Source organism: Pezoporus flaviventris, unplaced genomic scaffold (genome assembly GCF_033815535.1).
Source record: "Pezoporus flaviventris isolate CSIRO_AGI_PZ_B2104156 unplaced genomic scaffold, CSIRO_AGI_Pfla_v1 ptg000045l, whole genome shotgun sequence".
In the NCBI taxonomy this organism is placed as follows: Eukaryota; Metazoa; Chordata; class Aves; order Psittaciformes; family Psittacidae; genus Pezoporus; species Pezoporus flaviventris.
This window is the reverse complement of record NW_026892593.1, coordinates 17,267,772-17,388,749: the sequence shown is the minus strand read 5'-3', so window position 1 is coordinate 17,388,749 and position 120,978 is coordinate 17,267,772. Positions and strand designations below refer to the sequence as shown.

At 40.7% G+C, this 120,978-nt stretch overlaps 1 long non-coding RNA gene across 1 annotated transcript; it reads left to right on the top strand.

The window, feature by feature from the left end:
* The first annotated feature begins 46,996 nt into the window (after positions 1-46,996).
* Positions 46,997-87,317, top strand: LOC133276369 (uncharacterized). Its single transcript, XR_009745850.1, has 3 exons — positions 46,997-47,372; positions 53,970-54,121; positions 86,731-87,317. It is a non-coding gene; the product is annotated as an uncharacterized LOC133276369 (long non-coding RNA).
* The last annotated feature ends 33,661 nt before the right edge of the window (positions 87,318-120,978 follow it).

Genomic DNA, 120,978 nt, shown 5'->3' with positions numbered 1-120,978 from the left:
TGAATTCAAAGAGTAGTCTACAAAAAGAAGACATATTTCAAGTTTGGAAATGAGAAACTCTGATCTAAGGTAAGAACAGACACTGTGTGGGTGGCACACAGGCATTATTAATTTAAAAAATCATAAAGGGGAACAAGGTAAAGATTCTACCAGTGTGTGTGTGTGAATCTCCGTGGATTATATTCCTACATAGAAGTATAATATTAGAGCTACAGTTTATCAGATTGCCAGAATGGTGACAGTTATCACGAACTGCTGAAGAAGTTAGCGAGGTAGAAAATTATAATAATGAGAGTCTTCAATTATTTGCTGTCATGCAATTAAGAACCCCAGTATTCAGGAAGCAGGTGTGCACAGCCCATCTCCAGATGGTAAAGGTTATAGACAAAATGAGGTGAGACTTCGTCAACAGTAACATTCGAATTTTGAGAATAAAAGGAAAATTTGAATGAAGCAGATTGGATTGGAGATTTCATAGCAACATCATGTTACAGGTCAAGAGTCAAAGAATACTCTCAATTAAGAAGATAGCAAAAGCTTTTCAAACAAAACCGGCACTAGTATGGTCAAGCCACAAAGGAAGATATTGAAATACAGAAATAACTTCCAAAAATATGTAATAGTGTGCAAAAGAAGAAAAAAAAAAAAACGCACCCAAAAACCAAAACAAGCCCAAAACAGAAGGAGAAGGTCTATGAAGTCAAATGGGAAATCACAAACAAAACACTGTTTTGAAGAAGCTAGCTAGTTCAACAGCATCTTAAACACACTGAAAAGAAGCAGCTCACCAGACCATCAGTGGAACTGATCAGTGATCACAAGTGGCACTCAACAAAGATAAACTGTATTAGAAAAAGCTAAATTAATTCTTTACATCAGTTTTCACTAAAGAGAAGGTCAGGGCAGTTCTTAACGCCATTCTTGATGAGTGATGAGTCTGAGGAACTCTGAATTCACACTATTAATAACAGACGTTTCAGAACAAGCTAATAAAATTTTCCAAACTAAATCACACAGACAAGATGGGAATCATCCCAGAGCTGTAAAGAAATCCAAACATGAATTGCTAAGTAGTAGTTCTGCCGTACATAACCTGTGGTTTAAATCAGCCTCTTAGGGCCAGAGATCTGGATACTGACAGTTGTGACACCAAGCTTAAAACAAGCTCCAGGAGAAATTCTGGGTACTACTGGCCCATAAATCTGATCTGTATTTTCAATCAGTTTCCTTTCTACATAATGAAGTACTATCCTAGTAGATGATACATGGATAAATATAACATACCGACATGGAGACAGCAGAACTTCTATTGGGATGTCATTCTTTACCAATCTATTAGAGATCTGTGAAGGAAATAACAAATGTCATCTGATTGATATGTTTTTCATGCTATTATCAAAGGCTTTTAAATAAGTTACTCTGAAAAGAATATATAAAAACAAGGTTAAAAAAAAAAGGTACATTTTGCAATGAGAAGAAACTACCAGTGGATACCCGCTAGGAATACCAAGTAGAATCTCTGGTGTGTAAAGCAGACATAACCATATAGAAAAGGAGTGAATTGTGAAAGAACAGAATTTTCAGGTGATGGACTATTATGCATGCTAGACAAACATAAAACTGCCTAAAAAGGAATCCAGAGGGATTTCAAGATACTGAAGGACTTTTCAGTAAAACCAACCAAAATTAAGTCATGACAAGTATAATACCAATATGTGAGGTAAAAATACCCTAATTATAAATACATAACGGCTGTCTGAAACTGTGATATCTATTATCTTTCAGGAAGATGTCTGTAACCACCGGAGGTGGGAAAAAAAACAACAAACAACTAATTAAAAGCATGTTAAAAATTCCTAGGAATGAGAAGTATGAAACAGAAAATCCCATTATGTCACTATGTCAACTCATCTCGATCCGCCTTTTGAACACTTGATACATTCTGATTGTATGTTTTCAAAAAAGGTGTTATAGAATTTAAAAAATCCTGCAAAAAAGAGTAAGTCACTGAGATGAACAGGAGGAGAAAAAGCACCGAGACTTTCCATGCTTGGAGAAGAGATGATAGAGAGGGATGTGTTACAGGTCTATAAAATTGTAAATGTTTTGAATAAGTGCCTATTAATTATTTCTAACCTCACCAAAACTATCAGAACCTCCATGAAATTATTAGGCAACATGTTAAAAAATGATAAATCTGAATATAAGACATCACTAAATTGTTGCCTTCATTGCCACAGGATAGTTTGGAAACTGAAAGTACAATTTCCCAAAGTGATGAATAAATTGATGCAGAAGAAGTCTATTTGTAGCTGTAAAACATGATGGCCTTCAGTCCAGGCAGCTCTTAGGCTGAAATGATGAAGCAGAAGTAGGATCACTGTTAGGCTTTTTTGGGATTTTTTGAGTACTGGCTTCGGTTGTGAACATGATTCTGGGTTGCGCTGCCTTACAGTCAAGCATGGAGGCCACAGGTTCTTATGAAGTGCTTATGATTTTATAGACAGAAGTTCCACAGAAAAAATTCTTGGGGGTATAGCGTATGACAAGCAGATCAAGAGTCAGAAATGTCATACTTTTACAGAAAATTAAAGGCATCAAGTGGTGAAGTATAATCATGTATGTGAAGGAATATTTTTAGCATTTCATTTCAAGAGACATGGTCCAGAAGAAACCTGTGAGTGTGAAAAATGCCCGAAGACCTGTAAGAAACATAAAAGCATTACAGATCTTTTAGACTGAAAACTTCCAATACGTAAAAGGTAGCATCAAAGAAGGAAGAAAAATTGTTCACTACGTCATAAGAATAAATAATAAAACGTAGAAAGCTCAAACTGTTGCAGAGATTTAGGCTAGTCGTCCAGGAGGATTTTTAAACAGCAAGATCCCAAGCACTGGTGTAGATTGCCTAGGGAAGTGTAGGATTTTCATCATCCTAGGGCTGTAAGAAAGACATCTGCTAGACCTATACAGTTTAAGTCAGATCATTCAGACTTATGGGGGTTAGTGGGCTACATATATGTTCAACATCCATTAGAGCCCTACTTTTTTCTCACATTTAGGAACGTCTTATCTGAAATATGTGTGATAAATTCACACTATTTTGACTGCATGCTGGCATGCAGCTATTCATGCTGTCTTTGTGTATATTTATTTTCTTTCTCACTCTATCTCTAATCATCTTTAATTTTATTTACATGCTCAACAACTCTTCCTCCCAGTCAAATTTCTCTCCATTAACTTGCCACTCACTGCTTAGTGTTATTCCCTGTATTTGTCACATTGCCCTAGCTCATTTTTCAAACAGCCAGTAGTGATTTGTTCTTATTTGTATAAGGACAAGTTTAAATTTCTTTTTACTTACTTATTTTTAAAAGCACAATATATGACAATTGAGCATGTTATACTAAGATCAATACCATCCCCTTATTCAGTATTTCTCTCAGGAAATATTCCCTTGGTAAAACACTCAGGTCAAGTGACCCAAATATTTTGCTTAATCATGCTTGGTGGAGAAGTACTTCTTGCTTTAAATCTAGTGCAAGCTGATGGCAGCATTTAGACACTAAGCTTAGGCTTGCAGGATGGGCAAAAAAACTCTGACGCCTGGGCTGTGTCCACACTTTATTAAATGCTTACTTACAAACAAAATACCAAATGAGTATTGACAGATCACTGCAGGACAGTGTTTGTGTTGTTCTGTGTGCCCACATCCATTGAACAGGTAGGACTTTTTGTAGATCCTGGGTCACTAGAGCAGAGCACACGCATCAGTATGCTCCAGGCAAGTGTACTTCCTATTACTCATACTCACAGAAGTAATAGTAGAGAAGTCCATTAGTAGAAGCAAGATACATAATGCATCAGAGGAGGAAATGGACCTCCTGCCTTCCTTCACAACAAAAAACCCGAGATAACTTTTTCAGAGTCTTCACCATCAGGTACTAACTCTGTGTGCAAGACCCTTAAAGGTGATCAGTTTTTCAAAGGTATTTATCCCTGCTTTCTGAAAATCTAGCCCTAAGAGACCAAACAAAACAAAGGAGAAGGCGTACAAAATCCATATCTATGACAATTTTGATTATTCAAAGGAATAAGTATTCATTCAGTCAGAGCTATCTGCAGAATTAAGATCTGAGTGGGCAATGTCATTTTTACAAACCATCATTTAAACCAGCAAGGCTGTGGTTTTGTGCAGAACTACTCGGTGGGTAGCAGTTCTGTACCTGTTATATTCCAAAGTGATTGTTTCTAAAACCAAAAATATTTTTCTTTCATAACTAGACAAAAGCCTTCAAATGGCTTGGGATAAACTCATTTTCTAGACGCAGAGGCAAGGAGTCACATAATCTTCAAGCACTTTGAATTAAAATAGGATTGGGCAGAGAAATGTGATGCTTCATACTTCCCATTAGAGTAAGACAAGATGTAGCAATTAACGGCAGAATAACTGTGAGGGAGTTTACTCATGCCTGATAGAGCAGATCAGGAGAAACCAGGCTAACTGCATCAGTATCATAAATGAGCCATCAAAGTTTGAAACTTTTTATCATTCCACCTAGAAATCTACTAGAGAATCAGAAGGACTTCTTTTATAGTCATCCCTCTCAATGAACATAATCCTTTGACATGCTTAATGCTCCTTGATTACGTGTTCTGTTTCTCCCTTTTGTTGATTGGCAGTGATATTGTTGTGCCAGAAGAGGTTTAGAGTTTTCGTAATTCACTCCGTTGTTGCAGCCAACTAAGACCAAGGTCTTTGACTGTCTTCTCTTTGATTCTCGGAAGTTGGGTTTATTTAACCTCATTGTTTTCGCCCCTTTAAAAAAAAAAATGCTTTTCACTTAGATTTCCTGTAGATGTTTATGGCACCCCTTGCTGTCTGGCTGCACTAGCCAACCCTGTGATCAGTGAAATACAGTATTATTAAAGAGCTGCCCCAAACAACTGTCTCATTCCTTTCATATGTGCCCAGGAAAATCATAAGTGTATAATCTACCCTAAACCAGTGTTCATGTTAACTCTAAAAGGTGATAAATATTTTAGTTATGTTTTTTTTCCTGCTAGTCCTGACAGGTTTTTAACTTCATTTGCTGTTGTTTAATTTTACATGATTTTAACAGACTAATAGTATGTCAGTCCTGGTGTTGCCTGATTCTGCAGAAGAATACTTACAAAGGATGTAAAAAGGTACCAAATCTTTCTCTGAAATGTCTGTTCATTGTTGGAGCTATGTAAATAGGCATTAATAAATAACAAGACTAAAAAAAATGAGAAACAAAGGAAAATAAAATTGCTGCTTTGCTCTGTGGCTGCTTAACTTTTCCTCACTTATCATAATTCCATGTACTCGCTGCTCTGTGTAGTTAAAACTAAGAAAATTGTCAGAATTTTTTTTTTTAAGAGAAAAAGATACCTTTGGGTTTATAAGGTAAATTATAAAGTATGTATAGAGATAAGACAAATTTCAGAAACTGATTTTACAGTATAAAACAGCATTGCCTACACAGTAAAACATGTTATGAAGTTATTTCCCATAACTTCTATAACCTAAAATTATTCTACAGTTTAAAAATTAGGTTCTAAATATCATTTTCTGAAGTCGTGGGCTTAATTCTGCTAGAAGTACTACAGACAACTGCTGAAGATATAAACATAAAAACCACATTAAAAGAAGACTGGTCTTACAAAGCTTGTATTCACCCAGTGCCCATAATGCACTGAGCTCCTTTAATGACCAATTCTTCAATAAACTTTTTTCTCCTCATTGTACAGTGTAGCCTATGCCCTATATATTGTACACAGTTCAATTCCTGCCTATGGTGATTCCACAGGATTTCACCTACCTTACTTAGGTAAGCCAAGGCTACTCATCTGAATTCAGAGTCAGCGTAAAAGATCCAAAATTGTAATACAAACCCTCAGATTTCTTTAACTGCTTAAGATTATGTTACTTTTAACTGCTTAAAATCATGTTACTTATTCTCTCATCTTTCTTTGCATTTGTCTGTGCTCACTCACAATGCCAAGGACCTGTCATCACTTTTTATTCTGTGTTAACAAATTTCTGGAGGAAAGAGACAGAGCTGACTTTAGGTCCCCATGTTCTTGGCAGAAATGCTGAACATTATGGTAGTAAATGCTGTAAAAACAACACAAGCATAGTATCTTTTACCTTTCCTTAAAGATATAAAAAAAATAAACCAAGACTCCGGACTTCTTTTTTTTTTTTCAGTGGCTGTCTTAGGTACCACACTCCAGAAATGTCCAGGCAATGCTTTCCTGCGCCCCTGACTTAGATGCACACTTCCTGGCAAAGCAAGGGTCTCAGGAACCTTCAGTTTAACTCTTTCATTCAGCAATCCAGTGCAGTGTGGTAACTGCTGTGCAGTCCAGTCTGTGGTGCTCAGGCTCTTTTGCACTGTTAAGCACACAGGGTATAAATTTTGGAGGAAAGGAAGGCATGTAAAAGTTAGCCATAGCTGGTTGTAAACAAGATTCACAAAACTACACAGGAGCAAAAATTGCTTACAATTTAATCTAAATGTGTCTGCCATATAAGTACTCTTTTCAAAATTGCCTAAGTCCCAGACAATGTAATAGATATAGTTTTGTTGCAACACTTGAAAATTAAGATGTTGTGTACCATAAATTAAGATTATAGTGTTTCTTAAGGCCTTATTCCAATCATCATTGTGATTTCTGTAAATTCATAGAAATCTGGGGGACTTAATACCTTAACTTGTGTACCTAATCAACTGAGTTCAAGAACTTCCCTTTTTAAAAAACCCTTGCACACACATTGCATCAGAAACAGGGTGTTCTTTCTTTTCTTCCTCTGCTCTTCCTAGTTTGTTTGGGGGGTGGGGGGATTAATTCCTTTAGAAAGAAATTTTCCTCCTCAAGAGCACTTCGTCTTCTGGACCCGAGTTCTAGTTTTAGCTCTGATTAAGTCTTCTCTGCTATCCTGCAGCAAATCTGCCACTCAGCCTTCATTCTTCAGGAAGCTGTAGACTATAATATACACACAAAGACCTTCTCTCTCTCCATCTCATACAAAAAAAAAATGGGCTTTTTCCTTCTAGCAGTAGAAGGTGACTGAATGCAACCTCCACTGGTTTCACAGACTGAATGCTACTGTGGGGTGGGGAGAAGGGCGCCAGAACGGTTGGTGCTGTTACCAAGGTAAGGGGAAAAGGGGCACAGCAGCAGAATCTGGGTCTGCTTTAGGCTACAAAAGCAGGAAAGTATATTCAAATGTTTGGAAAGTGTTAGCTATACAGACAGCCTTTCCCATCCCCTCTGGGAAAGAAGAGCAGACATATGGAAATGTACTGCGTGGTAAATTCAGTTTGTGGGCAGTCTGTTGGATTACATTGATCGGGGACAATAAAACAGTTGCATATGTTTGATTTGCTACTTCTTGTAAAATACGTCAAAATGCTGACACACAAGTTGTCCTTGTCAATATCCACTAGATAACAGTAAGAAATGAATGGATATGAATAGGAGGGTTCTACTGCAACAGAAACAATAGTAGAAGCAAGAGCTGGTATCTCCATTGTCGTGTCACAGTTGTCATATCAGGAGGTAAAGTTTGTATGCACTATAATACCTCATTTTAACAGTGTACTCATAAATCACAATTTTCCATTTAAAGGAATTTGCATTACATTTTCAAGTGAATCGATAAGCAATCACTACTTACTGGATTTACTCTTTTATTTTTTTTAATGACACTGTTAAAGTTCTTGGAAGTGTTTCAAATGACAGATGGTGAATGTTTTTCAGTTCTTTGTTGCGCTCTTCACAGTCTAGCTCTTTGGCCTTCATTGTAGAATCAGAACAACTACTATGTGAGCACGAAAATGGCAGCAGAAGTTTTAGCTGCATAATTCAAAGAGAAGCAGAACTGTTCAAATATTTGATATAATTAGGCACTATTATTATTTATTCATTCAGATTTTAGTAGCAGGAAACTTTGGCTTGTACCAACCTAACAAAAATCAATTCCTTCCCAAAAAGAGATGAAAGGTAGTAGAACCACAAAAGAGGGGCTGCTGACAGAGACAGGACCAGGAAAGAATGAGCAGTGGTCCCAGCACACTAACCTGACTGTCCTGCCTGAGGAAGCTGTGAGTGCTTCATCCCTGGAACTGTTCAAGGCCATGTTGGATGGGACTTTTAGGAACTTGGTCTAGTGTGAGGTGTCCCTGCCACTGGAACTAGATGATCTTAAGGTCCCTTCCAACCCTAACTAGTCTATGATTCTATGATCCTATGATTCTATGATTATTCAAAATAAGAACTTTGAGAAGGGACTTGTAGCTGTCAGAGGGGTTCCAGATAGGCACAAAGATTTCCCCAAAAGCATGCAAGACAGCTGGATCATAACAAGTAAGGTGCTTCTCTGAAACCTCAATAAGCAAGTGCTGTAGCCTGCAGATGTAGATATCTCTATTTTGATAGGGAATATGAGAAAGCTGGCTGGAGAATAGTGCTAGCAGCAATAAGCAGCTTCTGAAGTAGGAGAAATGTGGAAAATAGTCACATAGCCAATGTCACAAAAATGTTCTTGTGAAAGAATGCGATCAAGAAAAGTCAGGATCAAGATTAGGAAAATAAAACAGTATCAGAGGGAAATCTGTGATGTTATCTTACAGTACAGTTTTAGCTGTGATGCTCACTGGTAGAGGATACACAGCAGATAGAGGTTTAAAGAAATAATATTGCAACTCATATATATAACAGTTGCATATGGAGTCAAAAAATGAGGTTGTATGCTGTGAGATAAGATGGTGTTGATTACAGGGGTACAAACTGTAGAAGAGAAAAAGTTTGGGGGAAAGACTAAAAATCTTGTTCAGCTTGAACTATCAGTCCAGTAAATACTGCAGACATATCCGCTATGCCTTAAACTGTAGAACATTGATATAATGATGAATGAGCTCCATATTGAAGCTTCCTGTGCTGAAAATAATTATTTAAATCCAGTTAAAGAGAGGCATTACCAAAACACCTAAGAGATTAAGGAGAAATATTACTGTCAGACTGTCATCTTCTAAGAGCTCTGGAATATCTCCTCTAAGTATTAAAAATAATTTCTAGTCATGAAACAAATGCTGAAGGCCTAATTTTGCATGCCTCTTTCAAGCCAAGCTCATAGACATCAGGAAGATTAAGTCAGTGGAAAAGTGCCCAGTAACATTTTAGTATAATAACTCTTGTTATAAAGAGCCAAAATGTGTATTTTTAATCGCCTGTTTTAATAATCTTTTAATAAGATGTTTTACTTGAAATAAATGTGATACATAATGTTATATGAAGCTGAATTAACCAGCATCTTTTAGTTACAGTTGTGCTGGAAGAGGAGTTCTGAGTACATGTTTGGTATCAGAGCTGTAATTCTGACCAGTTCCAAAATATAACTGGAATGAATGACTTGGAATGAGCCCATTGCTGAATATGCCCTGCATAGGCCTGGGAGTATGCACAGGTAAACTATCTGCAGAGTCAAGACATAACAACTGTCACATCGTAGTGGCCACCTTTGCTGAAGACTGAATAACACCACCTCCTGAATATGCTGCTTTTGTGATTTTAACTGTCCACAGTAGAGTGCATTGCTGCTCACAGGAATGCTTAGTAATTCCTGATAGTTGGAAATGTTTTTAGAATTAGACAGTAACAGCTTGCCAGATAATTAGTGAATGTCAGGTTCACAATTAATATATTGTATTTTTAGAACATCTGAAATCTAATGTTTGTCACTTACGTCTGCTCCAAAGGGAAAGGTAATTTATGTTAACAAAAGAAAAAAGTAGGAAAAAAAAAGAAAAACATACACAGGAAGGAAACAGAAGATAATCTACAAGTAACTGTGTTTTCTTGTACATCACTGTGTACTGGGATATTGTAGTTTACCAGCTACTGAGGCAAACAGAAGCACTCCAGAAGTTTGTTGCTTCCAGGCCTAAATAAACATAGTATCTCTCGAAAAAATGAAAGCAAATCATCCAAGAGGCACCTCTTATTCATGGCATTGCTGAAACACTCTGGAGAGATTCAACATGAACATTACAGAGCAAGGACAAATAGCCACCCAATTCCAAACCATTTTAAATATAACTGTACACTATAAAATGGCCTATCTATGTTGTCTGGCTTTCATTTAAGGTCACTGTCAGATAGCTTTTTACCACTCTGTATTTGCATGCAGAGACTGGACACAACTGCAGGCCTTATGCTTCGCTGATCCACTGAACATACAATACCAAGCTGAGTGGAGCAGCTGAGGAGCAGGATGTCATTCAGAGGGACTTGGACAGACTGAAGAGGTGGGCCCATGCGAACCTCATGAGGTTTAACATCAAGTGCAAGGTCCTGCATCTGGGTTGGGGCAGCTCTCGGCATCAATACAGACTGGGAGATGGAGGGATTGAGAGCAGTCCTGTGGAGAACTTGGGGATGCTGGCCAAGGAGAAGCTCAACATGACCTAGCAGTGTGCGCTCGCAGCCCAGAAAGCAGACCATGTGCTTAGCTGCATCAACAGGAGCGTGACCAGCAGGTTGAGGGAGGTGAACCTGCCCCTCTACTCTGCTCTCATGAGACCTCACCTGTAGTACTGCATTCAGCAATGGAGTCCTAAGTGCAGGAAAGACATGGACCTGTTGGAGTGAGTCCAGAGGAAGATGATCAGGGGGCTGGAGCACCTCTCCTGTCAAGACAGGCTGAGAGAGTCGGGCTTGTACAGCCTGGAGCAGAGAAGGCTCTGGGGAGACCTTTTTGCATCCTTTTAATATATAAAGGGGGCCTACAAGAAAGATCAGGACAAATGTTTTAGCAGGGCCCGTAGTGATAGGACAAGGGGTAATGGTTTTAAACTAAAAAAGAATAAATCCAGACATGTCCTAAATATAAAGAAGAGATTTCTTGCAAAGAGTGTGGTGAAACACTGAAACAGGTTGCCCAGAGAGGCCCCATCCCTCGAAACAGTCAAGGTCAGGTTGGATGAGACTTTGAGCAACCTAATCTGGTTGAACTTGTCCCTGCTCATTAGAGGGGAGTTAGACCAGATGACCTTTAATGGTCCTTTCCAACCCAAACCAGTCTATGATTCTATGACTCCATGATCCTGTGAACAGAATACTTGTTGGAGGTCAGTAGTGGTGATGCTCAGAGCTCGAAAAGGATTGAGAAGCAGGAAGACAGAAATCCTACCTCCTATCCACACCAGAGAGTATAACCAGCTGGCATAAAGTATGGTATAGTAATATACACTGGAAATGGTAGAAGTAGTATAATGCACACGTATTTGAGCTAGGCTTAGCCCCTGTACCAGGGGTGGATTTCAGAAGGCGGTTTTTGAAGGGGAAAATCTTTCATTACCTCCACCCTCAGTTATGTGGCGCAGAAGAGGCTATGTAGCCCCTGCCTGTACCGCATCGTCCTCTGTGCTGTGCTAATAGTCACATAAGAGGAACAGCAAAAACCTTAAGGATCCCTGGGAGTCATTGTAACAGGGTAAATATGGTGGTGAAGATCCGCACAGTTCACATTGCAGGTCAACGTGTGTGTGCTGTAGCACATAATGTCTTCACAGATAAAAGACAGCTGATCGTGTATTTGCAAACTACAGATTTTTTATGCATAAATACATTAACTGACATTTATGCCAAATATATTACATACTCATGTCAAGAGAATAGAGCCCATCTGTACTGCAGAGATGTAATTAGCATTAATTAATATGTTCACATTGTCTGGTGTTAATATATTTTGCCCTGAAGTCATAAATATGGCATGGCATTTAGTAAGGCAGTATTCATGAGCCTTCATCTGAATTCCAAACATTTGGATTTTGTGATACTTTTAGTGCCCCTGTTATTAACTGTTTCTTGGCATTTGTGGAAAGGGAGTTTTGTTAGTTGCCATGTTTGAAAAACTGCTGTTCTTCATAAGATATTGTTTACTCAGCAATTTACACTAGCATAAAAGTAGACAGTTACAATTATCTTGTGGTACAGACACAGTAATGGAGAAACTTGTATTTTACAATCATGGAGCAATTAACAGCAAATGTTTGAGGAGGTTATTAACAAGCTAGAATAAAACCTGCTCATCCGAGCCATTTGCTAAACAACAGCTATGTATTAATTGAAAGGATGTTGCGAGTGATTTGGGAACGAATGTACATCATCTACAATAGCACAGGTTTTACCACCTGCAGAGATCCTCAAACCAGTGAACCCACTTGCATGCCCTGTTCATGACCAACATGCATGTGTGTACAAGGTGCTCCTGTTCTCAACAAAAACCTTCATAGGCACATGAGACTCTCTGTTACAACTTCTCTTTCTGTCCCTGCAAACCTCACTTCTGGTTTTAGTCATTCTGACTATTAGTTCATGAAAGACATCCAGAGTACTTAGGACTGAATTTCTTTGGTGGATATCCTTCAAGTGAGTATTAATGCCCTTCAACAAGTCGTATTGTGTGGAGCCACATGTACTTTTGCATAATGTTCTATAACATTTCCTCCCATGCCTCCATTTCTCGAGTCCTCTTGTCACTTGTTTACTTTTAGCTGTAATCATTTTTTCCCTTTGATGCTGCTGCAAATATTGACAGTAGTTGAAACTGCAGGATAGGCATTGAAGTGGATAGCTTGCACAGAATCACTGGCTGATTGCCCAGGTAACTGGAAGTACCTGGTTCAGGTACCTCAACGGTAGCAGCGTCCATAGATCCAGCAGAAGCCATGGATATATGAATGGGTTAACTAGTATTTTAAGCTGTCCAAGTGTTTAAGAGCCACAAACACGATTCAGCCTCTAGAAACAATATGGCCATGCTCTAGCAGTGACAAATTTACCCTTGGATGAATCAAAGGTAATTTTGTCACATTTTAATTGCATGCCTTTCAATATACAGCCTGTTTATTTCTCATGCTTTCAGATGCAGTTTACTTTATGGTAAGCAGCTGTCACAAATGTGATTTGATCCAGTTTTATACATCAAGCCATTGTTCATGTGTCCATTAGTGCCATAACCTTGATGGGATTTGGCTGAAGCTTTTGAATGGTTATTTAGGGTGTGACCCCCATGCAACTTTTTCTTGGCAGTAATGAGGCCTTCACCAGCATTACACATTTATTTACTTCAGTCTTAGTTGCACTGACCCAGTGATTTGTAAGGCTGCTTGGAAAACTGGACCAGCTCACTGACAGAAATGAATTTGGCAAGAAGAACTGGTCTGGTTTACCACAAGAATGCAAAGAAATTATCAGAGCATGAGTGAAGAACCAACAGAGTATGGGAAATCATTATATGGATACACTGTAAAGGATTAGGTGCCCTAGTAAATCCATGCAGATATACATACTGAGGTGGTACCAGCAGGGACTAGTTTAATCCAACCACTAAGATTTTGGCCTTGCTAATCAAACCACCCCTTGGAAGTGTATCATCAGAAAGTGTGGTCACTCTTACTTTAGCAAGACTGGTGTAGGTCACTAATCTCTAGGCAGAGTACATAAGCTGCCTGGAAAAATGTTAGCTCAAATTTATCTGAACTGGCTCTTTAAGAAAAGGTAAACATTAAAACAAAGCTTCTGAAGCAGGTCATAGGAAATGCAAGACTTGATTTTTCACCTCTTTTTTCATTTGTGACACAATATCACATTTAGAAAGTATAACAATTTTTTTTTGCAAATCATAAAAAGTAGATGGGAAAGACAGAGACAGGTTGTACCTTCAGTGCAGCCAACAATTTTTTTATATTGGAAAAGGAATCTTTGCTTCCTCTTAGCAGAATCTTCACCATCATCATCATCATCATGATCTTTATCAACATCTTCACATCATCCTCAGGGTTTAAATAGGGAGAAAGTCCTTAAAAACAACACTATTTTCCTTCTGTCTTGAACAGAGTCCACATGGGTAGCACTTGAACTTAGTGACAGTTCAAGCCGTTGGACTGGGAAACACCTGTGGTGTAATTTTATTGTTGTAACATAGCTAAGATACCTCCCGCATGAGCTATGTTAGCTTAGCTGCTCAGTATTATTATTGGCCTCTCTGTGCACAGTTATGATTCTGTCTTGCATCAATATGTGGGTATCAGTGTCTGCGAAATCAAGATTTGAAGATATTACCAGGAAACCACATACTGAGTATGTAGAGTGTGTCACATGCAGAGCTTGTATATGCAGAGCTTGAGGATTTTTGCCATTTGAATTTAATTTTAGTAAACCCCATATTTCAACTTAGTAATTTTGTTTTTGCCAAGTTTGAAGTATCGTGTTAAACGGATTTCTGAGTTACCCGAGAAGAAATAACAAGTGAGCAATTTTCTGAAAGGATAAAACCCACAGGGTTCACACAGGATTCAGATCATTAAAAATTAACTGGGTGGATTTCCTTTCAGCTTTGGAGAAATGTTCACATCTGAGTGAGCAAAAAAGAATTTTCAGCTTATATAGTCACATTCTGGAAAAATTAAATCACTGAAAAAGAAAGAGTAAAAATCCAGGACACCTTTATTTAAAGGTCGGTAAGTGCAACACAAACATTGCAATAAATCACATGCAGAAAATGAAATGCTGCGTATCAGCTATTGTGAGTAGTCCTTTTTCAGAAAAAGATACATAAGCTTGTGCATTATTTGAAGCTTATGGTAAGAAGCTACTGATACTTACATATGCAAGTGTATGTGAACTGCTGCTTTTACAAGGAGTCACAACTATCTGGAATTTTATTCAAATGATCACCTTTTAGTTGCGTGTCCACTATTGCAAACAGTGATTTCTACAGTAGAACATCAAAATCACCAATGTAATTGTAAATGTAAATGATAGAAAACACAATAAAAATAAATTTTAAGTACATCCATGTGCAAGATGTTTACCAAAATATCTTCAAGTTTCTGTCCTGAAAACCAACAAATAGGCAAAGATGTTCACAAATGTGATTTTGTTTGTCTTACACTGCAGAAGGCTTATACTGGAAGTAACATTCAATCTTTACTACTTGAGTAGTAAAAACTATCTGCTATACAGGAAATCATTTGTTTAAAGAGTTTTCAGGGCTTTTGTTTGATGCTTTCAGTGTAGAAACAGCAAAAGCCAGAAGTTTCTTTGCCAGAGAAGATGAGTAATTTTGTGTGTGTTCTTTTAACATCGTCTCCTAAAAATCAAAAGCTATATGGGTAATAACAGGCCTAGACTTCAGTGTTAGGCACCAGGCCTCCTTGAAAAAGATGGTTGAAAAAGGTACATGTTAAAAGAAAGAAGGTAAAGGGCTTTTGGGTTTTGCCAGTTAAGAATGCATTTTTTCCCTACATTTTAAATGACATTTTCAGAAAGGAAGCAGAGAGTGTGCTTCCCAAAGGAAAAGCCTTGCTTGACAATTTTCCAGGGCAGTTGGGGTCTTTTTATTAAACAGAAAACAGAACTGGTGAGGAAAGCGCACAAGCATTGTGTCATTTGAGAGTGAACGTCTGCTGCCCCTCTGTGGCTGTTAAGGGTCTCTTGGGGTTTTCAAACAAATGTGGTTAATATCTAACTAAATTTGCCTGATATAAAGAATTAGCACAACACACAACATATACGTGTCATGTAAATCCTATCTAATTTCCCAAAGTTGAGTCTAGATCATAAATAGGTCATGTTAGGACTATTTCAAACGTAATACATATCATAGCAGTAAGCGGAGCAGCAAGAAGCAGAAGCTGTAGTTGTGACATCCTAAAGTTAGTGAGTCTCTAAAGCACAGGGTGAAGTAATATCATTCTTTGGTTTTGAAAAATGCCTGCACATTTCCAGCTAGTTTGTATTTCACATCTAAAGGGGAATTTGAACACCCTAAAGCTCATTTGCTTTTTCAGCTTTATGCACTAATCTAATAAAAGTTATCTTTTCCTATAACCTCGTCCATTAATACATAGACACAGTTTGCGAGATTTATTTAGTCCCTGGCATTTCCTGTGTTGGAGTAGGGATATTACCACTATATATATATTGATAGATAGATATATATAGTATAGATATCCCCCTATGTATCCAAAGAACAGATATACACCTCTTTGCTAGCCTAATTTGCACAAGAACAGTGGAGGAACCAAACTGTCAGCAAGGTGTGCAAGGGCCTAGGTGGCTCCTGCAAATCGCTGCGATTGAGAGAAGAACCTGGAATCCAGACAACCCTTGAGACAAGCAGAGTCCTGGGACATACCCAAGAAGTACTCTGCGTGGTCACTTGCAATATGCTTGAATGATTACCTCTGGTTTATAACTCGTCTGTGAAAAAGTCTCTCACAATTACTCATAGTTCACCTTAATGAGATTAATTCCTTCACTGCTTTCTGAATGTAATGAGAATCAAAAATGTTTTTCATTCTGCAAGAAAGGGCTTGGAGGCTGAGACAATCCACTGATTGTTTCTGCCGACAAGCAGCCTCTTTTCCCCTACTACAACGTGCAATGTGCAAGGCTCAGACAATACCAGACACAACATGACTCCAGGCCAGCTGGCCACATTTTTGTGCATATCCACCACAGGAGTCAAACTCATTCTGTGGTGGGAGCCAAAAGGACATTTCCCATTACAGTCCATAAATCAGGACTGCAAAGTTAAACATAATTTGAAGTTTATGGGGCATAAACTCTTACACTTGGCTTTGCCTGGAAGCAGGTCTTGATGTATTCCATGGTGTTGTGGTTTAAGCCCAGCCAGCAACTCAGCCTCACACAGCCACTCACTCACTTGTACCCCAGTGGGGTGGGGAAGAGAACTGAAGGAGTAAAAGTGAGGAAACTCATGTGTTGAGGTAAAGACAGTTCAACAGGTAAAGCAAAAGCCATGTGCACACAACCAAATCAAAACAAGGAATTAATTCACCACTTCCCATGAGGAAGCAGGTATTCAGCCATCACCAGGACATCAGGGGTCTACCACATGTAATGGTTACTTGGGAAGACAAATGCCATCACTTCCAATGTCCCCCCTTTCTCCTTCTTCCCCCAGGTTTATGCTGAGCATGACACCATATGATGTGGGATATCCCTTGGGTCAGTTGGGGTCAGCTGTCCTGGTTGTGTCCTCTCCCAGCACCTTGTGCACCCCCAGCCTGCTCGCTGGTGGGGTTGTGTGAGGAGCAGGAAAGGTCTTGGCTCTGTGTAAGCACTGCTTGGCAGCAATGGAAACATCCCTGTGATATCAGCACTGTTTCCAGCACAAATCTAAAACACAACCCATAGTGGCTATTATGAAGAAAATTAACTCTACCCCAGCTACGCATAGCTGCTGCTATCATCCAGGAAAAAAATCTTCCAAATTTTATTCTTTCAAGGCTTTTCTTAGTACTATTTTACCGAAAAGCTGGCTTACTTTGCTGATTTTACCTGTGAAAAATCTAGAAGGTCTATCCTCAGCAGTATAGGCTTGGAGTTACTAGCACCTCACATCTCAGGACTATCTGTAGATATTCCTGTCTAATTTTTAAGATAATTATAATATAGAAATACTATTCTCAAAAACCTGTGTGTGAAAAAAGAACCATACAGAAATACTAGAATGCTCTGTCCTCCTGTGCAAATGCAACAGTAATATTTTGAATGATGGGTGATATTATAGCTCTCTTCAGGTTCTTTAAAATCATACAATGTGTTCTTATGCTGAATGCTGGCATAGTTTATGCTTATTTCTCATATTTAGCTGCCCAGCTGAATTTGAGCCATATAAAATCACCATGTGCTTTTATGAGAGCGTCGTGGTTGAAGCCCAGCCGGTAACTCAGAACCACACAGCTGCTCGCTCATTCCTCCCCTTCTTCCACCCTCCTTCAAGCAGGATGGGGAAGAGAATCAAAAGAATGTAACACCCATGAGTTAAGAACAGTCCAGTAACTAAGGTAGAGCACAAACCACTACTGCTGCCACCAATAATAATAATGATGGGAAATAACAAGGGAAGAGAATATGAAACTAAGAAGGGAAAAAAAAAAACCAAACAATAAACACAAGTGATGCACAATGCAATTGCTCACCACCTGTCCACCAGCTCAAACCTGCAATCTGGGCCCTCCGGGTAACTGCCCCCAGTTTATATACTGGGCATGACATGCTCTGGTATGGAATACCTCTGTGGCTAGTTTGGGCCAGGTGTCCTGTCTCTGCTTCCTCCTGGCTTTGCTTGCCCCTCCTTTCTGGCAGAACATGAGAGACTGAAAAGTCCTTGTTTGGGGTAAACATACTGAGCCATAACTAAAGCACTGATGTGTTGTCAGCATTGTTCTCAGACTAAAGCCAAAACACAGCACTGCACCAGCCACTAGGAAGGAGAAAAATGACTGTTAGTTACATCTGAACCCAGGACAGAGTCACACACAGTTCTTGTAAGACCATTTTCTGATTTGCTACTGTATTTCTTTAAAACATGCAGCTCCTAAAGGTGTTTATTGCAGACAACATAGATTTCACAGTCAGGTTCCAGTCTAGGACAGCTCCTGATCAATATCCAGTTAAGAAAGGTTTCACAGAGCCTTAGGTCTCCCTGTCTCAGATTGTATTGTCTAGTTTCTGAAAAACGTCAGCATCCTTTTAAAAGCCAGTACTGCAATAGATTTACAGAAAAGAACCTGCACAGTATTCAAATTGCTATCCCATACCATGAGCATGAAGATAAATTCCTTTAATCTGTCTAAAGCATGTGAGACATTCCCATCATAAAATTCCATTTGCTCTTTCTTTATGGAACATCTTTTTAAAAGAAAAACAGGAGGAGATGATAGCTTTAGAGAGCACATCTGTTGCTGAAGTCACCATAGCAAAGATACTCTGCATCCTCTGTGCTTTAGCAGCATAGGGCTGTGTGACACATTCCTGAGTTAACACAGAATAAGGGGCCCATAGAGAAACAGCAGGGACTATTAAATGCCAATGAACATCTGCAGTCATTATGTTTACTTTTCAAACACGTGCACAGAGAACATCTGTAGTGTATATAGAGAAGTGAGAACATATCATGTCATCCTGGTTATTTATCTAACACCACAAAAGGTATAGCTACAACATTACTTGGGTGTTTTGACACAAGCCGTCACTCTTTTACCTCACTGCTGTTGATGATAAGCATTACAAATCCAGGGAGTGCGATGCTTCCTAAAAGACCAACCTGTTTCCCAAACCTGAGTGACCAAAGAGATTCTGTCCCAGAAAGGTGGGTAGGCTGTTCCTTGATGATTCTCCAAATTCTTATTCAAGAACAGTATTCTTGTGGTGTGCAATAAAAGCTGTGCAATTTTTAGAATATGCTCTCTTCCAAAAGGATAAGCAATTTTTAATTTTATTGCGTTTTAGTAATATTCCACTTAACTGTATATGAAGTTTTATAATCACTTAGATTAAATCCCAAAATAAATGTTTTGGCTTGGAAAGTTATAGCCTAAGGGATAGATACACCATGTGTGCAACTCAGGCCATTTTCATTAGCTGCAACAGGCTGAAGTGCTTACAGCAATTCGCCAGATGTAAGAAGCAGTTCACCTTCCTTAAGGTATAAGTGGATTCAGTTTCGCGTGAACACAGCCAATACCAGTGATGCACTAAAGAGCTGTCAGGCTGAGTGAAAAAGCAGAATACATGATTTGTAGGTTCTTAATTACCACCCTGTATCCCGCCTTCTCAACTGGTGAGCTTTTTGTCAAAACTTTGCATTTTTCAGAATCCAGAGGGAAAGAAAGATTCAGTAACGCTCTGAGTTTCAGGCAGTAAACTTTGCCTCATCATACTATTAGACAATACAATCTATAGTAGAGCTTATACTTCGGGATACAAACAGTTTTTTTATTAAGCAAGTCTTTTGGCAAATACCCTCCAGCCCTTTAATTAATAAACCATGCTGAGAATCAAGCATCATGTTCAATTCTATCAGCATAAAATGGCCTTGGCACAAAAGCAAAGAAATTAGACGGGTAGGATTTTTTTTTTTTAATTAATGAACTATTCCATAGCCAAAAGGACAATAAGGCTTTGAAATAAAAAAATTCAATACTTGCATTATTTATAAATGCAATTATACCAATGGAATAACAGGCTGTAAAGCTCCTGTAAAAAACAGTCTTTCAGAAGAGTGTATGGAGTTACAGATTTCTAACTATGGTACCCCTATAGCACAATCTTTCTTTTAAAAGTCTGTGATGTTTCAGAGCAGTGGGCTTGGCCAGTTCATCAAGCTTTTCACTGTATAAGGAGAATATCCCATTAGTTGCTACTTAGATGACATATTTCATATAAGTTTGCTGTGTGTATTTATGTCTCCAGAAGGCTCCAAACTTCTCTTCCCAAATGTGTCCTTCACAGGGCAATCCTGCATCTCCTTGCATTCCCCTTCCTTCTTTATTATAAAAGGTGTCTAAAAAGACAAACAGAAATAGAAATCAAGAATTACAGACATTAAAAAAGAAAACCCCATACAAATTCAAAAACGGATCACCTACCTCAGGAATCAGCCCTGCAGCAGCTGTTTTTAAAATAGCCTATACTCAGTATTCAGGGTTAAAGGACCTGGTCTCTTGTTCCTGCTTTCTTCTGTGCACCAGAAAAGCAGTTCTTCACAGTTCTTACTTTTGTTGACATCATATGGGTTTTTTCAGCATGGAAATTTAACCATAACAAGTGCAAAGTCCTACGCCTGGGTTGGAGTGATCCCAGGCACAGCTACAGGTTGGACAGAGAAGAGATTCAGAGCAGCCCTGAGGAGAAAGACTCGGAGGTGTTGGTTGATGAGAAAATGAACATGAGCCAGCTTCAGTGTGCGCTTGCAGCCCAGAAAGCCAACTGTATCCTGGGCTGCATCAAGAGGATCATGACCAGCAGGTCGAAGGAGGTGATCCTGCCCCTCTACTCTGCTCTGATGAGACCTCACCTGGAGTATTGTGTGCAGTTCTGGTGTCCTCAACATAAAAACGGCATGGAACTGTTGGAACAAGTCCACAGAAGGGCCATGAGGATGATCAGGGGACTGGAGCACCTCCTGTATGAAGACAGGCTGAGGAAGTTGGGGCTGTTCAGCCTGGAGAAGAGAAGGCTGCGTGGAGACCTCATAGCAGCCTTCCAGTATCTGAAGGGGGCCTATAAGGATGCTGGGGAGGGACTCTTCATTAGGGCCTGTAGTGACAGGACAAGGGGTAACGGGTTAAAACTTAAACAGGGGAAGTTTAGATTGGATATAAGGAGGAAATTCTTTCCTGTTAAGGTGGTGAGGCACTGGAATGGGTTGCCCAGGGAGGTTGTGAATGCTCCATCCCTGGTGGTGTTCAAGGCCAGGTTGGATGAGGCCTTGGGTGGTATGGTTTAGTGTGAGGTGTCCCTGCCCATGGCAGGGGGGTTGGAACTGGATGATCTTAAGGTCCTTTCCATCCCTAACTATTCTATGATTCTATGAAATTTTCTTGTCAGTAGAATACACCAAACCCCACATCGTAACATCCCGTGGTGAAAAGTCATAGAGGTTTTATAGCAGAAAGGCATTTCCTTGTTTGCCTTTATTTTTGTCTTTGAAGGCAGGTCTTCAAGTAGTCACTTGACAGGACCAAGTGAGGAAGGATTCACACAGCAATTGTGTTTCTGGTCACTTGCAATTCTTGCATAAGTACCATTATAAACTTGAAGAAGTCTGATGACCCAAAAGCAAAAATATGGTGGAAAGTATCCACCTGCTGGGAAACATGGGAGATCCACCCAAGCCATACGAGATCATAGAATCATAGAATGGTCAGGGCTGGAAGGGACCTTAAAGATCTTAGGTGTATGTAGATGTTTTATATTTCAAACACAGCAGTCATAAATTTACTTTCAGTGTTACTTAAAGGAAGATGCTTGTTAACTGAAAGTACTTGTGTCTTCATGAGGTTACATGTGTGTTGGTTTGACTTAGGCTGTCCGCCAGGCACCCACCCAGGTGCTCTCACACTCCACCTCCTCAGCAGCACAAAAGGGTGGAAAATAAATGGAAACAATAAGGTGGAAAAAACAATAAGGTGGAAAAAAAAATGCTGTTGAGTCAAGATAAGGACAGGGAGGTCACTTACCAACCACCACCACAGCACACTCCACTTACGGGAAATTAGTTTAGTTGATTGCCAGTTCAAACAGATTTGAGTAGTGAGAAACAAAGACAAATTAAAATGACACCTTCCCCCCCACCACACCTTCTTCCCAGGCCCAACTTCACTCTTTCATTCCCAACTCTCCCATCCCCCCCAACCTTCAAATAGCGCAGGGGGGTGGGGAGTGGGGTCTGTGGTCAATCCAGAACAGCTCCTCTCTGCTGCTCCTTCCTCTTCATACTTTTCTCCTGCTCCAGCCTGGGTCCTTCCCAGGGCTCCAGTCCTTCCAGAAATATCCACCTGCTCCAGCATGGTCCTCCATGGAATGCAGAGGAGTCCCTCTGCTCGTTCACTGCAGCACATCCTCCCTTCCTCCTTCTCTCACCTTGGTGTCTCAGGGCTGTTCCTCTCACATTTCCCCTCACTCCTCACTGCCATGCAGTGCTTTGCCATTTCTCAAATACCCTTTCCCAGAGGCCACCACCTTGTCCCAGGGTCTAATCTGTGTCCTGCAGTGGGTCAGTTGGAGCCAGCTGGAACTGCCTGTGTCCTGCATGGGGCAGCCCTGGCTGCTCTCACAGAGGCCCCTGCAGCCCCGTGGGTACAGACACTCAATGCGTTACATTGAAAACTTATAGTTTTGAGAATTAGTAATCTCTTCTGCTGCCAACAGGAGTAGCTTCCTTGTTTTCTCACAGGAATACAACTTTAATTCAGATGGTGGCACAATGAAAACAGCTAGAGAATTAAAGGGCACAAATAATGAAAGATGGAAATACCAGGCTTCACATCATGTTGCCTGACAAGATTAACAAAGGAAAGTAATGAGGAAACAAGTTGATGTATGTTGTTTTGAAATCATAAGAAAATTATATGGTTACATGATCTAGACATTTATCAACCAGAATCAACACTGCTAGAGTGAAATATGAAAGCATGAAGCACAGTTCTGGTGTGGTGGAAACCAGCAGAGAATTTACAGGGCCTATACCAAACTGTAGTCTGGAGCTTGAGCAGATTTGCTCCTGCCAGCAGACCTAGAACAGGAAAGAGCCATGGATGAAACATCCTACAAGTGGGTCCATAAGAGTGCAAGTACACTGTGTGTGACAGCTGGTCCTGAGAGTCCTAGAGACTGGACTTATCTCTCATACATCACCTGGGAAAAGCGCAGGAAATTCCAAGATGTCTGTGCTAAATATATGACTTTTTATTTTAATTTCTATCTAAAAGAAGAACCTTTGCAGTCTTTGTAACAGCGAGGCACAAGCTGTAGAAAGGCTTGATAGAGAACTGCTCACCGAACACAGAACTGTGTTTCTGTTCATGGACACAAAAAGCTGTGCAGCACTGGGCATTTCAAGTCTGACTGCAGCTCTCCATCACAGTCATGACACTCTAATTCCCAGCCTTTGCTTCAACATTCTGCAGGTATTAGGAGACATTCATAGGAGTTTTATATGAATAAACACAGCAGGCATGGGGCCATCATATTAGTAGTGATATAATTTCCCAGAGGGAACCTCTGCAGATATCACTGCTATTACAGGTGAACAAATACATAGTGAATAAACGGACAAGCATCTTTCTGTTCAGGGGTTGTTGAAAAGTAGCTTACAGTTTGCTCAATTATATTTGTTATTTAGAGTCACCCAGTCACTCGTTCATAATTAGATGAATGAGTTTTGCTGTGAAGGTTGTTCGCAAGCAAGCAGTTCATACCACCATCTGCAGTTTGAAAAGTTTCCATTAGTTTTCACTGCTCATGTGGGTTGCATACTAATGGATGTGACTCCTGCCAGTGTATCACTCTTAGAATCCAAAATACGACATGAAGATTTTCTTACCAATTCAAAACATAGATAGATCAAATATTCTCCAGTATTTTGCACTTCAAAATTAACATTTTTGTGAACATTCCTGTGTTCACAAAATACTGCAGAGAATGATTCCAAAGCACCAGCCACACAAATTTCTCTTAGTTTTTTTTGCTTTTTAGTGTCAATATATATTTAAGGATTGAATGTGAGGTGCTTTTTGAAACCAAATGCTAAATTTTAAGTAAAACATGGCATAAAAATAATTTAAAAATATCTGAGCAGTGGTGTATTTTCACTGCACTCATTATCTGCATGCTGTAGACACAGTTAAACCCTGATGCACTCAAATACAGTGCTTTGACAATTAAAATGATCTATTTTTTCCCTCCCACACAGTTTTTTTGAAGCTGTCAGATGCCTTTTTCTTCAAGACTACGTGATGTCCTATGTTTAGGAATGAACAATTTGAAAAATTTCTGAAAGCAGGGAAATGTGTAGTTTTTAAGGTCACATTATTTTCGAAGCTTAATATTTGAAGTTAAAATCCGGAGACCCTTCCTCCTTGATGTGAGTCATCAAAGCAAATCAGAAATGTAGATGAGGCCCTAACCAGACCTAATGTTGTTATTACAATATGATGGGAGAAAATCCCTAATCTATGAAGTAATGTAAAGTACAGGTGCTTTTCATTTTCACATTTGTCCTTTTCCATGATACAGAATAATCCATCTGTGGTAAGAGCAGAGGTGATATCTAGGAGAACACCATTAAGAAAGAAAAATAAGAAATTCAGCACCCAGTTACCGAGGAATGAATGGTCAGCCTCTCCAAGAAGACCGAGGATTAAAATACATCAAAAGTATATTCCATGTCACTGCTCTACTATTCTCCAGAAAAGCTCTGGAAACATGTTTTCATGACATCAAACAACATTGGCAAGAACCTTACTAAAATGAAACAACTGGCAACCTCAAAGCAAAGATGAAAATGGTGTTAGCACAAGTGTGGTGTAAGTTCTGCTGCTCCGTACACTCACACCATCTGTCCAGGAAAAGTAAACACATAAACAGCAAACCTAAGCCTGAAGAGGAAGTCACAAAAGTCAATGAATGTTCAAACTGCTGTAACTTGTGTCTTCTCTTATTCAAAAAGTACCCTCAGAGGGACAAGAGGTTTATCTCACAGAACTTTCTGTCCCTCACCTTCAGTATGGAAAAACATGGGGGGAAAAAGCAGATATTCAGCACTTGAACTAACAAGCCCCAAGATCTGAAATTAACTTCTTTAAAAACAATAGCAACAGAAAAGTGAAACAAAAATATGGTGCTAAAAAGTTCTACACTATGGTTGAATATATTTCTCAATAAAACAAACTTGTGCATGTTTCTTGTACAGAATGAAAGGTAGGTGACAGAAACTGTTTTCTTTCTTAGAAAATAAATGCTCAAAGAAATAATACATTATAAATTAAACATATTTCTTTTTAACTCTGGTAGAGACCTTAGGAATGCATCATATTCTGGATTACATTTTGCTTAGCTCTACTGGGTCAAAAACATAGTACAAAAATGTTCCCATTCCGCTTTCCGTTTAGTGATACAGCTATTTCCAGGGCCAGTACTAAACCTGGACAGAAGGAGCCTCTTACGACGTCTTATCCTGGAAGAGGGCAGCAGTAGGCAGAACAGGTCCGTATGTAAGTGTTTTCAACAAATCATTTGGGACCCAAACAGACAACCTAACCAACCTAGTTCTTTTAGCAGAATCAACTGTGCCTAAATCATTTCTCACAGTTGTTTAACCTCTTCTTTCAAATCTTGTCTAACTTGCTTAAACCTCTCAGCCAAGACATACTTAAAAATCCCTAATACCACAACTGCCTTTGGCAAACTTTCTTGGGGTTTATGTATTCTGACTGCTAAAAGAGATCCTCAATGTTAAATCTAAATTTCCCTTGATGGCATTTTTGCCTATTTCTTGTCCAGTCTGCACAGGACATGGAGGATGCTTTATTCGCTTCCTCTCTACTTGTTTTATATTTTCTCTTTTCCATGCTGTACGACTGCTTTCCTTTCAGACTCTGTTCTTTAAGCTAAAATGTATCCCCCAAAAAATTAAAGGGAGAATTCCACCTTCCAGTTCCATCAGAAAAAGAAATGTAAGTCTCAAGAAAAGCTGTGATGGCGTCTTAGAAGCTTTAGCACTTTTCAGCTGGCAGATTGTTATGTCTTGCATCCTGGCTGGTTGCTTCCTCCGTTTGAAAAGCATTTGTTATTTTAGAAAATAATTTCTTTTATTTCTTCATAAGTAAAAAAAATTTTTTAGTTCTCTGGCGAATTTATTTTGTGTATTATGCATCTTTAATTAGCAGCTCTCTGCTTCAAAACATATGTTTCTTCAGATTATTGACGTTAATAGACCGGAGTATCAAGTTTGTCATGTCACAATCTGTAGCCATGAAAAAAAAGTTATTGTATCACAAAGGATTATACACTCTAAAAATAGTCAAGATTAAAAGACTTGTCAAGAAAATGACATTCACCAAGATACATAGGAAAGAAAGCATCTCAATTATAAACAGGTTTAAAAACCAGTATTACTGTTACCTTCTTTCAGTAAGAAAATTAATCTCTAAAATAGATCTCATCTCATGGAAAGTCTCCTAAAGCTGTGACCTATTCAGGTGACAGTTTAATCTATAAAGACCATATTTAAGCTTAAATAAACCATTTTACTGCCACTGTAATAGACCAAGAGCTCATGACCATGAGTTATGAATTATGAAGGAGAATAACTCACTGGAGAATGAACCATAATTTCTTGAATTGCATTAACTCTACTGCTTGTATTTGTGCAAGTACAATTCTCATTATAGACTGTTCAGCACAGAGTCAATTTCCTAGCACCTAAACTTCATATTTTCCATCACACTTTTCTGTATAACCCACAGCCTGTGACCTTTTGCATTCTCTCAGTAGGTGGACTTAACTCATTTTGAGAGCTGTGGGTGCGTTACCACCTTTGGAGGACTGCTACTGACATTGCATTTTATAGCAGCAGGTTGGAAAGGACCTTAAAATCATCTAGTTCCAGCCCCCCTGCCATGGGCAGGGACACCTCACACTAAACCAGATTGCTCAAGGTCCTGTCCAACCTGGCTTTGAACACTGGCGAAGTGGCAGGTAAGAGCAGGAACAAATTGTTGCTGCTGCTGGAGACTTTGAGGGCTGGTAGTGAGGTAGGCTGCAACTGAGCTATGGTTTATGCACCCAGTGCTGTAGATAGAGCTATACCCTGTGCAATTGGCCTCTGGCCCTCACTAGCAATGATTCTGGGTTATTTAAACTGTTATCCTGGAAGATTTTAAACCCTTATTTTCAGGGTATTGCTCTTGGCATTCCAAATTAATTTCTTCTTTTTTCTCTTGTATTTCTTCACAGCCAGTTCATATTGCCTTTGATCATTTACCTTTCTTTCCTTGATGTTTTCTTTAAGTTTTACCCAGTAAAGGTTGCTGATTACAGCCTAGTAACTGGACAAGGTTATTGTGCGTGTTGTGCCACAAGGGGAGCTCTGGGTAGGACAGCCGACTCTAAGAAGGGAAATTCAGTCCCTCACCTTACGTTGGTAATAATATTGTATCTCATTTCCTAGTAGAGTGTTGTGGTTTAAAACCAGTCAGAGGGCTCGTTCACTCACTTCCCCCCCTTCTTGCCCTCTCCCTACTCCAGAGGGACGGAGAGGAGAATCGAAAAGAATGCAACTCCCATGGGTTGAGATAAGAACAGTTTAGTAACTAAGGTATAACACAAATCACTGCTGCTACCACCAATAATAACAATGATAAAGGAAATAACAAGGGAAGAGAATACAACACCTCACCACCAGCCAACCGATTACTCGCCCCCCCAGCCTGACCAAGCTCTGACCGATACCTCCTCCAACCCTGCAGACTCCCAGCCCTTCCGGGTAACTCCCAGTTACATCCTGGGCATGACGTGCTGTGGTATGGAATACCTCTTTGGTCAGTTTGGGTCAGGTGTCCTGTCTCTGCTTCCTCCCGGCTTCCCCTCCTCCCTGGCAGAGCATGAGGCTCACAAAGTCCTTGGCCAAACCAAAACATCGTTATCAGCTCTGTTCCCGGGCCAAAAGTCAAAACACTGCACTGCACCAGCTACCAAGAAGGAGAAACATGACTGCTACTGCTGAACCCAGGACACAGAGTGATGTAAAAAATGCTCCTATGTAAAATGCTCAGCTATGGCACTAGACATTGAGTGCATATTCCCCAATAGATTGTGTATTTAGGTAGTATTTGGAACCCTAAAATAAAGAAAAAATCATAAAACTTATGCTTTATCATCTTTTATGTTAATATTAATCATCTATACTAACCATTTATACTATGCCAATCATCTTTTATACTAATATAATAAAATAACTTTGGTGTATTTTACCTTTGCTGAGCATTTGCTATTTTGCATAACTTCTGCTGAGATTAATAAGACTGAAGTTATATATGGCATTTGATTTTTTTTTAAACATCAGATAAAGTGTGACATATTGCAAGTACTGTTGCCATCTTTTTAAATTAAAGTTGAACCTACACTCCTGCAGTTTGCTTCAGCATGTCCTATGGAATTACCATCCTTCAGAAGAAGAGATGTGACATCTGATATTGCAGAAAGGATGACTTCAGATGGCTGCAGACAGAATGTCTTGCTATGACAAACCAGTATACAACCTTCACTCATTTTCTGTCATAGAAGAGTGACAGATATTGATAAGGACCATGCCTTCACTTATCAAGAGCACTACTTTTTTAAGTGACAGAAATGGGGGGGGGGAAGAAGGGAGACAGTTTCTAATGAATTCTTCATGCCCTGCACCCTCTGTCTTGATTAGCTGTATTGGGTCTGGCTTGGATAGAATTATCTGTCTTAGCAGCCTGCATGGTGCATTTGATCTGTGACTGAGACAGTGCTAATAACACACCAGTGCTTTGCCTATGGCTGAGCAGTGCTTGCACAGTGGGTAGCTACTGGCAGGCAAGAAACTGGGAGGGGACAAAGGCAGTACAGATGGCCTGACTTGGCCAAAGGGATATTCCATGCCATGTGATGGTGTGTTCAGCAATAAAAGTTCAAGGAAAAGAGAAGGAAGGGGGGACACTTGTGTTCACGGTATTTGCCAAGCGCTGCTTTCTGGGAAGTGAAAAGTAGCAAATAAACACTTATGCAGCTTTTGCTTCACCTATTAATTGATGTCATAGTGACATCAACTTGATGGATGGACCACTCGGTGGATAAAGAACTGGCTGGATGGCCGCACGCAAAGAGTTGTGGTCAATGGCTCAATGTCCAGCTGGAGACCAGTAACGAGTGGTGTCCCTCAGGGATCGGTGTTGAGACCGGTCTTGTTTAACATCTTTGTCCCTGACATGGACAGTGGGACTGAGTGTGCCCTCAGCAAGTTTGCCAATGACACCAAGCTGTGTGGTTCGGTTGATACACTGGAGGGAAGGAATGCCATCCAGAGGGACCTTGACACGCTTGTGAGGTGGGCTGATGGCAACCTCATGAGGTTTAACCATAATAAGTGCAAGGTCCTCCACCTGGGTCGGAGCAATCCCAGGCACAGCTACAGGTTGGACAGAGAAGAGATTCAGAGCAGCCCTGAGGAGAAGGACTTGGGGGTGTTGGTTAATGAGAAAATGAACATGAGCCGGCTTCAGTGTGCGCCTGCAGCCCAGAAAGCCAACCGTATCCTGGGCTGCATCAAGAGGATCATGACCAGCAGGTCGAAGGAGGTGATCCTGCCCCTCTGCTCTGCTCTTGTGAGACCTCACCTGGAGTATTGTGTGCAGTTCTGGTGTCCTCAACATAAAAACGGCATGGAACTGTTGGAACAAGTCCAGAGAAGCTCCACGAGGATGATCAGGGGACTGGAGCACCTCCTGTATGAAGACAGGCTGAGGAAGTTGGGGCTGTTCAGCCTGGAGAAGAGAAGGCTGCGTGGAGACCTCATAGCAGCCTTCCAGTATCTGAAGGGGGCCTATAGGGATGCTGGAGAGGGACTCTTCATTAGAGACTGTAGTGACAGGACAAGGGCTAATGGGTTAAAACTTGAGCAGGGGAAGTTTAGGTTGGATATAAGAAGGAAATTCTTTCCTGTTAAGGTGGTGAGGCACTGGAATGGGTTGCCCAGGGAGGTTGTGAATGCTCCATCCCTGGCAGTGTTCAAGGACAGGTTGGATGAGGCCTTGGGTGATATGATTTAGCGTAAGGTGTCCCTGCCCACGGCAGAGGGGTTGGAACTAGATGATCTTAAGGTCCTTTCCAACCCTAATGATTCTATGATTCTATGATTATCTCTTTATCTCAGTCCACATGTCTTTTCACTTTCTTTCTCTTTTCTCCCTATGCAAGGGGAAAGGGGAGTGACCAAGCAGCTGGGTGGCTTCTTGGTTGCTGCCTGGGATCAACTCACCACATGAGCTCTTTTACCTAAGCCAGAGAAACTCTTGATACTGGGCTTCAGTTCAACACTGGGTTTATTTCTAGCAGTAACGTGATAAAGCAATAGGTACCAGTATATGTGCTCAGCAAGACACTTGCAGGTGTGTCACAGAGCCAGCATTTAGATGACTAATTTCTTGCTAATCTTAGCAACAGTGAATATTATACTCTCATGAGTTAACTTCTGCTGAATTCTTTTTCTCTAATGAACACAATGCAAATATGCTCTGCATCAGCAACAGCAATATAAATCTGCTTATTTCACATACTTCTTCACAATCATATACACTATGTTTGTGTAAAAATTTTTTGCTACTAACTTCTACTGTCAAGTTCGCCTTTTTCACAATGTCCTGTAGCACTGTATCTGAGAATATGTATTCATTTACTTTACATACATATGCCACATGCTCTCTACTTCTCCCTTTCAAGGTGCCAATTCAATAGAGCACTATGCAGTGCATTTGCATATTTTGCTACACTGAAGTATCAGGTGCTTTTTAATTCTTCACAGCCATTGTATACAGCATCAAGTCAGCATGCTGCAGCAGGCACCTGACATGCAGCAATGATTACTTAGTTCCCAGATACAACAGTTTTACTGAGGAAGGCAATTTTAAGTAGATGTCTTACTATTGTGTGGTTATGCATTTCTGAAGGGAAATAAGGCATCTTTTCTGCTTTGCACTGTGTTGTTTTAAGCATGCTTTTCAAAACGACAAAGAAAAGCTTCAACAAATTAGCAAGTGTAACCCATTATCTTTTAAATCATGGTTTTAAGACAAGGCTTTTGGGGCTCAAACTCTAGTATTTGAACAACTGAGACTGTCAGTACAGTCCTGCATCACACAGCTGCATAAATAAGGAAGACTTAGTGACAAATGCATCATTTCACAGATTATAATCTACTTTATGTAGTGCCACCAAAATATTGCCTTTATGCAGAATGCCCAATTAAACTTTCCTGTTTTATCTCCACTTAGGGTTTTCCAAAGTCAGTCTTGACTACCTTAAAGGAACATGTCCTCATGTTTGGTTTTTTTTTCTGAATAGTACTCCCAGGGAGTGATAAAACTTGAAAAATGAATAGTACCCTGACTCATCCAGAGAGAAGGTTGTAAACTGCCTGCTGGGTCATAGCAGATGGGACTAAAAATGGGGAAAAGTGGCTCAATACAACGTGGAAGTAAGGGGAAAGTTCCTTTGTTCTTGAAAAGGAGAAAGATAAAACAAGAATGACTTTTCCGTTGCATATATGCAACCCTGCTAGGTTGATTGAGGATTTAGACATACTGACACCTAATCTGTGATTTTTGGAGTCTTTAGACAGACACAGATGCTGAGCTGTTCTGCTCAGATAAAATGGGAGTTCACCTTCTCTTATCTATTGGAAATGTACATACCAAACCAGGTTTTTGCTACAAATCATAGTTTGTAGTTTGTATGAGGCATGTTTAAGCTCAATAAGGCAAATATGTGTAAACCCTATCCTGGGCTGCATCAAAAGGAGCGTGACCAGCAGGTCAAAGGACGTGAGACCTCACCTGGAGTATTGTGTGCAGTTCTGGTGTCCTCAACATAAAAAGGACATGGAACTGTTGGAACAAGTCCAGAGGAGGGCCATGAGGATGATCAGGGGACTGGAGCACCTCCTGTATGAAGATAGGCTGAGAAAGTTGGGGCTGTTCAGCCTGGAGAAGAGAAGGCTGCGTGGAGACCTCATAGCAGCCTTCCAGTATCATCCCTTTAGGGATGCTGGGGAGGGACTCTTCATTAGGGACTGTAGTGATAGGACAAGGGGTAATGGGTTCAAACTTAAACAGGGGAAGTTTAGGTTGGATATAAGCAAGAAGTTCTTTACTGTAAGGGAGGTGAGGCACTGGAATGGGTTGCCCAGGGAAGTTGTGAATGCTCCATCCCTGGCGGTGTTCAAGGCCAGGTTGGACAGAGCCTTGGGTGACATGGTTTAGTGTGAGGTGTCCCTGGCCATGGCAGGGGGATTGGAACTAGATGATCTTAAGGTCTTTTCCAACCCTAACTATTCTATGATTCTATGATTCCATAATATTTCTGAGGAGGATACTAAGATTCTTTGTAAATCTGTTATTTATGGGCTTAACTATGAATGTAGATCTCAAGTTTAGACACCACTGTTAAAATATTTTGGCTTTGATGCTTGAAATTGACCCAGCAAATCTTAGTCCCATTACATGTATCATATGAATTTCACTTAAAAGTCACTATCAACAGTTACTTGTTGTCACTATTAATAAAATAAAAGGTATTTACTTGCTGCTCTACAGAAAATAGGGAACAAGGGCTTTTTTTCTATAAAAAGTAACATACTTAACCATTTTCCCCTGAAGGATCAAGTCAATAAACTCTAGACAATTATAGCCCTTATTTAAGAAGAGCAAAACTGCCAATACTGCAAGTTTCCTTGCCATCAGTCAGATTTACAGTGCTTCATATTCTTCTTTTCCCAGGCACTGTCATTATGTAATGCTGTATTGCTAGCTGGGCTTTGTTTCATTTAGCAATCTGCAGTATGAAATATTCTCCTAATAGCCTTCATTACCACGACCAGGAAAAAAGCACTTCTCTTTGTGGCAGTCCTTCAGCACAGGATGCGTTAAAGCTATGTGTATAACTGTGTGTGCGGTGTGTCACTACTTACTCATCTGAAGCAAAGATGTCCAGAAAATCAGAGCAGAAGCAGACCCTGAACAATAAGAATATGCTACAACACTGACACCTGTTGGTAACATGTGTGGCAAACTGTAATGACATCTTTACAGTTCCACATTTTCAGAAGACCCAAGAGCTCAACCTAAATTAATACACCTCTATCTGCAAATGTAAGTCACCTGGATATGAAGATCAGCTCTGAGGCAAAAGCCTGAAGACTTGATCCTCAGCCTTTCTGGAAGTATCTGCTGGTATCTGTATGAAGATGAGGTCTAATATCAGCTACAACAAATCAATGAGCACCAGTGAGAGTGGCATGCCTAGAGGCTGTTTCACCTCAGCATATCACCTGTAGTAAACAACACATTGAACACTGAACAGTTCAACACACTGAACTCCACGTCAGCATATCACCTGTAGTAAGAAACATGTCCTGCGAAGCACTGAAAATATACCATAATTTGTGTTACTAAAGTTTTCTAATTTAGATGGCTGTAAATGTAAGATGGAACCTCGAAATGAAATACCAGTCTTCAGGAAAACAGCAACTGAAATGACAGCTGTTTAAGTAGCAATGTGATATCTTTTTTACTGCTTCTTTCCTGTACAAAAGTGAGATGAGTTTGACTAGAACAATAAAAAAGTGAATCTGTACGATGGCATTCCTCCTACCGCAGCAGTGCTCTGCACTTCTATGTGAGCTTTTTTATGAGGAACTGCTAAATGAGGAGATAAGCTCTACAGAAAAACAGAGACAACTGGATCTGCTTGGGGTCTAGCATGGCTCCTCTGGATGTCCTTACAGAAGATAAAGACAATAATCAGCTCCTATAATTACTTTCCAGAGCAAATATGTGTGATTTGAGAACTAGAGCTTTCCAAGTTCAGCACCTAATGACAAAGCCAACCTTCATGACCCTTTTCCCCAGTGTTTAGCAGTGGTACATTAGTAACAGCCATCTAAACTCTTGCTGACCTAAGAGGCAATGTTTCCATATGTGCCCTCTGTTTTCTACTGTATGACTCCAATATTTCTAAGAAGAAGCAACATCAGCAACAAATTGAATGCTCAACTGAACTGGCAGCAAATCCTGTAGACAGTCAAAGTTACAGAGTAGTCTTGTTTTCACTTGTCTGGTGATTGGTAGCCTCCTTTTCAACAGTTAAATAATTAATTCAGCCTTCAGCACATTAAAATGCAATTCCTCTTCCAGGGTAAATAGGAGTTCAAAATCCCCTCCAGTTCCCAGTTGTGTCATGTATAGGCTCCCATGCTCTCTCAGCTGCCTGTTGGCTCTTCTTTCCTTGGAGGAATGGTCTCTTGACCAAAGGACATTACCCGATCTCCTCAACACTGTCTTTACTCTTAGATGTGCACTTCTGTGATGCATTTACAGGAAAGAAAAGGAGGGCTAGGATCAGCATAGATACTCAAACCTGCAGAAAGCAAGTTAGACTTAGTCAAACCGAACTGTCTTCAGAACAAGACCTATGCCTGATGATCCTTGAGGGCTGTTTATCACAGCTAGGTAATGCTTTACACAACGGAAATTGCCTTTGCCAGTCATTTGTATCTGAGATGCAAAGTACAAAATGGGTAAGATTCACCTGCATGCGAGGTAATGAAGACTTACACCAAAATTTTCTCTGTTGCAGTTCAGCCTATTTCACAGTTCTGGAGTATCGTACCTGTGAATGATACCAGGCAGTGAAAATGCTGAACTTTATTAGGTTGAATGGTGAAATTATGTAGCCACTTTTATTTTTACTTTCTTTACAGTAGATATATTCAAGTTAATATGGATCCAGTGTGGTCTGAGTCACAAGGAAATGTAGGATTCTTACACCAAATCACAGGAGTCAGTAACATTAAACCTGCTACTCTCACCTTTCTCAGTAAAACAAAAAACTTCATGCAGTGGGTTTTAGCTGTGTGGCTGCCATGTCCTCCAGATCTGCTGCAAGGATTGCAATGATAAGTCAGAGCAGTTTCCAAGAGAATGCTTTGCTCCCCCAAACCCTTATGGCAATGCAGGCTGGCCCTACCATCTCTGTTTACCCTGAGATCCTATTTACCTCTGTGCAAGACTCTGAGTGTAGAGCTCTTTACATTAGCTCCAACATCTATAACCAGAGAGTTGTTTCCTGGGACTTCATATAGCTCTTGCACCAATAAGGGGTTGAGACATGAGCCAGGAACAGTCTCAGATCATTTGTTCAAATCTGCCTCTTTTGGAGAGGTTAACTTCCTTGCTGATGCAGGCCAACAGGTTAACAGCAGCCTACACTCTCTCCTAATTGGTATGTGGCAATTCCACACAAAGATCTTAGGGTTTATTCTAGACACCTCTCCCTAAGGGACCATCCCCATGTCCCTATTATTCACAGCAGAATAAGCATTTAAAATGAAACAGGGAAAAGATAAAAATACCCTCCACCCAACTCATAACATCTCCCATTAAGAGTACCTGTGGATTGTTTGCTGAGAAAACACCCTCAAATACCCTGACAATATTAGCAGATTTTATGCTCAGCAGTATTAGTACATATTTGTGAAACAGCTACAATCATAATTCATCTACAAATCTAATTGGGGAATCTGGAGATTAACCCACTGAAAATATTAAAACCTAACTCTTCTGTAGTTCCTGCACAGCCTGCCAACTTCCTCCAACATATTACAAACAATTTAATGTTAGTCTTTTGCATAACCACTTTTACCACATTTTATTGCCTCAGGGCTTTGGGTTTGGTGTTTGGTTGTTGGTTTTTTTAGTAAAGGAATTATGCAAGTGCTGTTGTAAGGCCAAAACATGTAGTTCATGCTGAACTAAAATAATTGACTTGTGAGTGACAAAATAATTATATATATCCTAAGTATTTAGCTATTTTTATATATTATAATTACTGTCTTTGCTGCATCAGGAAGAATGCAGTGTTCTCAAAGATTAATAACATCAGGTGAGTGGATATACAAGAATGCAACTTTCTTAGAAACATATTCTCCAGCAAATTAAAAAGTTGGCTGCCCCTAGTCAGTAAACTTGTGTTGCTGAGTGTTTGGTGGGGTTATTAACCTTACTTATTTTAAACTTTTGATCAGTCTTCTTCACAATCCGTAGCAGTTTTTTGCTAGTGATCACTCCAGTCTTTAAGTCAGAATCATCATTTCAGAATATAATATTAAATGTCATAGAATCATAGAATCGTTAGGGTTGGAAAGGACCTTAAGATCAAGTTCCAACCCCTCTGCCATGGGCAGGGACACCTCACACCAAACCATACCACCCAAGGCCTCGTCCAACCTGGTCTTGAACACTGCCAGGGATGGAGCATTCACAACCTCCCTGGGCAACCTATTCCAGTGCCTCACCACCCTAACAGGAAAGAATTTCCTCCTTATATCCAATCTAAAATGTCAATGTTGTTTTGTTGTTGCTATAAAGCCACAGCTGATAATAGCAATGAAGCAAGTTGAGGGTGTGTAGGTGCTGCCCTGGGATAACAGAGATAAATTTTGCATGTATACCTGCTGCATCATGCAAATTAAAAATGAATTTGATGCAAGCACCAAAGAATTTCACATATTTTGCAGTCATGGATATTGTAGAAATTGGGGCAATGGATTTACAGAAAAAAATCAGGAAAAACCCACATTGAAAAGTGATATGCCGGGATTTATGAGATCAGGTTTACAATCTGAAAAGCAAGGTGAAAGGATATTAACTATTTAATACTGCTAAAATCTTGGCTGCAGATACATTGTAAGAGCCATTTAGAGATTTGGCTGATTCCTCATTTTATGAAATATAGGCTCATATGGGCAGAATAGTATCCTACAAACATTTCACCTCTTTCAGAAAAATCAAACAAGGCACAAAAATATTTTGTGAATGCTCTTACATTAATTAAACTATCCAAAGCAATGAATAGAATTAGCAGTGGTGATCAAGCAATTACCTGATTTAAAATAGATGAATAGTGTTTTGAAAATGGTATAATCATGTCAACCTAAAACATTGAGTCAAATTTCAATGAACAGATCCCAGCTTCACTATTATATTATTATATTAGTTTTAATGAAATGAAAAAGGACTAAACTCAAATAAAAAGAGGCACAGCACTGCCTCTTTTTGCAATAAAACAACTACAAAGGTGTGGGGGTGTCAGCTTCTGATCTTCTGCATGAGACCTACTATTGATAAGAGGAATAGTCCTTTCCATTAGAATTGAAATAGTTTCATATCATGAGCCAGAGGAGAGAATACTGGGGACCTTGGGGAGGTTTCCATAATCCAAATTCACATATGGACCACAGCTGGTGGATCCATTTGTTTCCAGATATAGATCCTGCTCCCTCAGTGGCAGCAGTAGTAATTTCTGCAGCTTCTGTACCATAGCAGCAGTTCTCTTCAGCCTTCCCTGTTGCACTGTAACAAGAATGTTGGATGAAGGAAGGATTCCTGCTCCTTTATGATGCATGTTTCTTTTCCCTGTAAATGTCTTTCCCTTGTCATGATATACACTGATGCTGTTAAAAACCCTCTTCTAGTTTTAAAATAAATACACCTGAATTTAAGTAACAGCAGTGTGTAAAGCGTTCATGGAACACCCTAAATACCCCATGACTTCATCCTAATGTACACCTTGAGAAGTTTGTCCTTTGCTTTGAGTTTCTGTACCTACACATGCAGTTTGGCACAAATCAAAGTCAAGCAACATGGCACAAACTGCTCTAACAGCCCTTTTTGCTATAAAACCACAAGCATACCTCCTGTTCTGGGGCAAAACAGCCTCACCCAGAAGCTGGTCTTCAAGAACCTGGTGCTAGGTGCTGCTTTCCCAGATCTCCTCCGCACAGCAGCAGGTACGCTGGCCAGGAGCCACTGCTTTTCAGTGCAACAAAACATTGCCAAGCAGCTAATTAGTGGTACCTTGCTACTGTAATGGACACTGCCTACTCCATCATGCTTTTCAAGGTGGAATGAGTGGAGCAGAGGCTGAGAAATTCTGTTTCGCATATAAAAGACATGCCTCCATGATTGGCAGCATGTTCTGTTTTGGGTGGGATTTTTATTACTCATTTTATTTTATTATATTTTATATATAATATATAATATTATCTTGGTATGTCTAGGTTTACCAGAAGGAGGAAACTTCGCTTCCCTTTTGGTAACGGCATTCTCTATCTCCTCCTGCTATTCTTGTAGTGCATTCTGCAGCGCCACACCATGGCTACTCTCTATCTCTCACACAGAATCACTATGCTGTTGTTATTAAAGATTTACAGTATTTATAGCAACGGGATTTACCTGACAAAACAAGAAGGATTTGGGTTTTCTGAACCTGCTTTTTTGAACAGTTGTCTCACTAGTCAAGTTCATTGGCATCGTATCTTCTCTGGCAAAACTGCAGTCATTTTGCCTGGTTGAGGACCTGGCCACAGTTAGCTGCATCTATGCTGTTGCCAAATGGGATTACTGCAATACATTATACATGTGGCTAGTTCTGAAGACCACCTGGAAGCTACAGCTAGAGCAGTATGTGGCTGCCCATGAGATTAACAGCATCAGCTGTGAGGCACATCGACTTTCCAAACACTGCACTTTCCACCTATTTGCATACGGCTGCAGAGGCAGTGAGATGGCGCTCTGTGAAGTCCTGCATGAGGCAGTCGTAGGCAGCCTGCCTCTGGCTCACAGGTAGCATTTTAGAGGAACAGAGCTGTGATAGCTCTGTGTCTGAAATGGGAAAGATAGGGTACTCTCACTGCAGTCTTTGACACAACAGTGTTCTCATCTATCTGGCAGAGCCCACAGTGGAATACACAAATTTTTCTCTAGCCTCTACTGTAACAATTGATTTTTAAGCTTTACGTGCAGAGCAATTATGATCCATGTATACAGCTTGACACAGACTGGTGGAGTGGCGTATTAATAATGCCCCTAGTAGCAGCAGTAGTATTGTTCATTGTATGTATTTTAAAGGCACACAACATTTAGAGATCAGGGCACAATCTATTGTGCTCACAAATGATAAACACCACTAAGCAGCAAAAAAAGAAGCCTAGCTTTCTCTACATTTTCTTCTATCAGAGATCAAGTAGCTGGGCTTCTTTGGCCCTGCTCCTCATGTGTCCCTGCCACAGCTCACATAATACTTTCCTGACAAGCCTCATCCCTTATATCACTGATGGATTTATATTCTGCTGAGCTCAATTGAGTACTTAGATAGAAAGCCAGAATCTGATCTCATTACAAGTGTCTCAGCATAACTAACTCCAGGGAAGTCAACGGAACCAAGTTACATTTACAGACTCGGAGCCAAATTTTTAATTCACGACCCAACATCTGTCATAACCTCCAATTTAAACCCTCTATGGACATGACCTACATTCCTAAAGCTTACAGATGGTATTTTAATATTTCTATAAAAAGCAAATTCTTGCATGCCAGAGAAGTGTACTCAGATCTTCTCATCTAAGATATCTGACACACACCCAAATTCCACAGGGAGTGTTTATAAGGGCAGCCAGTTGGAGCTAAGACAAAATGAAAGGGAAAAGAAAAGAAGGCAGCTATGACAACTTGAAATGTCAACATGCAGGCTAGCACAAAGCTCAGTTCCAAAACTAATTGGAAAGGGGAACTCAGATCTTTTTTCCACATTTCCACCAATTCCTGTCTATTAAACCTTTCAGTGACCTCATCAAACTGTGCTTGTCATGAAAAGTCTGGCATCATCAATCCTTGCTCAGAACAGCTTTGGAATGATTTTCCATGCAGCTTTTCATGATGGAGTCTAAAATATGTGCTGCTTCACATTTAAACACAGACCGAGTTCTCCTGTTTGGACATACTTTTTCCAATTTGGCTTTTTCTCCCTGCATTTTACACTGCGAAGAGCATTGATTAATGTGAGTGTTTTAGCTGTAGTTGTTGTTTGTGTATAAACTTTTGTTAAAACAAGTACTGCAGAATAAATGACCTTTATACAGGCACCTATTAAGGCACTAAAAGGCTTGGCTACATTCATCCCAGACGCTTATACATAACGTTTGGAACAATAAAGGGATCAGCAGCTGCAAGGGGTTTGAATTGAATTCTTTAACAATAGAAAAGTTTTTCAGGCCCAAATACCAGCAAAGAGAATTTTTTGCAGATAATCCAGGAGAAAGAAAATAATAAAAAAAAATGCTAGCCAACTTTGCAGCAGTTAGCATAAGGGTGCCATCTGAAACATGTCAGCTTAAGAGTTCCCCATAGCACCATTCTTTTACACAACCATAGTATTCAGAACTGTTTCCCCAAATAATCCCAGATGGCATGCCACAAAATTTCAATTCATTTTAAAAGCCTTCTTTGCTGTTATTATGTGATTGAAAGTGCAAAAGCAAGTTGCCATTCTCATGGCACTATTTGCATTGGCTATTATCCCCTAAAATCCCCTTTAAACAGCTACATTGTCAGCCCATAGGACTCATTTAGAACTACAAAAAAGCCCAGATTAATTCGATCAAAGGGAGAGCCAAGTACAAAATGCACTTTTCAAACTGTATCAGAGTAGGTTCCTTTTACAGATCTCTGCATGGCTAGAGCAATGCAAAAAAAACCCTGCCTGAAATAAAGCCTGAGCACTAACAGAAATAACAGCATGTTTCACATGAAGCTTCTGGGGCTCTTCCAGGGTAAATCTCTCACTACAAATGATTAGAATAAAATATATTTAAATATAAGTCTGTAAATTAAGTAACAAGCACCAGGTCTTGCCTGTTTGGCTTTCCGCCGCCACTTTCAGGAAGCACCAATGTATTGCTTGGATAACTTAGCCAGCTAGAGACATTTCTGAAGTGTGTGTGCAATGGAATTTTAATTAATTAACAGTGAGCAATAAAACCTCCAAAAGGTGCAGATAATGCACCCCAGAATTATTTTGTGGCTATTGCAAAAAATCATCATCATTGGTGAGGCAAAGGAAAAAGAAAAAGCTGCTGGTACCATTTCTGCAAAATACTCTGTTTTGTAACCTAAGGTGGACTCTTTTGAGTCAGGCATAACGCAGGTCCATAGACATACAGCCAAAGAGTCTATAGTGGCTTTTCAGTCTCACCTGGGGTTCTAATGACAGGCAGCAATGCTGATATTTTTGTTTCTCACAGGAGCTCCTTTGGTGTCTCGGCACTGTCTCACTCTCAGTCTCTACTGGAGCTTGCTTAGTGGTGCTGCCATCAGTTTTCTCACCCTCGGTCTGAAGCAGTTTCTTCAGCAGCTGCTTTTATGTACAGAGGTGAACATTTTACAGAGTAAAGAACTGCAGCACAAAGGTAGAGCAACTGAACATGTGCAGCAATATATGCCATTGCCTCTTAAAGGACACATCAGGCCGAGAGAGAAATGCTGAAAAGCTGAGCAGCTGCAACTAACATTAAAGTCATTTGCTGTAGGGTGAAACTGGATGAATGCTTTTGTTAGCCTCTTCCACTGGGGTTTAGATTTTTGAGCAGTACCATTTTAATATAGCAGTTCTGTTTGTTTATTTACTTCTTGTATTTTATGGAATAAGTGTCTGTGTGGTGTTAGTAATAAATGCTGTGTAGCAAGAAAGTGTTCCTGTGGAGACAGAAATAGCTCCCACAGTGAAAAAAGGCCTTGAAAATCTGTGCAATAAATGTATATTTGTAAAAACTATTAAAGCACTGACATACAAACCTTTTTTTACTGCTTTTAATTATGAAAAATATTATTCTTAGTTGTGATCTTGGGAACAAGGAAAGAGAAAAAGTTAATGTAAAATCAATTATGTATTTTAAGGGTGCCCATATTTTAAAAAAGCATGCAGTTACACTGTGAAAGAGTACATATTCAATTAGAGACACAGTTTGAGGATTTAAAATCCTGTTGGTTTTAAACATTTGTATGTTGTTCGACATATTCAATGGAAATAACTGCCAGATCTTGTTAAAGTTAGTCATAATGATGTGCTCAGGTATAGAGAAGTGCTTCAAATAGGCTGCTTTATCCCCCCAAAATAAGATAACTTCAATCAGTATTTGTCCCAGACATCTCTTTAACATAAGGCATATGAATTACCACACTATTGCAACACTCCCAGTACTAAAAAGTTGTTTCAGCCTGCAGAAAAATATAACAATTTTATGGAATTAGCTGCTAATCCTGTAAATGTGTGTTAAAACTCATTAAAAACCATGAAGTCTTAGAAACGTTTTAGGATCAGGTGTGCATGGCTGGATCCAAAGACGCTTTTAGATATCCAACTATCTGTAAATGGGTGCAGAATCCCTTCCTGACACGAGTCAGCAATGAGTGTTCACAGTGCTGAGACAATCTGCATGGGCCCAGATCAAGTGTGTACTCAGAAGGTGTGGTGTGTTTGTTCATATACATTCAGTACCATTTGTTGGTACTGAATGCCAGGGTAATTTGGGAAAAAACACCCAGCTATTGCACACATGTGAGGAAAGTCTGCTTCTCCAGGCTCTCCGATATCAAGCATTGGATTTCAATTGTATATGATGGGATGCCAGATCTTCCCCCAGTCACAGTTTTGGCTGACAAATCTCAGGCATGTGGAAAGGATACCTCATGCCTTACCACAGTACCAGTATAGTTTCAGATGTTCCCATTATTTACTGCTTTTATTACAGAGACAGCACCCCTGCATGAGCATCACCTGAACAGTGCAGCTCAGGTGCAAAGAGCAGGTACCAAAATATTTACTATAGGCTTTTCAAAAAGCACATGCAGTTGATCTGCCTCTGCTTTGTCTTGAAATCTGTGATAAAACTTGCTCATAGGAACATCAGGGTTTTCTGGTGTGGGTTTTTCTTTTTTTTCTCCATTTGATGATAAAATGAAACCATCTCTAAACACTTTTGAAATATATTTATGTTTCAAAAGTAGACCTAAAACATCACCTTAAACAGTCTTTGGAAAGGGAGATGCAGCCTTGGTCCCCTGCGGGGCGTGGGCTCAGACCTGAAATGCCCCTTCAGCACCTGGTTATGGTGTATATTTACACTCTGATTTTTCAGGCTGATTTAAAGCATAGTCTCACCTCAGGTACCTTACAATAAACCAATGTATTGAAACAAAAGTAAAGCTGCTGTGAGAGGGTTCTCATTAAAGAAATTACTATTTCCTAACTAAAGTTCTACAGGGAAGGAGAACTTGTCTTACCACTGCTGCTATTTACTTCTTCTTAAGTCAACTTCCTAGTAAAGCACTTATGGAGCAACAACACCCTACACTTCTCAAAGAGGCTGATACCACAAGAGGATGTGTTGTGGATCTCATGACCTGGTTGCATTTCTCACCTGGCTGGAAAGCCTCCATCATGCACATACTCCTTTACACAAAATGCCAGCCACCTCCTTGTACCTCTGGGGGCAGCTGAAATAAGAGGAAATTTGCCCCTTTCTCTCTGTGCTTCCTTCTCATTCTGGCCAAAAGACTGCTGTGAGCAAAGCTGGCTACTCTGTGGTGCTGTGAGGTGTCTGGAGCTGTGGCATCACAGAGCGATATGCCACCTTGTTGAGGCACATGGCTTCACCACAGAGCAGCAGCTATCTCATTGCGGGGGAGGGGGGCACAGCTTCAGTATCCCTACACAGCCCACAGAACACAGGCTGTAAGGAGCTCCGCACAGCCCAAAGCACATAGGAGATGTGAGGATATGGAGGAGACGGTTGCCGCTGTGAGGCTTAAAAGTTAGGGAGAGACTTTTTAAAGAGACCAGGGAAACTCCAGTTGACACTGCTAAGAAGCCTACCACCCAAAAGCAGGTGGCCAGCTGCTTGTTGAAGAAAGGACTGCAAGCATGTCATTTGGTCAATTAGCTCACCACAGCTGCCAGCACATTTAAAGTAGCTTTATTTAATCAGTAAAACATTGCAGGTGGTGTAAAAAGCTGTTTCTTGGCAGAATTTAAACCCATCAGCAAAGGCAGATGAATAGCAAATGTGTAATGTGCTCCTCCTTACCCCTGGTAGGTGTCCAACAAAAGCAGTCTCCAGTCAGTAGCTGGAGAAAACAGCCACCAGCAAGTTATACATCTGAGGGATGTGAAATAGCAGCACTGACAATGGCTCAAGTTTCCTAGCAGTGTAATTTGCAGGGATTTCTGTTTCTGCAGATGAGAGCTGCAGCTTTAACCTGGGGCAAAACATCCTATTTTTCTGAGGTTGCTTTTTTGCCTGAGATGGGGGCAAGGGAGAAAAATCCAATATAGCGGAAAGCAAAGGAGAGCGGGAGTAATCCGCTGAGGAGCACAAGTAGAGGCTAAGCCAGGGCAACGGCATGAAAAACATAAAACATGAAAGAAAGCTTTTACTTATTACATAATCTTGATGACTGTGTTTGTGCATTTGATTATTATGATATTAAGCTACATTTATTGTATTTACTAGATAATATTCAGACGTTTGCAAGTTTATTTTCATAAGAATAATTTCAGTCTATTTATGGTGTAAGGACAGAAGCACTCCTGCCTCTGCACTTAGATACTGAATTTAGGTAAATTTATATAGCTAGGTAATGAATAGAAATTATACTAATAAATTAGGTATGCTTTACATTTTATTCGGGGGGGTATTTTTTTAAATCCAAATTTCTTATTTTGAAGTATGCAATAAGTAAAGATTCTATAGATGGCTGTGTTATATTAAAGAAAAACTGTTGCTTTGGTTTGTTTGTTTTTTTTTTCCAGAAATTGGCAGAATCTGTGATGTGGTTCACGTTGGAAATATTCCTGTACAAATATAAATCTTTGTAGAACACATACCCATTTCCTTACCAGCAGCTGTAAAACCCAGCACTTACATAACTGATCTGTGGGGTTTCATTAATGACTTATTTTCTGTCTTCATGCTAAAGCCCTGGTAAGGGAGGGGTTCAAAGGAAAGGTAGAGAGGGGGTCAGGTGGGAACAAGTCAAGCCTGAAAAAAGAGTTTAGTGATGTGAAGAGAAAGAAAGTAAATGGGGGTAAACGAGCATTTTATGCTCATTAGCTTCAGAAGTAATTTCAATCAAAATCAAATAATGCAATAATAGAAAAGCTGAGAAACCTTATGACTTTAAAAAAACTTAAAAATTAAAAAGAAACTTCTTCTCTGGGCAGCACAATGGATAACAGTATTCAATTAGCAGAAGGTTAATGGGCTCCAGCTGGTGTGTCCTACCAGTCTGTGGGCAGATAATAAAGGAAAGGGGAAGAGGGGTTTGAAAGGGTGTGTTTCCTTTCTGCCTGTCCTGGTTGCTCTGTGGTTTTTACTTTGATTGTGTGGTTCCCTGACTGCCTTGTGGACAATAAAGCATTCTCTGAGGAAAAGTCTCTAAAAGAATTTGGGATGGAAGTTTACTTTCTTTCTCTGCAGTAACTCACGCAGACTAAGGGCTTCTCGGTGCATTGAAATATCTCCTAATGGCTGCTGCTAGAATTAGATATTGGACTCCAGTAAATTAAAGGGCCTACTATGGAAGTTTATTTGTGTTTATAGCAGCAAAGGCCCTGGCAGCTATACAGGGTGTTGCTGCTCAGAATTTATTTCCATAGTGGTGGCTTCTTTTGACCATGTGTGAAAATTTAACTGACTACAGTTTAAGACTGAAAGTGTAAACCGTACCATTTGCAAGAGTTGTGTTTTGCAATACAGACCTACTATACAACACATGCGACTGAAGCAACTGTCGATGAAAACCGACGGGGCGAATAAACTTTGTGTTTGGCTGGGGCAGAAAGAGGTTAAAAATCTGACCTGGAAACAAATCTGGTGCTAGCTCTACTTCACAACCACAGTTTTTGGTATGGGAAAATGTTTAATGCAATTTAAATGCTCCCTCCAACAAGGCATCCATTTTAGTAAATCACAGACTTTCTGACCAAATAGCCCAAACTATTTCTCAGGTTTGCTTTGATTATAACATGTTTTGGAGCTTAATTTAGTTGGGGCTGTTCAGCCTGGAGAAGAGAAGGCTGTGTGGAGACCTCATATCAGCTTTCCGGTATCTGAAGGGGGCCTACAAGGATATTGGAGAGGGATTCTTCATCAAGGACTGTAGCAATAGGACAAGGGATAATGAGTTAAAACTTAAACAGGGGAAGTTTAGATTGGATATAAGGAAGAAGTTCTTTTACTGTAAGGGTGGTGAGGCACTGGAACAGGTTGCCCAAAGAAGTGCTAAATGCTCCATCCTTGGCAGTGTTCAAGGCCAGGTTTTGGGTGATATGGTCTAGTTTGAGGTGTTCCTGCCCATGGCAGGAGGTTGAAACTACATGACCTTAAGGTCCTTTCCAACCCTAACTATTCTGTGATTATATAATTTATTCCAGAAGTATCCATGAAGTTAGAAAGGGGCCTTCAAATGAACTTTTGCCATAGAGGAGATGGAGATCTCTTTAGTGGAAAACAGTGCATCCATAAACATACAGTCACCTGTGTGGTACTCTGTGCATGTGCAGACTGGGCTGGCAACACAACACACAACCAGCCAGCTCTGGTACATTGTCCAAAGTACCAGAGCTGGCTGGTTGTGTGTTCTGCTTTAAATCTTTCCTCACCTCTTTCATCAAAATCATGGGAGGGTGGGGGTGACACAGAAAGGTGATGGATCTTGTCAGCTGGCACAGTAAACACAGGGATAGAGCAATTTCCTGTGAGATTTTGCTCACAGGAACTGAGACCAGCACACCTGAAACACTTAGGCCCTGAGCAGCTGTCCTAATTTGAAGCCATGTCCATCTGCCTGGGATTGCATGAGTTACATCTCCTATTCACAACAACAGTCTGGGCACAGCATGTTCAGGGCCACCTTAAAACAATCCAGCCAGCGTTACAGCTATCAACCCACTGTGAAAAACAGAAGTGATCTTGTCACAGGGGGCACAACAGGCTGAGGGTATGTCAGTGCCCCAGGGTAAAGGGCAAGCCAAGCTCATTTTAAACTAGATAACTCACATTACCTTAGGCGCCTTAGTTGCAATAGCATGTTTAGGCTTGGCTGATTTATCCCGCTTGGAAGTAAGTGCTAAGACTGCAATGACTTCTTATTCTGGCAGGTTGGTCTCTGTATCCCAGCTATGACCTGTCCAACACTTAAATGAATATAAACCAGAGGAAGAGATAAGTTAGGCTAAGGGAAGAATATAAACCTTTGGCAACCTGAAAAGAGATCAGTCACAGGATGAGTGAAGATATTGTAAAGGTACTTTACTCATGCTAGGTATGGATTTGTTTAAATGAATTCAAACTGAGCCTAAGTGATTTCTGCTTCCAAGGGGGTCTGTAGCGTACGGGTTGATCAATGTATTAGTTAGTGGGCCACGCTAGCTGTGAGCTGGAGTCGTGGAACTCGTTGCATTCACGCCGTTTGTCCTGGCTGCAAGGAATGTGAGCTGGTGCGGCTCCTGCAGGGGCGCTGCACAACACCACCATCAAGTGGTCTCTGCACCACAATACAGCAGTGTGCCAAACCCTGCTGCCCTTTCAAAATGGGAATAATGCTGCCGAGTTTTCCAAAGATACAAAAATCAAATGTCTCTTCAGCTCCAGATGGGACTTCATTGTAAAAGAGTGTTGGTGTTTAACGTCTTGTCTTTTATGGCATACTCCTTAACCGTTGCTCTTTCAACAAACATGCCAGTGAGCTTATTTCTCAGAATATTTGAAGAGTAAAACTACTTGTGATTAAACCAGCTTCACAGAAAACTTTCTATTGATTTGCACATATTCTAATCAGACAGGTGCTTTCTTAAATTATCGTTTTTTCTCATTTCCCCATTATTTATATCAAATTGCCACACTGAAAATTAAAGAACGTGTAAATGAATGAAAGGGAGATAATGCGGTCTCAAGACGTGGCAACCCGCAGTTTCACTACTGACCCTTCTGTGATTTCCTGCAGAGAAATACGGCTACAAAATTTATCAAAGTTTTTCCTATAGAAGCCTATCCACTGGTGGCCCACCCAGAATTATCCTCTTGCTTTTTGTATTTGAACAGGCTTTGAATACACTGTTGCTGCTGCTTAGTGCTGTGATTTTTTGGTAGCTCCAGTTTCCTTTTTACCTCTTTCCCTGTGACAGTGCTTTTTTTCTCTTTGAAATGTATAGCACTGAGCAAGTAATTCAGAATATTTCAGATCCATGCTAAATAAATTCCTGATAGCATGCATAGGAATACATATTAATATGACTCCCCTTTCCAAAACTTCCTAGCTTCTGTCTTTCCATAGGGTAGAATACCATAAAAGGATCTATGCAGCAGTTTTGTTAGGCCAATTAAAAATCCATATATGCCAGTAGGAATCTAGGACTTGACATGGTTCTGCATAGCCTAGATGTTTTCTTGGAAGTTAGCTGGAATCTGTTACTTAACAGTTTTCAGCAGATGGGAAAGTTGCCACCATTTTCAGTGTAGATTGCCTGCTCCTCCTGGTGTTTCACTAATTTGGCCTTAATGTCCTGGTTTGAATCTGTAACACATGCTGAAAACAGATATAGAGATTATTTAAATGTACGTCTCTAAGCTTCTTGAGTTGCATTCTCCACCATTCCCTCTAAGGTTCCTTACTGTGGTGGGTTCACCAAAGCTGCTCTGTCACTTCTCTCCTCAGCTGGACAGGGGAGAGAAAATAAAATGAAAGCCTTATGGATCAAGGTAAGGGCAGGGAGAGATCATTCACCCATTACTGTCATGGGTAAAACAGACTCGACTTGAGGAAAATCAATTTAATTATTACAGATCAAATCAGAGTAGGATAATAAGAAATAAAACCAAATCTTTAAACACCTACCCCACCCTTCTCTTCTTCCTGGGCTTAACTTTACTCCTAATTTCTCTACCCCCTCCACTCCCGTGGGAAGGGGAAATGGGAGCTGCAGCCAGTTCATCACATGTTGTCTTTGCTGCTTCTTCATTCTCAGGAGAGAACTCCTCACACTCTTCCTCTGCTCCAGTGTGGAGTCCCTCCCACAGGATTCAGTCCTCCACTGAACTCCAACATGAGTCCTTCCCATGAGCTACAGTTCTTCCCAAACTGCTCCAGCGTGGGATGCAGTCCCTCGGGTACAGATTGCTCCACTGTGAGTCCCCCACAGGGTCACAAGTCCTGCCATCAAACCTGCTCCAGCATGGGCTCACCTCTCTTCGCGGGCCCATAGCTACTGCCACGACCCTGCTCCAGCATGGGCTTCCCATTGGGTCACAGCCTTCTTCAGGCATCCCTCTGCTCTGGCATGGGGTCCTCCATGGGCTGCAGGTCTATATCTGCTCCACCATAGACCTCCATGGTCTACAGGGGCACAAGCCTGCCTCACCATGATCTGCACCACAGGCTGCAGGGGAATCTCTGCTCTGGTACCTAAAGCACCTCCTCCCCTCCTTCTTCACTGGTATCTGCAGGGCTGGTGCTCTCACATAATTCGCACTTCTCTCTCCAGATGCAGTTGCTGTTGCACAACAGTGTTTTCCCCTTTTTAAATAGGTTATCCCAGAGGTGCTACCACTATTGCTGGTGGGCTTGGCCTTGGACAGTGGTGGGTCCCTCTTGGAGCCAGTTGGCATTGGCTCTGTCAGACAGAAGGGAAGCTTCCAGCATCTTTTCACAGAAGCCACCTCTGTAGCACCCCCACTACCAAAACCTGCCATGCAAATCCAATACATTTATACATGGACAACTTCCATTTTGTGCAAATTTAAATTTCTGAATAGTAGATCAATTGGTCTAAAATTTCCTGGGAGTTCAGTATGTCCTCACCTAGACATCACAGAATTATACAAGGGAAAGGATTAGAAGGGATTCTTTTAGCCAGATGCTGAACTGAGGAGGGTCAAATATGTACCAGCTATTCAGATAGTTTATCTGAGTCACTCCAGTAGAGAATTCACAGCATTCTTAAGCTCCAGTGCTTTATCATTCCAATTAAACAGTTGCACCAACTTCAGCACAAGAAAAATTAATTTTTTACTCTTCCTGTCATCTTCTCTACTTAAAGCTGTTTTGCACAGTGGATTATTATCATATGTACTCTGTTAGATTTTTCTTTCTTAGAGTAAACTATACCAATTCCTTCAGGTTCAGTTTTTAAACATCTTTATATTGTTCTTTGGACTCTCATGGCTTTGTTTTTCTCCAAGCAGGTACCTGTAACAAGGCATTATCAGTGTTTTTTAACATATCACTGCTGGAGTTTCAACATGGAGTCTGTGTGAGACTGTGAGAACCATTCATATAATATTCTTGATGTAATTATTTTAATATTTGAACGATTTTTTTCTTTGGTTTAGGTGAATTGAGAATTTTTTTTTTTCTCAGTTGTGCAAGAGTGGTGATATACTTAAGCATATAGCAGAGGCACATGACCTGCTTTGTGTTAGGCACTATATAAAGACACACCAAAAAGATGATTTCTGTCCCCAAAACTTACAATCTAAATGTAAAAAAGGTAGACACAGATCCCAGATGTAACAGTAACTGCCAGTGGCAGCTGAAGACTGCAGTAAACAAAAGACAGAAAAGAAGGGAATGAGGGTTATAATCTCTGCAAGTATGAACTCATTATGAGAAGTTCTGAATGTTTAATAATTCATTCAGAATTCAGTTCATAGAATCATAGAATTGTTTAGGTTGGAAGAGACCTTTAAGATCATTGAGTCCAACCATTAACCCCGCACTGCCAAGTTCACCTCTAAACCATGGCCCTAAGCATCACATCTACATGTCCTTGAAATACCTCCAGGATTGGTGACTCCACCACTTCCCTGGGCAGCCTGTTCCAATGCTTGAAAACCCTGTCAGTAAAGAAACATTTTCTAATACCCAATCCAAAGCTCTGCTTGTGCACCTTGAGGCCATTTCCTCTTGTCCTATCACTTGTTACTTGGGAGAAGATATCATTACTCACATCGCAACAATCTCCTATCAGGCAGTTGTAGAGAGCAATAACGTCCCCCTGAGCCTCCTTTTCTCCAGGCTAAACAACCCCAGGTCCCTCAGCTGCTCCTTGCACGACTAGTTCTTCACACCCTTCACCAGCGCCACTGCTCTTGTCTGGACACACTCCAGCACCTCAGTGTCCTTCTTACAGAGGAGGGTCCAAAAGTGAACACAGTATTCAAGGTGCAGCCTCACCAGCGCTGAGTACAGAGGGACAAACACGCCCATATAATATACCATAATGAGACAACCCACCTGCTTCTCCTACCCACTCAGCCAAGGGTATTGCCTCATAATATGTGTAAAGTCTAATCACAATTTTGTGCCTGTCTTAAGCACAAAGATGAGTAAAATAGACGGGCAGGAATATAATGAGTTTCACGTGCTCATCCCATGCGTCACTTAAGCAAAGAAGAAAGACTAAGAAATTATATCTGCTCCTCTCCTATTACGAAGTCAGAAAGACCACAAAGTACAATCATTCTGTAAAAGCTGACATTATATTTGTTTGAAAAAATGGGGAGCTTGCCAGATGAAATCTTTTAATCTTTTTTATCTTAAAAGATGGCTTTTCCTTGTACACAAACATTTCCTGCTCTTAATACAGCTAAATTGCTCTTATCCATAACTAAACAAATATTCAATGTGATTCCTTTTGTATGAATATCAAATATTTGGATTTCTTTTTCTGTTTTTGAAGGGCTATGTTGGGGTTCAGGGTTTTTTCTGCAAGAAACTATCTGTTCATTAAAATTGTTTCTTTAATGGCAGGAAGCTTTGATAAAACAGTGTAGGCACACAGAGTATTCTATTCACATTTTCTAGCTGGCAGTTTTGGAAGATCTTAACTCATGTATATCAGGTGATATATTATCAGATCAGGCTTTGATAAGTAATAACTGTAAGGCTCTATCCTTACATACATCTATTAATTAACTGTCCACTATCATGCTATCCTGAAGGAGTCCTTACAAGCACAAGATCAACCACTTCAGCTGGCCCCATATGAGCAGCAAGGTTCAGCTGATCACCAGTGATTCATTAAGCCACAGCATCTTATCCTCCACCAGTAGCCTGTGACTGCCCTTAAAGTAACCTGATGGGAGAGCAAGTGGCTGAAAACTTTCAGAGAATCCGGTCATGTCAGTCTCTAAATCACTAGCCAGCTTTGAAAATGTAGGGCCTGTGAAGTTGATCCCTAATTCTGTCACAGGAAGACAGTGACAGAATAAGAACAGAACAGACTCTTATGTAAAATGTGAGAATATAAAAATAAGGGGACATAAATATTCAGAGCTTACAAAGTAGTACCCTCTCATCATATTCCTGGAATTCAGGGACCTACAAAACTGTCTTCAAGTTGGAAAAGACAAAAAATAATTCTTAAGTCAGATATTTCCTGGGTTTTGCTGAAAAATTAAGTATTTCTTCTAAGCAGTGTATATGACAAGGCAAATAAACATCTTTCTTACTGCCTGGTGCAAGTTTATGTTCGTTCAACAAGATGTTGTGGTAGTATTTGAACAGCCATCACGGACAACCTGGTTCACCTTTACTTATTTACATCCCTGTGAATAAAGTGCAGCTGTTTTAATTTGGCAGTAACTGAAACTCACTTTCAAGCATGCAAAATGCAAGGTAAATAGAAGAAAGCAAAGCCGTGATTCTGATGTGTAATAACTGTAGTTTTAAGACTTATACTCAAGATGGCAGTATGGAAACAGAAAACAAAAGCTTCGGAAGGGACTTCCCAGAGCTAAGCAGGATCTTCCGATTCTTGCTTTTATTGCATTCTTAATCAGACTGAACTGTTTAAACCACATCAAAATTAAAATTATGAACGGTCAGTAAAGAGAAACACCCAGAGAGCAAATATTGAAGAAGGGGCAAAAATCATTAAAACATAAATTATTAAAAATAATTATTAAGTAATGAACCTTTTGACAGAATTTCATTAACAAAATGTAGAGTTTCCAAACACCAAATCAGAAAAATATTAACATATAACTAGATCCTGGTGAACTACTAGCGAAATTTTAAGCTGCAATGAATTAAATGAGATGGGCTTCTCCCATCAAAATGACAAAATGTGATATTTAAAAAGAACATCTTAGATTTTATTCTGAGTGGCAACACTTCCCTGCATTTAAATCTATTCCATACCACAGATGTCTTCCTTATCCTTTTGCCTCTTTGTATTGTATCTCCTTCCTGCATACAAACATGTACACCTTCCTGTCAATGCAGATGCATTATGTGATTGGTTTATGTCCCTAATAAATATCTAATGTGTTTAACTGCAAACCAGCATAACCTATCCTTTGCTTACAGAGCTGAAAATTATTTAATTTATGACTCATGGAGTATATAGAGTTTGATGCCAAGAAGTTTTGGTACCATTAAACTCAGATATGTTGAAATGTTTGTGTCAGGTATCATTATGAAGGTATTTTATTTTGTTTTGTCATACAGAAGTGATGACTACATAATAGGATCTAGGCTAAGGTAAAACAGAAACTTTACAGTAAATCACTGACCAACATTAGGAAATATTAATAGTGTGAGACAACACAATTCATCTGGAGCCAAATAAATTCTTATGAACTTCCCAAAAGAAATTCCTGCAAAAACACAATCCACACAATTAGAAATTGGGATATGTTAAATTTTCATGGCATTGTAGCAATATTAGGCTAACAATGCTTACAGGCCCCTTTTGTATCTCTAAATCATCACCACAATAGCATTTTTTTTTGACTGCAAACTAAAACAGTGTGTGAGAGAGGGAGAAAGACGTCTGGTATTACAGGCTATGCTATGCTAAATCATCTTTTAGCCTTTCTGTACAATAAGAGTCTTTTCTGTTATGCTTATGACTTACAGAAGATTATGTGAGGCCAATGTTTTTCAGGAATGAAAAAATTGGCTGAAATTCTACGAGTTCCTGATACGTGACTGGAAGAAGCAGTTGAATCATTACCTTGTCTTTGAATGTAGCTGGAAAATAAGCTGGTGGAGTGAATCATCACCATCCTGTAAGTTCTCTCTCTTACCGTAAACAATATAGTGTCTGGAAAAGTACTGTAGAAGAAATGTTACAACTGTTTCGGAATTCTGTTTTGGGAAGAGATGTTACTAACGAATGGCAAGAGCATTAGTTCTGTTTGCACCTTTGTAACTGGAATAAGCTTTTATACAGAAATTCTCTCAAGAGCCATGATTTTCAAAAGATGTGTTTGTCTGTATGTTATTTGTCTGCATGTCATCTGTTAGGTGGTTAGTGCACATGAGTGTGCCTTTCCTTATAAGAAATAGATAGCTGCAAAGTTGGTCAAAGGGAGAGCTTTTAGAAAGGGAGTAGGTGGAGCAAAGTTCACTATATTCCTGAAGATAGTGTAATATTTATGTATTTTATGGCAATTTCAAATTTAAAATTGTCCCAAATTTGACAATGTAAGATATATCAAGTAAGTAAAGAAGTCATAATTGGAAAATGCTTAGACTCTGGGTCAGAGTGGTTTTGGTTTCCTGAAATGGGAAAATTATCTGCAACCCCCCAAAAAAACATCTACCATTATTTAATAGAGGGGATATAGTATAGTAATCTCCACTCCCTATTAATAAAAGTTACAGAAAAGAGAGGGAAGTGTTTGTAGACTTACTTCGGTTTTAGTCCCCGTCTGCAGCAGCACTTCCAAAGAGTCACATGTAGCCATCTGGTTACCATCTGGGTCTTATCAAACAGTGTGGGACATTTCCAAGTAGTTATGCAGCCAAAAACTGAGCATCCACAGCTTGTGCGTAAGAGTACCTGAAAGAAATATGCATACTATATCATGGGGACCACGCATACTGAGCATACGATTCTCTCCAGCTCTTCATCTAATACTTTCTTTGAATATCTAAGGCCACATTCATTTTGATGACAGCAACTACTCTGACTTACTGCAGACTGAGTCTGGCCTTTGCTTTCTGAGCTCCAACCGTGCTAGCTGAAATTCTGCCTTCTGGTATCAGTGAGAGAAAACTCTGTGACACTTAATAATCACAGAGAACTTACACATCAGTTGAAGGCAGCTGTAGAGACTGGGCTTCATGGATCTTCTGCTGAGGGAACTTTGCAACTCTGATATGTTTTTAGTGTGCTTCACTGGAGCTGTAGGTTACCTGGGGGAATGGGGTACTTCTAAAATTAATTTCCTAGCCATATGCCAAATTTCAACATATAAATATAACAGGAGTGCAGTAAGCCCAGCATGAACATTTGAGCTTAGAGCCAAATGAATGATTACATCCCTTTGCTGCTGCCATGCTTGGACAATGGGCCATCTCTTCAGATGAAAAGGAAAATAGAAATTTACAGCACCTTTTTGTAGCATGCCTTGATTGCAGTTGCTGGTCATTCTGCCCTTCCATTCTTAATCTCTTGTTGAACGCACAATTAAAGGGCCCTGAATATAGCAATATAACACTAATCCTCTAATCCCCTAACTGGTTCTGCTGAGACTCTACCACGTGAAAATAAAACCCAAATCAAACTGAAACAATAGAAAACAGACAAACCAAAAGATCAATTAATGAAATAGATCAGATGTCGTGGCTTTGGTAACTCCTGTCCTTTCTCCACTTATTTGGGAATTACTTGAAAGGCACTCCGATGCTATTAAGCTACTATTTGAGAGAATATAATGGACTGCTTCTTCCAGTTTCATAAGCTGGTGTAGTTTCATTTAAGTTAATGATTCTGCACATTGCATCCAGTTGAGGCTCTAGGTGAAGGCCTACTATGACTTCCAGAAGTTTTCCTGACGAAACAGAATGGTAGCATCCCTTCCTGAGACCAAGCTGAAAGTGCCTGTAGAAATGGCCCTGTTCATCAATTTGGTTTTGGCTGTTCATCTTCCTTCATGACATTTGTTGCAGTCATATTACTCCCCTGTGGGATTTCACAATCCTATGTTTGTATTTGTCTTGAGCTCCAGAAACCATAATTCTTGGGAGGAAGGTGAGAGAAATATTTCTACCCTTACAAGCAAAACATCAATGAGTTGTCTGGGCTAGGCTTAGACAAACTGATACATATGAAAAAAACCAAGCTAGCAATATCATTTTTGGTCATTTTATGTTTAGCTGAAGATAAAAAGTTGAATGTATGACGGAACGTTTAAGGAGGGTTCTGAAACAGAGAATTTCTCTGTCTTCCTAATTATCAGTTTGGATTAAACACAAAAAATTCCCCTGTTTCAAGGAAGGATATCCATCCACATATGATATTTAAGGTCAAAACTAAAGATAATTAATGCCTTCCCATATAAGAAGAAAATAGGAGACAAGCTGATGGAACAGCCCTCAAAAAAGCAGAGAAGAGTTCTGCTCTGGAAAAAAACTCAAATCTGAAGTAAGTGTGTGGGGATTTGTTTCTTCCTCCCTTGATAAAGGAAACGCAGGTTGTGGGGACATTATAAATGAGGGGATTAGGGAATTGGGGCATAAAAGGAAATAGAATAATGGAACTAGTCCAAGTAATTGCTCTGCAAGAGAACACCCAATGCTCTTCTGGTATCCATCATGACCAAAAAATGATAAGGTAATGAGATCTCTGGAATTTGGCGATAGGGTAGGTGACACTGGCCAATAGGGTAGGTGACACTGGCACGCAAAGTAGTTTTGCCTTTACAAAAAAGTAATTGCATGTTTCCTTAAGACAAACAATAATCATTATAATCTAACCAAAGCTTCAGTTTCCAACTAAAAAGCCATCAAACTACCATGAAAAAAATTTTGTGGAAACTGGGTTTTTACATTTACTAGCTTAAAGGAAAGAAAAAATCTTTATACAAACAAGCCTTGTGCCAAGAAAGCATAGTCAAACACACTCAAGTTGTCTCATTGATTTATGAAAGATTATTCAACTTCAGTAAATCCCTCTTCACAGTTTTAGAAATGTTATGTTTGAGTCAGTAGAACATTCTAGAGTATTTTGCTTTTTTTATTCACTCACTGGCCTTTGTCCGTTTCAGGTAACATGTTTAAAGCTCTCAGTTCTGGTTTTTTGGAATGTTCCCAGCTTCTCAAATCACAACTTTTTCTTTCATGAGTAGGATTGAGGCATTGCAGCTAATGGTGTTAAAAGAGCTTCCTGCTTTTGACTGATCACAGCTGAAAAAGCGCTAACTGGGAAGACTCACTGAGCTGACAGCATCGACCCAGACAAAAGCTCATAAATATATACAGTCAAAACTATGGAGGCTAACCCAGGAGAATTTTCTGTGTTTCTTTAAATCTGGGAACTTGTAAAGAAAGACAGAAATGGTGGCTAAGCCTTCAGTGAGTAAAGTCTTAAGATTTGCCGAGACAATCAGGATTACTGGATGCAGAATTTTCAGGGTCTTCCTTGTCCTTGAGTGGAAACCTCACAGAATCAATGAATGAAGTATCAATAGAAAATACTCGTGAGAGAAGACCTGAGTGGTACAAACATAGGCAGTGATCAACACAGAATGTGTGAGCTTGAGTATTTGTGGGGAAAATGCCAGAAGCATGAACAACTTTTGATTTTCAAACACACAGAACCTGAAGAACAGACATAAATGTAGGGGGTAATGTAAAGACCATGGGGACAGAGGGACATGAGGCCAGGGCAAGAGAGACTGGGACACTGACTTGCCACATTAGAAAATTAATAGAAAAAACAAGATGGCAGTAAAGAAATTAGAAACTGTTTTCACTAAAGGATCATAAAAAGGGCCAGGACTGAGAGGCCAAGGGAAATATGAATGATTTTCAAGATGTTGAGAAGAAGAAGGAAACATGACTCTCAGACAAAAGGGGGTGGACTAAAGACTCTTAAAAGCATAGTGAAGAGGCAGATTTTTATTACCCAAAATATGTCTTTGAGCAGATCCAGTAGAAAACGTGTTGCTTGTCAGGATGTATTTAGTAAGAATATGAATTAGATGAGACTGTGAGGTTAAAGAGTCTTCTGATAAGAGCCAGAAGAATGGACTGATTATCTTTCATGTTGGGACAAGTGACACAGGTGTCCCATTAGGTGGGTCTCCTGACTGAAGAATATATTCAGTTGCTTAAAAGCTTATAGTAATCACTGAAGTTTTTCAAGTCCTTACGGAAAAAGAAAAAAAAAAAAAGCATGGCAAGATCAGGAAGTAAAAGATAGCAAGTCCTATGGAAAAGCTTAGAAGAAAGAAGAGTCCACAAGGAATGCATGAATGTAGTGACAGAAGGAAGGGAATGAGGGTAAAATGTCTGCAAACACAGGAAATGTAGAGAGAAAATGAAAATAAAGCTGAATAAGACCTGGCAGAGAATAAGAAGGTACAGAAAGCAGTCTTTTTTGAGCCATATACATGAAAATTGGAGGGAGGGAAGGGAGAAGGAGAAAAAGAGACATGCCATTAAGCAATAACAATCTCAGTTTCTCTGAAAACTGCATGAAGTAACCTCTCCAATTTTCACTAATCACAGTAGCTCAGAAAGCAAAGTGAAAGGCATAATGGCTAACAGGAGTTCAAGAAAAGAAAAGCATAGGGGCCTTTTTCTGAGAACTTAAGTGATGCAAAATTGGAAAGTACTTGCCATAGAGAGAAGCATCATGCTATGATGCAGTGTCAGATGGCCCTGAAGACAGTCATAACAGTAATAATATAGCAGTTAATGTTTCAAAATGCTGCAGATACAGAGCGATAACAAAAGATCTCTACTATAAATGCAAAGAAGTAGCTGGTCAGCTGAGGCCTCTGAATTGTTAACACAGAGAGGGCTAAGAACCTAAGACAGAATAGGAAGTATTTCCAAGGACATCATATAAACTTCATGACTTTGAGTGCTCTGTATAGTACTGATCAACTGTGTTTCAGAACAATAAGCTCACAGTGTAAGAGAAATTCTACCAAGTTGCTGCAGAGCTTAGAAATAGAGCTATGCGAAGGGACTTGTATTAGGCAGTATATATATGTGCACATGTGCGTTGGTCAGCCAACTTTAAGAAGACTAGCGAGGAACAAAATAAATCATACCTGGTTTTACATAACGTTTGAATTGAACTGCGTTATGTAGCTATCCAAAAGTACTAGAGTGTAAGTAACCTCTCAAATTACTTTCTGCTTTTTGCTTCTAACAAAATTTGAGTTAGTTTTAAGTGGATTATAATGGCATTTACAGAACTGGCACTGCATCTTTACAGTTCTTTTAAGTTAGTGAATTTTCAAACTGTGGAAGTATTCTGATGCTTTTGATTTGTACTCCATAATGGAGGCAAAGCAACAGTGCAGGTAAAAACCAAATAAACTGAACTTTAAAGTAAGTTTATTATACAACCACAGTAAACTAAGCTCATTCAACACAAATACTTACTTGCTTTGTCATTCGTCACTGAAATGTGGTTTTCTTTCTGCTGAGTCCATTTAGTTTTCTAAACTGGACCTTCAAGATTCATTTAAATTCACATATCTTATCTACCAACCTCACTCCAAGAATTTTGAGCTCTCTTGATATCTTTAGACAGCTTTTTATCTGATATTAAGAGCATGAAAATATGGGGAAGTGGGCTCTATTGATGATAGATCTAAGGCTGAAAGTCCTCATGCAAGGAATGCTAAGAAACAACTCAATATTCATGCCAGATGAACATGTAAAACAGATTCCTTTTGCTTAGCTTTATGACCACAAATAGGGGAAAAACCTGTGCAAGCTTAAAAATCAGAGCAGCTGTTGTGTTAATATTTTTAAGGCATGTGGATACAGCTGTGAAAATGTGAAATCATTACAATTTTAAATTACATCTTAGTGCTGTAAGAACCTCAGCCTGTTTAGTACTGTAAAAGCCTCGATCTGCTTTTGCATAGGTCCCAGTCTTCAAATCCCCACATACTGTCATCAGTCAAAACATTTCACTTATTAAAGGTTTCAATAATTGTCTTATTTTTAATAATATATTAAATTCTGATGAGGTTGATAGGCTTCAATACACATTTAAAAGTTTCCATTCAGACAGAAAAAGATGTTCAATTTCTCAAAGCTAAGATGTTCCTTGGCTGTACTGTTTTCCTCTACTTATTGCCCTCTTCTTCACTAAAACCACCACTCCGACACTGTTATGTTTTTGTTGCTATGCTCTTTCTTGCTGTTTGTACTGCAAAGATGACATCTCTCCAAGCTATGGATCAGAATGGTACTTTGGAGGAGAGCTCAAAGCTATAACCTTGGGATTTTTTTGGAGTGCTTGGTGTAGAACTTTTCTGTTTCTCACCTTTCCAGTCTGACCTTCATTTTGAATTTGGAGATGTGTAATGATGAACCCCTGCACAGGATGAAAGAAAGGCTGCTTACTGTTGTTAGCATTTGCTTGACTGGTGACAGATGTTCATGACAGTGATAATTTTTTTTTAAGTCTTTGCTGCTCTGATGTACAAGGGAAGGAGATTATTAATATTCTGATCAGATACCATTCTTTCCATGAATCCATTTTTCTCACTGTTAATGGCAATCAGTCTTCACACATTTTCACAACATGTTATCAATTTAACAGTAGCTTCCATTCAAATAATTTCAAAATCAAGAATAATCCAAGGGAGCATTACTAGAGTCAACATCTGATCTCTTTTAATTCTTTCTCTATGGTCTGTGTCAGTTCAAGTGTTATAGTCTATTCAGCAACAAAAAACAGAAAGCAACTTGTGATTTTTCACTCTCAAGGACACAGCAGTTCCACTGAGAAGGATCTTTCCTCTCTCACCCCTGTAGAAATCTCTGCACCTGTGCTTGAAGTCTTTGAGGTCTCAGCTAATGAAGTAGGAGCTATTTATAACTCTCCAAATCTCCAACAGTTTTTGATGAAAAACAGTCAGACCTGAAAGCATCTGTGCCACACAAATAGTTCCTCACGCTGGAACTTTAGACAATCTGCGCTTTCTGCCTTCTCCTTCTTTATGTCAGATGTTGTCCACCAAGAGACAGTTTCATGTTTATACTTAAAAAAGGGAGGAATCTGAGCCATCATGTCAACTGAAAACTCAGAATCTCATCGTTACTCCTGATCGAGTTTCTGTGGCCTAACATCTTCTGCTTGGCTGGCACGCAGAGACTGTCAGCCTACACCGAGGAAGCTTTAGGTGAAGTCATGCAGATTTAGTTCCATTCACACAGTTACAGCAGCTCAGTTCGCCACAGTAAGCTGTTGAAACACAGTAATTTGACTGGAAGCTGAGTCCTAAACTTTCATACTTCAGTCAGTTTTCCTCCTATTTGGGGGATTGTAACAAGCAACAAATTTTTAGAAGATACAGGCTGAATACTGCAAGTACAAATGTGTAATGCCTTGGCCTGCATTCTCTGTCAAAGAGTAGATCATCATGGTTGTAAATTTTCCTATGTGGGCATACTCATCTCTTTTTCCTTTTTCAGTCATCAATAATTTCAGTCACATAAATTGTCTTAAAGACTCTACAATCAAAAGTAGTATCTTCCAGCTGCAGGCCCGGTCTTATTCCACTTGTTTGTCAATGACCTGCACAAAGGACTAGAGTGTACCCTCAACAAGTTTGCTGATGATATGAAGTTGAAGGGCTGTGCTGCCATTCACTGGGACATTGGTAGGCTGGAGAATTGGGTGGAGAGAAACCCAATGAGGTTCAAAGAGGGCAAGTGTAGGGTACTGCACCTGGGAAGGAATAACCCAAAGCACCAGTACAGGCTGGGGGCTGACCAACTAGAGAGCAGTTCAGCTGAGAAGGACCTGGGAATATTGGTAGATGACAAGTTGACTATGAGCCAGCAGTGTGTCCTTGTGGCCAGGAGGGCCAATAGTATCGTGGGGTGCACTGGGAGGAGTGTGGCCAGCAGGTCAAGGGAGGTGATCCTCCCCCTCTACTCGACCCTGGTGAGGCCACATCTGGAGTGCTGTGTCCAGTTCTGGGCTCCTCAGTACAAGAAAGACAAGGAGCTACTGGAGAGTGTACCATGGAGGGCAACAAAGATGATAAGGGGTCTGGAGCACCACTCCTATAAGGAGAGATTGCAGGAGCTGGACCTGTTTAGTCTGGCGAAGACTGAAAGGGGATCTCATTAATGCATATAAATATCTGAAAAGTGGGTACCAGGAGGATGGTGCCAGACTCTTTACAGTGGTGCCCAGTGACAGGATGAGGAGCAGTGGCCATAAACTAAAACACAAGAAGTTTCACCTCAACATGAGGAAGAACTTCTTTATGTTGAGGGTGGCAGAGCACTGGAACAGGCTGCCCAGGGAGGTTGTGGAGTCTCCATCTCTGAAGACATTCAAAACCTGCCAGGACACGTTCCCATGTAACCTGTTTTAGGTGGTTCTGCCTTGGCAGGGGGCTTGGACTAGTTGATCTCCGGAAGTTCCTTCCAACTCTAATGTTTCTGCGATTCTATGACTGATAGTGGGGAATAATTTAGATTGTTGCTATCAAAATTCCCTGAGGAGGCCAGATCCAGGCACACTAGACCTTACCCATTTTCCTGTGGACATACTTGCTCTGCATGAGGGAGGGGAGAGAGAGGTGAAACAATAAGAAAGAGCTAGCTTCCAGAACTGAGCTTCCCTCCTGGATAGTTATCCAACAGCTAGCAGGACTCTAGTGTGTCTCTTAAAGCAATGTTACTGGGAACTCTTATCTTGTTTTGTAAAATGGAGAGTTGGAGCTCCCATTCTCTCCACAACAGGAAAAGAATATTGGATCATTTCCCAAGCCTCCATTTGGAGCATTACTAAGGAATTTTCCTCACGTTAGCTGAAAACCAAAAAATAAAAGGATCTTTTCAATTTCTTTGGCTGTATGCACAGTTCTATAGAAACATGCTGTAGTCTCATTCTTTTCTCCAAATAATATACTCCATGTATTCACCTCAGCAGCTCTGCTCATAGCACACTGTGGCACCAGCCTGTTACAGCACTGTGGAAAGACTGAAAGAGTCTATTCTAAAGGGCATAAACTTCAAGACTCAGCCCTACTGTCACTGATTCTTTGATTTCAAGTGAGGGAGAAAGGACTACTGTGTGGGCATGAAAATGGACAGCCAGAAACAGCCACCTGCTAGCAAAAAGGAGAGAGAATATACTCATCACACATGATGTAGTAGCAGCTATGTTACTATGTATATGCCTCACATACAGTGCCAATGGGTAGTCTATGACCCTTGAAATAAATCCGTCCCATATTCCCTGATTGAAGAGAGGACAGAAGGCTGAGAAGTAAGAAGCTTATTTTAGCTGACTGGGTTACTGGAACACAGACATAATTGACAGTTTTGCTGATACAGCAAATTTAAACTTATTTGGCTTATGCAACCAGAAAAACAACAGTGAGCAATGAAAAATGAGAGGTAGCCAGGCAGACTATCTCAAGAGAAGCCTAAATGATTCATGCCAATTCATATGATGGTTCCAGTGTTTTGCATTAAATAAATACTTTGTTCTGTAGCTCTATTACCAGTTAAGCCTGTAAAACCTTTCTGTCACGGAAGCAGGGTCTGGGATCATCCCAGACCATGCAGCCTAGAAAGTGTTAATAGGAGGTATCCTGATGGCTCTGCACAGAACTAAACCTGCTCAGACTATTCACTTGGTACTTGTGTATTCCACTCTCCAGTGCTACTGATTTAGGGAATGCTTCTTAGCTCAGAGCACCACATCAGATTTGCTCTAAGTACTGTCATGGTACTCAGTTCACTCTCAAAAGCGCTCTCAAAATCTGAGGCTATAAGGTTTTGCAAAATCAAGTTTGATTCAGTAGTGTCAGCTCTGAATGGGAGTTAAGAAGCTAAATTTGGCCCAAGCCACTCCAATGGGAATTGGTATTCCACAGAATGTAGCAGGAATAACAGACACCCCCACCATATCTGCACGTAGCTAGGTCAGGTTTACACGAGTTATTAGTGTGGGGTTTGTACCACATGAAAGCTGATGGAATGCATCAACTGCACCTAAATTAATCCAAGCCAAAAAAAAAAAACAGCTGTGCAGACGGCTAGCTCCATTGTCTTGCATCTGCAACATAGTTAATCTTCAACCTGAATAAACAGCCCTTGGATAACTGAGAGTGAAGTACACAATATACCACCATTCTCTCAGCACATTCAAGCACTGACACATCATTTATTTCCCATAGACTGTGCGTACAAAGCTGACAACAGAATGTGTGACTTTCATAGAGAAACTGAGGAAGTTTTTCCATTTTTATGATAAAATCTTCATACCATTTTGCCTGTGCATACCAAAACAGTTAATTGTCTTTTCTTAGGGACAACCCCTATGTATTGTAGAACTGATTCTGAGTCTATGTCACTCCTCACCTTAGCTCACAATATAGCGTGAGCAAGAGGACAAATAAATTATGAGGGTTTGAGTAGTTAGCTAAAACCTGGAAAAAACATTAGTTTCTAGGCTCAAGCTGTAAGGTTTCCACATGTATACTGCAAGAACTTTAAAGACAGGCACCCCTATGTGATTTGCAACAGACATAGAACTACTAGCTTCAGCTTCTTTCTCAAGCCTTCACTAACTCACCTTACATTGAGTCACTTTTATTTGAATTTCAGAGCTATCATAACTTCCCACACCAAAACTATCTTTTACCATTAATATCTAAACCCTCTCTACAGATTTCCAATTCCCAGAGCCTTCTTACTGGGATTGTTGATTCAGCTTAGCTGTGCCCTAAAACCCATTTGCCCCTGACACTTGTGATCCAGTTCTCCTTCAGCTGATCATGTTAATCCAAGTGCTTTCTGAGAAGAGATAGGTAATTGAGTTCCCTTATAATCAATCTCTGCTTTGGGGATAAAAGGGTTTTTGGAGCTCATAAGTCTAAATTCTAAGTTCTTGTGCCCAACATTTCATATTGCTTGATTCCTTGTCTAGCTCTTGGTATCTTATGTAGGTGCTCTGAAATATTCCTGTACTGACAAAATATTAGGGTATAGGTAGAAATTATGCTGTTTAAATATATCCTAAAGTGCCAGATGCATGAGGATATTTCAGGACCTAACCTCCCACTGATTTCAGCAGATCCGGTATCCGCTTCCTACTTAGAAAATTAGTCACCTATGTATTATGCAGATAGATTTTAAAGGTCGTGTCTTTCCTCTGCCCTTAGCAGATTGCCACACCTGCAGACAAGGTAAGTCAAAAACATGAGCCAGCCATGCCAGCACAGTCTTCTTTTATACTTGTTGGTGTGGCTTCCATTTTGGACTGTCTACCTTCTTTTAAAATAAGAAGATTAATTTGCTAGTTCTTGTAGCCCAATTTTTTGAATCTATCCCAAGTCTCTCAAAAGTTATGAATGCTTGACCAGGCTGTGGCCTGGTTTATTTGATCTGTCACCTATTACGTCTTGGGGCATAATCAGCTTCACTTGTTCCAGCTGTGGCTAGTTAACATACTTGCTAGTGCAAACAAGCCAAGTTAAGCACCTTTTCTCCCCTGTTGTGGAAGATGGAGAAGGTATCACTGACTTATTTTCAGACATCGCTGTTTACAGCCTCAGAAAAACCTCACATGAATGTCTGCAGCCACTGACTTCTATCAGAGATGTGTATGCAGCATAGTCATAATATAGTAACAGCTAACCTTACTGAAAGAAGAGTATATTCCTTCAGCTTTACCTGTCTGCTCATTTTTCTGCAAATCCCAAACACCTTTTGTATCATCATCAAGAGCTGCAAGATTTCTAAATCTTATTTTTAGAATAAATACAATACCTGCAGTAGGCAAGCTGTGGTTCACGGGTAATGCATCCATTTTGCATTAGCCCATCAGACTGAAAATAATAGGGGTTAGAGATTACAGGTTGAAATGCAAATGTTGTACTTATTTACAGTCTTTAATATGTCCAATCTACTATGTTGGAAAAACAGCATGACCATGCATCGTTACATATCCAGGTATCATATCTTCTAGTGTGAAGCTACATCTGTCTACAACTAGAATAATAGTCTAGAATGAATATTTGCTATATAAAATGAGCTGAATGTTTTCTTGGACAATAAAAACAAACTTATTTTTCTTCAGAGGTCATTTTTTTCTCTACTATCAAGATATTTGATTGACTTAGTTTGTATATTTGCTATACAAGACAGACATGTTTAAATTCCTCAGAAATTCTGTTACTTTCTCAGAAAGTGGGTGTTGGTCTCTTCTCCAACCAATAACAAACAATAGGAGAAGAGGAAATGGCCTCAAGTTGTGCCAGGGGAGGTTTAGACTGGATATTAGGAAAAAAATATTCACTGAAAGGGTTGTCAAGCATTGGAACAGGCTGCCCAGGGAAGTGGTGGAGTCACCATCCCTGGAGGTATTTAAAAGACTCGTAGATGTATCTCTTAGGGACACGGTTTAGTTGTGGATTTGGCAGTGCTGGGTTAATGGTTGGACTTGGTGATCTTCAATTACTTTTCCAACCTAAACTGTTCTATGATTCTATAAATGTGTTAAGTCCTCAGTACTCACAATCTTCTTCAATTTCATTAATTTCTGTATGATCTGTTTGAAAACACATTTCTTGTACTTCAATTTTATATGGAGGATAATACTGTCTGTATTTCTATAACGGGTCAGAGCTAACCTGCTTTGCCTGAGTTAATCAAGAGTCATTAAAGACATAAAGGGTATTAATGGCTGCTATTACCAGGGAAAAGACAACCTTACATTTGTATTTTTCCCACTATACTGGAATTTATTGCATGGAGATGAAGATGGAAGCTAAGGTAAATCTCTTACATTTTTTTCCAGAGATCTTCCACTAGTAATAAAGGTAGCCTGTCAAAAGGTCCATTTGTTTTCAATTTCCGTAAACATGGTTTTATCTCCTTGAACTATGACAATAGTAAAGAAAAAAAATTCTTTTTCCATTTCAAAAATTCTGTAATTGACCACATTTTCCATTGCAATAACTGAAGGCAGAACATTTCAATCTGGCTTGTCGAAAAAGTATCCTTGAGCATTTCTGTAAATATTGGCATTATATCTCATGAAGTTACAAGCTTCAAATGATAATGCTTTTTTAAGTCAAGTGACAGTTTGGTGCAGATTTGTTAGCTCACTATGAAATGGTGTGCAGACATATATAGTGAGCCCAGCCACGTTGTGACATATCGAGCTAAAATGTAAAGGAAATGGGTCACAGGAGCGCTATCAATAAACTAGTATTTTTTTCTTTTATTTTTCTCTCCCAGGGTCCTTTTCTGCAAACACATTAAATTCCTAACTGCCTGACAGAGGATGGTATCAATCTGTGTGGTAGTGCTTATTGATTAGGTTCGCTAGGATATGTGCTGCCAGCTCCAATAAGCAAGAACATTTTGAGTGAAATTGATCACATCAGTCCTGAAAGTAGAAACATTTTTGTGGGAAGTCCTCATGCAACCATCTGGTTTAAAACTTTTTAGGTTTGAAATCAATAGGCTCAGAGCACAGCTGGAAGAGATTGTTTCTAACGGATTTTTTTTTTCAACTTGTTGGTTACTAAGTACCAATATTGACAGGGTAGAAGTGAATTTGAGGCCATGTTGGCCATACTTATTTTGTTATTGTTTTACAAAACCTAAGATTTATCTACATTACCAAATAATTTAGCATTATATAAACAGATTAGTAGATCAAAGCACTTAATGCAGTGGCCACAACATCTGCATGTTGCAAGGTTTTCGGCACCGCAGGCTAGATTTGGGCTGGTCCCCACCACCAAATGTTCCAAACACACATGAAATTCAAGGCTGTCTAAAAAGCCATTCATCAGTTTCAATCTTTGCTTTCCTGTTAACGTGTAGACTACATGGGATGCAGATCTCAACTACACTTTCTTGTTTAGTTTTCTCCAAAAGCGATCTGGTTGACACACCAGCATAGCTCTGCAAACTAAACCAATGCACAGAGTGAGTGAGGAGGATCAGGGGTTTTGCTTCAAAACTGTTTTACAACTGCAAACCAAAATGTTAATGCCTTTATTCCTTTTCTCAGCATTTTAATGCCATAAGCATAAAAAGAGCAGAGGAAGTAAGATACATATACTAGCTTACTAAGGGGAGGGTCTGAAAAGTACTGTCAATGAGACTTTTCTTTTACAAAGGAGGAGTGAAAAATCCCCATCAGAATCACACAAAGAATCTAAATGTTCACCCAGAGTTATCAAGCTGTCACCATACACCTACAAAACATGAAGCAGTTCTCACTCAATACCACATACCACCGCATCATGAATAGTAAGCATTTTTTTGGTATTGGTGCCTGTATTACAAATACACAAAAAGGAAAAGAGAGGATGGAAGCTGCTATATGACTAAATATAGGAAAATTACTTTGGGAAAGCATTTGATGAGAGAGCATGCTATCAGTGGAGGAGGAACTAATGTCTGAATGCTCTATCAGTAAATGGTAAGATAAGGCAGCAGCACACAGCAAACCAGAAACCAAGTAATGAAAATATGTAAATATGCCAGATTACAAGTCTTCGATAGCATTACATATTTCAAAATGAAACAGGAAACAAGAAAGGCTAATTAAAATTATATAATGGCACGATCACGTGGATATTGCAAACTATAAGCAGAATCATAAACTCAGTCCAAGGTTCTGGAACCATTCAATGGACTCTGGGAAAATACAGTGAATTTCTTGTGTTCCTCTTTGCAAAGGGGCGTACCATTCAGTTGGTAGTTATTTGAGTTATGGCCTAAGGTTCACCACAGTGTAAGTAAGGTGAGTCTGGTTTTTCATAGAGGTGCAAATATGTCCCATAGATTGTCTGAATATGGTTTTATGTCAGCCAGAATAGTCCAGGCAAGTGGAAACTGGCAGTTTTGGTGGTACCACCAACAGGATTTCCTTGTTTGGAGCATCACAGACCACTGCTGCACTGATTGGAGACCTTTGAAACAGCCTACCCCAAGGAGACAGTTCCAGGAAAAAGGTAGTACAGAAAGCCCCACTGAAACAAATGAATTAATGAACATATTGACACTATGTAGGGAACAAGCAATTCATACAATAGACTCATAAAGAAAACAAAAAATGTATCCTGGCAATATATTGCAGCATTCTCGTAGCAAGTTCTATTCAAAGGTTGGGACATCTTCTGAATATATTTTACCTGGAAATAGGTAAAAACAATTCACCAAGCACACTGCTGTCTCATACCTTCAATTCTATTATGAGAAAGAAGATACAGGAATAATAAGTGAGTGGGAAAAGGAGGTATGGCTGCTAAACTTGGCTAAACTGCACTTAGCCAAACTGCCTACTTACACATACTAAAGCATTGTTCTCACATGCCTTCAATTAAGTTAAAAATGACCCTTCTCTGTGCTGTTGTTGCCAAAGTCAGGAATTACAGGAGAAGTGAATGGGTAGTTTCCTTTATCTTGCACAGCACAGTAGTTTTAAACATTTGGGAGCATAATCTCAGATCAATTTACAAAGGAAAAATATCAGTTTCACCAGTAACAGAGACTGCTAGGATGCATGGAAATCCAAACAGATGCACAGCATTCCAGTGTATTAGCATGGAGACAGCTTTGAGGAATCTACGACAGATAGCTATGACACCCAATGTTATGATCAGCAACACCAGGGAAATAAATAGCAGTTTCCCCAGCAGAACTGCAATTGACTGCAGTTCTTGGGACACTTGGGAAGAGACTCAGCTTATCTAACTTCAGGCATTTCTAGAATGCATACACTTGACCTATTTTGGGTATCTATATTAGGATGAGATGAATCACACATTGAAAGTGTCTGTTTCTCACCACTGACTTTAAAAAAGCCTAGATGAGTGGCTCAGAGGATTAGGTTAGATGAAACCTATTCTACTGCCCTTCCAGGCACTCTGACATGATGCAAAGAGTAAAAGCAACATAGCAGGTGCTTGTGCTTGCAAAAACACAGGAAGACCTCAACAGCCATACATATTCCAGCTTCAGCAACAAGCCAAATTATGCAAGAAAAATTAACGAGTGCCTGTAGCTATGATTTTTTTCAGAGGCCATAGAATAAATGCTTTCATCTTTCCAGGAACATGGACATAATAGTTATCCAGTGTGTCCCAAAAAGCAGTTTCAGATAACAGATCCCGGAGACGTGTAAGATTTACCATGAAACAGAAATTCTACCACACTGTCACTGCATCACAGTCACTTAGGTGGCAAAAGCAACCCAATTACTAAAATTGCTAAGGTTGAATTAAAGAGTGCTGCAAAGAAGGAAAAGAATGGGAAGCCGTGTCTGTGAGGAAAACATCTGAATTCTCATGCTGGTCTCCTGGTGATCCAGTCTGCACAGATGCATGTTTGATGTCTTTTTATGTTAAGACATGCATACACCCACTTCACTGCCTGCTGTATCAGCTGTTCAAATTAATGTTCAACTAGCTCACCTATTTTCTTTGAATAAATTGTGTGCTCAGGAGGAAGCCAAGTGTTTCGAACAATGGTGGAACTCAGCAAGGTAGGTGGGTATGCACAAAAGCTGCAGACACTTTCATTCACTAGGAACACAGGTCATAAACATCTATGTGGAGTTGGATGAAACTTTCATTCCAGTAAAATTTGATCAGCAGAGGCAAAAGGAACTGTGAATACTGAGTGGCTGACACTGAATGGAACCTGGTATTAAACTGCCTGCAAAGTATACACAAAACTTACTTTATAATAGAAAGCCTGTAAAAAAACCTCTCCCCAGACCAGAGGAAAGTGCCTTACAGTTTTGATTCATTTTCCTTGTCACATTTAACTGCAATAGGCTAGAGAGGTGACCTCCCCCACAGCTAGAGCAGTAACTTCTTCAGCTGCCACAGCACAATCCACCAGGGATAGTGAATCAGATGTTTTAACTGCTGCAGTTCACAGGCAGTGAATTAACTTAAACTGCCATTGATTTTTAGGTTATGTAACTAAATCAGACGTGAATTGTAGTAGCTAATGAGAATGCTACCCATTTTCATCTTTGCTACATAGCACCCATTCTGCCCCTTTGGCAAACTATAAAGGAAAGGGATGAACATCCAGGTAAATAGCCTCTTCAAACACTGCATCTAAAATTTAGGGAGGATTGTGAATTAGAGCTCCTTAGCTGCCAAACAACTTAATAAAATAAGAAAGATACTGTAATGTCTGAGGTGGTATTGTTTTTATGAGGTGTAATAGAATATTAAGTAAGAAGTTTATGATATTCCTGCTTAATTTTGTTATCACCAGAAGCACAACAAAAGACACATTACCTCTGGCAGCTTCTCAAGGCACGAGTATGTAATTCCTCTGCAAGGTGCTTCTAAGCAGCAAAGAGGATTACTTACCAAGAGTAGGGGTTGTTAAAAACTGAGGCAAAACTGACTCCAACTCTCACGTGGAAAACCGAGTATCATGGTCTACTGACTGTTGAACTATATCTAACCTCTGACAACACTTGATCCAAAAAGTGTTAAGCCCCAAAGCTTTATCCATAGGAAAAGGAACTAGCTTGGAAGGATGAGGTAATAAATCAAGAGTCAATGAGTCTAGAGGGCCTAATGTGGAAAATGGGGAAACACAGTCGTATGGCTGTAATTGAAACACAGTTGTGTGGCTGTAATTGTGTCACATTACTCAGACTTCCTGTGCTGTATAAAGCAGTGTTCATGGAGAGCTACAGTCCCCTTAAGATTCACCTGTCCTTCTTTCTGGCCTGTGGCTTGATACCTCCAAGGTATACTGCCAGTAACGTGACCTAGCCTCTCACCAGTGGTTGTACACAGATGGGCAACTGTCACAATCCCTTTCCCACTCCTCCCAACAAGGCAGCCTAAGAAGATTCCAAATGGGAGTTGGACCCTAAAAAACATTCACACCAGAGGAGTTCATACACCAGATGAAGTGACTGATAGGCCTGGTACCAGGCAGGGAGGTCCTCACTTACCTCTCTGGTTTAAGCTGTTGTTGAGCAGTCTCGTTTGTTTGCTACTTCTCCTGCCCATTGACTCTTCTTGGCATCCTCCTGGTACTGCCCACTCTTGCCACTACATTTGCTGCCCACCACCTGAAGCTTGTAAATCTTTATGGCATGAAAGCATAAAGAAGATTGTGGTGTTTCTTTGCACAGCAATTTACTCTTTTATGTTATGTACCTGCCGAATTATCTTCCCCTCTGTATTTTCCATAATACCGTAGTTACAAGCACACATTTTACACTCCCTGACTTGGAGACCTTATGCAAACAGCTGCTTTAGTTGCCAGTACTTGAGTCCAATAGGAAGTATGCTGAAGTTTGTTCAAGGCATTGCTTTACTCAGTGCAACCATTCATGTGCCAGTTGGGTGCTCTGACACAGTTTGCTCATCCTGTTTCTTCAGTTTACAACATCTTAGAGAGGGATCTCTCCCCTCTGTTCATCAGGACCTTTTGAAGATTTTCAGGTCATTCTTTTCCCCATCCACTGCAGACGTTAATAGCACGCTCCCTGCTTTTTAAGGGCATTTCTTGCAAAATGAATGATTTAAGGTTCCTCAAAGAATCACCATCAAAAGTATTGTCAAGAGACCAAAGACACAAAAGTGTAAGGGAGAATCTCCCTTTGAGTCATGAGATTCAGAGTGAATACCTTTGCTTTCTAAATTCTTGATGGAGCTTAGGTGCAGCTAGGTTCATTCTTAGTCTAAGAAAGACTTGGACAACAATTTATGTCTAATAGAAGAAGCACAGGGAATAAGGAAATTCTCCTGTTGTGTCACACAAGGTTCAGAATAGACTCCCTTGCTTTCTGAACTCCTGGTGGAGCCAAGGTGTGGCTAAGTCTAGTCCGAGTCCTAGACTTGGTCAACAGTTTATATCTAAAGGGTTACAAGTGCACCAATTCACCACAGGCTTTTGCCTAGCAGCAGTCTGCAGTTTTAAGATGGATCTTAACATTTACAGAGTGAGTCAGTAGGATTTACTACACCTGCTATATCAATTTGCACACGCACAAGCACACACAGACATAAAGACATATAAAGGTATAACTGTTAAAAATTCCCCAAGTTCAGTGAAATATTCATGTCAAATGTCTGGGCAAAGGTGGAGTCTTAAGGAGTGGGGAGTCTTCAGCCCAGGTGTTATCTTCAGCTTTCAGCAACAGTGCTACTATTACTGCAAACTTGAAAGTTTGTGAGCTCTGAGAGGCATCCCACTCAGAGGGAGATGCTGGTCACAGTCCACTGCACATCAGGACTGCTCAAAGGGCCTCACTTAGGACCTCTAATTATGGCCCACAGTATGATTGGCTTTAATCATTAGAAAATTTCCATCCTGGCCACAACCCAAGTCGTTAACCACTAGAAAATTTTCAAAACTCCAGTAACAATGGTACCATTCCAGTTGGGCTACGATCAAGGGAAGGAATGTTCTGAGGCTGTCAAGGGATGACTGATTATCTCCATTACTGCTTCCCACCTTAGACAGGGAACAGGAGTCCCTGGTACAATCAGTCCCTCCCTTCTTAGCCATGCAAGTGTTCCTGGTACAGTTCAAGGAACACTTTACCACCCAACTCATTACGCAAATGCCAAGGCCTGACAGCAATTCCTGGGACTGTAGAGCAACTGAGATGAGGGGGATGTGGAGAATGCACCCCTACAACATCAAATCACTGACCCTAGAATTCATGTACAGGAATTAATTCCATTCAAATGAACCACCTGGGTATTGTTGTAAATACTGCATATTAGAGAAAAGAATGAAGACCAAACACCCTAGGAAGGACTTATTTACATACACACTGAACATTGTGTAAATTTCCTCTTTTTCCATACACACTGAACATTGGAGTGAAGGATTACCCTAAAGCTGATCATGTTCACCAATGACACTTTTAATGGTCAACATGCTAGAAGAAATCTTACTACTCATGTTATATTGTGATAGACCATGTTATACTCAATAATTCTTTGAAGTCTTTACTTTCACTGGTTTGATCACAGCATTCTTCATGACTAAAGAAGTTTATTGAAGATGAAAGTGTCCCCCTTACTATCTCAGGCTTCACACCTGGCGAAGCATGGCGGTTGTAACTATAGCCACCTTATTCATGGATGAATTATCTCAGAGGGAAATTCAGATCATAAACATACTCCATGGCTCTCTGAATGTCCCTATCTTTCTCCACTAGGTTGGTATGGTACAAAGAAATCTTGTTTACTTACTAAGCCCTAAGCCAGGAAAGATGAATCGAAGCCAAAATTAAGATAAATTCCAAACTACTGCCCTGGAGTCCCTTACAAAACATGTTTGCGTTACTATATCTCCTTCACCCACCCAACTGCAACTACAAACTTTCCTGACAGTGTAGGCTACACAACAAAAACCTTAAAAAAGTTTCATAAATAATATTAGAAGTTTATTAAAGTACATACCAACAGCCATGTAATATATGTCACATACATGGAACAGTCACCCTTCTCACTTTTCTACTCCAAGATTCACCTGGGTTGGTCATACAAGTGAGACCCAAGGCATCCCAGTATCTCAATTTCAACAGTTCTTTTAACTTGCTTCCCCTCTGAGACAGAGATGGGGATTACACAAGTACAGCCCTGGGTCATGAAATGCATCCCCAGTTTGGAAATCATACTGGAGCTCTTTGTGAGTCACATGTGGCCCAGGAGTCATTGTGGCCATGTGCTATTCTGTAAATGCAACAGCTGTGATGGACATAGAGAAGTTAAGTAAAAACACATTTACTATACTTTCTAGGTTTTTCTTTTCCCAACTGAGATGGAAGCATCGTTGGCTGCAGCCCAGCAGCAGTAAAACTGTTCAACTTCCAACCTCACTAAAAAGAACTGTCAAAATGGTATTAAGTAAATAGTGAATGCCCGACCCTGTGAGAGGAAACAAAAAGTAGTTCACAGATACATGAGTGACTTTATTGACAACTGTGGGATTCACAATACCCTGACTTCAGGGTCTCAAGAGTGATAAATAAGCAGCCAGAGTCAACTGTTTGGGTATGAAAGAATAAAGAACATGCTGGGGGGGAGGGGAACAATTTCATTTCAATGAAAGAAGAGTCAACTGACCTGCATAAGCATGCAAGTGTTGTATCACTGGGAATCAGAAACTGGAATCCAAAATGGGAATAAGGAATGAGGCTGGACCTCTAAAGAGAGCCAATAGTTCAAGAGACATTTGAGATTTGGCCCTATATAATTCTTTAAAAAGTAAATGAGCTGCACTGTGTCCAAATGAACTGTCAAACCCTATGCTGAACAATTTCATCTACATATATTCCTTTACCAAATGTCTTCCAGATTTAAGCCAGGACCTTCACCCCAGTGTTATCACCTTGATCTCCAATACTTTTGTGCAACTTTTAAGAATCCCAGCCCCTCTTTTCCTTCTCTTCACACACTTTACCCTAGCTCCTCAACCCCATGCACCTTATCCTCCCAGTTCTGTCTTGCCCCACACATTTATCTGGAATACCAGCCACGTGGTACCTAGACCATGTCAGCTTTCCACTGCTCAGGGTATCACAGATCAGAGGATGGATGGTGCTGGATGGGCAGGGCAGCAAGGGCCTGCAGGAGACAGATGAAGAATTCATTCCTCATTGGCCAGAGCAAAAGAGTGTATCAAAAATCTCCCTGGGGGAGTAGGGGCAAGAACAAAAACACAAGAAAGCTGGAGGCCATAAAGAGGCACTCCAATCCTCCTACGTCAAAACCTTTCTAAGGAAGCATCGACATTTACAAGGAACTGCTGATGGATATTACATGGATGTAGGAAGATCGATGTTTGTCTGTGTTATAGAAGAGAGTCCTTGGGGATAAAACCTTTTTTTCCTTTCTTCCAGAATTTTAAATCTTTAGCTAACACCACTAGAAACTGAATAATCAAGAACAAATCCATTTTATTAGCCAGATGTGCGACTTTCATTCTTGGCAGCCGGCAGCTGAGAACTTGAAAATGTGCATTCACCTACATCATTTCTAAGCAACATCATTGCCAACTAGCAAATTTGCCCTGACACACAGTAATTTCTTTTGTCCATCTTCCCACATCTCTACCTCAACAATCATTGCAATTTGTTAATTGTTTTTGTTTTTTTTTTTTTCTTTTCTATTCTTTTAACCATCAGGAAGCTGCTTTCAGAAAGCCATCTGCACTTACTCACTGCCAACACTCAATACGATTTTAATAAGCCTTGTGTGATTTTGCCTTTAACACTTGTTTCCCTGTGCATAAAAGCCTATTTCCTTAGCTGTCACACAGTTTGTCACTTCAATAAAGTTTCCCAGTTGCCTTCTAAGCAGGCCAGTTTTTACCCTTGCTTTCTTAAACAACAAGTTAAATCTGAGGATAACAACAACACTGATAATAATCCAAACCAGCCGATATCCATTTCGTTGAGCATGAGTTTCCCCAAACTAGAATACTTCAGAATAGGTGCAGATACCTAGAGAAATACTTACATTTTGAAAAACGACAGCAGTCGTACCTTAGGGTTCAATAGCTGCATGTCTGAATGACTTCAGGATGAAATAGGCTCCTTTCACAAAGTGGTTTAATGAACTTCCATCTCTACAAAACTCACCTGGGACTGGAAATAAAGCCTGGTTCTTTTCTTGCTCTCATACCATCACTAGCAGTGATAATTCTCAAGAGAGGGATTTCTCCAAAGCTAATGATAGATGTCAGGAGGGACAGCTGGGTGTTCTCTTTGCTCTCCTGAGCAATCGTAATCATCATTAATAATAGCAATACCAGAGAAGTAAAAATTAATTAATGCCATAATTTTGGTGATGTTTGACAAGGAAGATGGAGCTGCTCTAACAGCTTTTCATTGCCAGTTTTTCTAGGCTCTTCTGCTCTTCCACACATGTCTTGTAGCAAGGTTGATGTTTCCCTACCCCCTCAGTGAGACAGCTCACTCACCCTCCTGGCTAGAAAGCAGTCTGTGGAGAATAAATTTCTGCCATCTTGGCAGGTTGTGCTGCCTTACAGGTAAGTTAGATGATCTCAAGAGAATGGGAGAGACTGTGCCACTGGAAAACAAGAGGTGAGAAGGAGATGGGAAAAAGAAAAGAATAAGAAATTATAGGAAACAACACAAAGACACTTTAAGCAAATTGCTAGGTAATGTACCTCATTGCAGCCCTAGTTCTTCCCCCCAGCCTCCGGGTTTTGCTTTCATATTGTGCTTATTGTAAACTGCTTTGGTCAAGGACTATATGTTGTTAGATATACTCAGAAGATAATATTTTCCAGTGAGTAAGTCCTAGAGCTGGAGGCAGGAGACCTGATTGTTACTCCTACTTTGGACCTTCTGCCCCCCTTGCAAGACACAGAGCAAATCATTCCATTTTCTCATGTTTCTGTTTTCCCCATGTTTATATTGTTTATTTAAACCTGAGGTCTCCCAGGCAGATACTGGAACAATGAAAACCTGATCCTTGATTATTAGCACGCAATCAAGGTGTTAATAAGTACACAGTACTTGCAAGTAGTACAAACAAACAGCAGCAATTCAGAGGACAGATCAAGCCCTGCATTTAACAATGCATTCATAATTGTAACAATACAGGAATGCAAAGAAAATCAAATTACTTTTCTGTACCTGAGAAAGCTTTGCAGCAGAAACAGGGAGAAGGCTATGGTTAAAATTCTTAATCTCTAGAGCAAACATCAAACAGGTGCCGTATTTCATATTTTCATACACACTTTTCAACCCAGAACCACACTTTAATCAGAAACATTTTATAGTCCAGAGCTTCCTGCAAACCTCTGCTTAATGTAAATTTTAATACCTTTGGCATATTTTGGCTTCTAGCCTATTATTCACTTGATGCACCTCAAGCAGGTTTTAAATCATGTTATTAAAAAAAAAACAAAAAACTATTTCAGATGTAGTAGACAGTAAAATGATTTTGTAAAACAACATTGCAGGAGCCTGCAGTTACTGTTGATATCATTTGGTTCTAAGATGTGTTCAGTTTATAGGTAAAATAATGGCTGGTTAAAATGATGGCTGGTTGCGTTTACTAGAGCGACTTCGGCCTCGCTCATCACAGACCTGGAGAACCAGGAAGTACTTACATATTGTTTTTACAGCAGCTCTACAATAAGGAAGGGGTGTAAATGATGCTTTTAAGCTGAATCTTTCCAGAAGACTGTTTTACAGGGAAGTCATGTAAAAAAAAAAAAAAGACAAACTGGCCCAACTGGTGGGGCACCAACTCTTACCATAAGAAAAGGGAGACAAAACTGAGGGAAAACAGAAGAAAGAAACCTCTTAAAATTATTTGCCATCCAGATAAGGTGCATCCCCAGTCAAAACTTGTTCTTCCTCTGCTTTAGGCTCAGACCCTGGCCTTTCTCTCATAAATAATTGTGTCTTGGGCATTGAATCTGTGATACTGAAAGGCAGAAAAAATATCCAGGGAGAAGTAACTTTTAATGTGTGAGAATGGAAACAAAGTACTGAATAATGAGGATTTTCTGGTGTTTCTCTAGTTTTGCAATTACATTGCTACTGCATGCACCTTATCATAGGTTTAATTTAGAAACAAGATGAGTAAATCTGCTAATAATTAGCTAGAGGGAACGAGCTCCTGTATCTGCCCCACAATACAGATTGTAAATGAAGAAGCACAAGGCACATTCTGCCGTGTGTTGGCTTTGCAATGCACCACGTATCACAGATCAGCTGATGGATGGTGCTGGATGGGCAGGGCAGGAAGGGCTGTCAGTGGGCAGGCAAGCAACATTTACCTTGCTTGCCTAACCAAGTGTATCAAAAGTCTCCCTGAGGGAGGAGGAACAAAAACCACACAAGAAAGCTGAAGGCCACTAACTGAGCATTTTAATCCTCCTATGGGAAAACTAAGCACTGAAATTTATGTTGAGTTGCTCACATGTATCTCTCATGCTACACGCGTGGGAGGATTCATGTTGGTCTGCTTTAACAGAACAAAATAATTAGGGATAAGAACTTTTTTCCATTTTTTCAGATGTTTTACATCTATAGCTATCACTGTTAGAAAAATACAAATAATGCATTTATTAGCCAGATACCCATTTTAAACCAGACCAGCTACTTGGCCCTAGGGATATGGTGGTCAGTTGGATAACCACTTAGGTAACGGGTGTAGATTCCCAAATCCATTCATGTTGAGCTAAACAAACCTCTGCCTTGTTTGATGGGCTAATCTACCTCATTTTCAATTTGTAAAGGTTGTATCTAAATCCCCATGTAGGATTAAGATCGCAGTCATGGTTTCATGACACAGAACAGTTCTGTAGCAACATGATTTAAGACAGTTGTGGCCTCACAGGCCTTGTCACATGCACCATGTTTTTTATGGGACCATGCTGTAACTGAACAAAAAAAAGGCTAGCATTAAAACTAAAAACAAAACAAACCAGACCAAACAAATGAACAAAACCCTGCAAAAAAAAAGGGGGGGGGGGGTGTTGCACTTTTTTACTTCTTGGTTTAGTGAACATTCAAATTTATGTTTATTAAGTTAGTCACCTCAAGGTCCTTTCATAGCCTATATAAAGAAACTGGCATTTCTAGGATGCATGTCATCTCTTTGTAATGTAGATGTAATCTAAAATAAAGCAGATAAATCAGGCGCTGAAAGTGCGTATTTCTCTCCATTGGCTATAACAGGAGCACCGGCTGGCTAGCTCAGATGGAGACGCCTACGCTCTGCATGTCTAAAGATAGGTGAGATAAATCCTGCCATACAACTGTTGCTGTTCCTCATATGGAGTTCCCCTCTTTGTTGGTCTTATGTGTGAGGTTTCAGTATAATCCTGAAATGCTTGTAACTCTGTAGGTGAGGCATACACATATACATGCAGTCTCTCTTGATCTCTGTCTGCAAAAACAGACACTTTCTCTAGTGGCATAGTCAGTTTCTGAAGTCTGCATCTCTTGTGCTGAATGCAGATGTTTGTCAGTCAAACTATTTTTAAGTAGTGTTGTAGTGCTGAAAAACTCACTTCTGAGTAGGATGGCGAGTGAAGTGTTTTTGGGATATCAGAAGAGCACTCCTGGTATTGTCAGACACAGAGCTTGTTCTGCTGTGACTGTTGCCTGGCATTTCAAGCTGTGACTAGATGACATATTCCTGCCTTTTTGAATCATGTTCCTCCAGCTGTCCAGACCAGGGCCTGAGGAAGGATTTCCCTGCAGCTCCTCTGCCACACACAGATGGCTAACAACATCATCATTGCCCCAACATGGAACAGGGATGTGGCTCAGGCCTAGGGAGCTGAGAGTTCCCAAATCTCTGATGATTCCCTTTTACATGGAACTTTACCAGACTTGTTTCTGATTCACTGAAAAATGGTGAGACCTTCCTCTCTACCACTTCCCAGAAAATGAGTGTTAGTGGCCTCCTTCAATGCCTCAAATGTTGTTAGCATTGCTTAATACAAGCATAGCTCTCTCCTTCCTATCTTTGTGTAAGCATCAGTGTTGTAGGAAAACGCTACTTTCCAGGAAATCCAGAATATGTTCAAAATTAATTAGAAATGGGGAAGGGAAAGAAGGGAATTTGAAACCACAGAAACCAATGGCTTTTATTAAAATCTGAAATGTGGCAACACATTAGAGCACGTCTCAGCTTTGTACTTCAAAAAAATGCACCATAACTACCAGGATTCCAGCTTTCTTGTAGTTTATGCTATCAATCTTCTAATACTAGCAGTCTTCCAAAATCTCCTGCTGTTACTTGAAAATCTGAAGCTGTAGTGCACTGCACTCTATTCTCCCTCTCTTCTCAATTTCATATCCTGGCTCTGTCCCCAGACTGATCAAGAGCTAAGCATCCAGTGTTCAGTCTCTTTTAGTTACATTGCTGTAGCTGTGGTTCATGGCTTGTTAGCTGGCCCTGGCAGGAAAACAAGGTAGCCCTAACAGGTTTTCATACGTCTTTCTCTTCCCCACAAAACTGGAATGCTTCCCTGTATTTCATCATCAGGTTCATGCCTGTGATCAGCTCCCAACGTTCTATTAATACCTCTCAGTTTCTCTTACAAAGCTTTGGTAGCGGCTCACACACACTGAAAAGGGGCATTTTTGTCTTTGTGGAATACCCTACAGATCAATATTCATTCCTGCTGTTTGGTTGGGTTTTTTTTCCAAACTAATGAATACTTTTTGCACAAGTAACATGGAAGCATTTCCATAGTCCCGACACAACAGTTTTTCATTCCAAGTCTGTAGGAGCTCACCCCATAGGGGCAACATTTCTTCAGGTTACTAGAAATCTTTCTACAGAATGCTAATGTTGATTGAATTGTTTCCTTTTTTAATTTGCTCTTACATTTTCTAACTACTCACTTCCAATACCCAATTAACTGCATGGCCTTCACTGGTCGGTGTTAACCTTTTCTAGGTAATAAGATATATTTTTCTCCATATTTTCTGCTGATTTCTACTCTTCCTGCACTGCTGTTTACTGCAACCAGGGCATGAGTTTGTTAACAGAAATGATAACTTAATAAGGTAATATAGTATTTCCCACTATTGTGACAGACACCATTTGGCTATTCTGGGTAAACAGCTTGAAGTTGTCATTCGCTGTTTACTAAAGCATATGTAAAAGCCAAGAAAGCCTGAACAAAACTGCTATTTTCCAGGCTACCAAAGAGGTGAATAGCTGGGAGTGGCAGCTGCCCTCATGGCTAGTATGTTATTTGGTCGGCTTGCCCATTAAGAGGCCATTTCTGACCCACAAACAGTCCTGCAAGGTTCTGAATTCTCTCTGGGGAAAAAAAATGAATTAAGAATTTATTACAAAAATAACACAATTGCATGTTTTCTGGGGAGCCTTCTCATTTCTCCTTGCAAAACCTAAATATGTCTTGAAACATAAATCACTTACTAAGTAGATGTTTTTATCTCACATGCTCAGCTGTGTATATGCTTAAATCATATGTAACCTGTCATTTACATGTTATACCAAGCTCTTTGCTCTCTGGGGCAAGCAAAGCAAAAGGTGATGTTTTAGAAGATGTTACAATACATGTAGTTGCCACATACATGCCATCCAGAGTGACTCAGACAAGCTCATGGGGTGGGCCCAAGAGAACCTTATGAGGTTTCAACAAGGCCAACTGCAAGGTCATGCACCTCGGCTGGGGCAACCCCTAGCATCAGTGCAGGCTGGGGAATGAAGGGATTGAGAGTACCCCAGAGAAAAAGTACTTGGGGATGCTGGATGAAAGATTGGATATGAGCTGTCAATGTGTGCTTGCATCCCACAAGGACAATCATATCTTGGGCTGTATCAGCGCATCCAGCTCTGGAGACCTCAGTACAGGAAAGATATTGACCTGCTGGAGAGAGTCCAGAGGAGGTCCACAAAAATGATCACAGGGATGGAGCTCCTCTCCTGTGAGGAACAACTGAGGGAGCTGCAGTTATTCAGCCTGGAGAAGAGAAGACTCTGGGGAGACCTTATTGGAGCCTTTCAGTTCTTTAAAAGAAAGATGGGGAAAGACTTAGCAGGTCCTGTTGTGACAGGATGAGGGGTGATGGTTTTAAACTAAAAGAGGGGAGATTCAGGCTGGATACATGGAAGAAATTTCTTACAGTAAGGGTGGTGAAGCACTGGAGCAGGTTGCCCAGAGAGATGATAGATGCACCATTCCTGGAGACATTCAAGGCCAGGGTGGATGTGGTTCTAGGCAACCTGATCGAGTTGAAGATGTCCCTGACTCATTGCAGGGGAGTTGGACTAGGTGGCCTTTGAAGGTCCCTTACAACCCAAAGCATTCTATGATTCTATGGTTCTGTGCCTTTGTAACATTTGACCCTTGCTGTAGCCTCATTTCAGTAACCTAGGACATCAACTGATACTCATCTTTACTTCTACCATATCTATAGCTAATGCAATCCTGACTTCATGACTGCACTGTAGATAAATTCTGACTCTGTACATATAACCATGGTTGGAGAGATGGCATTGCAAGTGATAATTGCCTGGTTGCTTCATGGAAATTATTTGTTTTACATTGAGCCTCAGGAGGCTTTGGGAAGGTAGGCTGTCTCTTCTAATCTAAAATGACCTTACCAGAAGTTACCTATTTTCAAAGCTTTTAGTCTTCGTGCTTTATTTCAGACTGTTACCTTACCACTTTTCCCTGGCAAATATCTTCTCTCATAGATGTCAGTGAAAGAAAATAAAGCTGTATTTCTTGTTCAAATACGTGTTCTATATATAATATATACATATATGCGCACACACACACAGAGTTATATAAATCAGAAGAAATAAATTAAGGAAATTCTTTTATGTTTATTGATGCTAAAATTAAATGCCTTGCAGATCAAATGCAGAGGCATTTCTGACTTCTTTTTATCTCTTTGCAGAGAGAAATAATGTGTAATTGTTTACCTTGAAATGTTTTAAGTTGTACTAGATATTGATTTATGGTTCTTATAGTGTGGATAATCAGTGTAACAGAACCACATGCAAAAATATTCTGCTTTGGTGCTATAAAGTATTACAGCTGACTTCTTCCACTAGGTCATAAACCAGAATGAGTTATATGGCTGTTAGTAGCATCCTTCTATTTACAGAAAGAAAACAGAAAAATATAGCAGAGGCAACAGTCAAATAATGAGACCACAGACCTTACTTCACTAGTTTAGAAAAAACTTCATACTCTGGATCTGATCCATTGTGCAGCACTTTAACATCTTGCTTTACTTTCTTTGATTTTTGTCAAACTTCTTGTAGTGCATTGGTACACATTTTGAGGTGACAGGTATGATATCCCATGGAGCCTTCCAAATGAGACACAAGAGTCTGTGTTTGCAGAAGAGCTTATATGATGACCCAGGTGACGTATGAGAGTCTATCAGCCTTACTTAGGTCTAGAGGAGCACATGGTCCTGCTTCATAAAGAAATTATATACAGATATTAGGACACAGCCCTGACACCCAAGTTCAAGCTTCTGCATTTAAATAGGCTTCCAAGTCAGAAGAAGGGGAGACATTTAACTTCTGACTTTATAAAGAAGGATGAGGACTTGAGACTGAAAAGCTGAGCTGTGTGAAAGAGGATTTTATTTATTTATTGTTCTTTTGAAATTAAAAAATCTAAGAGGTGTTTGTAGTGGAGCTGTTGCAATGCTTGATTCTGGCAGGAAGCAAGACCAGCCTATGAAGGGTTCTCTGAACAGAATGCTGAGTGAATGCACTGATTTGGATAGACGCTTCCTGGAAAGCGTCACTGGAAAAACTGAACAGTACAATAGTACTGGCATGCTGAAGGGTACATAATCTACTTAAAAATCACATTTCCAATGTTATCTTTTGTTCCTGTCGTATCCAGTGTGAACTACTGCTCTAAGCAATACCTGAAATTACTGTTATGGGCATGAATTTAAAAAGCATTCTTTTATTTAATTATTTTCCTGCTATGCTATGCATTTGGTAGATTTTTATTTTGCTTCCTGCCTCCAGTGTTAGTTGGAACACTTCTGTCATGCACTGCTCCAGGGACAAATACAGTGATTTCTTCTGCCCACACAGCTGTGAAGATGTGGTAACTCTGAGTCCAGCAGGAGAAACATGACCTAGTATTTAAAGCACTAAGCCTAGCTTCAAATATCTACCCTGATAGAAACTCCCTGCAGGCCCATGGAGAAGTTACTCAACTCCTTTTTAGTTCAGTTCTCCTTCAGTAAAATAACAATAGCAGTGAGTCCCTGTCCCTCAGATGTAATCTTAGGGAAATCGTATCACAGGTTAAAGGATACTTAGGCATGGAGGTTGGAACTAACAGCTTTCTTAGGTAGATGTAAGGCAAGGGTCTGCAGCTTCCATCACATTTTAATGCCCACATAAGCTTTAAAAGGAGAAGTCTAAAGATAGCTGTAGTTTTATCCACTGCCAAGTCTTTTACTGCTTTTTGCTTATAACATCTTTCTTGTTTGCAGACACTTCTACCAATTTGCAAAGACCAGATCTTGCATTAATAAAGTTTTGCCACCAATTAGTGTTGAAACAGATTTTGTGTGTGTGCGTCAGTATCATATTTAAATGTTTATGCGCACAAGAAGAAAAGCCTGAAAGAATCACCTGAAAGAATCACCTGAAAGAATCACCTGAAAGAATCACCTGAAAGAATCTAATTCAACGTCTACAGGCAGCTTTCTGCAGAATATTGCAAAGTAGGTCGGTAAATCAAATCACCAATAACACATTGTTTTTCTGTGGATTGTTGAAAGCAGGCAAAAATAACCTCTATAAAGTATTTGCACCTTTATTTCCTATTGATGAAGTCTGTTATTGACAATCTAATTGCATTTCTTGCTGAATCCTTCTTAGTCATCTATGTCTACCAAAGGAAAATCATACACTGGGAGAAGTTGTGTCTTGACAAAGCAGTAGACTTGGTTCTCTGCACCCTTAAAAGCATGGGGAGAGAGAGTGGGTGGTTTGGCTATTATTATTATTATTATTTATTTCTTGTAGAAATGACCAGCATGGTACATATCTGAAAAGTTTTGATATTAAAAAAAAAAAAACAAACACAAAAAGAAACCCTAAGAAATCTTGCAAAATCATCAAGTTCACGGTTCTGTCTTCATTACCCATCTTGCCAACTTTGGAGCTTCTGCCAGAGTGAAACCCAGACTCAAGCTCACAGCTCAGGTGGGAAGTGACAGCTATGGAAGTCAAAAGTCTTAGCAGTAAAATTCAAGCCTGGAAAGCAAAGGTTGCACCATATGTTACTGAGGTCTTCTTTTCATCCACCCCTTGTAGTAGCAACTTCAAATTTCAGGAGCAATTTGTAGGAACAGGTCAGCTTAAAAGAAGCTGTGGCTCTTGTGAAAAGCTTTCAATATTAGAGTCTAAGTTGAGCATTTCATAAGCTAGATATTTGTAGGAAATATTCTTCCTCTTTAGTTCAAAGTATTAAGTCTTCTTGGGGTGAAAAAAAAAAATTTTTTTCTTTTCCTCTAACTGCCTTCACCAGAATAACAAAGTATGGGGCATAATTCAGTGGAGAATTCCCTGAAACAATTTGTTCTTCTATTTTTAATCTTGTTGGGAAAATAACATTTCTAAAAAACAACATTTCGGGTTGCTTTGGTCAGAACCAAGCAAAAATCTTGCCTCTGGAAACTCATTTTTAAGACTTTCAGACACTATTACATTTAGATGAGCTTGTTCAAATAAAGTATGCACCTCACCTGCTTGCACATCTCTGCCTTCTTTTTCTACCTTGCCTTTTTTCCCTGAATTACTACTTCTTACAGCCTCATCAACTGTAATTTTGTACCTTTGTATTTGCCCTTTGTTTGTGCCAAAGAAGTTATTCACTTAGGACCATTGGAAATACAATTTGTTTGCTTGAGAAGTAAGCAGGTGTGATGTAAGAAGGAAGGGACTGAGTTTTGTTTAAGGTATTTTATGAATGTCAGAAGATTATATGGAACAACAAATAGCTTTTGTGAGTGATTTAATGCCAAAACATAACATTTTATGTGTCTCCAATGTAGTTTGTCCTTTATGCTAAAAAATAGGAGATAAATAAAGAATTCAGAAACAAAACCAGAAATAAATAAGAAGCTAAAATTGTTAATTTGCTTGCTCCTGTATGCTTTTTTTTTTTTTTTTCTCAGTGTGAGCAGAGGAGTGATAAAACTAAGAGTGCATAAACTAGCAAAAGCATGATGGCAGATTGGAGGCCTGCAACGTCTGAAATGATACGCAGTCCAGGGAAAGGCAGAGCAGTCAGTAACAGAGAAAAGGGGCAGACAGGAAAAACTGGGGAATATGCACATCACCCCAGCTGAAACTGGCAAAGGAAAGACAGCACAGAATGAACAAGCTGGGAGGAAATAAGGGGGAAGGTGAGAAACAAAGAGATGGAGGAAGTGAGTAGCTAACCATTCTAATCAGAGAAAGGCAGCAAGTTTCCAGCTGGTTCAAAGCATCTACCTGCCTCTTCAGATTATCAGCCTATGATGGCTGCTGTCTTGGTCCCATTTGCTTACAAATCCTCCCTCCCACTGTTGCTGATGATCAATCTGTGGAGTTCTTTGGTGAAGGATGTGCCATCTGGGAAAACTCCTCACTCTGTGATTGAAAAGAAGACTGCCTGTGACTTGGATATGACTGTTCACAGTTTGTACTGAGGGATGCATGTACTCTGTGTACCATACAATTTAGCTAATACAAACAATAAGCAACCAATTAAGTACGTCAAACACTGCATGCTCAACAGAGAGTTTCATAACAGTACTGTTCATCTGTCTGTTTTCTTTCCATAAGAAGCAGCAGGCTTTCTTTGAGGGGAGGATTGGCACTGTAGGGTCCACCAACAAGGTAATGCCAATGAAGAAAAATAATTTTAATGACAATTCTCACTGTGGTGTTTCAGTTTGAGCATTACTGCAATTTGAGATTAGTCTTCCAAGAAGTATGTAGGCAGAGTCTTGTTAAGTGTCTGGAATTCTTTGAAGTCTTGAGTGGAAAGAAATTGTTAGGCTCTGTAGGTTGTTCAGACCTGATCCATTTCCTTCAACTGAATGTCTACTAGATTTGTTTTTTGTTCCTCTATTCTGTAATCACAAAACCATTTATTGCAAGAAAAGCCAAAGAGCAAGGATGATATATATTATTCTACATTACTCAGAAAGAAGTCACAGTATAAGTGGTAGTGTGGGTTAGTTAGAAAGTATGATACTTTCTCTTTTATTTGCATATGATTTGTCGTTACCTGAAAGTTAGTGTTAGTTCCTCATTTTTGACTCCAGTGGGGTTTGGCAGTACATGCTAGGGCGTGCTAATCTCTTCCACATTATTCATGTGTTATGTATTGCATGAATTTTAGGAGGTTCTTAGTAGCTTATATGAAGTAAAGGAGTAGTCTCAAGCCATTTACTCAACAAGTATCCACATTAAAAAAAAGAACAAAATCAATACTTGGTTTTGTTACAAATACAAATACAAATTGTTACAAAACCAGTACTCCTATACTTAGCAGCTGGAGGTCAGTCATTAAAGCTTCTTGGGAGAATGAATTTGAACTGCCTTTCAGGTCAAGGTCTGTGTACTTTGGTACCTCAAAAAAAAGACAGAAAAGTCTTTTTCTGCTATTCTTGCTCAGAGATAATGAAAAGCTTAATTTTTAGAACCAGATCTGCATCTTTCAACATTACATGATCTTGAGATCAACATACATGCTCTTGCAAGGCTTTTATTAACTGGGACATAGAATACATTGGAATGATTAAAATATCCAGCCAATTACTACTTAAAAAAAAGAAAAGAAAGAAAAAAGGTATCTAATAAGAACAGATTTGTAAAGTGATTTAGAGAAATTAGGTGACAGATGTCTGTGCATTTTTGATGCTATCATGTTTTAATATGATCGAGAACAATGTTAGGAACAATAAGGGAGGTTAAATCAGCATCAGCCTGCATGGCACTGAACTGAAGTGGTTGTTGGCTCTCTTCAGCACAGTTACGCAATATTTCTTCCTCCACCTCTGATACTTTGCTAACCACTATGCAACAAAGAAGAAAAAAAAATCAGAAAATGTTTCTGAATTAATGATAACTTGAATAAATAATGACTTCTGAATTTTTGCCAGCCTTTCTTTGTGAGGAAGCTTTGTGTGCTAATGCTTTCTTCGACACTGTTTTCAAGACAGCACAAGGAACAGAAAGTCAGTGTTTTTGCATTCCCTATTAGACCCAAATTTTACCTCAAAAGTTGTCAAAACACTCAGCTTAATCCATTTTCCTTTTGAGTCACTGTTTGCACTCAGTTTCAAGTAGTCCTGACTTTCATTTCCTCCAAATTCAGTTTCAACACATCACATGAGTAACGAGGAAGACAGTAAAATCACATGCCCAGAATTTTAGAGCTCTTTAGCTGTATTGTAGTTTATTTTATCTCCAGGACAAATATTATGAATAACTCAAGTTCTGTCTCAATTTTTATGTTATAGAAAACCTGTGAGATAAAAAAAAGTAATAAAAATACTGTTTAATGACAGAATGTAATTCAGAGTGCATATGTGTTCTTTCTGAGAACCTTCCAGACCAGAGGTTAGAGTGGGAGAGATACCGTTGCACAACTGGTTGATTGAGCTTTTATGAGTGTGGTTAAAAAAGAGTGGGAATGCTGCACAACAAAGGATTTGCCGGGGGGGGGGGGGGAATATCATTGGCAGAATATAGATGATTTGCCCAAAAATATGTGGTGATGGAAGGCACAGAACTGTTACAGTCACATTCAGTACATCTACTTAAGGACATAATGAAATTGCAAAACGATCTAGACATGGTTGGATTTTAAACCCTGCAGCACTGAAAGTGCCCTTGCCGTCCAACCCCTATAAAATAGCATGTGATCTACTAGGAATAATATAGTGCTGAGAACCATGTGGCCTGCTTCAGCTTTTACTGTGCCCAATAATATCTTGCAATTAGATATACTTTGGAAAGAAATTAATGGCAGGATGATCAGAAGAGCTTCCCGTGTAGGTAACTGAAGTAGTAGAAAGTGGTGTTTCCTCTCCATGGGTTGCAGTGCAAAAGTCAGCCTGAGAAGACAGCAAATCACACACGTATGGTCTAAAAGTGCCTTTTTCACAGACACCTCTCCTGTGTGAAATGAAGCTGCTTTTCACAAAAGCACAGGACTGGGACCAGGTAGTACAAAGTCCACCTCATTTTTATTCCCTTGAGACAAATACCTGAGAGGTAAGGATAAATCCCAAACCAACTTCCCTCTTACCAGTTCTGGCTTGGTGAGAGCTATTCATGAGATTTACTTTAATTATCAGACTTTGGATGAGTAAATTAGAAGGCCCTTCTCTATTTGTGGACAGAGGTGGGCTACTCTAAGGGGTGATGTAGATACCTCCCGCATGACATCAGGCACTTAATTGAATCACCCTGATCAATGGAGAATTAGGTATCTAATCTCCAGAAGGCAACTCAGATGGCAAGGCACAAAAGCTTTATCTCACAAGTGTTCTTCTCCCCCCCCACCCCCAACCTCTCTGCTTCTGTCTCACTCTCTCTCGACCCTGCTTTGATTACTTAGGGGAAATAGGACAGCTCTGCTTTCTGATTTACCCAGCTTGCTTAAATGCCTAAGTCAGATGAGATAAAATTGGGTCCAAGCCCCTAACTTAGAGATCTAAAGGTAACATGCTGAAAGGAAACAGTGTAAATACCTGCCATACTAGCATGTGATAAACATGAGCTCCTCGTGTAGTAAGGAAATATCATTTTCTTATTGTCTTTGGCCATCTGCACAAACAAATCTTCATAAATATTCTCAATTAATGTATTTATTGCCTAGCTAAATTAGCAGTACTTTTATGACTGGAATATTTCAACCACCAGCTGAGCTCTTTGTACTGTGTGTTCCTTTGTAACAGGGAGTCTATTGCTGTCTTACTGATTTGAGTAAATTGGAGACTCAGTTGTGCTGTAAATATAAACAGAATTAATATCAGCAACACAGATCTCGAAAAGCTTTAAAACCAGACAGGGTGGTTAGACATTGTCACGCAGCCCAAGAAGATGGTGGAATATATGGCAATGTAAATTAGGGCTCAACTGTGTGAAGCCCTAAGCACAGCCAATACTTCAGTGAGCTACTGTGGTCACCACCTGGACAGCAAATGCAACCATGTAGTTTCTTTAAATAATAGAATTGGGCTTCTGAATCTTGGTGGTCAAATTTAGTATTTAGAAGCACAGTGCTTCTAATTATATGTGAAGCCAGGTTCCAGCCAGTGACAGGCCTTCAGAGGACTACCACAGTGCCAGAAACAGAAACCTCACCTAGTTGCTCATTGAAAATTTAAAAAGCAGAAGTACTTGGTTGGAGGTAATGCAAGAAAAAATGACAACGTGTTGAACTGAGTAACAAATTCATAACATGCTTTATCCTTTATGAAAACATACTTTGTAAAATAGTAGGGAAAATGAAGGAATGCAAGGGGAAAAGGTTATATGTCTATTTTTTTGTGTGTGAAAGTATGTGTGGTATGTTCTCAGGGTGACTGCAAGAATTTTAGTCCTTTTTTAGCTGTGTGACTGCAGCATCACAAGTTTGTTCTGCTTCACAAAAGTTATAAAACTGCTCCATCTACTCAGGAATATTTCTGACTCATTTACATAGAGCCCATGGCTATAATTTATGCTTCTCTCTAGATCATTCAGAAAGAAAAAGAAATCCCATCACTGTGTAAGTAGCATCAGGAAGAGTTCCTGCGCTGCTCCTGACTGAAGCAAAGCATGAAGGAGAGCACTTGCCTGTCTCCTGAGAGCTTCTGAGCCTGTCTCCTGAGAGATCCGTGACTGAGAAGAGCATCAATGAAGGTCCAACCTTTGAAGAAGAGACAGCCTTCTAGCTTGGTAAGGTTTGCAGCAAATACTGAGATTTTGGATAAGCATTCGACTTTTGTCACAAAACCTGAATTATGCTGAGTATAGTGTCAAGGGCTTCAGCTTTAGAGTTTCAGAGGGTTTTTGAAGCATAGCCAAAAGCTGAGACTGAGAGGTTACTGGGTTTGCCTCTCTACACATTCTTCGCTCTTTCGTATTTTCCCATTAGTTAACCCATCCCGTATTACCACTTCCATGTGTCATGACACTTACTGCAAAATTAGCCCTAGCACATCCCTTGCAGCAGACCAGTAATTGAGGTCAGCTCTGAGCAAATCAATCCTTTGTCACTTCTGACCTGCCTCACTACAAATATATATATACATGTATGTTGGCTCATCCTATGCATTGCTAATGCCGTCTCACTCTCTTCCATAAACGAAAACTAATGGACAAATTAACGGACAACAGAATTTGTAAGTTTCAAAAATCACGAGAAGGATACTGGTGTGAAAATTATGAGGAAAACTTCAATGTGAACACAAGACCTTGCTTTTACATCGCTGTTTCACAACTGAAATATTGCTTTGGATTGCTGAATCACAGTTAATAATGAGGGCTAAACTAGTTAACTAACACAGTTAGGTAAAATACCCTTATGGCAGTTTATTCTTCTTAGTGGTTTCCACACAGACCTGATGAGCAATGCAAAAGTCCTAAGCAAGGAGACCGTCCAAAAAGAGCAGCTCACAGCCACCGTACAATAACTTGCCGTGGGAAAATGCTTTGCTGAAATAAAAAATATTACGGATAACCTATTTTGAAAATGAAATAATTGCTAGAATTAGAAATAATTCCACAAGGCAGAGTCACTCCAGACAAATGCTCACACAATTGTCCTTGCCACAGTAATGAATTTGGCTCTGCACAGGCAGGGCCATTTTGGAGTCACAGATGAGAATCCAGTGAGCACCAAACAGAAGCTGAAAGAATCTGAGATATTCCAGCCAACCCGATCATCATTTCCAAGGTAATAGAGGGTAAAAATTAAGAGAGTAAGAGGTGGTAATGCCCCACTCAGTTGTTCCTTTTTGATGAAAGAAAAACAAGGCGAAGGAGAGTTTAAATAACTCACAGTATAGCTACTAAACGTATGCCACAACAACACATTTTCTGCCCCCATCTTGCACTTTCACTGTCAGCTAATATTCTTTGTTTAAAAACTTCAAAAACATGTTAGTTCAAGTATATTTATTGGTAGGCAAGCTTCTATTTCACTCTGGTCAAATTCCAAACTGAATAATTACAGCCTGTCTGCTGAAAACTCCCACCATAATTTCATTTGGCTCTACTGTTCTAAACTACCGTGCAGAATGGCTGCATGCTAAACAGCTTCCCTTGTAGAAGTGGGCAAAGCAATTACATATGCCAGCAAAAGGGCTCCCCTGATCTGTTTTAAAGTTTGAGAAGCACTTCAGATTTTACCTGAGTGGAAGAGGAAGTCATCAACAAAAGAGGTGATGTATGCTGAAGCCTGTGTGCATACATACACAAACATATCCTGAACTTACCAAATACACTTACAATGCACTACATGAAAGCAATGTGTTAGAAAAAAACACCACAATAAATTATTTGTATTTGAATAGAGAGGAGAAAAATCAGGAAAACGCATGCTTTTCATTATTTCCTTATTGTATTCTCTACAAAGATTCATGGACTATGATCTCTTTAGAAAGCCACTATTCCACCCATACCCCTTCTGTATATGCCAGCTGTGAATATCAAACTCATCACACGCTTTCCCAAGAAATTGCCTGCACTAACCTTTGTTGATAGGTGTCACAGTATTTCACAGTGAAAAGCCACAGCATGTGTTGTAAATAGCAATAAGACTCAGTTTTGCAGATATTTTTCTTTTTATACTAGACTGGGAATTCTATCAAATGAAATGGTCTGAAGTTCACTGCTTCTGTATGGTTTATCAAGTGAACCGGATATAAATACCTCTGCTGCATTTATCAAAACACGAAATTGAGCAATAAAGTGAATGTTAGTGATGAGAAGGCACACCGTTGATGGCCTTTCAGTACAGTGCCAGCTGCAGGAAAGGAGCTTCTCAATTATTCATCACTGCTCATCCTCAGGAGCCCAAACAGGAAATTTCACCCTCGGATTTTACCTGCTCCCTTGACAATATCTGTGCAGTCTGTCCACACAATGCAGTCATTCTCTTCCAGCTGATGAACTCTGGGTATATCTATGTCAAACAGCAAAGTATTTTGATTGCAACACAGGCCTTTGAACTAAAGCTCCAGAGGAATGTTGGCACAGGACTAACAATACCAAGCAATTAGTTTAAGTGCTCTCCCACTGAAACGTAATCACCCTCCCAAATAAACCAGCTCCTACTCAAGCGAGCAAAGAGAAGGTGATTTTGTCCAGAAGTCACTTGGTGGGGGTCCTCCTCACCAGGAGGACTAAAGAGGTGCCATGTTTGCCTTCTGGTGACCAGGTGTGAATGATCTCTCCCCAGCTCACAGGTGGTGGCCAACTGCATCAGGGAATCTCCTGGCTTCTTGGTAGGGGTGTGGAACCTCTCATGCCTTCCCCTCTGAGTAAAAACAGGAGGCCTAGAAAATTGTGCAAAACTTGTTTGCTCTTGCATTCCGCAAGTCTCCTGAGCCTGTGGGCATGTCAGCGTTGGAGGGGGAGCCAGGACACCCAGGAGAACTGCAGCTCTCAGAGTGGCTCCTAAGGGAGCCTGAGACTGGAAGCTAGATCAGGGCCCACACAGAACAGAGGGCTCAAAGCACCTTGAGCATCTGTATCTGAATTACAGGCTGGTGAGTAGTCAACTGGAGGCTCCTCCACTGCATTTTGTTGCACTGTTACCTTTCTCATACACTCAAAAAGCTCTGTTAACCTGAGGCTACACTAAACACCAGCAAGGGCAGAATATTATTGCATCCTACTAGATGCTGGAAATGTACTGATATCTTCCTATACAGTCAGATGAAGTCTTTGGTGAGAAAAAGCTGTTGTAAGGGTTTTAGTGAGACAAGCTGACAAGTAAAGAGCAGGATTTCGTGTTACACTTTGTGGCACTGGTGCTTATGTCAGAAGCTGCCACTTACAAAGATCTTTTTCTATGCTGCCCAAAGATGGGGGTTATCAGAAGCTGCCACATACAAGGATCTTTTTCTATGCTGCCCAAAGATGGGGGTTGTTGGGCCCCACAAAAGATAAGGAAATAGCAAAAATTTCCAAATAACACCATTAATAAAAACCTCTTACTTCTGATCTGGAATAGTTTCCCTGATGATACACCTGAAAGCATGATACTAGATGCAGAGAAAGGCAGGGTGAAAGGATGAAAGTGAGCCCTCCTTCAACTGCCTTTGCTTTAGAGAAAATGGCAGTCAACACCATGCCCTTGGCAGATGTGCACAAAGGCTGACAGAGCATGTGCCAGCTGGTCCTCACAAATAAGAAATGGGTAATGGTAAACTGGACCTAAGAGAGCAACAGCAATGCAAAGAACTTGATGAAAGGCAAGAGCCAAGTGCCAAAAAATGTTTTGCCAGTTCACTTTGGAGAAGTTAAATTGGAGCCTATGTACTGCATAATACTGCCTCTCTAGTTTCTGTGAAGAGGCACGTCCAGGTGATTCAGACATTCATCACACCCCGGGTGTGCCTGTCTCCAGTCCATTCCCTTACACTAAAACAGGATTAACAGTAATTTGAACATTCATGACAGATGCCTCTTTAATACCTTAACAACAGCAATTTTACACCCTTCCCATAACCCACTACCCTTACAGCAAATAAGACAACAAATAGCAAAAACAGTCCCTGCTACATAACTGAGTCTTTCTGACACAAATGAGACGCACTAGTGCTTGCCCTGTACTCAGCAGAAATGGAAAAACATCTAATTGCTATTTTGTTTTGTGGAATGATCTCCTGGTATCAATATATCACAATCTACTCTCTTCAGGACCAGAAAGCAGCTCTCTCAGAATTAAGCCGAGGATGTTTTTCTAAGCCCTTGTAACTCCTCTCTGAACTTTCTTCATTTACTCTCATTTTAAATGTAGGACCCAAGCTGCACATGTTCCCTCAGACGTGGCCTTCTGATGCCCAAGAATAAAACGCGACAGCATTAATTAAGCTTGCAATTACCCTCTAGTCCATTCTGCTGCCTCTTGCTGTCATGCGTTTGTGAATTATCTTTTACTCTCTAAGCATACCATTGTGTCCTTCTCTTCATTGAACTGCCTTTTACCATTTTAAACCATTTGTTTGTTTACCAAAGTCATCTTGAATTTTGATCTTGTCTTCCACAGGGTATGTAATCCTTACCATCATGTTTACATCTATATAGATTTCTTCTCTCCCTCATTCACTGCTGATTAAAGTAGTGGAGGACTAGAAATATTCTTACCTCCCACTTTGAGAAGAAACCATTGGTAACTTCTCTGAATGCAGCCTTTAACCTTCGGTGTAAATCCTCCTTAATCCTGTTTCTCTGGGTTTTCAGTCACATGATTTTGTAAAAATCTTACTCTAAAATCAAGATATAATATACTACTTCTATGGCTTCCCTTTAGCCTCTAAGCTGGTTAGACTGTCAAGAAAGGAAGTCTGATTGATTCACCGTTATGTGAGTGTTGACAAATGGATGTTGGTTGTTTCTTACAAATCTAGAGGCCTGGAATTATTAATAATTTGCTTTGATATCTTTCTTTTAACTTTATAAATGTATTTTTTATCCATTCGTTCCCTCTTCACTATTTCCAGCTTTTCTTTTTTTCATAGTCAATAATTCATGATCACAGCTATGGGGTTTTTCTAACAGTGAAGACAAAGAAAAGCACTGAATGTTTCTGTCTTCCTCCTATTTTGTCCATTAGTTGCTTACTTCCCCATAAATAATGGAACTACATCTTCTCTAATCCTTCCCTTACTTCCATCATAAGGCTATTGATTAATAAAGCTGTGGCTGCATAACAACCTTTTCATGACGATAAATATTCTGTGTTTCTCGGCATTCTATAAAACTTTAAATTGCTCTCAGCAGAATTTTTCAGCCATTGTGTATTCGCCTTTGTAGTTCAGATGAACTTACCACATTTCTCAAGTTTGCTTATGAGAATGTCATGTGAGGCTGTCTGAAAAGCTACAATAAAATCCGGACAGTGTACAGCTTCAACTGCACCTTCTTTAAAGAATTTTTTTCCATCCTCATCCACAATGAAAAACAACGGTGGTCTATTGCTGGTGTACACCTAAAATTAAGTGCTCCAAAAACAGAAGGTTTTTGAAATGATCCTAATGAGGCTAGCAAAGACCCCTGAATGACTGTGCTACCCTATAGCTTCCACCTCTTACTCAAAATGCAACACAGGTGCTCAGAGCCTTTGCATTCCTCAATGCTTACGCAAATACAATTCTGGTTTTTAAGTTGGGTGTCATTAGTGGTAAGCAACTCCCATCAAATTAAAGACAGATTATTAGAGAGAGGTGCAGCAAAGCTGGGCTGCAACTTTGATACTTGTGACTGTTAATAAACCTGCCTTCCAGCAACCATGCTGTGCAGAACTGGGATTGCAGAATATTGGACTGTGTACATCAGAATATGTGCATCTGGTTCTTGTGTGGCGTCTGATTACATACGTCTCAGGCATGAATGTGTCTGTTTACATGGTTATTTGGCCCTCTCCAATGTAGTGTTTTCCACAATGACACTGGGCTAAGGAAGCAGCTGGAGAGCTGAGGCACAATGGAAAAAAGTGTGCAGCCACACTGGCTGAGGCTGAGTGGGCAGGCACTGCAGTCTGGCCTCATAGTGCAGTCACCCAGCATCTCCCCAAATGGCCCAGTTTCAGTACTTACTCCCTTCCGTTATTCGTGTCCAGTGGTCAAATTTGAAAGGTTACTGATGCCAAGACCAACTCATTAATTCCATGAGGTCAGTGTTCACATCTGTCCTGCACAGCCTAAGTACCAAGTTCTGTTGTATGAAATGGTCTTTAAAATGAAATACATTTGAAACTACCTACATCTGGTTTTATTTTCCATTCCTCGTGATTCCTTTGTTCTCCTTACTCTTTTTGCTTTGTTGTTTTGCTTTACTGTTTTGTCTATTTGGCTCCCTGCAAGTGGATAATTATTCTGTCTTCATCCTCTAGGTTGTCTTCAAAATCTCTCTAAATCTTCTCTCTCTAAACAACAGATCCTCTTTTCTCCTCTCTCCTGTGCTGCTGTCTTCTGCTTTACCTTCTGTTTATTTGCTTTGGCTTCTTTTCTTTTTACATGTCAAGCTCTTCATACAAGGACAATGCTTGCATGTGTAAAATACATCATAATTCTATGATGCTGCATGAGAAACAGGAATATAAAGAGAAGGTTGTTCTTAGAATCAAACTAAGCACGTTTCTTAACTGTGCTGCTAGAAAGGAAAAACAAACGAACAGATGATATGGCAAGACCCTGTGCCAGCACCTGACCAGTTCATGTTTTCCTTTCCCCAGCTGAGCAGGCAGTGAACAGCCACTGGAACTGCTTTTTTTCCAGAGGCAGAGTGAAGGCAATGCCTTTGGGAGACAGAGATCCATGCTCACTGACACATGACTTGTCTGAAAACCAAGCCAAGAAATATGCTGGTTTGGATTATGTTATTTTATTTCACTTTATTCTTATCAATGCTAAAATTTGGAGGAGCAAGGAAACAGCTGCTGCTTGCTCCACTTTGCCCAGCCATTCACCATAAGCCCTTCTTAGCTTGTCTTCCAGGCACAGACCTTGCAGTACCTCCATATCTGACACTTTACTGTGAGAAGTTACTTTTAATACAAAAAGTGTATTAACCACGAGTACGTGGTTGGGGATGACAGATTGATTTTGAAGCTGGTTGTCTTTTGAGAGTGACATTTATTAATATTAATCCATGGGACATTTCTCCCAATATGCAGTTTTAAGCATCAAAACCAAACACAGCTGTCTTCTTACCAATAAATCTATGTCAGTAGAATGAAGAAGACTTGAAATTCTGGTAAGTGAAAACTTTCTGGCTGACTGGCCACCTGCATATCTTCAATACTAGCGAATCTCAAATTTCTGCATAAACAAATCACAATTATTTTCCCTGTAGATTAAACTATTTTTTTTAAGTATTAGTATTACTCAGCTGTGCTTCAACACTTCTTACTTCAATCTAGATGATCCTTAATTTAGTTTCTAGGAGATAGTCCTTGAAATAGTGGTTGTCTGAAGTGGTAGAATTATCACATACTTTAAATGTCAGCTCTGCTGAGATAGTGCAATTAGGTCACGACTGATGTGGTTTTCTAAAATTCAAGCCTAAAATTTAACCCTAAAAGGGGCTCTGTCCAAAAAGTTCATCTCACTCCTTCCACACTAATGAAGAACACTGTGGCAGGAGGACTCATTTGCTGCATAATGCACAGATCTCTGAACGCTACAAAACTAACTTTAAAGGAACATAGGAAACACAGTTTGGAGTTGCAGTAAGTTTTGTTCAAAATTTCAGTGTATGGGCTGATCATTGGTTAAGTAAACAAGGACGTCTCCAGGCAGAAAATTCAAGTTCAAGTCCCTGATATTTCTTAACAATAATCAGATGAAACAAAATATTAATGGCAGAGTTGCAAATCTTCCTGGGAAATGCACAGGAATTCAGAACTCTGTTTGCCTGAAGAAATAATAAGTGAAAAAGCAGTTGAAAGTCACACTACTAAACAACTGGAGCCACAATCATGTGCTGTTTAAGTGCTTGTTTGGGATCCTTGTTCACTCACAAAACCAGTTTCAGGCATCCAAAGTGCTAAGTCAAAAACACTGAAGCCACAGAATCCAAATGTCTGGATCAGAGTACAGTTATTCAGTAGGCTCAAATCAACTTGGAAAAAAACAGTGGCTTTGTACCAGTAGATATTGCAAACCAGATATTATCTGTGCATACTGCAGTCTGGCTTTCCCACTGTTGCCTGTAGGCATTTTCTCCAGTTTTTCTGACCCTTCCTTCTTTCTTCAGCAAAAGGTTATTTTCCACATCTGATTATTGTTAAAATGCAAATTCAGGATCTGTTTTCTCTGTCTCTTTTGATCCTTATTAGAACTGGAACGCTCATCTTAAATATCATGCATCATATCACTCTTCCAGATTTTGATTTTGCTAGAAACTCCAGCACCTGATGGGACCATTAGTCACAGCCACAGGCTTTTGCTCTGCTATCAGCTCTGAGCTTGCTGTTGCATGCTGCTTCTACTCATCACAGTCCAATTTGGAGTCAGATGGAGATATTGGTTCTTCCAGGTTTCTAGGGAAGAAGCTACTACAGCAATGCACAATGGCAGAAGTCCAGCAGCCCATGCAGGTGAGAGTGACTGAAGGTGAGTGAGCCAAGAACATTTCTATCCTTCCTTGCTGTGACAGCCTTGACTGAATCCAAGCAAGACAAAGACTAATTGTATTTTCTGTAATTTTCCACATTACTGAGGGTGTTATTCGCAGAGCATCTTCGCTTCCCCTTAGCTCAAAGGCAGCTTGCTACCGCCAGGAAAGAAGGGGCATCCAGTTGCAAATGCTGATGTACTGCGGGAGAGCAGGTACCAATGGAGAAGTGTCATTTCGGTTCAACACCTTTACACTTCAGTGGCACATCTAAGTTGATTCCACAAGCAAGAGCCAAAGCAGTCTGGCAACAATCCCGCTAAGTTCACACTATGTGTCCTTTACACAGTTTTTTTTCTCTTTGTTGGGTCTTGAGTACTTTGCCAAAGGGCTGTCACCTGTTAACAGCCATTCTCCTCCTGAGGCTAGCTGGGCAGCCTGCACAGTACATCTCAGACCCTAGTGCCATCTGAGCTGCCTCTCCAGCTATACGAGACTGTGCAAGAGCAGAGAAGGGGGAAACTGTATACATGTGTACTGAATTGCCATAGTCATGTCTGAACTATGAAGTAGGGCTGAATGTTTGTGCACAGCAAAGGGATGTTACTCTGGGTACATGAAATATTGTAGGTTATGATTGATTTCTAAACCTAGAGTGTTTTGGGTTTTTTTTGTGAAATCACATCTATAAAATGAAAAGTACTGAAGCAGCAAAGTATTTTGGCCCATGCATGTTTTACATTTCTACAGTAGCGTGCTGGGATTAGCAAATTTGGGGATAGCTACAGTTGGAAGTATATGCAAAATGTTGCAGCTACCACAGTCATGTTAACTCAGACACATTGTACACATACAGCTCCCATCACCACAAATGTGTGCAACAAAGGGAGACTTAATTTCATTTCCACAGGGTGGGCGCCTAACTTGGCCCATCACAGCTCAACAGGTGAAGCACCAAGGCCCCTGGAGCAGTCCTGGATTGACTGCTACTTTCTCAACAGGGCATACAAAGACTGAAACAATGCACTTCAGCAACTGTTTTAAAAGTGCAGTTGCTAATGGTGACCTAAAGCAGCACAGGAATCTGTGGCACAGCTTGGACGTGCAATTTAGCCTGTTGAGCATTCTGTATGGTCAGATTACTGTTCAGTACAAATTGGACTAATGTGTGCACCATCAAAGACCTTTTTTTATTATTATTATTATATCCTCAGTTCTTAGCATTTTGATTCACAATATTTATATGGTAATATTGCAGTACTTGGAGCTTTGATAGTTTGATAACAAACTAATCACTGCCTTTTTCTATTTATCATGCTGTTATCACAAATAAAATCCTAGCTGAACAAATAATCTCTCACACACTAAACATAACAGAAGCAGAAGGAAGCACATTGGTACTAGTGTGCAAGCTCCATTTTTACTGGAACTAGTAACGTTTATAATGAGTAGATTTTCTTTAGAAGGCACTAAAAAACATTCCAAGGATTGCTCAGAGTCATTTGAAATGGTCAAAAATGACAAAGACTCCACAGAAACAAGCAGCACTAGAAGCCCACTATTAAAAAAAAGAAAAAAAAAAAAAAAGAAAATCTAAAGCTTCCCAACAAATCTAATAGCAAGGAGACCTTCTTGTTGACCTGAGTTGCACAGATTTTTCCTCTTGCTGCCATTGTGCAATGCTTCCTTTGGGAAAAAAAAAAAAAAAAGGAATGATGGTAGGAAGGAGAAAGGGGGGGGGGGGAAAGCTTTAATGAAAAGATTGCCACTATTTCTTGTACCTGGTACTTGTGCATTCACATTGAAGTGATTTTGTCCTATGAATTACAAGATCACTCTGAAAAGGTCTGCTATTCACTGACAATACTCAGACAACTAGCAAGCAGCACAGCTATACTCTTTTATGTTAGAAGAGCTCCCCATGATCTGAATTATCTTTCTTGGATTGATTTTGTCTTTTAATCTATAGAATCATAGAACAGTTTAGGTTGGAAAAGACCTTGAGGATCATCAAGTCCAACCATTAACCCAGCACTGCCAAATCCACAACTAAACCGTGTCCCTTAGAGATACATCCGCATACCTCCAGGGATGATGATGCAACAACTTCCCTGGGCACTCTGTTCCAATGCTTGACAACCCTTTCAGTGAATAATTTTTTCCTAATATCCAGTCTAAACCTCCCCTGGCACAACTTGAGGCCATTTCCTCTTCTCCTATTGCTTGTTACTGGTTGGAGAAGAGATCAACATCCACTTAGGTACAACCTTCTTTCAGGTAGTTGTAGAGAGAGATAAGGCCTCCCCTATGTCTCCTGCAGGCTAAACAACCCCAGTTCCCTCAGCTGCTCCTCACAGGACTTGTGCTCTAGACCCTACGTAGTGTTGTGTGAGAGGGTGTAGGAATGATACTTTATGTATGATTTCTGTAGCTAATCAGAAATTAACTGGAATCTAGCTGCCTTGGACAAAAGGTTATAGATTGCTGCTGTCAGTGGCTTAAATTAAACCCAGAAGTTAGAAAGTCATCCAAATGCCACTAAATATGCACCCTATCCAAACATAGAGAAGGCATCATGGTTTAGATTCAAACCAAGAACAGTTCCAGTCCAGCTTCCCCTATATCCAGAGGCCACCTGCACACTCAGTGAGGATGTTCACATAAAGTATTGATTAAGGATCACTTCTTCTAATGATTGAAAGTGATGACTACCCTCCAAGAGTAATCATATAGGTCTATGAAGTGAACAGATTTCATCCTAGCTCCTAATGGGCAGATAGCAAAGTCATAGAAGAGGACATTCAAATGTCCTCTCAGCCCCTTGGGCAATTTTTGCTTGATAAAATAGAGACTGAAAGGACAAGGGGAGTCAAAGTAGTTCAAAATGCTGTTATACCAGTTCAAACAGTAGGTTGAAAACCTTCCCTTCCAAGGCTTCAAGTTCATCTTCTTCTTGTCACTTCAAATCTGTTTTGTAAGACAGTTACTGGGTGATAATGAATGCTATCCATTTACTGCTCTTGCTGAATATATTGATTCATTGTGCACAACACTTTGAAGATACAGCACTATGTTGTTAATAAACACAATCTAATGATTCTCTCATGTGTTTTTTAGCACTCCTCTTACTTTGTCCAAGGTGTAAATACCTCATCGCAGCTATGGGCAGCCAGGCTAGCTGGCTGCATGGGCCACATGCTGATTTCAGCTGAAGGCTTTCACATCAATTGTTCCGTGGCTGTTCCCCTCCATTGCCAACACATCATGCTATCTCCTGCTCTTGTTTCCTTGCTTGCTTGTTCAGGGCCAGGATAAGGGAATTTCAATGATTTCTGGTGAAAAGGGCCCTTCCTTTACAGCAGGCTGTCATTTCCCACTGCCTAATACACAAAGAAGGCAGCCAACAGGAGCACAACTGCTTTCATTGGCTGCTAACAGCCTTTGAGTGGAACAGAATGAGGAAAAAGGAAGAAACACTAATTTCCTCTTCAGTCTCCTCACCCTGCCTGGGAGTAACTTAAGGGGGGCAATTTTCTCGGAGGAAAGAAAGAACCTTCCTTTTCCTGGCCACAGGAGTGTGGCAGAAGAGGCTGCTGAAATCAGCTGTTAGAACAGATTGGTATGTTTTTCACACGTAAAAAGACCTTTCATTTAGTTTTCTCTCTCAGACTTCTGCAGCACATGTTTTGGAAAGACAATGAATATTGAACTCACATGTTATTGCAGTCATGCACCAGTTTAAAAGTATTCAGAACTCAGTAAAGCACCATGTGAAAACAAAGAAACAACGTGAAAATTTAGCTGCTAACATGAGCTGTCAGTGAGAATTAAACCTTCTGCAAGGCACCCACATCAACCTCACCTGAATTAAGAGAGCTGCTCTGTTAGCTGATAGAAATATCAAGCTCCTGGGAACTGATCCTGCCAACACTTCAGCATGTGCTTTGTTTTAAACCTGTAAAAATACTCCCATTTGGACTATCAATATGCAGAGTTAACAACATGCTGCAAATATTGGTGAGGTCAAGACCTGAGTCCACTCCTCTACCAACCACCCCAGGAGACCAAACCTGCAGAAGTTTTCAGCATGTCTCATATCAGACATTCAGAGGAAAACAAGACTGTGGTTGTGAGCTCTTGCTGTTGTGAATAATACCCAAAACAACTGAAAATGAAGCAAAATGCCTCTTTCATTCTGGGTAATGCACACAACAGTCACTTTCCTGCTCATAGGGATATATCACACAGAAAGAAGGATAATGAAATTATCAAAATCAGTTAGCTCCTTTGATGATCCTATGGCTCTTTTTCAGCCTCTAAAACTTCTACAGCAACCATTTGAACCCATGTCTGAAACACACCTAAATCTCTGCTCTGTTTTAATCCCTTGATGCTTAACAACCTCACTGAGATCACATTTTTCCTTTATGAGGACACTGATTTGGCTACTTCTACCTCTATTTTTTTTACAAAATCTCCAGGATTTGAATATACATGAAACCTGAAATTAGGTTGCGGTTCCAAATTTATCATGGGGCAACAGATAAAAACCCAAACCATCCCTGCATAAGCCTTATTTCGTTAGGAAAACATGGTAAAAATAAGAATGTATGTCAAACCACAAAAACTGCTAAAGGATTCAAGAGCAACTGCAGTACATGAAGTTATTTTTCTTCCTACCCTTCCTTACCAAACTGGATTTAAATGGGCTGTATAGCAGTACTTATCATAAGCCTGTAATACAGCACTGTGAGCCACAGTAGTAACCATTTTGAATACGATGCTATTAACAGAGAGAAGTCATCTCTATGTTGAAATTCCATCAAACTATTCTATTCTGAGGTCAAAAATGTTTTTCCCTTCTCCATCTGCTACAGTTTTGGAGATTTATTGAATAAAGAAAAAAAGATCCCAACACCAGGCAAACCTATTTTAACAAGTATATCTATCACAAATGTGTTGGGTGACTAATAACGTTCATGTGTGCACTGCACTTGCCAGAAAATATCAACATTTCCAAATAGTTATCACATTTACAATTAAAATAACGTATTTGCCAAATGTTTGGTTGTTTTCCTTTATTCAAATGATGATTTCTCTTCTGGTCAAAGTGCAGAACAAAATTTCCTGAGTATCAGAAGTAAAACATTAGGGAGAGATTCTAATGTCTGATAGAGCCTCATTCAGCTCTCAGCCATATAATATTGCTTAGATAATATCAGGCTTGTCACTGTTGTAGGAAGCCTAACAGCATCCTAACAAGGAAAACTGAAAAGAAACTTAAAAATTTGCCTCTTACAAGTGTCCTGCTTGTCAGTTGCAGTTCTCCAGCTATTTCTCATGCTGCCTGATGTCTGGCTTCTGCTGACCCTCCTGCTGCCTTCATCCTTCTACAAGTGATGGAGGCAGGAGTGGTGGCTGGCAGCAGGAGTTTGCACACACAGCTTGCATGCCCCATGATAACTGGTGTGCATTAAGCTTAATATGTGAATGTTTCTACTGCATTATCTTCTTCTGCTCTGGGACTGGCTGGGGCAGAGATGGGGGGGATCTTACAGATAAATAGAAAAATAGATGATCAACAAAGGATCAAAACTGCTTTGTCTTTTAGTAATATTCCCTTCTCAAGCCTCCCACTTACTTCCAGCACAGACAGCTACAACTTCAGAGTAATGTAGGAGCTGATTTCAGAAGAGAAAACACCTGCTGATTGCTTCCCATGACTTCTTTTCTGCTCTAACAGCAAGAAGGGATGCTGAGGGTGATTCAGTGGTTGATCTAGTGGTTTGCTGCCTCCATGTCCCACTCCCTCAGCCCATTCCAACCTATGGGCTGCTGCTGGCACCATCCTGATCTTCTGGTAAGCTAGCTCTGGGCTCAGTATCATCAGGCATTCTGGAAGAAGGAAATAATAATCACTTTTTTTTGTTGATTTCTGGTGGTTGGCTCCCAAAGGAGGCTCATTATGGTATCACATAAGTACAGGAGCTGGACTAAGAGATGCTGAAGGGTTACATGGTCAAAAGGGGATGGGGACCATCAATCATGGAATAGAAGAGCTTAGCCACAATGTGAAACTCCTCCTGAAGAAATTAATTATCAAGGATATGCTGGAAAGAGAAAGACAGTGTAACAGAGGGACAAGGTGTACATTATCATCATTTGCTACTCTCAGTGTTCATTTGCTTACTTCCATGTAGGACCATGCTAAGAGTGCAACTTGGGAGAGGCAACAAAGGTAGTGATAATGCTGTTACAGGGAAGGTTTGGAAGATAGGAGTTACCAGATAAAAGCTCCAGTTGCTGCTTTAGTATGTCTGTAGATGAACTTGACTTTAGACTCAATCTCCCTGCTCAGGTTTCAAGCTGTTAGACGATGCCTGCCCCAGGAGTCACATCACTGGAAGAGTTGCACTGACAGGGTATTTTAGTTTAGGCATTGGGAAACTAAGCAGGAGCTGGTTTAATTCCATCATGTAAAAGGAATATATCTTTGTCTGGTTAGACCTCTACATGTACTTTTGGCTACTTTCTCTAATGGCAATTTATCCTCCTGGACACTTATTTTGCTAGTTAATTTTTGTTTTATTAGTTTTATATACTTTTCCTCCTCACTCAGGGGAAAAAAGATTAAATGCAAACCAAACAATTCCAGCAAGACTAAATAATATCTTCAGGGGACTATAGTATTGGCATTGATCATTTAATCATAGTAGGTTTTACCTTCACTAGAAGCATTGCCATACTTCAAGAAGCAAAACCACTTACTGCAAGGCTCTACTCTTCCATTTCAGTGCATCGTTTCCCCATCACCCTTTTAGCTCAGACTTCCAAGTTTCATAAAACAGCAGTGCAACTTGCAGAGCACCTGAGGTGATTTCCACTGTATTCACTGCTGGTAAGGGTTCAGCTGAAGGATCATGTTAAAACCTGCATTTCAAGGATGAAACTGTTCACTTGCACATATCCAGCAGAAAATCAGAGACCTAGAACATTCAGCCTACATGAGAAGTTTAAATGAATGGGGGAGAAGGACTGTAAAGAAATAAAAGCTTAGAGAAGGTAAAATCAGTGCTTTCAAATCCATAAAGGATTTCTGTGAAGGGGCAGGAACAACCTACCTGCTTTCAGCATCCTTGTTAGCATAAAAAGTAAAGTATTTCATCTGCAGCAAGGAAGATTCAGACAGGATATAAGGATTACCATAACACTTAAGTAGTAGATGGATGGTCTACAGAATGTTCAAACCTCCATCAATGGAGATATTTAGAAGACACAGCAAAATTTACCTATAGGTGTAGATGATATTGCTCCATGTCGGGGGTATGTACTAGGTGCCCCAGAGGTCCTTTCAAGCCCTCTGGGTCTGTGAACCTTGAGGCTGCAGAACAGATATGGCTCCAGCAGAAAGACCCACATGTCACAGAGGGCTGTTGGTACTGGACCTCTGCACCCAAAGGTGCCCCTTCATGTGGTTGTGGCTGGGTATTGCAACATTTTCTCCTTTTTAAAAGAAACCTGTATTTATACTGTAAAAGTTTTCTTGAAGGGAAGAAACACACAGAACTATCTAAAGGATGATCAAATTCCCGGTTTTCCTCAGCCACCACATGACATTTCTGTAGTTGATTTGATGTGACTGAATTTTGTTCAGCTTTCACTAATTTTATACTGGGTTTTGTGTCCTGCCTTGTCTCAGAGGAGCACACTCTCTGCAAGAATTATTAGAGTGAAATATAGCTGAAGCCTCAACTATTAATCATCTATAGTGAAGACCCAGGTTTTGTTACATTGCATCCAGTGAAGGAATACAATCACAGTTTCGATGCATATACGTATATATATATATATATATATAAACAGACACATCATAAAACTGAGCATCTGCATTTTGTACTTGCAGAAACCTACACAAACCCTCACAATTCACTTCAGATTGCATGAGTTCGTTATCTGATATGCCTGTGATAAACAGGGGTTATTACATCCTGAGTCATTGTCCAGAAGAAAATAACTTAATCTTCTTATAAACTAAAACATGAAAAAAAAACCAAAAAAAGGCATTTTTGAGACTAATGCATAGATAACATTGAGATTTTGCAATATCCTGATGAATAAGGTCTGTTTACTGTGGACAAAAGACAGCAACTGCACTTTGGCCAGTCCTTTGTAACAAGTCTCTGAGGACAAACACCACTTTATTCTGGCCTTGGTCCAAGTGCCTTCATCAAGAGCATTTCTTTAGGTACTCTGACACAGTGGCAAAAGCACTGCAAATGTGATTAATGGCAATGGGAGAACATAATAAAGGTTAATGCTTGTTCAGCTGTATGCCACTGCTCTTAAACCAGAGGTTTGGATGTATACTAACCAGCTATTTCACCTATTCATGCAGGGCAGTTTTCAATATGTCAGATTGAGATTTTGCTGGAGTTTTGGTAGGAAAAAGTACCAGAGATGGGCAGTGTAATTGAAACTCTATTAATCTGTTATCTAACCAAAATCATGTGAGTCGGATGTCCGGGGCCTCAGTACATACCTCATGATTTATGTATGTCAAAAGCTGCTTTCAAAAGTACTCATCCTTTTACCATCTCCCATGAGCATCAACATGTCCAGTGTTTCTAGCAGGATGCCATGTATTTATTTTTCACATTGCTAGTGAGGAAAAGCTGCTTTAATAAACCCACATGGGGTGGCAAGCAGTGTTAAGTAACAGGAGTTCCCTGTTGATTACCCCATTCCTTCTCCTCCCTGTGGCAGAAACAGATAAGACAAGATTTTTCTACCAATTTCATTGACATTAAAATACCCACTTTTAAAATCAGGGCTAACGAGCTAGAAATGTACAACCAAAAATTGCTGAAAACCTGTAAATACAGACACTGAAATGCAGCTATTTGACATGCCGAGCCACAACAATGACACATGATTTATTGATTAGTTGCCATCATGTGATGGATGCTCAGCTAGTCATTTAAAATATTATCTTGGAAATCTTCCTGTGAATAAAAAGGTAAAATACAGGCTTTATGTTAGTAGTCAATACTTTATTTTTCTATCTTAACGGATGTGTCATTGATGAATTCTGGTTGGTCTCAGTCTTTAAAAATGATAAATGCTTCTCTAACCCTGTTGTGCTCTATTAATCTCCTACTATTTTAGCTGTTATGTTTAACTACTATTGTCCAGATATACTTAAATAGTATAAACACAAAATTTCTGTATGTTCAGAAATTATTTATTATAAGCTATCTGAGGCTACTGATGTAAAAAGATTCGTTATTCCCAGCATAAAATAGTTTAATCTGATTTTCCACTTCTGAACAGAACACTGTAATCATGCACTCTCACTTGTAATTGTCTTCCCACAGCCAAGCTCTCTGTAATGAAACTAGTTCAAATATTAGTAGATAATGAGAGTCTAATTTTTTTCTACAATATAGATATAACAGCATGCATGGCAGTCAACTAACTCTAACAACCAGTTCTCCAACTGGTTGCAGAATAAGCAATACCATCAAGTGTAATCATATTGGCTGTGGCTAAAATGAATGGTTACTTGGTGATAGCAGAGCAATGGCTTTGGAACTTAGCTAGGCAGCTGCCTTAATTACAGTTGGAAATGCTGGTTTGTCTGGTCTGCATACATACAGGTGTGTGTGCGTGTTTGTGAAAGGTCTCTTTAAACAAAAAAGGAGGAGGAAGAATCAGGGCAGGGACAAATATTGTCAACATTTTACATTCATTTTAGCTATGTTTTGAAACACCATAAAACTTTCTGTTGAAATTTCTTATCATATTTTGATTTTATTTTTTTCAATTAAATTACCCAGAAAATTCATGATAGCATTAAAAAAAACAAGCACGGCCTGTGTGAACCTCTCCATTACCCGAGGATCTCTTAACCAGGCTCACACGCAGTTGGGTACAACCAGGGCAACGTCAAAGCATCAAGTCTTGACTGTCAGGGCTGCACCTTGTTATAGTTGTACTCATGCATATAGACATCACACACATCCATATAAGGCTTTCTGTGGATTCCACATGGAAATTGTATCCAGGGCATGCTGGTTTTCTCTTACCTTGGTGCAGCAATTTATATCTGTAGCAAAGTACATGCAAAACGTCTGCTAAACTAAATAAAAGCAATGTTTGACTGGGTAACATTTTGCACACAGGTAAACAAATGTATCATTTGAGGGTCAGAAAACACCAAAACCCCAACTATTTTCCAGCATCAAAGGGAAATAATGAAGGGAATTGTGCAATTAACCTTAGGTTATTTTACCTTTTTCTGGATTGTTGGAAAATGGGCACTGAGAAATCCATCAACGAAAATACCCACCCCCCAGATATATACAAACTGATCTGCCATGTGAGTTTGGTGCAAAGGGCATGAAAGTCAGGATGTGTACAGTGACATTTCACAAATCTAATAATAACACCTTAGATTTATCTGGCACTTTTCATCCAGAAAAAAAGTAGATCCCAGGGTGATTTATGGACTGTAAAAATATAAATATGTATATCCAGGTCATTTCAGTCCCCAGTGGAAGATGATGCAGAGTCCTATCAGAACCAAAGGCATCAGATGGAGGGTGAAAAAGTCTGCAGAGCCCTTGTTTACGCCTTAACCAAGAGACTAAAGCCGTTCACGTAGTGTCCTCCTTGCACTCCTGTTACTGATATAAATTTCTTACAAAGCAGGCAGCAACAGCGGTGCTAGGGCAGACTGAATCTCAACTACAGCTGTTGTCTGGTACAGCAGACACATTGCTGCTTACGTGAGAAAGAATCCTTTTCCCTTTCTTCCCCCTCCCCATCCTTCAGAAGAGAGCTGAGATGGGGACATCCTCAGGCAGGATATAAGGAGGTTGCTCAGGCATTTAAGCATGCAGACAATCAAAATTTCCTGCATACAGAAAGTGCAATTTTAATGATTTTAAAGGATTTGAGGTCCTTTTTCAGCTGTTTGGGCTGCTCTCAGGTTATCTCCATGACCACAGAGCAACAACCTTCCTTCCTAAAGGCTGATAATCAATCATCTGGCTGTTCATCTGCCCATCAGTCCCTCATAAAAATGTCAGAACACATTGGCTACTTGCAAACAAATGAATAAGAGGTAGAAGCCTCAAACATAATTAAGTTCCCAGGGGTTTTGTGAGCATCAGTGACTAGAGACTCAAATTAGTTTTCCAACAGAGAGAGAGGCAGGAGGAACTGGGCTGTTGAGGGCTGTGCTTGGCAGCAGCCAGTCACCCCGGCAGTGCAGGCAGCATGCACACTGCTCTGGATCTGCAGCAGCAGCTGCTGCCCCTCGCCACCGAGAAGAGGTGTCACATCGGACATGAAAGAGAAATGGGAGATGAGGTTATAGCAACGAGTGAGTCAGAGTCGAAGCCGAAGGAAATCCGGCTTCATTAGTTCTGTTCCTCATGGAACGAGGTGTTTTTAATAATGACAGCTGGAAATTTGGCTCCTTTTTACAGGCCTTGAAGGTCTCTGTGGGAGGAAGGGTACTGTGTATTGGTGCCTTAGATAGATAGAATTGAGAATTGACAGCACTGGGAAGTAAGCAGGAGAGAGGCACCGGCGTCACATCAGTGTAAAAGATAATAATGAGCAGAGAATAAAACACAAGGATGCACATAATGACATATGGGCAATAACAAGGTGAGGAGAGAAAGAGGGACTGCAGAGGGAGGAAATAAATAGGAAATTGAAAGCTGGACTAGACGCCTATTCACATGCAGCCCCATTATCTGTGTCCTTACACAGGAGATGGAGAGAGCAAGGCTTTCTCCTTACACTGGGCATGTGTAAGCACACACCGGCAGTGCAGATCCCCAGGAGCCTGGGGAGCTGTTAATCATTCAGTCCTTTACTTGTTGCTGTTTTCTAAGATTTTTTTCATTTAGGATTTGATTTGACCTCTTCCTTTTATCTTTTTTGGTGGGTGGTGATAAGGGAGGGGAATGATCCTTGAGCTGCAAATAGCAGGTTTTGATGTGGAACTGTTTATCTGTGTTCTTTGGAAAGGTATCTCCCTGTATCACCTACTTCTCCATGGGGGAGAAGGATGATTTGCTGGCTGCAGTATAAGACAGGGTGGGTGGGAGGCAGAAAACCATGTTAGGAACACTTTGCACCTCTGCAAGCGGGCCAAGTGCTGAATTCAGCACTGAATTTAGTAACAAAAGTGCTGTGGCACCTATTTGTGCCCCATCTGCCAGAAGCACAGGCTGATATGCCCTGCTGCTGCTTTAGCACATCCACATGTGCCTGGCAGAACAGCACCTTATGGAGGCTTAGCAGAGAAGACAGCTGTCCTGGGATGGGATGCTGTGTGGCCACCTCGAGCTGTAGTTCAGCTTCATAATCCCTGTCACACTCTGCAAGGTCAAATGCACAGCAGGTAATCGTTACAGACTGGAGGAGAATTCAGCACAGCTTCAGTTCACCAGCTCCTCTTTTGAATTAAATAAACTGTCACCATTGCTCTGGCTCTGTGTGTGTCCGTGGGCAAGTTTCTCAGGAAAAAAAAACAAAACCAAAACACAACGAAACTGCTATGGGGCCAGAGCAACAGGACCTGAGGAGATGGAGGAAACTGTTCCAGCCAGAGGGAGCTGTGTGGTGTGCCAGGACTGGGCTAAGGCTTAGATTTAGCCTGGGGACATACATCATGAGACAGCATGAATACGGCAAATAGAGCCCTGGCCAGTGGCCACTGGATGGAGCAGGTGAAAGCTCACACCTGGGGCTTCCCCCCTCAGTGGGCTGAGCAGATCGCTAGGTTTGGAGCAGGCAGGGCTGGGGGACAAGTAAGAGTCCCCAGCAAAAACCCCTGGGGCAGAGCATGCTGGGAGGCAGGGATTCACAGGCCAGGGCAGAGGGAGAGCCGCCTGGCCGGTAATTCCAGGGCATTCTGCCAGAAGTTTGGGCACCACCTGGCCATAAACCCAGACATTGAAAAGCAGCCTGGAAAGTGAGGTCTTACCAAGCCCATTAGCAACCTTTGAGTTTCTCCATCCCGGATCTCTCTCAGGGTTTGCAGGATGCCTAACCCAATTTTCCCTAGGAGATTCCTATCTCCCTCCTCTTCAGCTTCACCTTCACTCTTTCAGCAAGCAAAGGGGTACAGAGTGGGGATCCAGGTCTTCTGAAACAGTCCACAGTTATGACATTCTTTCTCATCTTAAGAGTGACTCAGCCCAGTCACGTGAAGAACCTTAAGGAGGCAAACAAAAAAGAACAAGGACCTTCTGGTGAAGGTTAGTACAAAAGCTGGGCCAGACTGGTGAGCCCCAGTCAGCACAACCTGCCTCCCGAGCACAACCCCAGAGGGAAAACCCCACAAGCCACCATGTTCTGTTTGAACAGTCCCAAAACCGCCACTAACTAGGAGTGCAGAGGCACTTTGCACAGCCAAGGTCTGAAAGCCAGTTTTAACATCTCCAAGTCTCTCACTTCTTACTCTTGCCCAGGCTTTGGAGCTGATTTTTATCTATTTGGTATTGTTGCCATTCTGAGATGCAGGGGCAATTTTTCCACGATTTCCAGGGCTCTGTTTGAGAAGCATGGCTTTTGGACCAGCTCTCTCCTGTTGTTTCTGTGGGAAGCCCAACGCACACAGCATTTAATGGAGCTGCGCTCCAAGTGCCAACAGCAGCTAATTAATTACTCCCTGCAACATTGCTGGTCCACATTTGACCGATGGGAAGCTACTTACAAAGTCTCAACAACTTGCCCAAAGCTTACCTGAGCCATTCTTCTAAGACATCCCTCTTTTTAATAGTTATCTCTACATTATTTACCGTTAAGACAAATTTGGCACCTGAATGTGAAGATATACGCTAAAGAAAGGCGATTCTGTGTGTCCACACCGGCAGGAAGTGGGCTGTGCATTATCTCCTGTTGTCTTGGACTAGGATGAGAGTAATTTGCACACAGGAGAGGGAATAAAGATCTTCTGAAATTATGATGACAGAGAGTTTACCTGAGAAGGATAAACCCCGGAGTTGTTCGAATTCGCTAAAAATGTTGCCAGGGGCATATTTCGGGCCGCACAACGACAGAAGTGAGGCAACCTCTGGGAGTCCAGGAGTCTCCGCTCAGGGAAAGAGGAGTGGAAATTTCGCTGTTCCCTCTATACCAAGGAGCGCCCCAAGACACCACTGTAATACGACGGGTACCCCAAAGGCCTCTGGCTACGGAACGACAGGGGCTGAGGCTGGCAGAGGCTGCCCGGGGCGCCGGCCAGCGCCGCGCCGCCAGTGCAGGGCCGTGCAGTCCTGCCGCCGCCGCTCCGCACCCTGGGGACCCGCGGGGCTGCGCTCCCTCCCTGCGGCGGAGCACTGGCGGGCGGCTGGGGCTGGAGCAGCTGCCCCGACCAGACCCAGATCCAGATCCGGCCCCGGCTCCCAGCGCGTTCAGGGGCTCCCCGGGAGCGCTCGGCCCGCGGGTGGCCCCGTTCCGCCGCGCCGTCTCTGCCTGGCTGCCGGGCAAAACAAAGCGGAGAGAAGGAAAGGAGAAGGGGGAGAAAGTGCGGCTCCTGCCTCCTCCCGGCCCTCCGCCTGGATCTCGCTGCATGAGACAGCGCTGCAAGCGGATCCTGACCGGGGGCAGGGGGTGGAGAGAGGAGGAGGAGGAGGACGGAGAGGGAGGGAGGGAAGGAGGGACGAACGGGAGCCTCTCTCCTTCCCTGGGCTGTTTTTTTTCAGTTTCCTGTCTCTCATTGTGCTCACAGCGGATATGTGCTGCGCCTACAGGTGTGTCCCCTCCTCGCAGCTTTTCCCCGGCTCCCCAGCGTAGGCTCCGCTGTCGGGGGGCGGCGGCGGATCGCGACCGTCATGTGATGATTAATTTCTGTCGGGGTGGTTTCTCTCTCCTCTCCTCTCTCTGTGTGCTTTCCCCTCCTTCGCTCCCCGCCGCTCTCCTCCTTTCTCTCGGAGGTGGCTGTAGCCGCTGCCGCCTTCGCTCTGACTCTCCGGCTGCTGTGGCGGCGGCGGGGCCCGCCGGGAGCATGGGCGGCCGCCGGGGGCTGCCGTAGCGCCTCTGCCCAGCCCCACGCCGCCCACCCCGGGCTCCGGGTCGCCGCCGCTCCCGCTCCGCCAACTCGGACGGTCCGTGCCCGCGGGGCTGCCTCCCGCCGGCGCCTGCACCTGTTGAAGGTAACGCACCCCCCAGCCCTGCGCGGCGCGCCCCGGGATGCGGCTGGGGGGCGGATTTCTCGGCGGGGTCCCCCCCCGTGTTTCCCTCGCTGAATCGCGGGCAGAGCAACTTCCCCCGCCTCGGCTGCGGGCCACGGGGCCGGGTGGCTGCGGGCAGGGCGGTGGGGCCGGGGCGGAGAGAGGGGGGGCTTCCGCCGAGCTGCCCGGCCCCAGATGGTTTTGGTTAAGGGGCTCTCGAGCGGCGGCTCCGGACCCGCAGCGCCTTCCCCAAGCCGCCGCGCGGGGCCGGGACCGGTTCGGGGCTGCGACTCCTCCCGCCCGGGAGCGCCCGTTCCCGGCGGAGCGTCCGGAGCGGAGCTCCCCGCAGCCGGAGCGCGGCCCCGCTCGGCGGGGATCGATAGCTCTTCCTGGGAGTTTCGCAATCCCTGCAGGCGGGCGGCCGGGGTCAGCAGCCCTGGTGCCGCGCTCCGCCCGCATACCGCCGGCTCGGAACCTCCTTCGGGCTTTCCTGGAAGCGCATTTTGTCTCCTGGCGGAGGCAGCTTTAAACTTTCTTTCCAAACTGTTAATTAGCTATGCCGTGCTTTGCGCGTGTTTCGTGCAGGCGAATGAAAGTGCGAGGCTGGAGAGGCTTGTGACTCAAGGCATAGTTATTCGGGAGCTGCAGAACACCTCTGGTTTCCTTGTCTAGCTGGGCTGTACCTGTGACTTGTGACTTTGCCTTCTCCGAGACTGCGCCAGTCTCGGTGACACCCCAAGAGACAAGGGATTGATAACGATGGGTCCTTTCTGGGTTAATAAGACACTCAGGTGAATACACAAAGACGGAAGTGTAAGTTTATCAAATCTCATGGAAAATAGCATTGCCTTTGTTGTCTGTGAATTACAGCCCTACGGTCCCGTCCTTATCAGTGAGCTCCTCATCGAATGATAACTTGTTTCTGAGGGAGCTTGATGCTTTTGTAACTAACGCTGTTACCTTTTATGTGATGGTTAGCTTATTGAACACCAGAGGGAACTCTGAATAGGTAGTTCATTTGCAGGAGATACATGCTTATTTTACTGTTTATGTTCCCATTACAATGGAATCTAGAAGGAAGCAAAGGTTGGTAAGCAGTAGGCTGCTGGTATGTACCTAGGATTGGCTTCAGCTTGCTTCACACTTCTGAAGGCGTCAACCCCAAAGCTGGGCTGAAAAATCTTTTTTTTCTCCTTCCAGAGCTTGAAATATGTAACTGGCCTTGCAGGACCAGGGTTGTGTACCATGCTGTAGGCTGGGTGAGCCATTCCTTGCAAGGTAGGGAGTGAGGTTATACACAACCTTACTGACCAGCCTGCCTCTTGGGCTGCAAGACAGATCTGATGCAGTTTTGGGTACAGGGGCTGCTGCCTGCAAAAGCCAGAGCAGAGCATGCTTCCAGCCAAAACAAAAGGGAGGAAGTCTGCTTCCGAGCCTGGTGAGGCTTGTTCTTCTTGCCTTGAATACTTGTGGGTCTGAAGCCCTGGTGGGAACCTAGTTTGATTGCACATGAAGTAGAAAATTATCTTTTTTTAGAACATATTACTTAAACCAATGCAGAAAGTGAGTGGTAGTGGTGTTTGGGAAAAGAGCTTAAGTAGTGGCTTCCACCACCAAAAACTTTCTATATGATCTGACATAACTGTAAGAAGTTAGGGTCAACCCACCAAAATGGGATGCTACATTTTGTAGTAAAATGAATGCTTGTGATCGTCTGTGACAGTGTTGATAATCAGACTTTCTTGATGCTTCCGTATAGTTGATGACATGGGAAGGACGGCACAACAAACGTGCTTCTGACTGACTTACGCTCCAGGGTCTGAGGCATCCAGCTGTTCATCCTGTCCCTTTGCCAGAGGTTACTCTGCCATTCAGCCTTGTTTCCTATTGGACTTTGAATCTGCCAGACTTTACAGCTTGGCATCTGAATGTAAACTGCGTTTTATGGCTGTTCATGTTAATGTTTAATGCTGTGAAGTCCAGCAGTGTGAGCCTCCTGCTCATCTCTGTCCTGGCAGAGGGATGAGGCAAACAACTGGGGTCAGCTCAATGGAGCTGCGCTTGGGGACCAGAGCCTGTAGGCACATGTGTTTTTCTGAAATGGCAAAGGTGACTTTGGAGAACTACCTCGTGCTGTGTCTTGGTGGGCAGTGGTATCAGGGCAGCAGCTCTGCACAAGAAGAGACTGTGGTTGATCACAGCATGTGGGGTTCTGGGTTTCAGAAGGACATAACAGATGGTGCACCCAAAAAGCCCTCCTCTTCCTCTCCTCCTTCATCCATTCTCGGAACTAGCAAGTGAACGGAGGGTTTTTTCTTTTAGCCAAATCTCACTTTGTCAATCCAGCTTAAAGACCTATTATATAAAACATCCTCACTGAGGGCACAGCCCTCTTCTGCCTCAATTTAAGTGGGATAAAGGCTTTATATAGCTTTACAAAACTGGGAGCTCTTTGCCTTACGCGCAGAAGCGCCCTAAGAACAAATTACATTTTGAAAGAAGATTTCTTAGTGAATGCCTGTTAAGAACAAAAAAATTCTAGTGACTTATTGCTAATGGGTTTGGATTCTGGCTTGGTTTTGAGAAAATGGTTTGCACATTTATTTATTTTTATGAAGATGTAATGCTAAGCATCTGTATCTCTGTAACTGCTGTAATTTGCAACTTTTAAATTATTTATTGTATGAAGCACTGAATGAAGATATTTATTACACTGGTGTCACATTCTGAATATTGAATTGTAATTGTAAAATTAAGGTAACAACCTTAAATTGGGGTTTGCAACTTTAAGCTCTTGCCAGCAAGCAGTTAATGGCAACATTAACTGCTAGTAAAGTAATTGCTACCGTTCTTTTGCTGTCATTTTGTTCTCACTCTCCTCCAGTCAGACTGTTCTGCAGAGATATAATGAATATTCACCAAAATAGCTTGGCATTGTCACTTATGCAATTCCTCATCAGATCCAATGTGTTGATGAGCTAATGTGCACTTGATTAAACGTACTTGATTTATGCAAACAAAAACCATAGGTCCTTCTTGAAGTAAAGTTAGCACCTGCACAGCTGTTAGTGAGATGAGAGTCTAAATAATTAAGATGGAATTAAGTAAACAAACAACCCCAATGTGGTGTTCCTCCTACTTGTTCACCTTTATCTTTTAGTTCAACTCAGTAGCTGTTGTGAAGCTCAGCTTATAGTGTGGGGTGTTCTATGTAAATGGCTATTATTAGAATAAGTAAAAAGAAAAAAAGGCCATTATTAGCTATAATAAAGCCACAGATAACTAGAATTTGTGGAGTATTACTTTAAGAGTTTTATTTAAGTATGAAGCTGGCTTGGACTTGACATTGCTCTGTTAATCCATGTTAAAAAAGATACAAAACAACACAGTCCAAGTAAGTCTTTGAGGAGGTGTCTGTTTTACAAAAAGAACCTCAGTATCTGGGGACACTTCCAGGGATGGTGATTACACCACTGCCCTGGGCAGCCTGTTCCAATGCCTGAGCACCCTCTCTGTGAAGAAACTGTTCTTAATATTCAGTCTAAACTTCCCCTGGCACAGCTTGAGACCATTACTTCTTGTCCTATTTCTTGTTACTTCGGAGAAGAGACTACTTTCAGGTAGCTGCAGAGAGCGATAAGGTCCCCCTTGAGCCTTCTTTTCTCCAGACTAAACAACCTCAGGTTCCTCATCCATTCCTCATCAGACTTATGCTCCAGACCCTTCACCAGCTTTGTTGTCCTTTCCTGGACCTGCTCCAGCACATGTAGACAAAGTGGAAACAAGGAGCTGAAGATAGCCATTTTATCTAACCATCAGTGGCTCTGCGGTACAAAAAGTTTTTTGTCTACAAAGCTGCTCAGATCTGACTGCAAAAAAGTGTGGAGCGTGCTCCTGGAGGCTCCAGAGGATGGATGGGGGAGGAAAAGGGCACATGCTTTCACAAGCCCTGAAGCAACAGGGAGGCTGATGAGCTGTTCAGGGGACCTTGTGGAGTTTGGACTTAATTTCTTTAGACAGATAGTAATTTCAGTTTCTGTCTCGGCTGTTAAGCCTCTGAAAATACACAGCTTTTGGATCTCTCTAGGTTTCCATCTCAGATGGCTGAGGGAAGACTTACTTGTTGACATTACATCAAAAAGTGCTTAATAACATTAGTAGCCATTATGAAAAAAAATCGCAGAGCCAACCTGATAACCAGTCCCTGCTCAATTGCTCAGCTGGAGACAGCCATAACGTGGGGCAGAGTTTGTCCCAGGAATGTGTCAGCAGAATTGAGGTCACCAGCCACATACTCACTGGGACACTCAGTTTCACTTTTGAATTTGTCTTCTGGGAGCCGGGGTGGATTGATGATTAACTTTGTGCTCAGCTCTCCAGGCTTCTCAGCACTCATTGGTGCACAGAGTCCACCTGGCACCTTCTGAGGCACTTCTGACCTTGCTCCATCTTTGTGGTTAGCTTACAAGTTTCTGCCTTTCTGGGTTTGTTTTTAACGTGCCTTCTTCCACCACCTGCTCTCAGGCAAACAGCTTTGCCATCCAGGAAACCAGTGAAATCAGTAGTTTTGATTTATTCAATCGAAGTGTGTCGTCTTCAAAAAGTTAGTTACCTAATTGAAACTTTATTTCTAGTGTTCTGCTTGCTTTTCTTGTTGACTAGCATCATTAATTTAAGGCCACAGGTTAAAGCTGGAATCAGTCAGTATCAACTGTGTGCCTGGGAAGATCATGGAGCAGGTCCTCCTTGAAACTATGCGAAGGTACATGAAAAGTAAAGAGGTGAATGGTGAAACCAACAAGGCTTCATTAAGCCATTTTTTCATGCCTGACAAATTCAGCGACCTTCTATGAGAGGGTTACAGCATTGGTGGACAAGTTAAGAGCAACTGTTGTCATCTACCTGGACTGTGCAGAGCATTTGACACTGTCCCACATGGCATCCTTGCCTCTAAATTGGAGAGGAATAGATTTGATGGATGGACCACTCAGTTGATAAATAATTGACTGGATGTTTATACACGAAGATTTGTGCTCAACAGAGTGATGTCCAGGTGGAAACCAGTGATGAGTGATGTTCCTCAGGGGTTGGTATTGGGACTGGTGCTGTTTAACGTTTTTGTCGATGACCTGGACAGTGGGATTGAGTGCATCCCCAACAAGTTTGCTGATGACACCAAGCTGTGTGGTGCAGTTGACAAGCTGGAGGGAAGGGATGTCATCCAGAGAGACCTTGACATGCTTGAGAGGTAGGGATAGGGCAAGGGGTAATGGCTTTAAACTGAAAGAAGGTAGTTCAGATATTAGGAATAAATTCTTTACCATGAGGGTGGTGAGACACTGGAAGAGGTTGCCCAGAGGTGTGGATGCCCCATCCCTATAAGTGTTCTAGGCCAGGCTGGATGGGGCTTTTAGCAACCTTGTCTAGTGGAAGGTGGCCCTGGCCATGGCAGGGGGATTGGAACTGAATGATCTTTAAGGTCCCTTCCAACCCAGATCATTCTATGAATCTATGACTTTGGTAATTTGCAGTGAATAGATCTGTATTACTTGACAGTCACAGTTTTCTTTATGTTGATGATATGTCATCTCTCTTGCTATTAGTTGTTTAAAGCTTTCTCAGCCCTACAACAAACCAGGAAGCTATGGAGATGCTTTGCCCCAAAGGAAGTTTTGCTGTACTTTCCCGTGCTGGACCTGCACAGGTAGACCTGTTGGAAGCACTCTGCCAGGTTAAATACATAGGAACTGCCAGTGATCAACATGACTTTAAATAAAAATCCATGGGATTTTTAGCACTTGAACTAAATTTTACAGAATTTACCTTTTTGAGAGAAGGTATGTTCATACTTGTTCCTGAGTAGATCTGGCTAACATATTTCTAGTTAAGCTGAGTTAG